At 39.3% G+C, this 117,397-nt stretch overlaps 8 protein-coding genes and 3 long non-coding RNA genes across 12 annotated transcripts in view; 5 read left to right on the top strand and 6 right to left on the bottom strand.

The window, feature by feature from the left end:
* The first annotated feature begins 28,379 nt into the window (after window positions 1–28,379).
* Window positions 28,380–30,164, top strand: LOC119765989. Its single transcript, XM_038250302.1, has one exon. It carries the CDS (start codon window positions 28,380–28,382, stop codon window positions 30,162–30,164), a length of 1,785 nt encoding a protein of 594 aa, XP_038106230.1.
* Window positions 30,165–39,095: 8,931 nt separating this feature from the next.
* Window positions 39,096–55,417, bottom strand: LOC6044283 (kelch-like protein diablo). Of its 2 annotated transcripts, none has more exons than XM_038253265.1 (5): window positions 54,932–55,417; window positions 45,288–45,385; window positions 43,714–45,226; window positions 40,805–40,992; window positions 39,096–40,470 (listed from the first exon to the last, which is right to left on the bottom strand). In XM_038253265.1, the coding sequence occupies exons 2-5, from the start codon at window positions 45,329–45,331 to the stop codon at window positions 40,446–40,448; spliced, it is 1,770 nt and encodes a 589-aa protein (XP_038109193.1). In that variant the 5' UTR covers window positions 45,332–45,385; window positions 54,932–55,417; the 3' UTR covers window positions 39,096–40,445. The 2 variants fall into 2 exon arrangements, with proteins under 2 accessions (XP_038109193.1, XP_038109194.1); XM_038253266.1 differs by having other exon boundaries at window positions 39,096–39,783.
* Window positions 55,418–57,158: 1,741 nt separating this feature from the next.
* Window positions 57,159–97,217, top strand: LOC6044281 (tyrosine-protein phosphatase non-receptor type 23). The gene is made up of 9 exons (XM_038250107.1): window positions 57,159–57,220; window positions 62,916–63,067; window positions 63,180–64,280; window positions 76,535–79,468; window positions 79,534–79,677; window positions 95,977–96,105; window positions 96,168–96,543; window positions 96,606–96,725; window positions 96,791–97,217. Exons 2-9 carry the CDS (start codon window positions 62,984–62,986, stop codon window positions 96,904–96,906), a joined length of 5,004 nt encoding a protein of 1,667 aa, XP_038106035.1. The 5' UTR covers window positions 57,159–57,220; window positions 62,916–62,983; the 3' UTR covers window positions 96,907–97,217.
* Window positions 57,656–62,791, top strand: LOC119765988. Its single transcript, XM_038250301.1, has 3 exons — window positions 57,656–59,052; window positions 59,312–59,929; window positions 59,971–62,791. The coding sequence occupies exons 1-3, from the start codon at window positions 57,656–57,658 to the stop codon at window positions 62,789–62,791; spliced, it is 4,836 nt and encodes a 1,611-aa protein (XP_038106229.1).
* LOC119765911 lies at window positions 84,401–84,825 on the bottom strand. The gene is made up of 3 exons (XR_005276925.1): window positions 84,774–84,825; window positions 84,616–84,699; window positions 84,401–84,536 (listed from the first exon to the last, which is right to left on the bottom strand). It is a non-coding gene; the product is annotated as an uncharacterized LOC119765911 (long non-coding RNA).
* Window positions 84,843–86,015, bottom strand: LOC119765907. Its single transcript, XM_038250108.1, has 2 exons — window positions 85,673–86,015; window positions 84,843–85,440 (listed from the first exon to the last, which is right to left on the bottom strand). Exons 1-2 carry the CDS (start codon window positions 85,964–85,966, stop codon window positions 84,976–84,978), a joined length of 759 nt encoding a protein of 252 aa, XP_038106036.1. The 5' UTR covers window positions 85,967–86,015; the 3' UTR covers window positions 84,843–84,975.
* LOC119765910 lies at window positions 88,291–89,794 on the top strand. The gene is made up of 3 exons (XR_005276924.1): window positions 88,291–88,341; window positions 88,416–88,499; window positions 88,578–89,794. It is a non-coding gene; the product is annotated as an uncharacterized LOC119765910 (long non-coding RNA).
* Window positions 97,119–97,856, bottom strand: LOC119765909. The gene is made up of 2 exons (XM_038250109.1): window positions 97,565–97,856; window positions 97,119–97,500 (listed from the first exon to the last, which is right to left on the bottom strand). The coding sequence occupies exons 1-2, from the start codon at window positions 97,727–97,729 to the stop codon at window positions 97,288–97,290; spliced, it is 378 nt and encodes a 125-aa protein (XP_038106037.1). The 5' UTR covers window positions 97,730–97,856; the 3' UTR covers window positions 97,119–97,287.
* A 3,546-nt stretch (window positions 97,857–101,402) lies between these two features.
* Window positions 101,403–102,452, bottom strand: LOC6044280. Its single transcript, XM_038258209.1, has 2 exons — window positions 101,895–102,452; window positions 101,403–101,825 (listed from the first exon to the last, which is right to left on the bottom strand). The coding sequence occupies exons 1-2, from the start codon at window positions 102,078–102,080 to the stop codon at window positions 101,613–101,615; spliced, it is 399 nt and encodes a 132-aa protein (XP_038114137.1). The 5' UTR covers window positions 102,081–102,452; the 3' UTR covers window positions 101,403–101,612.
* An 8,555-nt stretch (window positions 102,453–111,007) lies between these two features.
* On the bottom strand, window positions 111,008–115,014 carry LOC119767985. The gene is made up of 4 exons (XR_005277833.1): window positions 114,580–115,014; window positions 112,548–112,798; window positions 112,245–112,489; window positions 111,008–112,189 (listed from the first exon to the last, which is right to left on the bottom strand). It is a non-coding gene; the product is annotated as an uncharacterized LOC119767985 (long non-coding RNA).
* A 1,692-nt stretch (window positions 115,015–116,706) lies between these two features.
* The window catches only part of LOC6044278, a 707-nt gene continuing 16 nt past the window's right edge, over window positions 116,707–117,397 (top strand). The window contains exons 1-2 of the mRNA XM_038255385.1: window positions 116,707–116,984; window positions 117,049–117,397. The exon at window positions 117,049–117,397 is cut by the window's right edge and continues 16 nt beyond it. Of these exons, the coding sequence (XP_038111313.1) occupies window positions 116,793–116,984; window positions 117,049–117,228 (372 nt within the window). The 5' untranslated portion in view covers window positions 116,707–116,792 and the 3' untranslated portion in view covers window positions 117,229–117,397. The remainder of the gene's footprint in view (window positions 116,985–117,048) is intronic.

Genomic DNA, 117,397 nt, shown 5'->3' with positions numbered 1-117,397 from the left:
TTTTCAAAGTTTATGTCACCCCCCCCCCTCCCCCCCTTCAAAATTGGTCTGAAAAATCAGGGGGCAAAAAAACCAAAAAAACTTCAAAATTTCCATGCAAATAGAAGTCTTATCAACTGAAAACAATCTGAAATGCATTTTTCTGCATTGATAACCATATTTAGCATGTTTGGGCTTGTTTAAAAAAAAATTGAATTTTTGTGCAATTCCAATGTACAGCAACGCAAAAAAAAAAATTCGCGAAACATAAAATTTTCCTCAATACTTAGATATTTTGGAAACTAATGATGGCAAACAACTGGACAGGTATATGATGCATTTTAAAACTCTTTTTTCAATAAAATGTTGAAACCATGGCTCGTAATTTCAATTTTTCTATTTTTTTTTTTTAGCTTTTTGGCCCCCCTCCCTCCCCTCCTCCTTGGACTTTGGTCAGAGTCGCGGGACATAAACTTCAAAAAATATTTGCAACGGCCTAAAAATAAAAAAAGAGTTTTTTTCGAAAGATTCTATAAAACTTTCGGATAATATAATGTCTAGAGAATGGGGATTTCGGACAATCTAAACAAGACAAAAGTATCAATTTGTTTTATTTGAATGCTATATTTGAAAGATTTTTTATCAATTCATTTGAACATGTTGTTTATTTTGTGTAGTCACTAAAATAGCACATACATAACTGGTTATGGTGAAATGGGAAGCATGACAACTTCAGTTCAACTGACATAAATTTAGCGTCGGCAAAAAAACAAAACTTCGTAAGGTACGACATTTTCCTTTAAGGTGCTTCCACAAACACGACTCTCGGTGTGGCTTTCACGTTTAACATTAAGCATGATCGCATTGTAAACAACTTGTAAATTTCGCTTAAATTACGAATTTATCATAATGTTAAAAATGACAGCGACGATAGACAAAGTAAATCCAACACCAAACAGTAAGAGCAGTATTCTGTACGTACGATCCCCAAATATTTTACTGTGATAAGTTGGATTTCCGCACCTCTCTAACTTTTCTTCAAATCGTTCGAAATTCGAACACGAGCATTCTTCATTGCGAGAAACTGGATTTTCAATTTTTCCCAAAAGCACATGGTCGCTCGAGTTGCTACGGGTGATTTTCAAATACTCGTTGACATTAAGCTTAAACCTGAGATTGTAAATGCTGGAACAATTGTCGTGCAAAACCTGGCTGTGTTCATCGAACTCAAAACTTTTGCTTGAATTTCTCTCAAATTCGTCATAGATTTGTAACAAATGAACTGCCTGAAGTTCACACAAAACGGCAATCCTTAGTTTGGTAAGTCCGACTTCCTCCACAACTAGGTATTCCACGTGAAACTGCAAACAATGTCGCTTGTCGGCGTATTCTACAATCCAATCAAACCAGTCACGATCGTTCTCCACTCGAACCTGACTCTGAATTTCCAAAATTTGCCACTTGTTCTTCTTGTTGATGGGAAAACCGCAATCCCAGTTAGAAGTGTCATCATTTTTGCTGCGTGGGTACTCCACCAAAGCAGTGCGGCACTGTTCCTTTCTGAGCAATATGCAGGAAATACATCCCACGTCCATTTGATCCATGAGGTTGCTTAACGACACAAAAATGGGCTCGTGGACGAGCAACAGCAAAAGCCACAACATTCCGATTTGGTTGCCGTACATTTAATGGTACAACAAGGAATCAACCTATTATGCGGATGTTTGGATGCATAATATATTTCCGCTCATTGTTGTCTTATTGTGAGGCAACTATTTACGTGTTTTGTTATTCCCCGTAAATCTGCTTATGAAACAGAAACAAAACGTGGATGTCAAAATGATTGGAAAAAGAAATCTACTTAGAAATCTTCGAAACAATTGTACATCGTCTTCTCACACAAAAACGCGTAGTTTTTTTTCTAAAGATTTTATTGCGTTTACTGATAAGAACAATATCTAGGGACATACCGTTGGTAAAATAGTTTGTCGTCAATATAAACATACATGAATCAAATTAGGCCTCATACACGTTATTTAATGTTGAAGTTCATGTTATTGTGTCCGGACAATTTCAGCACTCTACATTCATATACATTGAGCATCAAAAATTTTCTTGAAAAATCATTAAATGTCAATTCGATTTAACCCAAACCGGTTACATTCGACTCTGTTTAGGGTCCCATACCGGGGTCGCTGTCGTGCTAACTTGGCGTGTATCGTTCTTTTTGCGACAAGACTCCACCTCCCGGGTCTCCTAAGTATGAAGGTATGGCACGGGGAGAGGGCACCGAAAATCTATATTTACACTTAGATTTTTTTGCGTCGCCTCGGAATTCGAACCGGCGACCTCTGGATTGTGAGTCCAGTGCGCGGTCTGGCTGATCCACATAGGCATAGGCATTTTTACTATAACAGCTATAACTATTAGCGCTTTGCATTTGAATTTTAAATGGAATTTAACCCGTAAAAAGAGATTGTTTTCAAAAATTTCACTTTTTGATGCATTTTAGCCACTGAAGCGTTTATTTTCAACATCATTGGCGTGTAGGCCAATGCGCATCTTTTGGTATACAAAACATTGAAATTTAGAGTACTCTGGAGCTCGGTACAGACCTTCAAAGTTTGGCATTTTTTCGAAAAAGTTTTCAAAGTTTGTCATTTTTTCTCGATTTTTTTCGTTCAAATTTTTTGAGGAAATAGCCTAAGACTTACGAAAAATGCAGGATGGTATGACTCTCCTAAAAAAACAAAAATCATTTACTACACGGTGTTTTTCCTAGAACAAACTTAAAATAAAAAATTCCGCAGGTCTGAAATTTGGCACCATGAGCGAAGGACTCTTTCCCGATATTTTGCGCGAAATATATCGTCGGGGGTCTAGAGAAACTATTTTTTTTTGAAGATTTTTGTTTTTCGATTTCATAGGATTTTTCTTCAAAAAAGTCGATGGAAATCAATAGGTTCATGTTCATATCCATCAAATTTCTTATAAATGTGCCTCAAGAGACTCTAAATTACAAATTTGACCTCAAATCAACAGTTTCCAACCCTAGCTTTCTTTGAAATGTGTGTGTGTGTGTGTGTGTGTGTGTGTGTGTGTGTGTGTGTGTGTGCAACCAACCAAACGGGACCATTTCTACGCTGGCTAGCCGAGCGCGAGGTACTTCAGCTTTATCGACAAGCCCCGCCCTGAAGAACGTTTGGACCAATCGGATTCAAACGTTATTTAGAACTTCCGAGCCCTTGTCAAATGGACAAGGACCCAGCGCGTATATAGTTGATAGTAACAGTATTCCTAATTCCAGTCATAGCTCACGAAGTCGCGAAGGCATAGTGGTTAGCATTTTTGCTTACCAATCCAAAGGACGGGGGATCGAGCCCCGACTCGAGCGACTTTGATTTTTCGTTCATGTTCAGAGTTTCAAGATTTATATTTCCTATACTTTCTCGTTGGGAGCAGATGGGAATCGAACCCAGGACTATTCGCTTACAAAGCGAACACCGTGACCAGTAAGCCACGGCCGCTCCTACGATTTCTAGCTTTCTTTGAAATAACCCCAAAATCCTTGCTAGAAACCTCAAAACGACCGGATAAAAATCTTTTCTTTGTACAATTCCCGGATACTAAAACTGTTAATTTTTAAAAAGTGGTCTTAATGTCAAAATTTTCAAAACCTATAGTGTAAATCGATTCCCCAGACAATTTTACATAAAAGTCTCCATATTGACCATTGTCATATGTCCAATCCTTGTGAAGATACAGCGGTTTTAAAAATAAAAATGTTAACAAATAGTTTTTTTTTGTGGATTTTGGAAATTTCTATATGACAGACTTGATTTTTCAGTATCGAAAATATTTTTACTTGAAAGCTCGTCCAATTTCCCATAAGTTTGCCTTTGACAGCATTTCAATTGGATGTATGAGCTTACAGATATAAGCTTAATCACATTGCTCATAACTGAAAATAGTATATTTTTTTCAGTGTGGTAGAAACTTGAATAGTAAATAACTTAACGTAAATATTAAAAAGGAGTCAAATTAAAAAGCTGTCAAAGGCAAACTTTTGGAAAATTGGACGAGCTTTCCAGTATAAATATTTTCGAGACTGAAAAATCAAGTCTGTCGTATAGAAATTTCCAAAATCCAAAAAAAAAAACTATTTGTTAACATTTTTATTTTTAAAACCGCTGTGATTTTCATTTCTTTTGTGTTGCTGTTTGTGTGCTTGGGTGAGTGGTTATTATAATTAAATAATGGTATCATTAGTGCACTGACCACGCGGACGCGCTGTCTTGTTTTTGCATGCTCATTTTCATTTCTTTTGTGTCGCTGTTTGTGTGCTTGGGTGAGTGGTTATTATAATTAAATAATGGCATCATTAGTGCGCTGACCACGCGGACGCGCTGTCTTGTTTTTGCATGCTCATTTTCATTTCTTTTGTGTGGCTGTTTGTGTGCTTGGGTGAGTGGTTATTATAATTAAATAATGGCATCATTAGTGCGCTGACCACGCGGACGCGCTGTCTTGTTTTTGCATGCTTATTTTCATTTCTTTTGTGTCGCTGTTTGTGTGCTTGGGTGAGTGGTTATTATAATTAAATAATGGTATCATTAGTGCACTGACCACGCGGACGCGCTGTCTTGTTTTTGCATGCTCATTTTCATTTCTTTTGTGTCGCTGTTTGTGTGCTTGGGTGAGTGGTTATTATAATTAAATAATGGCATCATTAGTGCGCTGACCACGCGGACGCGCTGTCTTGTTTTTGCATGCTTATTTTCATTTCTTTTGTGTCGCTGTTTGTGTGCTTGGGTGAGTGGTTATTATAATTAAATAATGGTATCATTAGTGCACTGACCACGCGGACGCGCTGTCTTGTTTTTGCATGCTTATTTTCATTTCTTTTGTGTCGCTGTTTGTGTGCTTGGGTGAGTGGTTATTATAACTTATTGGACATCATAAGTGCAGTGCTTCTGGGGACGCGCAGTCCTGGTTTTTCGCGATAATTTTCATCGTAAATGATCGTAAAAATTTATTCCAACTGGCATCGATCGATTTTATGATGAGTAAAGCGTCATTTATTTACTTTTTTTGAAATTTGCTCGCGTTATCTAAATTGAAAATAGTAAAAATATACTGATAAGTCCAGCCCATAGCACTACTGCTCGGCTGGCACGCGTTCGATAAAAAAAACTTTTTAAATGATCAATTATCTATCTTTCCGCAGCCGGCTGCCTAAGATTTAAAATTTTCAACCGATAAACAAAATGCTCTTGGTCACATCACTGCCACTCGTGAATCCTGACCTCATACCCATCTACTAACCCCCTCAAAACTCATGTGATACTTTGTCGGAGATGCAGTCGATTGGGCGGTCTCTATCACTCAAGTATCGGACTAACATTCCCATCCACTTCCCGTGACCCTACCACTGGTCGTGGCCGGCGCCGGTATTGATCAGCATGATAGGGGCCTTTGAGAAGTTGCGAAGCGAGGAAAGATAGCTCCCACTTATCTTCCACGGCTCGTGGATGTAACTTCTGGAGGTCCTGGTCAATAACGGAGTAGCAACTGCGGGTGGGCACCTATGCCTATGCTTATGCTTATGCTTATTTTTATTTTTAAAACCGCTGTATCTTCACAAGGATTGGCCATTTTGTGTCATTGGTTCACCTGTACAATAGCAAGTAAATATTCGAAAATCTTTAACTTTTAAAGGAATTTTCTGCAGATCATGATCGATTTGGAGCCTTGGGCAATAGTGTAGGTATTGAAGAGGACTTTTCAGAGGTACACGGATTTTTCTTGTAGAATTTTTAAATCAACTTTTTTTGTTCACAAAAAAATTCCAGGATCCGTATTTACATTTTTTTTATTTGTTTAAGAAGTATGGACAAAAATGTTACCGCCGGGCAATGATTTTTTTTAATTCTGTTTTTTGAAAAAAAAAATCAATCAAAAATAATTCTGACTTCAATTTGAATTGTAAATTGAAATTTGCAATCGAAAAGTTCTTTCCAGATTTTTTGATAAAGCGCACCGTTTTAAGACATGTCCCCTTTAAAGTTGAATTTTTACTAAAGGATTCTCGTTTTTCGATTTTTTAAATAGTGTACATGATTATCCATTCCTAATTATTACTTTTTAGACGAAACGAAGTTGACTTTATAGCTGTCGGCCACCATTGCTAGTACCAACCACTAGTGTCTTCCTTTTTATCTGCAAGGACTTCGCCGCCCTGGGCTCCTAAGTGTATGAAAGTATGGCACGGAGCGACGGCGCCGAATACCCATATTTACACAAAGAATTTTTAGAGCGCCCGCCGCGGGATTCGAACCGGCGACCTCTGGATTGTAAGTTCAGTGCGCGGTCCGATTGATCCACACGGGCGGGCAGAAGGTTCATAAAATTACCAATAAAATTGAAGACATTGAAGATTGGACCTCCGATTGCTGAAATACTGCTAATAAAAAAAAAAATTGTAAGTCAAATTTTTGCTTTATTCAAGGTTATCAATCCACCTTATTTATATCTTTCTGAATCCTCTTTAAATAAACATGAGTATTGAGGATATTGATATAAATAAAATAAAAACTCGGGTGCAATTGATTTTTCTTAAAGTTTTGTTCATAATTATTCTTTTCAATAGTTCTCTCCAAATTTTTGGTTTGTTGTTTCCAATGAATTCAAAATTGTGTTATTTAAATACAAGAAATAAATCTGGCCTGCACGACCACTAGTTGAGCACTCCTAGCGTAAAAGGATATTCCACCTAACTTTTCCATTCGGAACACTGTCCGCTGCTCTCCAACTCACAGGTAATCTACCTCGCCGGATTTTGAATCAGGTTGCAGGCGCTCAACGAAATGGTCACCAGCAGTCCCGTGCCCAGCAGCACGGACATAATAACGTAGAATCGTTTCCCAAAGAACTTATCCCTGAAAATTGCCCCTCCACACCAGCTCAAACGACGCTCGAATCGCTCAAAACCGGAACAATCGCATCGGGACTCACTGAAACGGACATCGTTGCTTTCTGCACCCAAAACTAGAAAGGAGTACGGACTGTTGCGCAAAATCCGAAGCTTGCTGTTTACGGTTAGTTTGAGCATTACGTCAACCATATCCGAGCAGTTGCCCTGAAGAATATGATTTTGCTCGTTGAACTCGAAAACCTTCGTAGCAGTACTGTCGTAGGAATCCACAATGATCCGCAACGCGTGCATCCTCCGCGCGCCACATACAACGACAATCCTTATTTCGGCCAGCCCGATGTCCTCCTGGATAATGTAGTCAACCTTGAACCGCAGACACCAGGGCTGCCTAATGAAGCTGTTGTCCTGGAACAAACTCAACCAATCCGTGTCGATGCTGGTGTTGAAGTTACGTCTCAGATGAACGGCCCAATTGCTGTGTCTCATCTTGATCGGAAATGCACACGTTGACGAACTCCTTTGCTCATCGCTATCGCGGGGGTACGATACGCGGAGATTGGCGCAGGAGCCTTGGGAAAGATCCCGTCGGAGACCGAGGCCACTGACACGCAGAATTTTGTCACTTGAGCCATTTATATCACGATCAGTGGTGTTGATGGGTGGGCTTAAGGTACTGTTCAACGCAAGTGCAACGCCCACAAGGATGAACAACAGGGAGCAAATCATTGTCCTTCTGTGCGGTAGTTGCTCTTCAATTGGAATACCAAGTTACCATATCTGACCCTGGGGGAAACCTGTTTGCTCTGTTATATTAGATTAGTTACGAAATTACCGAATTACGGATTGCGTACCACACAATTTGTGCTCGTGCAATAATTGTTGTTCGGGACTATCTTTGAAAACGTTGTGCAAGATAGCCCAATCACGACGAGGTCTCGTTGAGGTTATTTTCCACTTCATTTTGGTTTCCTCACAAAAACACAATTTTAACCACCCGATTTAGACAGCATTTGTCCAGCAAACATATTTCCAACCTCAATTGTTCAGTGTCCTTCGATTGACAATGTTCTTTCCGTTGGCCTTAATCGCCCTCACAGGTGTCCAGCTAATCTCTTCAATGGAACTGATATCTACCGATATATTAGACCCAATAGCCGAAAAGACTCCCTGCAATAACACTCGAATTTCGTATCCCCGTTCAAGTGACAATCAGCTCAGCTCATCAACCTGTGCGTTCCCAGTCAAGAATCAGCACTATTGGACCATGGTAAAGCCCATAATCCAGTCTGTTACGGCCGAATCGCGAAAAGGAATCGGCTGGTTTGATCTTTTAGATCACTTTGCCCGAAACAATTCCCAATGTTTGCAGTTTAAGGTCGATTATGAAATCCATCGAGGCAACGGATTGGTCGACTTAAAAATTGCCGTTTTATGTGATTCGCGGAAAATGCACACACTTATTTTTCACGTTGATTCCGACGGAAGGGCTGCCAACACAATGGTTAATCTCAACGACCACACTCATATTCTGACTGAAAATTGCACAAACATTGCTGATTTGAGGTTTGAAGTTCTCATCAACACCTATCTGAAAATTATGGACAACGAAACGGATGGGGAAATAATTTTGATATCGGACAAAAAATCGAACCAAGAAAAAGAGGATTGCAATTGCACAATTTTCAAGGCATTCGACCAGCGTGTAAAATTGTGTCAACTAGCTATGGAATCTCTTGGAAAACGCATCTACATCATATTGTTTGTGCTAGTTGGAGCAGGACTGATTATTGCGGTTTCGATTGCCATTTTTAGCTGTATTCAGCATCACATTAAGTAAAGATGTGCATTGAAATAAGGGCATGCTGAATCTAATAATGGTCTTGTTCTAAAAGAACTAAAAATATGAAAAATGTATTGTCGTCACCAGAGCTGAAAATGTCAGGAGTCATGACGCAAAAATCGGCGACGCATACACGAATTTTTCAGATCCATTCACTGAACCGCAAAATCGTGACATAAACAAATCCGGTGCAGTCGTGAGTGCCCTAGCTCATTGAACAGCTGCAATTGGAGGCAGTAGTCGACCAACGCTCATTCGTCATTGCACGCATACACATAAAGAAACAAGTTTTTACATAAAAAGTTGGTATTTATGCGTGGAAATGTAATTTTGAATATAAGTTATGGTTGTTTTAAGTGTTTTGCACAGTCTATAACCATTCAATTGTTTAAAAATAGTCAAAATAGTGTTTAAAGAGGATTTTACGAGTCAGTCATACGACACGAGTTGAGTGAGTGTAGCTCATTTTTTCACGTCTGTCATTCTCCAGCAGCCGACTGGCACGAGTCAGGCGGCAGTGGTTGAACGGACACAGTAGGCTTACAGTCACACGCTAGCAGTAAACTGACATTTTGGTTTGCTTCATGTGTACGCTGAGTTGGAAACAATTTGCAGGCCTGGTCGTCACACAAAACAAATACAAATGCAAAATACACAAATGCATAGCATTTTTTATGAATTCAAGGCAGATTTTTAATTAAATAACATTTTTAATATAAATTAATATATTCTAGATTTATAAATATATATTAGTAAGTTGTTCTATGCCTTTTCTGCTTATTTTTATTTTATTTATTAAAGTGACCTGCACAAATTTGCGAAAATGACTTTTTTTTCAGTTTTCTTTCCATGTACATTCATTCAGTTAAAATATTATTGAGTGTCCAATCACAATCGATGACTTTTCACCTCAATTTTAAATACTAGCAACTTTTATTTATTCATGAAATATTGTAGCTTTCGCTATTCAGTGATTTCAAATGTAGGAGGTCCTACATGTACAAAAGGGAAAAGGGATACCTTAAAACTAACTTATAAACTTTATAATGAGCGGATCAATGCAGCTGAAGACTGCAATGATTTTTGTCGAAATGCATCAATAATCTTATTGGACATAACATCCAAAGTGTCAACTTCGGCTAATTGATGTAGTTCACTGGTGCTGAACCAGGGAGGAAGTTTCAGAATCATTTTCAGAATTTTATTCTGAATCCTCTGAAGTTTTTTCTTCCTGGTTAAGCAACAGCTTGTCCAGATCGGCACAGCATAAAGCATGGCAGGTCTGAAAATTTGTTTATAAATTAACAGTTTATTCTTGAGACAAAGTCTAGAATTCCTGTTTATAAGGGGATACAAGCATTTAATATATTTGTTACATTTAACCTTGATACTTTCAATGTGATCCTTGTAAGTAAGGTTTTTGTCAAAAGCAAGTCCAAGATATTTCACTTGATCCTCCCACTTTAAATTTACCTCATTCATCTTTATTATGTGATGACTTTTTGGTTTGTGAGGGAAAATAATAAGTTGAGTTTTTGAGAATTGAAAATATCCAAGCTTTTTTGTAATCTTCTTGTGATGACACGAAGGCTTCTATCTTTGGCGGAGATGCTTGTATCATCAGCAAAAAGTGATTTCTGACATCCTAGGGGCAAATCAGGCAAGTCAGAAGTAAAAATATTGTATAAAATTGGACCCAAAATGCTTCCTTGAGGGACGCCAGCACGTACAGGTAGTTGATCAGATTTGCTATTCTGATAACATACCTGCAGAGTACGATCCGTCAAATAATTTTGAATAATTTTCACGTATAAATCGGAAAATTAAACCTTTTCAATTTCGCAATCAAACCTTTATGCCAAACACTGTCAAATGCTTTTTCTATGTCTAGAAGAGCAGCGCCAGTAGAATAGCCCTCAGATTTGTTGCTCCTAATTAAATTTGAAACTCTCAATAACTGATGAGTAGTTGAAAGCCCAAGGCGAAATCCAAACTGCTCATCAGCGAAAATTGAATTTTCATTAATGTGCGTCATCATTCTATTAAGAATTATTCTTTCGAATAATTTACTAATAGATGAAAGCAAACTAATGGGCCGATAGCTTGAGGCTTCAGCAGGATTTTTATCCGGTTTCAAAATCGGAATTACTTTGGCATTTTTCCAACTACTGGGAAAATATGCCAAATCAAAACATTTGTTGAAAATTTTGACCAAGCTACTTAAAGTTGCTTCTGGTAATTTTTTAATTAAAATTTGCGAAAATGACTGCGCAGGCTCAACTCCTGGGGAAGCATGAAGTTTGGGGTGCTCTGAATCACCTGCACTATGAGTTTGTCAAAAGTATTTAGACGGGACCGAATGGTTTTTCTCCCATGTTTGTATGGAGAATTAGTGATGTTCGCCACTCCCACATACTGCATGCGATTTTTGCGTGTATGTAACAGCGACGAACCGCCCTAATTCTCCATACAAACTTTGGAGAAAAACCATTTGGCCCTGTCTAAATATTTTTGAAAAATTCAAATTGCACGTGTTTCTGGTGACCTTCCCTGCGCCTGCGCAGTCATTTTTATATTTTTTTGGATCACATTAAAAAGAATCAGTTTTTATGTATTTACAATGTACAACTCGGATCGTTTTGCACCCTTCCGCAAAATTGTAAGGAATTGAATTTCCTACAAGAATCTCACACTTTGACAATATTGGACGAGACCAGCTAGCAGAAAAATATTGAAACGATGTTTTTTTCCTCATACATTTTTGTGATTTTCCACATATAAACTTCAACGGTAAAAAGCGAACCTTAAACCTTAACCGATTTCGCTTAAAATTGGCACAAATACTTATTATTGCCTAACAAATCAAGCCGGAGGACCGTGGTGTAGGTGTAAGCGTGGTTGCCTCTCACCCAGTCGGCATGGGTTCGATCCCAGACGGTCCCGGTGGCATTTTTCGAGACGAGATTTGTCTGACCACGCCTTCCGTCCGATGGGGAAGTAAGTAACCTAAAGGGTTAGGTCGATAGCTCAGAGCAGGTGTAGGAGTCGTCTCCGTGGGTCTTGCTTCGGTGGAGTAGCTGGTAGGCAGTTGGACTCACAATCCAAAGGTCGTCATTTTGAATCCCGGGGTGGATGGATGCTAAGGTGCAAAAAGAGGTTTGCAATTGGCTCAACAATAAGGATTCTCGCAATCGAGAACGACAAGGCAATGCTGTAGAGCGAATAATTTGATTTTTGATTTTGATTTTGAATGTCCATTGCTTTTTTACAACGAGCGTCTTTTTACAACATTGAACATTGTAATTCCCGGAAAGGTTAGAATTCCTATGGTTATTTTACCCAATCTGAACTATATGCTCAGCAGTTTTGTAACTTCCCTCATCATCAAGTCATTAACCCTCTACAATCCAACCTGACATCTAAGCGGGTTTCGATTTCAAAAATCGCTAAATATAAAAAAAACGAAAATTTTGCGTTAGAGGGTTGAATGAAATCACATTAAATCATGGTATCAAAATTGGATGGGTAAATAAACAATGTTGTAAAGGTAAGGTTCCGTTTCCTTATCAAATACCATGCCCTTACTTCCTGATGTTCAAAACAGTTCAAGGAGTCGACATGTTCACGCGACTTCTTGCGCTGACAGTTTTCTTTCAAACACATACATCTTCAACAGCAACAGGCCAGTGTGACGAACTGTTGTTCATGTACGCCGAAACACCTCCCGTCAACATAACCCTATTCTCCGAGTGCAGCTTGCCCGTCCGAGTGCACCACACCTGGTCGGAACTTGAGCTCCCTTCCTCGAACGCCTCTCATCCGGAGTTGAACCAACTTTTGGAGAACTATTTGCTGCTGCCAATCTGTGACCAACTCCGGATCGGCTACATATTCTGCCCCTTTAAGCTTCCCTACGTTGGCATTCTTACACGTGGTCGACTTTTGGACACAGCTCTTCAATTTCAGCTACGGGGCTACCCGCCGGACGATCATGAAGGTTTTCCAACTGTAGACTTCACCGCCGGACGCCTGATTGTGGACAGGAACTGCAAGCGCTTTGCAGGTAATCACATTGAAATGCGAGCCTCCCTATCGGTCGTCGCAGTGGACCCAAATGTGACTGCGAAAATTGAAGCTTTCAACGCCCACCAGAATCACAGCGGGAAGTGCGATTGTTCGGGAAGCACCCTGTATGATGATATTTTGACTAAATGTACGAGAACGTTGCTTAAATCTCAGAAGCCAACGAACCTTCAGAAATCATCTTCTAGAGCCGGAACGGATGAATTTTGGAAACGTAAAGTAGTCGTGTTTGTAATGTTGTGTGTTTGTGTGTCTATTTTAGTTGCTTTCAGCGTTGGAAAATTTCTTAGCGTTGATAACCTTTTGTAAGAGTAGTTCCAAAAGGTATGTTATTGATTTGTCCTAATAAAGTTTCAACAGTGAGATTTAAGCAAATTCTAAATTACTCTTTAGGCAATAATAAGTAACTGTGCAAAATTTGAGCCAAATCGGTTAAGGTTGATTCTTCTAGGAAATTCAATTTTCTGCAACTCAGTCCAAGGGTGCCAGAAAAACCGAGTTGATCCTGATTGATATATAAGAAAATACTTTTTACTAGAAAAATCACCGAAAATCAGGATCAATTCGGATCCAAGATTCTCACACTTGGACAATTTTGGGCTAGACCCCCGCCACCTGGCAGAAAAATAACGTCATGATTTGAATTCCCGGACGCTTCGAAACCCGGACACCTCACCTTGTTTTATCAATTATTTGGATATAAATTCGCATTATTAATGTTAAAACTGTTTTATTTGATGAATTCTAACATCAACTTTCATTTAAAGTTTGTTTGAACGCTGTAGTTAAAGTCAAGACAATAAAATAAAATTATAAGATTACCAAAAATGCGAAACATTTCACGTGAAATATTTCATAGGCGTCCGAAGCACCGGGAAGGCATAGCAGAAATTTATGGTTGGATCTTCACCGATGTAGCTGTAGGTTCCCCATACATCGTATGCAGTTAACACAGTACGGAAAACCTACTGTTACATTGGCATTGATCCGAACATTTTCAAAGCGGTGAGATAGCCGAGTGGGTTGGGGCGCGGACTTGGTAATCTGAATATGACTCTCGCCGGATTGGTGTTTATTTTGGGGTGAACAGACCTGATTTTTTTTCTTCGGTACATGCTTTTTGTGTACACGTTTTCTCATACAATATTACATGCTTTTTCTCACAAAGGTGATGTGCATGCTTATGCATGCGATTTTACACAGAATTTTTTTGCTGTGTGATACTGCCTAATAAAATCGAGTCAGAGGGTCACTAAATTGTCACCAAACCAAAAAAACAACTTATTCGCTCTACAGCATTGCCTTGGCGTTCTCGATTGCGAGATTCCTTATTGTTGAGCCAATTGCACACCTCTTTTTACATCTAAGCTTCCATCCACCCCGGGATTCGAACTGACGACCTTTAGATTATTAGTCCAACTGCCTACCAGCGACTCCACCGAGGCAGGACCCAGGGAGACGACTCCTACACCTGGACTGAGCTAACGACCTAACCCTTTAGGTTACTTACTTCCCCATGGGCCGGAAGGCGTGGTCAGACAAATCTCGTCTCGAAAAATGCCACCGGGACCGTCTGGGATCGAACCCAAGCGGACTGGGTGAGAGGCAACCACGCTTACCCCTACACCACGGTTCCCGGCTATTTTTTTTTTATGGTCACCCTAATCTACAATTAACCTCTAAGCCAAATTGTCAACATTGCCATTGATACTCGATGATGGAGTTTACACGAAAAAAAAAACAGAAAAAATGCATAGAGAAAATTTATTTTTCAACGAATCATCATCGGGTTTCAACGGGGTTAATCCATACCCAAGTAGAATTTTATCCTACCGCGGTCCAAACTGCTATGCTGTAGCTATCTTGAAGAGCTCTTGTAGAACTCCTGGAAAAAAATGTTACTTGGGTACACCCAACCGGCGGACGCATGATTGTGATGCACGGCGGCATGAAAGTATATCAGAATCTGCATGAAATCTGTCCTCATGCATTTTTGCGATATAGGAGTATGACATTTTTGCCCGTTACCGACAATTATCGACATTACCGACAGCTTTTTGGTTGTATTTCACAAAAAAAACCCTAAACAGAACGAGGATTGAACCACCAACTTCTTGGTTATAGATCCGACACGCTACCATCGCGCCATGGACGCTTGATGAAATGTGAGTGAAAGATCACCGACATAATCTTCTCTTTGGAGTGTTGCTCGGGGACGGGCCAGCATTATATGTGTTGGTGAGAACTGCAGATCGCTGAAATGTTTACACGCGGGCAAAAATGAGCTATGAGCTTACTGCAAAAAATGTTATAAAATGTGACATTTTCTGCAGCAAATCCACTGTTGCAGATTATGAGATATATTTTTCCTTTGGGTGTACCAAACTCGCTCAAAAAAAGATTTTTGCTTATGGAGCAGGGGGCCATTTTTCTAATAAAAACGTTACTTAATCCACCCTTAGGTGATTGGTGCCTTCCTCACATTTAGAGGGTAATGCTATCCAAAATAGATACAAAAAGGCGGACTTTTCAGTGTTCTATCAACTTGATTTATTATTCATACACCCAAACGTCGGTCGCATGATTTTGATGCATGGTGGCATGAAAGTATATCAAATTCTGCATGAAATCTGTCCTCATGCATTTTTTGCGATATAGGGATATGACATTTTTGCCCGTTACCGACAATTATCGACATTATCGACGGCTGATTGATTGCATTGCACAAAAAAAATCTTGACAGAACGAGGATTGAACCACCAATTTCATGGTTGAAGCTCCGACACGCTACAACCGCGCCATGCACGCTTGATGAACTGAGAGGGACAGAACACCAACACATTCTTCTCTCTGAAGTGTTGCTCGGGGACGCGTCAGCATAGGGACGTGGCGTTACATCGTGCTGCCACCTGGTTTTTTTAAGCGCAAGAGTGTAAAAGTGCTGAGTCATCGTCTAAAAATAGACGGCGTCCTATCTCGCCCAGCAAAATGAAGTCGATAAAGTAGTCGGTTTCGATGAGAAAAAGTGGAAAATGTGGTCTAAAAATAGAGACGCCATCCCCCTATTATATGTGTTGGGGAGAACTGCAGATCGCTGAAATGTTTACACGCGGGCAAAAATGAGCTATGAGCTTGCTGCAAAAAATGTTATAAAATGTAACATTTTCTGCAGCAAATCCACTGTTGCAGATTTTGATATATATTTTTACTTTGGGTGTACCATCAGATTGGGTAGTCAGATCTTCATAATTCAGGGCACTAATGTGCTTATAACTTTTGCTAGGGTTGTCAGATCTTCAATATTTTGAACTCGTTGGAAAGGCATTTGAACGACAGATCGCATGATAGATCCGAACAACGTTTTCATCAAAATATCTGAGTTCATAAATAGCACTAAAGTGCTCATAACTCTTGATAGGGTTGTCAGATCTGCAATCTATTGAACTCGTTGGAAAGGACCAGTGTTGAAAATGAGTGATAGAAAAGCTATCAATTGATTATCTCTACACCAAAAACATCCGAGAGAATAGCGGCCGTCACTATAGCTTGTGAGATCCCCTCTTGTATCTCGTGATTCCCAGCGATGTCATTCTCTTTCTATCACTCCTCCCCTTTTCCTCGACTGTACGCTCTCACCACTGAGTCTCTCAATCTCTCCGAAAACTGCAATGAAAGAACGCGAGATGGCTATTAGAAGCCGACCACGCATGACGTCCCTTAAAACTGCGCTTGCAGAAATTGGTTTTGTGCCGGCTTTTATGGTTAAACGCTGTGAGGGTTGGATGATCGTGCAAGCGGGAATAAGAGGTAAAAGGAAAATGTCAATCGCGAGTTTGTAAACACAAAAACGTGTTCAGCTAAGTTCGGTGCTGAGAGTTTCAATAAGGAGAGAAGAGCAGTAGTATTTGAGGCATGAATAATCAGGCGGGATAATTGTAGTTGCTGAGAGATGATATTTTGATATTTTAACAACCGAATATCTTTCTAAAAATGTATAACATGACAGGGTTTCTTACAAAAACCACCCTTTTCACAATCTTCCGGACTTTTGTAAAAATCGTTTTTTAGCATAACTTTTGAAGTACATAACTAATCATTATAATTTTCAATAGCGACTTATAGGACCCCAAGACAGATCGAATGAGACTAAAACGGTCCAAATCAGTTCAGCATGTGCCGAGATAATCCAGTGGAAATTTTTTTGATCAACATCCCACCACACACACAGACATTTGCTCTGAATTTGATTCTGAGTCGATAAGTATACATGATGGTGGGTGTAGGAGGTCAAATTGAGAATTTCGTTTTTCGAGTGATTTTACAGCCTTTCCTCAGTAAGGTGAGGAAGGCAAAAATATGTGTACCTGCTCAATAAGGACTGAAAAAGTGACAGAACACCAGAAAAGTGTTTAAATTACATTTTTTTTTTTTCTGACATAAAAATCACTCGAAAAGTGAACTTCTTATTATTGTTATTTCTCTGCCAAAATATTTACATTTTAAGTAAACAAATTTGAAATTAAAACCTTTATTAATAGTTCCTGCCAAGCTTGAAGCAGTCCAAACCATACAATGCGAAAAACATTATCAGGCCAACACCAACGAAGAAAATTGGTACAATCATGTCAGGCATTGGGTCATGTTCCGCTGTCGACCGATGCAAATTCCTCTTATTCAATCTTATTGCATCTGACACTCTTGTATCAAAATCAACCATCGGATAATCGAGGTAATCATACAACAGCACTCGGTATGCTTCAAAGTCTGTACAGTTGCAAACTCTTTCGAACTCGGCCGAATCATTTAAGGCAGCCCCAATCGTTACAACCGAAGAATTTTGAACGACTTGAAGTGACTTTCCTACTTGAAGCTCCAATTTGGTATTGATGAAATCGATACAGCTCCGGCTTATCATGTTGCACGCGGTGAGTTTCAGTTCTTCATCCCATGTGCTGTGAAATATAATAACCGATTGCGATCCTCCGCGGCAAAAGATGTTGATGTCCAGACGATCGAGTACAACATTTTCCAGAATCAAGTAGTGGACATTGAACTGTAGACAGGATGAGTGCTGCACATAATGCCGAAGCAAGTTTTTCCAATCCGTAGCAGCCATTTCCAAGGGCTCCAGTTGGAGATTCAGCAGATGCCAGGAGTGATTTTCATCGATGGGGAAACGGCAGCCGGTCGCAATATTCGTCCGGTTGCCCGGAGAGGGATTGGAATGGATTACAGCAGGAAACTTACAAGTATTCTCACCGTGGACGACACTGGACAATACGGTTAAGACAATGATCGACAATGTGTGCATTGTTCAACGAACTTTTCTTAAATGGTAGTAAATCTGATATGATTGCAAACAATATACTCGTAAAGCATTTTAGATAGAGAACAAGCCCGCTGAAGTATTAATAGTATGTAAACTAAGCTGATTAGCTGAAACGTTTGAACCAGAATAGATGATGTATTGCACAATCTCTGTTCTATTTTCATGTACAATTTCTCAAGTTAATGATTTAATAAAAAATAGAAACGATAATGTAGATTTTTAACTTTCTGTTCAAATAACTATATTTATTATTTATATCTTTTTCATACCAAACATACCCTAGGTATGGATTTCCAAAACAAAAAGTGAAATTAGAAATCAAAAAAAAATTACCTTGTATCATTTTTTCAGTGTAGTCGTTATTTATACCTACAACTTTGCCGAATTCGCAATTCGCAATTTTCAGTGTAAGAACGGGCCTTGACCGATCTTATGCACCAGGTTCCCGACGAACACGCACTGCCCTTACACCTACATCTCACCCTTGCTCTGAGTCAGTACGAGCAACACGCTAGAACACGCTTTGAGTGTTCGTGCCAGGCATGCAAACCTTCTTTTCCGGTTACGCATTTTAACTCGGCCGGGGGTGGTACATTAAGTAGGGTTTGATGTAAGTATAAGCGCCTAACCATTCAAAGTGTGCCTATCAACTTTCATTAAAGCAAAAACTGTTTTATTTTTAGTTTGAATTCAAAAACTAATTGTTATTTTACTGTGTATTGTTTTCTCCTGAAATCTTTCCTACTGTCGAGTCGTGTTAATATGTTGCTATTTCTTATGTCGCGGTGTTTTGTTACAATTTTTGGTCCTAAGCATTTTAAAAAAGTTTTTTAAAAGTACAATAGTAATATTTGTGTTAATCCTTTAATCATTCCATAAATTGAGTAAGGGCTCGAACCTCACTTGCTTAAGAAAAAGGTGAAGTTTCAAAACAATGGTCAGTGAAGGAAATATACTATGTAAAGAATCAATAGTAAAAAGAAAGATAGTAATTTATGAAGTAGATGAAGAAATTACCAATAGTTAATAGATTGAGGTAACGAACAAGCTTAGATTGTATTGAGGGCAATTTACAGGGAAAATGAGAAATTATTCAAATAGATAAATAAAGAAAAGGCACATGATAAACAAAATTGACATCGCTTCCAAATTAAGGAAAGCAGACAGTTTGTTACAGCAGCATCAATTGGTAAAATAGAGTGGAAAAGCGTTGAGAAATAAGAGAATCAAATGAGTAAAATCGAAATCAAATGGAGGGTAGTAAACAGAAGCCGCGTTAGAAAATCAGTGAAATAAAATAAACAAGATAGGTGGTAGCTGAGCATGAAGAGAAGAGAAACCCCGTTGTGCGATGTTTCAGGTAGTTACATCCACAGCAGTTGACTCAACATACTGCGAATGAAAACAATACCGTCTACAATCACAAATTACTTCCCTTTCCCACATTGACGCGAATCTTTCTTCTAGCCGTCTCTACCCTCGCTGGTCAAAGGTTTACGAGTCGTTTCCACAGGCCACCAGCTAGGTTACACCTTGTCATCATGATGACTAAACCAAGCCAACGTGGAGGTAAGAAAATAGGACACTTGCAAGGAACCAGAGCCATGCTGTTTTGTCCAAACAGCACTACGGATGTAGTTGGGCTCCTTCCGGGATGTTCCTCGCCTGGGTGTTGTCAACCGACGAGTATCATCAGTATCATGCACCCTTGGCCTGCATATACCTACAACTTTGCCGAAAACACCAAATCAATCAAAAAATTCCTTTAAAAGATACCGATTTTTGAATTTTCATACATCATTTTTGTATGGACAGCTGCCATTTTTTTATGGACAATTATATGGACAAACTAATGATGCAAAATGGCTTCTTTGGGCATACCAAAGGCACCAACAAAGTTTTTGCCGGCTTAAAAAAAACAAAATCGAATACCCAAAATCTCAGAGCATTGCTCAATTGTCACTTTCAATGCACTTGGAACCGTAGATGATTGCCACCAGGAGAACACCAACGCTTATCAGGATTATGGATACAAGCCACACCCTGTTATCAGCCGAAGATTTCACGGTATTTCCTGCTAAAGATAATTCTCCTTCAGATTTTTCATATATCAGCGGCTGTTTCGCTCCTTTTATGTGACACTCTTTCAGAATCAGTTCATACGCTCTGATGCTCGCACAATCGCAGGGTTCAAAGTCGTCTGAAACATTCCCAGAGGCCTCCCCGATGGTCATAAATGTTGCGTTCTGTACGATATGCAAGGATTTGCCAACCTCGAGCTCAAATTGTTGCTGGCTTCCAAATTTTATACAGTCCGGGTCCAGGGCCACTCCACCTCCACGGTACTCCACGGATAGGAAGAACCCTTCGGAGCCCGGAACTCGATCCATCATTTGGAACTTGACCGGGTATGTCTTTGGCTCTCCGTGGCACTCAACACCAATGTCCAGGAAGTGTAGCCCGATGTTCTGGTTGATTGTGTAGCTGACCCGAAGCTGCAGACAGGACGGATGGTCTACGGATTTTCGGAACATATCCTTCCAGTCAGGGTTGGCCGGATCGGCTACTGCTGGCAGCTGGAGGTTCACCAGAGACCAATTGTGATGCTCTTGGATGGGGTAGTTGCAACCGACAGTGTCTGGGAGGTATTTTTCCGAAGGATTTGGGAACGTCATGGGCGGAAGTTGGCAGCTAGTAGTAGCTACTGATGAAACAAGGACAGACGAGGCAGTGATCAAGCTCAATATGCTGTTCATTGTACAAGGTCTTGGTTGTGACTGGTTCATACAAAAAATGGATTGGAAGAATAATGTTGATCTTACACTACTATGTTAAAATCGACGCTGACTTGTACATTGGTGTCAATAATGTGAAATTAAACGTTCATAACATTCTCTTTTGACGCAGTGTTAAAAATGAGAGTGAGTCTAAAATTTTCAAAAATCAAAAATCTAATTATTCGCTCGACAGCAATGCACAGTGGTCCAGATCGCAAAATTAAGTGGAAAATGGATTTTCCGAAAAATGGTTAAGTTTTGGAGCTTTGGTGTCTTCATAAGAGTTGTTGCATATGGAAAGGGGCAACTTTTGGTTTGGTTGAAAATTAGGGTGGTTCACGATTAGGGTGATTTTGAAAATCTAACTTTACAGGAATATTTTTGGGAATTTTTTAGTCTTCTAGAAAGTTGACGGGCTTGCCAATCCAAGCAACTTTGTCGAAGACACCAAAATTTTATCTCGTAATCTACGCCTTCTACGACCAAATTTATAGAAAGCATCTGAGCAAACCTTCAAAAATCAGTTTTTAACGTGGCAATTCAGGGTTAAGTTTTAGAGAAAGTGGTATTCGGGGCACTTTTAGAGCTCTAAAAACAAACATTTTATTATCTGACAAGTCAATTTGGACTTAAGGGTCAAAAGTTACAGCGATTTTAAGGTAAAAAGATGCAAATTTAAAACTTAAATATCTCGAAAAGGCGCAAGCCAAATTTTAAGCACTAGGTTGCATTTGAAAGAGATCTAGCACTACAAACGCTGAAAAAATCTCAGGGTGTTTTTCTTTAAACTCGAGATATCTTCATTTGATAAAGTCTAATTTTCAAGGAAAACCTTATGGGACCACCTAACGAATTTCGAAAATTGTCCAAATATATGTTTTCCATGTAATTTTGGCCGCTGAATCTGAATCTGCCCTCAGAATTGAAAAGTCGATTTTTGGTCATATTTTGGGTTTAAATGATAATTTTACATGAAAACCCAAAATATGACCAAAAATCGATTTTTCGACACTTTGGGTCAATTCTGAGGGCAGATTCAGATTCAGCGGCCAAAATTACATGGAAAAACATATATTTGGACAATTTTCGAAATTCGTTAGGTGGTCCCATAAGGTTTTCCTTGAAAATTAGACTTTATCAAATGAAGATATCTCGAGTTTAAAGAAAACACCCTGAGATTTTTTCAGCGTTTGTAGTGCTAGATCTCCTCTTTCAAATGCAACCTAGTGCTTAAAATTTGGCTTGCGCCTTTTCGAGATATTTAAGTTTTAAATTTGCATCTTTTGTACCTTAAAATCGCTGTAACTTTTGACCCTTAAGTCCAAATTGACTTGTCAGATAATAAAAATGTTTGTTTTTTAGAGCTCTAAAAGTGCCCCGAATACCACTTTTCTCTAAAACTTAACCCTGAATTGCCACGTTAAAAAAACTGATTTTTGAAGGTTTGCTCAGATGCTTTCTATAAATTTGGTCGTAGAAGGCGTAGATTACGAGATAAAATTTTGGTGTCTTCGACAAAGTTGCTTGGATTGGCAAGCCCGTCAACTTTCTAGAAGACTAAAAAATTCCCAAAAATATTCCTGTAAAGTTAGATTTTTAAAATCACCCTAATCGTGAACCACCCTAATTTTCAACCAAACCAAAAGTTGCCCCTTTCCATATGCAACAACTCTTCTGAAGACACCAAAGCTCCAAAACTTAACCATTTTTCAGAAAATCCATTTTCCACTTAATTTTGCGATCTGGACCACTGTGCAATGCCTTGGCGTTCTCGATTGCGAGATTCCTACTCGAAACTAGGTGTCCGAAGGCTTGATTGTCGAGGCAATTGCAAACCTCTTTTTACACCTAAGCTTCCATCCACCCCGGGATTCGAACTGACGACCTGTGGATTGTTAGTCCAACTGCCTACCAGCGACTCCACCGAGGCAGGACCCAGGGAGACAACTCCTACACCTGCACTGAGCTAACGACCTAACTCTTTAGGTAAGACCGGGGCCAACATTTACTTCCCCGTCCGACGGAAGGCTCGGTCAGACAAATCTCGTCTTGAAAAATGTCTAAAATCCAACAAGAGCAAGAGAGCAGAATCGTGACCATTAGCGGAAGTATTAAGTATCAAACATCAATTTCAAGAAATTTCACAACGGCTTTATTTAGACTTTCATGGTAGTTTATATGTTATTTGTATCTAGCAAACATCTAATTTACGTTAATGACAACACTAAACACTATGTTTTATTAGCCTCAACTTGAAGAAAATCAAACCATTCGCATGTATTAAGCTCAATAATGTTCATCGTGTCGGTCTTGCTCTTAATCGCAGTGTCCACCGGTCAGGACTTCGACCCACAGTGTGACCTACTTGTGATCTATCCAAATTCTTCTCACCCCAATCCGCTGAATTCATCCAGTTGCAATTTCCCCATCGAAGAAAGTCACAACTGGTCACTGCTGGACGTTCAATTGCCACCACCCGATTCGTCGAACCCCGAATGGAAGGACATGTTCCGAGCCTTCGACAATCAGTCGGCCTGTCTGCGGTTTCCGGTCAGCTACACGGTCAACCAACACGCCGGACTGTACTATCTGGAGATCGGCGTTGAATGCCGAGGAGAGCCACAAACCAACGCGTTCGCGTTTGAACCCATGCTGTGGATGCAAGAGGAGGAAGATTTCATAAACGCTTGCTACAACGACGGACGTTACAATCTGAACCGGGATTGCTTAAACTTTGGCATGCATCAGTTCAAGCTAAACGTTGGGAGATCGCTACAAATTATTCAGCAATCCTCAGCGGGATTCATCACTTTGGGAGTACGACCCGTCAACGATTCGAGCCAAGCCACAACCAACTGCAACTGTACAGAAATCAAAGCGTATGAAGAGTTGTTGAAGAAGTGCATCAGTGATCCTTTTGTCGATTCCAGTTTGGAACAACTAAACGTTACGAACAAGAAAACGGTACGGTTGTCGGCCAGCGACGGTAGTTTCGAGAAAATTATTCCCGTTCTCCTTGTTGGCGCTTGTGTGTTCTTTGTTGTTGTGATTTTCGGCTCAAAATATGTTGAAAGTGGAAGAAACTGAATATACTTGATGTATTGTTTGAAAAAAAAAATACAAACTTCTGAACAACACAATACGATTGCTTCTAATTTGCTATGTGGCCAATGTTTCTGACTGTAGAGCCACATATGGATTGTAAAATGGCATGTAGGCATGCAAACAATTTATTTAATTTAAATTTGGTAACAAATTAGATTATGTGTGGTAGAATGTTGATCGAAAAATTGTCACTCGATCTCTGGACTGGATGAACGGATTTTGACCGTTGTGGCCTCATTCGATCCGTCTTGAGGTCCTCTAAGGCGCTATCTTTAAATTCTAATGTTTAGTTAAGTACTTCAAAAGTTATGCTAACAAAACAATTGTTGGATAGGGCACTCCAACGTTGCATGATGCATACAATATTACAGGAAACATCCCAAAGCATAAGCCTACTCGAATGAATTCATACATTGATAAGTTGTTCTATGGATTTTGGTGCATTGTACTTAGGTGGGCCATTCTAACCCCCGGCCCCTAGGGCGTCCAATTTTCCCGGGTTTTGAATTTCCCGGGAAACGGGAAAAATATTTTTCAAATCCCGGGAATTCCCGGGATCCCGAGATTTTTTTAAATATTCAAAAAATCTTTGTTTTTATTAAATTTGTTATGTTTTTCAAGCTTACAATCATACAATTAGCTCAATACTGTTAATTGGTGATAATCTTTAATTCAATCTGAACAAGAACAGCAATTTTTAGTTTTTTTTAAATACATATAAAAAAATGTTTTTTGTTCTTTGTTATGCTTTGGATTTTTAATGAATCATAATTTGAAATCCAATGTGATTCAAATTATTTCATATTAATAATCATAAAATTCTTATTAGACCGATTCTTCGGCTCCTTTAAAAAAAAATCCAAGTTTTTTTCAGCGTTTTGGCTGTAATGGCAAAATAAAAGAAGAAACCCCCCAATGTTATTAAATATTTGGAAAGATAATTGATTTTCCTACAAAGAAATATCATGCAGAATGAACCATATAGTACCTGTGCTTCCTCTGAAATAAAAATGTAGCGTGACGGGACAACATCGTAGAACTGGACTTTTAAAAGGCACTTTACAAAAATCGCTACAGTTCTGCCAGTTTGATTTTTTAAAAAAATTGCTCTTCTACACATTATCACAAATTAAAAAACGAATCTTTTGCTCCTTGAACTGAAAGAATAGGATGAAATTTGAGTTTTTGCCAGCCATTTCTTTTCGTGACGGGACAACGAAAGGAGCAGATTTATGAAAAAACTCCTCTCCCGTACAATGGCTTGCAAACCACATTTGGTCAATGTTCTTGGCTTTTAAGGTAAGAAAACGCATTTAAAGCACATTGCAATTATTGCATCATAATCAAAATGTTTTTTTTATATTAAAAATCATATTGAAAATTGAAAAATGTGACATTTTGGTGTAGCTTCGCTAAGAATCGGTCATTAACATATTTCCTTAGTTTTTTATGTGAACTACAAAAGCTAAAAAAATCATTGAAACTGTAATATAAAACAAGAAAAGAAAACAAATAAAATGAAACCATCCAATGTATTATTTCAAAAAGGTTAAAACTTCATGTTTTATAAAAAAACATATTTTACAAACTTTCTTTAAGTAACTACCACCAACTGGGGGGAATCGGGACAGCAGTCTGAATAAGAACAGGATATTTTAGAGCAATAAATTTGAATAATGATGTACTAATTGTTTTGTTAATTAAAAAAAATCAGAACATTATGTTGTCTTAATTTGTTACTATTGTCCTAATTTACTCTAGATGCCGATGTTTGATGAAAAATAATCAAATATGTTTTTTTTTCTTGTTTAAAATCATTATCAAACGTAAATATTTAAATAAATAATAAAGTTTAATGAAAAATATTTAAAGCGTCAGGAATTTTGCGGATGCGTACACTAAAATTTTAACAGTTTTCCCTTATAAGCCAAATAAATGTTAATGTTGGACGAGTTTGAATTGATGCGCACCTTCTGTGCGAAAACTTTTATTTGTTTTTATCTCATATTTAAATTTTCCGTGTACCTTACGTCAAACGAAATAAAAAAACAGAGTTCAGCGTGTAACCGGAAAAGTCAGACGCGCGTTTTTTTACTCGATCCGTGCTCCGGAAGAAAAATCGGGAAAAAGGCCGCGGAAAATACAGTCCACTCGACGGAAACGAGAATCATTGTGGTCCTACACGAGCCGGATGCTGGAGTAGTGTTCCGGAAGTGAATTTGACGGATTTTCGACGGAAAATCCGATTGCGATCACGGTCGACGTGTCCGTGTATGCGCGTGTGTGTGACGTCGAGGGCGTAGCACCCACGCCGTGAAAAGTGCGCGATCCGACAGCCAGTGCTGGTGGAAGACCGGGGAAGTGCCCCGGAAGATCGGAAAAAGGTTCCGAAAGACTGGACAAAGGGTCCGGAAGCGACGGAGAAATCCGATTCGATCGCGCGGCCGACGTGCCCGCGTGTGAGTGTGTTTAAGGAGCGTCGAGGCGCAGCCCCATCTGGCGACGGGCATGATGGATGATGTTGAGAACGCCCAAAGGTGGTAGGAAGAAGACGCCAAAGAAGATAAACCCCGCGAAAAGTGACGCTCAGAAGAGCGAAGTGAAAGACTCGACAGAAGTGAAAGTAGAGCGTCCAATTTCCCGGGGTTACAGAATTCCCGGGAAACGGGAAATTTTCAACAAATTTCCCGGGAAATCCGGGAATTCCCGGGAAATTTTAAATTTATCAAAAATTGTTCTGATCCTAATTTTGTTTAATATTTTGCAACAAAATAGTACAAATAGCAACTATAATGGTCAAAATAAGTGTTCAATTATTGCTTTGGTTGCTTGTAAAAAAATACAACTTCAAGAAAATATAAAAAAATTCTAAATATTTGTTAGAATTAGGTTAGAAAAAATAATTATTAGTATTTTGTATTGATAAGAAGTAGCTAGGTATAATTTTTAAAATCAAAGTGTTTGGAAAGTAAGTAAAATGAATCCATGCTCCAAAACGATGAAACTGCTTTTGAATACGTCTCTGTGACCAGTTTGAGAGAATACGATAAAGAATAAAATTGATTCATTTCAATTCAATGGGTGTTTATTAGAAATTAACAGTTCTGCTCCAGGATGTTACATTTGCAATTCAGAGATTTGGAGAACCTTTCAACTGAGATCAATTCATAAGCCTTTACAGGGAGGGTACATTTTTCTATGTTTAGATTTTGATAGCTCTTTTAGGGATAAATATAAAATTGCGAATTTAGAATAAATGAAAAAAAAAATCATGCAGAAAATATGTTTTTCATGGCAAAACATTGAAATGAAAAAAAAAATTAAAGAAAATATGTTTTTCATGGCAAATAATTTATCCAAAACAAATCTAACTGGTTTAATCTCATGAATAAATCGACAAGCATTGAATTTTATTTTATTTAAAAATCTGCATTTTTATGTAATCCCAACTCAAGTTTTCAAAGGTTTGGAGCGAGTATTTGAAATTTGTTTGCATTTTTGGGCACTTTTTACATAATATGAAGTAGTTTTTTTTTTATTAAATCTTACGCCCTTGGTAGCTCTAGTGCTCTATAAATTTTCAATTTTTAACTATAATTAAAATGTACCTATTTAATTTAATTAACCTTTTTTCCCGCAAAAATCCTCTAAGAGACATTTAATGATACCAATTCATTTTTTTCCAATTTGGTCATGGTAAACAAAACGTAAAAAAATGATCTTGGGGAGAAGAGGTACCTTATTTTCAAATGATATAACACATTTTAGTTGTTTATTTTCATTTCATAATGTCGCAATTATTGTTGCACAACAAATAATCAAGATGTATTCCTAGTAGTGAATGCTTCAGAAATTAATATCATCTGAAGTAAATCTTCACATGAAATTTTTAGACGAACTGATAAGTTCAATTAAAACAGTAAATTGAATTTGATAAAATCTGGAGCAACATTTGAAAGGGGCGGTACGACATTGCTCTTACGGACTTTCATTACACGCGTTTAAATGGAATGAAAGGCCGTAAGAGCAATGTCGTACCGCCCCTTTCAAATGTTGCTCTGGAAATAAAGTTCAGTGCATTATTTTTTTTTTGAAGTTTAAAAAAGTTTCAAAAAGTTAAGAAAATGTATACTTCCGCTTGAATTTCGGGAATTCCCGGGAAATTTAGAAATTTCCCGGGAAACGGGAAATATTTTTTTTCGGGAAATCCCGGGAATTCCCGGGAAATTTTTTCCCGGGACGGGAAATTGGACGCTCTAAGTGAAAGTGATTCCGGTGACGCCGATCAGCGAGCAACTTGAGGAACAGCGGCGGAAGGAGGAAGCTCGAAAGATGGAAGAGCAGCTGAAGGTGCTGATACGGCAGCGGGACGCGGTGGCGGAAAAGCTGGACCGAGTGAAAGTAGCCATCAAGTCGAGCTCCGAACAACCGAACCAGAACTTGAAGAACCTGCACTTCCTGAAGTTGCAGTTGAAGACGGTCGAGGCCTGCTATGGTGAGTTCAATGCGTTCCAGAACCAGATCTACGGATTGGCACTCACTCCGGAGCAGGAGAAGCAGCACCGGGCGTGCTACTTAAAATTCGAGACGCTGCACAACATTTTGACGATTCAGCTAAACGAGTTGATCGAACGACTATCGAAGCCGAGCGTCGCGCTCGTCCCGGCCGCCCCCGCGTGTGCAGTTGTGCCGCAGTACCTGCCGCCGCTCAGTGTGCCCTTGCCGAAGTTCGACGGCACTTACGAGAACTGGTTCTCGTTCAAGTGCATGTTCAGGAGCGTGATGGACCGGTACCAGGGTGAGGCTCCATCGATGAAGCTGTACCATCTACGGAACTCGTTGGTCGGCAGGGCGGAAGGCGTGATCGAGCAAGACATCATCAACAACAACGATTACGAGGCAGCATGGGCTCTCTTGGTGGAGACCTATGAGGACAAGCGAGTGATAATTGACAAGCATATCCAAGCTTTGTTCAGTCTGCCAAAGATCACTCATGATAAGGCCGATGAATTCCGGAAGCTGATTGACACGTGCGTCAAGCACATCGGAGCGTTGAAACATCTGCAGCTTCCTGTCAACGGGTTGAGCGAGCAGATGCTGGTAAACCTGCTTGCGGCTCGGATGGATAGAGAAACACGTAAGGCGTGGGAATCTGAACAGACAGCGGGCAAACTACCAACGTACGAGGCAACTATGGAGTTCCTGAAGAAGAGTTGCAGAGTTCTGGAGCAGTTGGAGTTGACAAGTGTGTCGGCGAACACTGCCAAGCCGCACAGATCGGTAGCACTGCTGATAGCTGGCGCGAAGAAGTGTTCCACGTGTAACCGGCAACATGACTTGAAAGGGTGCGACCAGTTCAAGACAAAATCCGTGAACGAGAAGTACAACCACTTGAGGAAATGTGGGTTGTGCTTCAACTGTTTGAAGAAGGGACATCGCGTGGCAGTCTGTACTTCGACGAACACCTGCATGATCTGTGGCAAGCGGCATCACACCATGCTGCACACTGATGGAGTGAAGAAGCAGATGGACGCTTCGATGTCAATGGCGCCAGCTTCGCCGAAGGCAAACGACGAACATCGCGCTCGACCTGCCAGGAAACAGACCCTTCTTTCGACCGCCGTGGTACTTGTCGACGGTGGAAGCGGTGGCCCGCACTTGTGTCGGGCGCTCATAGACTCGGGATCGCAGAACCACTTCGTTACGGAACGGTTTGCCGACAAACTGGCGATCAAGAAGATGCACGCCGACTACCAGGTCAGTGGTTTGCATGACAGCAAGACGAGGATCAGCAGCCTGGTTCGAGCGATGGTTAGGTCTCGCGTTGGCGATTTCTCGACCGAGCTGGAGCTGTTAGTCACTCCGAGTATAATTGATGAACTGCCGCCGGAATCGATCGACATCACAAGCTGGAACATACCGCCGAATATCAAGCTGGCCGACCCGGGGTTTAATTCGGCAGGCCAAATCGATATGCTGCTGGGAGCAGAATTGTTTTGGAACCTGATAAAGTCAGGTAGAATCACGCTGGCGGAGAACCTGCCCTCCCTCAGGGAAACTGAGTTGGGATGGGTGGTCGGTGGTGCTTTGAAGCATGCGGCAGAGGTGCGGAATTGAATTACTGGAGCAAGGAAGGGTTGAAATGCCTCCATTTCAACGTGGGGAGGATGTTGGACGAGTTTGAATTGATGCGCACCTTCTGTGCGAAAACTTTTATTTGTTTTTATCTCATATTTAAATTTTCCGTGTACCTTACGTCAAACGAAATAAAAAAACAGAGTTCAGCGTGTAACCGGAAAAGTCAGACGCGCGTTTTTTTACTCGATCCGTGCTCCGGAAGAAAAATCGGGAAAAAGGCCGCGGAAAATACAGTCCACTCGACGGAAACGAGAATCAGTTAATATATGCCGAATACAAATTTGCTAATGCTTTAAAATTGTTATCGATTACTAAGTATTCATATGTTCATCTATTTCGACAACCAAATCTGAGTGTTCCAGACCAAAAAATGATTTTTTTCAATTTCGGGAATTCCCGGGACAAAATATCAAAAATCCCGGGATCCGGAAATTCCCGGTTTAGGAAAAATCCCGGGAATTCCCGGGATGGACGCACTACCGGCCTCTATTTTTATGAAACATTGTCCATGCATTCCCTATGTAAAAAGAAGTAATTTTGCATCATTAGTTTTTCCAAAGAAGTCACGAACAAAAATTTGGGAGCTGTACGGGCATTGTAAATGTCTGTATCTTGAGAAGAGATTTTCTGAACAATGTTTGTGTCTTCGGCAAAGTTGTAGGTTATGATTAGATTTTTTTTTGTCAGAAAATATATCGAAAATCTGGACAAGAAATTATTGAACATAACTTATTGAAGCAAAATACATTTTTTTATAAAATAAACCCAACGTCCAGCAAACAAAAACAAAAAAATCTCGAGTGAGTTTTCAAAAAGCCGTAAGAGCCACCGTGACCTCTGACACTAGTTTTCGTTTTTCTCCAAAATGAAACAAAATTTCATGTATCTTTAGTTTGGGGCACTTGAAGGACGTGTAGATGAACAATCTCAAGAATTTTTGATATTGGTTTTTGGTAAGTAGGTCGAATACCGATGCAAAAAGTATTCTGTTTACCAATGGCTCTTACGGCTTTTTGAAAACTAATCCGAGAAATCGTCGCCATCGCACTATGGGCCATCTCCATACAAACAGGCGGCCAAATTATTTTTTTGCTTTTTAAATGTTTTTTCATACAAATTTGGGTAATTATATGGTATTGAAATGATATACGTCGATTTTTATGACTTTTCATGTTTTTCAATAGTTGATTGTTTATAATAAATAGTCTTTTCATACATTTGTAAGTGCAAAAGAATTGCGTATATATTTTATTGCAAGTTTATATTATTAAATTATGGATAAGCTAATACATCCCCACTTTAAGGACACAACCCCTCCCTCCACTTTCTTTCACCCCCCCCCCTCCCCTCCTCCCCACCAACAATATTTTGTTAAGCGTAATAAAATCATTTAAAGTCAAATATTTATTATTTACTGCTGTGTGTTTCTTTTTGTGAGTCCATGCCATATAACTTGAGACCCCCCCACCCTTACGGGCATAAATTGCGAAAATTTTAATTGTTAAATCTAATAACAGAAAAATAATTTTATTCAAAATATTAATTATGAAGTAAAACGATAAAATACAAACCATATTCTTAAAATTCATTTGATTATAGAGTTTGTGACAGCTTCAGGATATGTTAAAGGTACTTTTATGATGTTTTGTACTAACCAACATAGAACTTAAATGTGGATCAGTTTCATGGATTGATCGCAGAAATTCATCATGCTAAGTCAACATTTTGATGAACACTTTTTCGGTATCAAACTGAGATTCTCCAGTTTCGCTTGAGAAACTTCGGTACGAATACCTTATTTTGACTAAGGTACTCAATTTTAAATGTAGGCAACAGAAAATTCCAATAAAGTCATTTCGAACTTCTTGAAACCAGGTATTGATTTTTGAAGCGACGATGCCCACGAAGTAGGTAGCAAAGCAAGTGAAATAAACGGGCGCATATGTAGATTGCAGCAAATTTTGATAAAACGTAAATGTTCAAAATGGCATATCTTCGAAAACGCAAAAAATCGCAGGCTGGAAATTTCAGCAATGTTAGATTATAATCCAATCTTTCAAGTGATCTTAGTTTCATGTTTAGCATCGGTTAGCAAAAAAAGTACTCGATTAACAAACACAAAAAAAGATTTGTCAAAAAAATGCTCCAGTTATTCGATGAAAACTTCAGTTTTTGGTTTGGAAACAACATTTTATCTATTAATAGTTTCAAAGCATATCTCATTACCTTTCCAACGATGTATATTTGTCCTAATAAAACATTTAAAATGGCTGAGCTATGTTAAAATTAAACAATCAGCCTTTTTTACGAAAAACGCTAGTTTTTTACTCCATTTTTTGACTTTCAGCTTGCGTATCTCCGTAATGAACAAACTTAGAGCTTTGAAAATTTGGATTTTTCTTAGTTAGAATGTTTACTTTCGAGAAAAAAATACCAAAAAATATTTGGAGAAGGTCACTTTTTTGAAACTTGGCCACCCATAGTGCATCGTGCTAACTTGTACGTGCATTTTGGACCAAATTGCAATTGAGAACGTCATTTTGCACAGCTGACAATGTCTCACCTTTTGACCTTCACAGATCCCCAAAATTCGATTTCAATCCTGAGATATTCAACGAAATCCGAAAAAAAAACTCTGTGCATTTTTGTCACTTTACATATGAAAGTAGTTGCAATCTTGTCGTGCTATCTAGTCACTCCCTGAAAAATGAGGTATGTGCGACAACTGGCCAAAAGGATTTCAGGTCAGAACGCGTTTGACGCACGTACAAGTTAGACTACCGTAAACGTTTGTAATCATAACTCGGGACTCCAGCAACCAACTACAGTAGTTGTTCGGTAACTGGGCTGAGAACGTAGCCTGATGAAAAATAAAAATTAAAAATACTCAAATTTATTTACAATGCTTACTTTTCATATTTCTTTAATTGTGACTTGAAATGTAATACATGTTTGAAAAAAGTTTTTTTTATTTGTTGAAAAGGCTTTTGGCATCCATTAACCCCTCGTTCATTTCGGTTTGTTTTGGTTTTTTGACGTTTGTCTGCTTTTTAACTGGGCTACAGCCCAGTTATCGAGCGCCCAGTTAAAAAGCAGCCCAGTTAAATAACGCCCAGTTACCGAACAACTACTGTAGAACCAAACTTCGGGACAATGCACAGAAGGGTCAGTCATACAAAACGAGTTTGTTATTGTTTACATTGCGTGCTTTCGTTTTTGTTTATTCAAGGTCAAAAATTAAAAAAAAAGACGTCGAAATGTCAATCACCCTTCAAAGCTTCATTTCGCAAAGAAAATGCATCGTGTCTATTGTCCAAAACGTATATTTTTTTTCTAGTCTAGCCTAGTCTTTTTTAGTCTCCTGAAACATAGAAAATCTAATGAAAAATAAAAATCGCGTAAAATTTTGCAAAATTGTAAAGAACTAACTAACTAACTAATTTTTTTTAATACAATGGAATGAAATGAAATATGAATTTTAAAAAAAATCTAAAACTCAAAAAATCTTTTTCTCATCTTTTTCTCAATTTCATTGCTTTGCGCAAAGTGGGGTCTAACCAGTCGTTCCCAAACTTTGGAGAGTTGTTTATGACCCCAAAAGGCACCACAAAATTACTATGTTGGAAAAACCATTTTGTTATTACACCCTGATGAGTCAAGCTGTGAGTAAAATGTGAGATTGCTGTGTACTTGCAATGCCATTTTTGTCATTGCACAGTGGTCCGAAACCGAAATCTAGCGTGACAAAATTGATAGCGGCCACACGTTAAGATTTAGAGCTTTGGTGTCTTCGGGACAAAAGATCAGGGTCAATTGGGGTATCTTTTGGTATGGTGGACATTAGGGTGATCCAAATTTTAGGGTTGTTCAGAATTTGTATTTTGGCGGGATGACGAGATAGCGCTTTGGTGTCTTCAGAAAAGTTGTAGGGAACACCATTCTGAGCAACTTTGCTAAAGACACCAATGCTCTATCTTTAAACGGAAAGTTTCTAGAGTCATTTTTGTAATTTAGGTTGAAGTGTTTATGAAAAAAATGAGTTTTTTAAGGAGAATGGGCAAATTTGGTCCAAGGATGTACACGAACGGGACCAACTTTTTTCGAAAGATCTCGCCGAGACATGAAAAAAAGTCTTCTGGACCAACTCTCTAAACCCCGGGGTTCAAAAGTTACAAGTTGTTGAAGTTTGAGCATTTTGGGTTAAAATGTACAAAAATCGTATTTTGCTATTTCTAAAATCATTCATAAAATCTCTGTTTCATTATGGATTTCGATTTTCTTGACTTCATTCGACGCGTATCAGCAAAAACTATGAGTTCTGATATGTCTTAGCATGATTGAAACATGATTTATCTTGTTTTTATCTGTTTAAACCGTTTGTGCAAGAGGCATCCCATAGAAACAAGTCGAAACTTCAAGGTTTTGAAACCGGATCCGACCCAGACTGCTTCAGTGAGTATGGAAGGCTTCAGTGCAATGTTGTAACAACTTATTGGGATGGTCTGAGTCATCCGAGAACTCCTTGGAGTTAAGACCGGTGAGTCTACCGCCGTAACAAGCAGGATGTCTGCGGTTTTTGACCACGGATCATACCCGCATGGCTCCAGTGAGTATGGTAGACTACTATGCTGATGTGTTGGAGTGTCCTGGGTTCTCCTAGGACTCCCTGGAGTTAAGATCTGTGGGTCTACTGCCGTAACAAGCAAAATGTCGACCGGTTTAGACAACGGAACATTCCCGCATAGCTTCAGTGAGTGTGGTAGACTACTTTGCTAATGTGTTAGGATGTCCTGGGTAATCCAAGGACTCCTGGAGTTATGATCTGTAGGTCTACGGCTGTTAAAAAGACTCCGCGGAATGGTCCAGAACATCGCAACATAACAGCAATACAGTCTGCCATACTCACTGAATCTTTGCGGTTATGATGCGCGGTTAAAAATCATCGACCTTTTTCTTGTTACGGAAAACGGAATCGACGTAACACCTTATAATGTGGCCCTCTTAAACCTTGCGGTTTCATCAACGGATCCACAGGCGTGTATCGTTCTTTTTGCGACAAGACTCCGCCTCCCGGGTCTCCTAAGTGTGAAGGTATGGCACGGGGAGAGGGCACCGAAAACCTATATTTACACTTAGAATTTTTTGCGTCCGCCTCGGGATTCGAACAGGCGATCTCTGGATTGTGAGTCCAGTGCGCGGTCCGATTGATCCACACAGTCTTGTTACAGTGACCCAAATATCTAAACTCCAGGGAGCCCAAGGATGACCTAAGACATCCCAACACATTAACAAAGCAGTCTACCATACTGTCTGAAGCTATGCGTGTATGTTCCGGGGTCAAAAATCGTCGACCCCTTGCTTGTTACGGCTGTAGCTCCACAGATAATAACTCCAAGGAGTCCTTGGATGACCCAGGGCATCCTAACACATTAGGAAAGCAGTCCACCACACTCACTGAAGCTATGCGGGTATGTTCCGTTGTCAAAACCGGTCGACATTTTGCTTGTTACGGAAGTAGACCCACAGATCTTAACTCCTGGGAGTCCTAGGAGAACCCAGGACACTCCAACTCATCAGCATAGTAGTCTACCATACTCACTGAAGCCATGCGGGTATGATCCGTGGTCAAAAACTGCCGACATCTTGCTTGTTACGGCGGTAGACTCACCGGTCTTAACTCCAAGGAGTTCTCGGATGACTCAGACCATCCCAATAAGTTGTTACAACATTGCACTGAAGCCTTCCATACTCACTGAAGCAGTCTGGGTCGGATCCGGTTTTAAAACCTTGAAGTTTCGACTTGTTTCTATGGGATGCCTCTTGCACAAACGGTTCAAACAGATAAAAACAAGATAAATCATGTTTCAATCATGCTAAGACATATCAGAACTCATAGTTTTTGCTGATACGCGTCGAATGAAGTCAAGAAAATCGAAATCCATAATGAAACAGAGATTTTATGAATGATTTTAGAAATAGCAAAAATACGATTTTTTGTACATTTTAACCCAAAATGCTCAAACTTCAACAACTTGTAACTTTTGAACCCCGGGGTTTAGAGAGTTGGTCCAGAAGAATTTTTTCCATGTCTCGGCGAGATCTTTCGAAAAAAGTTGGTCCCGTTCGTGTACATCCTTGGACCAGCTCCGATACAAATTTGCCCATTCTCCTTTATCAACTCAGTCTTGTGTCGTAGCGAGTTGGTGTCTTCTAGACATTTGTAGAGCTCGTCAAAACACACATTTATATTCCAAGAGAGCGAAAATCGAACCTTTTAAACGAAAGTTATAGAGCAATTCTCTGAGATTTCGGTCATTCGATTTTTTTTTTGTATTTTTTAATCCGGCTGAAACTTTTTTGGTGCCTTCGGTATGCCCAAAGAAGCCATTTTGCATCATTAGTTTGTCCATATAATTTTCCATACAAATTTGGCAGCTGTCCATACAAAAATGATATGTGAAAATTCAAAAATCTGTATCTTTTGAAGGAATTTTTTGATCGATTTGGTGTCTTCGGCAAAGTTGTAGATATGGATACAGACTACACTGGAAAAAAATTAAGCACGGTAAAAAAAATTTGGTGATTTTTAATTTAACTTTTTATCACTAAAACTTGATTTGCAAAAAAAACACTATTTTTACTTTTTTTTTTATTTTTTGATATGTTTTAGAGGACATAAAATGCCAACTTTTCAGAAATTTCCAGAATGGGCAAAAAATCTTTGACCGAGTTATGACTTTTTGAATCAATACTGATTTTTTTCAAAAAATCGAAATATTGGTCGCAAAAATTTTTCAACTGCATTTTTTCGATGTAAAATCGAATTTGCAATCAAAAAGTACTTTAGTAAATTTTTGATGAAGTGCACCGTTTCCAAGTTATAACCATTTTTAGGTAACTTTTTTGAAAATAGCCGCAGATTTTCATTTTTTTAAAATAGTGCCCATGTTTGCCCACTACTGAAAAAAATGTTTTTGAAAAGCTGAGAAAATTCTCTATATTTTGCTTTTTTGGACTTTGTTGATACGACCCTTAGTTGCTGAGATATAGCCATGCAAAGGTTAAAAAACAGGAAAATTTATGTTTTCTAAGTCTCACCCAAACAACCCACCATTTTCTAATGTCGATATCTCAGCAACTATAGGTCCGATTTACAATGTTAAAACATGAAACATTCGTGAAATTTTCCGGTCTTTTCGAAAAAAATATTTTTAAAAAAATTTAAATCAAGACTAACATTTCAATCGGGCCAAACATTCAATATTACGCCCATTTGAAATGTTAGTCTTGATTTAAATGTTTTGAAAATATTTTTTCCGAAAAGACCGGAAAATTTCTCGAATGTTTCATGTTTTAACATTGTAAATCGGACCTATAGTTGCTGAGATATCGACATTAGAAAATGGTGTGTTTTTTGGGGTGGGACTTAGAAAACATTAATTTTCCTGTTTTTAAACCTTTACATGGCAATATCTCAGCAACTAAGGGTCGTATCAACAAAGTCCGAAAAAGCAAAATATAGAGAATTTTCTCAGCTTTTCAAAAATATTTTTTTCAATAGTGGGCAAACATGTGCACTATTTTTAAAAAATGAAAAACTGCGACTATTTTCAAAAAGTTACCTAAAAATGGTTATAACTTGGAACGGTGCACTTTATCAAAAATTTACTAAAGTACTTTTTGATTGCAAATTCGATTTTACATCGAAAAATGCAGTTGAAAAATTTTTGCGACCAATATTTCGATTTTTTGAAAAAAATCTGTATTGATTCAAAAAATTATAACTCGGTCAAAGATTTTTTGCCCATTCTGGAAATTTCTGAAAAGTTGGCATTTGATGTCCTCTAAAACATATCAAAAAATAAAAAAAAAGTAAAAATAGTGTTTTTTTTTGCAAATCAAGTTTTAGTGATAAAAAGTTAAATTAAAAATCACCAAATTTTTTTTTACCGTGCTTAATTTTTTTCCAGTGTAGTCCGTATCCATATCTACAACTTTGCCAAAGACACCAAATAGATCAGAAAATTCCATCAAAAGATACTGAATTTTGAATTTTCACATATCATTTTTGTATGGACAGCTGCCAAATTTGTATGGAAAATTATATGGACAAACTAATGATGCAAAATGGCTTCTTTGGGCATACCGAAGGCACCAAAAAAGTTTCAGCCGGATTAAAAAATACAAAAATTAAAATTAAAGAAAAAATACCGATTCCGTAGAGAACTGCTCTATAGCCAAAATACGACGAAAAAGACGCCATTTTGAAATCTGAATAACTCGAAAAGGTGGTGGAGTTTGACCTCACTCTTAGGAGCATCTGAAAGTACAAATTCTAGAGTACATTTGCTGAAAATATCTCGGAGATCTTTTTTGTTTAACTTATTTAATCTCAATTTGAAAATGAGCATTTTTAAATCGTTTTTTGCCCATAGCTTTTAATAGAATTGACCAAAATTCATTTTTCAAGAATAAAAATGTTTATTTTGACAAGCTCTACAATTTTCTAGAAGGGCCCAAAATTGTACAAAATGATCTAGTGGTTGTAAAAGAAGAAACAAGTTTTGGATGAAATATTTCAGGAATTAAAAAAATAATTGAATATATTCCTGAAATATTTCAGCCAAAACTTGTTTCCAAAATATCATAGGCAAGTGATTCCCAGCAAAGGGCTCTGTCTCTTTCTATCATTTGTCCTCTTCTCCTCGACCACGCACTCTCACCGGTGAGTTTTTCCTTCTCTCGGAAGGCTTTGATATTATTACAAACCTGTTTGTCAATAAGAAAAACACATTCAAAAACAATGAAAAATTGTAGCTTGGTGTTATTTTTAAATACACTTAAATTTTGCAACAGGAAGGGTAGGAATGTTTCTTTCAAATTTCTAGAAAAAAAGTCGACACGAAAATCTACTGTTTAATCTCTTAATACCTACATTTGTTTTTATCTTTATTCAACAGTTTTATTCCTTTAGTAATAATTTAGTCAATAGTAAATAGTTCAGGTCTTACGAGATAGAAAAAAAAAATATTAAAAAAAGAACTAAACCCTAATATCATAGTGTGTATTTCAATAGCTTTCAAGCATTTCTCCCTTCTCCCTACGAAACAATGTTTCAAACGTGACATTGTCAAGGCTCGGGGAATGGGGAAAAAGGGCGTCCGTTTTCGTAATCTTAACCGACTGATGTTAAGCGTTAAAATTTTAGTTTTCCGACGCGCTGCGCTGCTGCAGCTGATTGCAAAATTACGAAAAACAAAAAAAAAGTTTGCTTTGCACGACCGAAATGAATTAAATTCAAGCCTTTCTTAGTTTCTAGATGAAAGAGTTTTTTCTAGCTCTTTGTCAGGTTTCTTTCTGTTTTTTTATGTCGCGACGGTGATTTTCGTCGAAAATCACGCCAATTGATTTCGGTTCTATCGTTCGTAACCCTGATTAACATTAATCACATATATAGAGAATTCAATTTAAAGGACTTTTGTTTTTCTTTATTCACTTGTAACCTTTTAGAGTTTCTCGCTCGCTCGAGTTTTAATTTTTAAAATTACACAATTAGTATTCGCAAAATTTAATCGATAACGATGATCTTTTGGGATTTCTAGGAGAGTTCAGAAATTCGAAAAGAAAAACTTTTATGAAAATAATAAAAAATTATAAAGAAAAACACAATTTGCGGTAGAAAGCGGGATGAGATCGAAAAAGAATCGATACTATAAAACTTTTACACATTGATATATAAAAAAAATTAAAAAGTTCGAGGGATTTCTTCGTCCTCCTCTTGCTCTCCGGTGATGAACACACACTCAATGGAACGAAACGACACTTAGGTTTTAGCACGTGTGGTGATGAGGATGATGACGATGTTGGTAGCGAGAGTTACTCGAATGACTTTAATGTTTTTAAAACGAACTAAATTAGCGTTATTTTATGCTCTAAACATCTAGCGCGTGGTGCAGGTGTGCAGTACTTTCCTCGTTTGGCGTTTTTACTCTCTCTTAATTTGATCATTTCTGTAGGAAAGCCTCCTCCTCTCTCAACTCTCCCGCGCGCGCGATCTTTTGTTTGCTGTGTGTAAATGTGTGAGTGTGTGTGCTTTTGATTATCCTCTCTTTCTCAGCATGATTCGCACGCGATTGACGCGACGCCAATCAATCTCTGCCGGGGCCGGTGAGTGTAGTGGGGGGTGTGAGAAAGTGTCGGCGCGCACTGTTAGATGTTTTTGTTTTTTTTTTGCAATTTCTAGTCGCGTGTGTATGAATGTTAAACAACAGAATCTTTTCGTATCCTAAAAATGTAAAAAAAATACAAAATGAGTTACGACGCGAAAAACCGCTGGCGTTGATGATTTTTTTTTATTATTCTTTTGAAAAATAACATAGCAAAAATCGTTCGAAACAGTTCGTAAATCGTTCGTACGGATCGAGATGAACCGAGTGAGCTGGCACAAAAAAAAACAATATGATTTGCAAAAGCAGTTGTAAAAAGCAAAACCAAAAAAAGGTGCAAAGCAGCTCGAAACGTCCCAAATAAATAGAAAAGTTACTAGCAAAGCGCAACAAAAAATAATCATAACAAACAAAAAGGACAGGCAAAAAAAGAAGAAGAAGCAAATTATTTACCACATGTAGTTCTCGGTTTGGGGCGCACGCATGACGCCGACGCCCCCGCCCAGCCGGCGGTAATTCATACACCCGCACAGCCGCCACTGGTTCGTCTCCGGGTCGTACACCTCGATCGTCTTGAGGTACGCCGTGCCGTCGAAGCCGCCGACCGCGTACAGCTGCCCGTTGACGACGGCGAGACCGACCTGGTTTTAGGAGAAAGAAGGAAAAAAAACGTTTAAATTATGTCTTATTTGAATCATGTAAAAAAGATCTCTTAAATTTGCAAGAACGTGAGCTTTTGTACCGATACACAAAGCACTCCCTTATCAACGCTGATCGGAAGGGGGAAGAGGGTTTGTGCCAGATCCACCTTCCAATGGATTTTCTGTTTCCGACAGGGCCGGTGGTACGGAACTACCAGGGACAGGAATGTCGATCTCGATGGATGCTTCAGATTCTTCCTGGTGCAGCAACGATCGAGCTTCTTCGATCAGGATCTCCCATGTAGTTGATGGAGCCTTTCCGTTCGACGACGCGGCCGAGAATCCAGGATTTGGTGTTGACGGTACTCGGCGTAGACCAGGTTATCGCGCTTGAACTTGAACACACGCTTGACGGCTCCATGCCGACGGCTGAACTGCTCGCTTTGCTTGTGGTTGACGCGTGTGAGAAACGCGTGCAGCTCGTGGTTCATGCGTCGTCGCTACACGCACCATTCGTTCGAAAACTCCAAGGGCACATTTGTCCTTCTGCCGCATCGTCCAGGTCTCCAGGTAACCATAGAGGACTACCGGTCTAATCAGTGTTTTGTACATCGTCAGCTTCGTACGGCGTTGCACTCGATCCTACGTGAGGGTTTTCCGTAATCCGAAGCAGGCACGATTCCCAACAAAAATACGAGTCCGGATCTCTTTGCTGATGTCGTTGTCGGCGGTTACCAGCGATCCCAAGTAAACGAACTCGCTCACCTCCTCCAACTCATCATCATCCACAGTTAGAGGTGTGTGACTTGGGGTGCCAACGTCCTTCGATCCGCTCATGTACTTCGTCTTCCGTCGTATTCATGCCAAGTCCTACACGCCATGCTTGTACCTTCAGTCGGGTGTAGACATCCTTCACCGTCTCCAGGTTTTTTGCCACAATGTCGATGTCATCGGCAAAAGCAAGTAACTGGTTGGACTTGTTCAAAATCGTGCCACTCGTTTCGATCGCCCGCCCTTCGAATGATGCCCTCAAAAAAGATATTGAACAGCTCACATGATAAGCCATCACCTTGCCGCAACCCTCGGTGTGATCCAAACGGTTCCGCTGATTCTCCCGAAACACGTACGTGACACATCACGCCATCCAAGGTAGTCTTGATCAGCCGAGTCAGTTCGTCCGTGAAACCGTTCGCACGCATAATCTGCCATAGCTGCTCGCGGACGACTGTATCGTACCGTAAATCGATGAAGATGTGATGATTGGGCACGTTGTACCCACGACATTTCTCTCGGATTTGTCGGAGACAAAATATTTGGTCCGTGGTAGCACGCGCTCCAGTGAAGCCTGCTTGGTAAGGCCTAATGAACCTCCTTGCATGGGGTGACAGCTGACGGCAGAGGATCTTGGAGAAGATTTGACAAACCACATTGATATGCGTGATACCGCGGTAGTTGCTGCAGTCCAGCTTATCACCCTTTTTGTAGATAGGACACACGACACCATCCATCCATTCTTCTGGTAGTTTCGCCTCCCCCCAGATCTTAGAAATCACCAAGTGGATCGCCTTCGCTGTCCTCCATATTTGGAGAGCTCACCGGGTTACCGATCTTTGTCGCCGACTCTGTTGTTCTTCAGCTGCCTGATTTACTTCTTCACCGTCTCCAGATCAGGTGTCGGGAGCTGTTGGTCAGCACCGGGCGGTCCAAGTTGAGCTTCGAAGCGCTACATCGCCATTGAGGTTTCCTTCGGCGTTCCGACAAGGGTTGGCTTGCGGCGCATAGCCTTTGCGGGACCGGTTAACCTTCTCGTAGAACTTTCGCGTCTCGTTCTGCCGGAACAGCTGCTCCATTTCGGCGCGATCGCGGTCTTCCAGCTGGCAGCTTCACCGCAGAAGCGGCTTTCTTCTCGTCGAGTAGCCGCTAGCACTATTCTTCGAACCAGCATTGCTTTCCATCTCCGAGGTCCTCCTCCGTGGGCAGGCTCGCTTCCAGCTGCTGCAAGTAGTGATGAGCCACAGACGTTTCCTGCAGCCGGCTCCGTCGTCGGTGGTACGTCATCGACAGTTTTGAGTGCATGCTTGCACCCACTAGGTAGTGGTCCGAGTGGAAAACGGTTTTCTGCTAGCCGAAAAGCTTCTTGAGCTTCGCGACGGTCTCTGCCTGTGTATTTTTCCGTGGACAGATGTGCTAAGCTCCCGTAGACGCAACCTCACTCGAGCGGGGTCGTCGAGGTCTTTGCCGTCCGGGGCGAAATCGTCCCTGAACCTCCTGTATTAGCCATCGAAGAAGACCCCGGCATCCAGATCGTACAGGAACTCTTTGATTCCGCGGACTCGATTCAGCTACTCGACGATCAGTTCTGCGCCTCCAGCCGGATTTTCCGGAATCTGCATCCTTTTGAAGGTCTCCTGCTGCTTGACTAGCAGGTCCGTCAGACGTAAAATCACGTTCTTGAGGTCCGGATCGATCATCTTGATGACTGCTTGAGCGTTGAGAGCTTCGAGAACTTATCCGAGATTTTTTTTTTGTTCTCCTCGTTGTCAATTGTTAGAACCGTTGCTAGGCTGCTAAAGAACAGTTTAGTTGTAGAGAAAAACTGTTTATATGCATCCGAATCGTTGGCAAGTCGAAATTGATCTGACTTGCATCAGCTGTGGAAAATCACTAACCTATCAAAGATACAAGCATTACCCCCAAACCCTATGAAAAAATCAAACTCACCCCACTCCTCCGCGACGTCATCGCCACGATCGGGCTCCACGAGTTGGTGTGTGGGTTGTACCGCTCAGCCGACGACAGCTCCATACAGTCGTCCCGACCGCCAACGGCGTAGATAAAGTTGTTGAACACCGCACAGCCCAGGTGCTTCCGGCGCGTCGACATCGGACTGACGGCGCACCACTTGTTCTGGCGCGGGTCGTATCGCTCCACAGTGTTCAGCGGGCACTGCCCATCGCTGCCACCGATCGCGTACAGATAGCCTCCGAGCACGGCCACGGCCACCCCTAACCGACGCGTCGTCATCGGCGCAACCTTGGACCACTTGTTCTCCTTGGGGTCGTACCGTTCCACGTGGTTGAGACACTGGACGCCGTCTTGACCGCCAACGGCGTACAGGAATCCGTCGAGTACGGCCACGCCAACACTCGTCCGGCAGCTCGTCGTCGGAGCGACATCGCAACTCCACTGGTTCGTTTGCGGATCGTACCGTTCGATGCTGTTCAGATAACTCTGCCCGTCGTGGCCACCCACGGCGTACAGCAGGTCATTCAGCACGGCCACCCCGACGCCACAGCGCCGCTTACTCATTGGCGCGACCATCTTCCAGTCGGCCGTCTCCGGATCGAACCGCTCAACGGAAGCAATGGCATCTCCCGAGCACCAACCGCCAACGGCAAACAGAACCTCACCGCGGCGCGTTGGCTTTCGCGGACGTGTTCTCGGACCCTGCATCAGCGGTCTCTCCTGTGGAAGCAACAGATAGTTCTTGGCCTCGTCGACCAGGTCGCGACAAGCCTCGTCCGATCGCACCAGCAAATCCGACCCAACCGTACCGACGAGGAACTTTGGACTGAGCAGTGGCATTCGCACGTGCTGTAGAACCTGGGCCAGGTGTTGGCGCCGCTCGGCCACGTTATACTTGAGCCACGCCATCACCGCGTTGAAGACCTGCTCCTCCGAGCGCACGTTCAGCTCGTCACTGCAGATAATGTCCACCAGCTGACCCACCGGAAGCAGCAAAAACTCCTCACTCTCCATCACCTCCTGGAAGTTGTGCTGGGTAAACTTGTCCGCGATCCGCAACAGCTCCCGGCACGAGTGCGTATCGGCAAACGCCCGAATGCCCAAACAATTGGTCGGATCGAGCTGACGCTTCAAAAACTCGCAGCAAATGTCCTGAATCTCGGCCAGCTGCAGCAAACAGGCCGCCGGAAGCAACGTCTGCACGTTCGACTCCTCCACCACAATGTGCGAAGTGTAGCAAAAATCAATCAACAGCTCCATCGCGTTCTCGTCAATGTCCCGGATGGTGACCTCCGTTTGGCGCGACTCCTCCAACTCCCCGGTAAACATGGCCCGGAAGTACGGGCTGCACGCCGACAGAATGACCCGGTGGGCGAAGATCTTGCGGCCGCTCACGTTGATGACGACGTCGCACAGCTCGCGGTGCCGCCGCAGCACGTTCAGCTCGGTCAGCGTCACGCGCGGGTGCTTCTCCGAGGTGTGCGAAAGTCTGCAAATGAACACCGATCTATTAGTAGAATGAACTAGGCAGGGCAGTTGAAGGAACAAACCTCGCCGGGGACGGCGGACGATCGGAGATTAGTACGTCGCCCATCCTGTTGGCCGCTAGGCGCAGCGGGGCAGAGGCCCAACCCCACACGGTATCTATCTGCAAGTGGAAGAGGGAGGGAGGGAAAGAAAGAAAACGTTGTAATGCGGTTGTGCATGCCGGGCAAATGAAGCAAAACAAATGCGAAACATGAATGGAAGCAAACGGGGCCAACCGCCGAACGCAACGTAATGATTGCACATGAGATGAGAAGTCACACGTGTTGGCGTTGAAGTTGAAGTCGAACTTTGATAGCATGGTATAGAGAATTTGCAGCAAAGCTAAAAGACGCGTGTCGCCACCTATGAACAAATAGCGTAAACCTATGATTTTTAGAAAAAATGTGTTTTTTCCTTCCTAATCAACATTTTTATAAAACTTATGCCGGATTCGGATGAGAAAAATTATTTCCAACAATTTGGTGTATAACTTTCCAATATTTGTTTGATTTTTCCATGAGAAAACTGTAAATTTAGAAAAAGATAGTAATTTGGATTATTTGGCAAGAAAGTCTGTCAAAAATCAATACAAATTGTTGAATATACGTTAACACATCTGTTATCAACTATATAACTGGTTATTTCCTTGAAATATACAGGGAAACTCATTTTTTCGTGATCCAAAACATGTTTTTAAAGAAAAAGGTCACACATTTTTGCGCGCCAAAAGTTGATGTTCATTATTTTAAAGCAAAAAAATTTTCTCGTCTTTTGCAACCAGTTTCATGAAGATTGATGCAGGGGATCATGAGAAATACGCGATTTTGTTCTTTAATCGGCAGAAAGGCATACGATTTTAGGCAAGTAACCTCATCTTGGCGCCACCTACATTTGAAACACAGTCGCGCTGCAAAACCTCAATAGACAAAAGTGGAAATCTTGTATAAGGTATGTTGTCATTAAGATCGCACCAAGTTCAACGAATCGACATGCGCCCTTTGGTAAAATTGAACATCAAATCTAGTTTATGCTGAAACTGAGATATTTTTTGTTTCTATTTCATCAAAACATTTATTTAAAAAAAACAGGTGCCTTTCCTTATTTTCTGAATAATCAGAAAAAAAAAATATTCCTATTATCATACATTCTTAACTGATAGCGTGGATTTATAGCAAAAATCATCTAGAATAAATTTGAAAAATAGAGATTATTATCACATCGAATCTCTGAAAAGTTTACCAAATTCTTGTGTACAGAAATCGGAAAAATTACAACATTCTGCGATATTTTTCCTCTCTTATCATATACAGCAACTAATATCATTTTCATTGTATTTGTAGAGGGCCTCGTGGCAAACTTGCAATATAGACCACAAAAGACCCGGGGGTCGTTAAAGTGGATTCCTTTGCTTTTTTGTATTTGTAGAAAAACAAGATTACAAACTACTGTAGGGGGAGAAGGGGTAACATGCACCCCTGGGGTAAAATGCACATTTTCATTGAGGTTTTGCAGCGCGACTGTGTTCCAAATGTAGGTGGCGCCAAAATGAGGTTACTTGCCAAAAATCGTATTCCTTTCTGCTGAATTGAAGAACAAAATCGCTTATTTCTCATGATTCCCTGCATCAATCTTAATGAAACAGGTTGCAAAAGACGAGAAAAATTTTTTGCTTCAAAATAATGAACATCAATTTTTGGGCGCGCAAAAATTTGTAAACTTTTTCTTTAAAAAACATGTTTTGGAACACGAAAAAACGAGTTTCCCCGTATATATAAATGAAATAAACAGTTATATAGTTGATAACAGATGTGGTAACGTATATACAACAATTTTCATTGATTTTTGACAGACTTTCTTGCCAAATAGTCCAAATTACTATCTTTTTCTAAATATACAGTTTTCTCATAGAAAAATCAAACAAATATTGGAAAGTTATACACCAAATTGTTGGAAATATTTTTTCTCAACCGAATCCTGCATAAGTTTTATAAAAATGTTGATTATGAAGGAAAAAACTTTTTTTTTTCAAAAAATCATAGGTTCACGCTATTTGTTCATAGGTGGCGACATGTGTCTTTTAGCTTTGCTGCAAATCCTCTATTGAACTTTCATTATGCTTTTTGGACAATATAAAAAGTATTTAATAATATTGGAAATGTTGAAGTATATAGTTTTTGTCATAATCTTCATTATTTTATAGATAGATGAGTTCAAAAACATAAAAAAAAGCATTTTTCATTAAATTTTCTGCAAAAAGCGAGGTTTGGCCAAAATGCACCGCTGTGAAGCACCTTTGGAAAAACAGCGATGCCATCTAGTGTTGACTAGTGAAAACTGATTTAACCCGGTGCATTTGGCCCCATTGTTGTGGTGCTTTTTCCCTGTTGTTGTAGTGCATTTTTCCCAAATGCTGTGGTACATATTGCCCCGCATGGTTGTTTGAAATGAATCAAAAATCTAGAGTTTTTGCCTTCCTCACATTACTGAGGAAAGGCTATAAAATCACTCGAAAAATGAAATTCCCAATTAGACCTCTTAGACCCAACTTCATGTATACCTATCGACTCAGAATCAAATTATGAGCAAATGTCTGTGTGTGTGGTGGGAGTGTTGATCAAAAAATTGTCACTCGATTATCTCGACATTGGCTGAACCGATTTTGCCCGTTTTGACCTCATACATCCGTCTTGGGGTCCCATTAGTCGCTATTAAATATTATGCAGTTTAGTTAAGTACTTCAAAAGTTATGCTAAAAAACGATTATGACTAAAGTTCGGAATATAGTAAAAAGGGTGGTCTGTTATACATTTTTAGAAAGGCATTTAAAAGACCTTTCCAACGCGACCAAAACATTGAAGATCTGACAACCCTATAAAAAGTTATTAGCACTTAAGTGTAACTCATGCATTTTTCTGAAGCCGGATCTCAGATATTTTGATGAAAACGTTGTTCGGATCTATCATGCGATCTGTCGTTCAAAGGCCTTTCCAACGAGTTCAAAATATTGAAAATCTGACAACCCTATCAAAAGTTATAAGCACATTACTGCCGTTCTACGCATAATTGTCCCATGTCAATTTTGGACGATTTTGACTTTATGACATGTTTAAGTTTAGTTTTATGTGTACTTTAAGAAAAACACATAAAATCTGGTACTTTGTTCGCAAACTCATTAAAAACAACACCAAGTCTGTTTGTCCCATCGTTGAACTTCTACGGATAATTGTCCCACCAAGTATTTTCTTACACGGAATCATCAGTTTTACTAAGCATTATGTCTTGTTTACCAGTTGTATAGCAAGATAATCACAAATAAGGGTGATAACCTGCTAACTGGGGCGATTAGGGACACATAGGGCGAATAGGAACCCACGGGACAATCATGCGTAGAAACATAGAAATCGATCGAAAAATTTCAATCGCGTTTTTCTCAGTTGCACTTTTTTGAACATGGGACAATTATGCGTAGAACGGCAGATTAGTGCCCTGAATTATGAAGATCTGACTACCCAATCTGATGGTATGAATAATAAGTCAAGTTGATAGAACACTGAAAAGTCCGCCCTTTTGTGTCTTTTTTGGATAGCATTACCCATTAAATGTGAGGAAGGCACCAACCACCTGAGGGTGGATTAAGTAACGTTTTTTTTTTAAAGGTCCAATAAACCAAATTTCAAATTTTTCCACATTAGGGGGTTCATATTACCCCCTCTCTCCCAACCTCTTACAAAATTCTGCTAAGCGACGTAAGCGTAACATTATGATGTTCCAATACTGTAATAGGGTCCTACTAAAGCCCTAAATGAAATTTATGAAAAATGGTACAAAACGTGTTTTTTTTAGCGCGATTAAAAACCATTTCTGATCACTTTTTTTAATAAAACGCAAGAAAAAAATGGACAACATTTTCTCAGGTGATCAACTATGGTCCCGAGCTGTCAAGTAGGATGTTTTATGTCAAGGCCCGAAGTTAATGTTAAGAAACATTCGTGAAATTTTCCGATCATTCAATATTACGCCTTTTTGAAATGTTAGTCTTGATTTAAAAAAATGAAAATATTTTTTTCGGAAAGATCGGAAAATTTTACGAATGTTTCATATTTTAACATTGAAAATCGGACCATTAGTTGCAGAGATATCGACGCTAGAAAATGGTGGGTTGTAGTCCTTATCCATTCCTACAACTTTGCCGAAGACACCAAATCGATCAAAAAATTCCTTCAAAAGATACTGATTTTTGAATTTTCATACATCATTTTTGTATGGACAGCTGCCAAATTTGTATGGAAAATTATATGGACAAACTAATGATGCAAAATGGCTTCTTTGGGCATACCGAAGGCACCAAAAAAGTTTCAGTCGGATTAAAAAATACAAAAAATAAAATTGAAGAAAAAAGATCGGTTTTGTAGAGAACTTAGCTGATTCCAATTAAATTTTCTTTGAAATTTTGTAGTTGATCGAAAAAAATGTTTTGCCCCCCTGAGACAACAACTTTAAATAAAATTTGTACCAGTCTTATTTAAATTATGAAGCTTCAGATTTATTCGTTTTCGTTTTACGGAGCAAGGTGGGGGACGCGGCCTCAAGTCAGTCCAAGTCCGGTTTCTTGTGGAAAATAGGGTAGTGGCCGAACTAGTATTGCATACCAAATGAACACCACCGGAAGATATAGAGGATCAGGAGGGGGAAGGTGAAAGAAAATTAGTGTAGGTGTGAGTAGTAAGAACTTGGATGACTTAAGCAGTTACGTTAATCTAAGTTTAACACTGAATAAAGGAAATCTAAAATTATGATTCAAAGTAAAAAGGCCCGGAAGAAATTGAATTATTAGTTAATTAAATGAGAAAATGTAAATAATCGGAGATTAATACAAAGGACACCTATGATGTATTTCAAATTTAAAGGAAATTTAAAAAAAAAAACTGGAAACCGAAAGATGAAAACTAACTTGTCTATGGAATATAAATCTTGATGCATTTTTTCTGGGCCCCGTCCTGTCGCGTCTGTCAGTAGTCTTATCGTACATTACAACTAGAAGCAGATGTGCAAATGAAATAGTACACTTCGACCAGTTTAACCATTGATTAAAGTCCAATCTATTATTTACGGAAAACAAACATTTATCAACAACCTAAACTAAACTTTCTGAAAGAAACTTGAATCTCAAACTCCCAAATGCCAAACATTCCTTTACCTTGTTTTTAACCCAATAAACATAACTGAACAGTTCATACTTTACAAGTTGAACACTCGTTGTTAAGACGACTATTTCCGTAGTAACAGTTCAGTCTATCCCCCTCTTACTTGACGTGAACTGTCACTTGAGCGAAAGGGATAGACTGTCTGTCCACAAATGCAGACGCGCTCCATTGAACTGTTATTACGGATTTCGTGCCTTCCATTTCATTAGGGCACAGAACTGCCGCTCGAAGCTAGTCCGTCCCATATGTAATTTCGTGAATTTTGAAGTAATGATGCAGTTTGATTCGAAATCATGTAAACTATCAGAAAAACCAATAAAATGTAGTGCTTTGTTCTAGAAAGCCGGAGAAAATCCACTTTTTCGTGAAATTCTAACACGTAGCCTTATGGGCGGGACAACTTTGACACGCGTTTTTCTCGGCTTGCTGTTTTTACATATGGGACGGACACGATTAGAGCGGCAGAGAAGCTCTGCAAACAAGAGTGTATCCCTATCATACATTATGTAAACTGTCATTTGAGTGAGAGAGATGCATCCCTGTTCACAAAAACCATGTGTCCCTTTGAAATGTTAGGCTCTATTTGATCGTCAAAACTCCAATAGATCCTCGATTCGCAACAATGGTCGATACAACCATAATCCGAAAACCGTTAGTTCAACAGATTAACGAATTTTGTCCGATATCATTTCATTACTGATTGATCGAGACTCTATGGATTTTTTTGACTATTCCGAATGGTTAGCATACCACATAAATTGAAATCAGAGATTCTGAAAGCATTACTTAACTCACTTACACACAGAAGGAGTCTGGAACTATTAAACAACCTAAAGTTACAAAAAAATACTAACTATTCTGAGTGCCTTGCAACAAAACTAAGTTATCAAAATACCAAATCCTAACCTAACACCCACTTTGAAAAAACGAAAAAAATCACAATGCCTAGAAGAGGCCTCTCTTACTGTTTTGTGTAAGCGTTGCTGTGCTTAATGAATTTCTACCTAAGCTAACGACGTATCAAAAAGATTAAAACCTGTTCAAAGCAGATTTTACAAACAAGAATATTGAGATGCAAATAAAAAAAATCAATGTGTGATATATACCAACATCGGAAACCATCTTTGCAAATAGCCCTGAAACGACGGCAACGTGTGGCTCCATCTCCAGGGAATTATGAAGTTTCAGATTTATGCATGAATTTTATTTTATTTTTGAATCTCTCATATTTTTTAATCTGTGATTTGACTTTTTTTTGGTTTCTCAATTCCAAATTGTTGTTTCTTTTTTAAACATTTGTATTCTTCAATTTTTTTTTTTTGGGTTTGTGCTTTTGGCTTTTATATGTTTATACTGCCCATGTTTGCATTAATGTCCCATATGCAAAAACCGCAAGCTGAGAAAAACGCATTTGAAGTTTGTCCCACACATAAGGCTGTGTTAAGTTTTCGTGAAAAAAACTGGTTTTCCTCCTGATTTCTAGAACAAAGTACTGTAAGTTATAGGCAAGTTATAGGTTTTTCTAAAAGAGCACACGATTTTGAACCAAACTGCATCATTAACTCAAAAACGATAAAATGCATATGAGACATTTATGCTATCATGGGCAGTATAGAACCTTTAAAAAAATTCTACAAATAATAATATTTAACTAATATTTTGAACTTTTGTACGAAAAAATAAATTACATAAATGATAAAAATACAGTCCGAAGTTTCGATTATCTATAATTCGATTATCCGAAGGTTTGTATGTTTTCGTTTTTTTTCTTGTTTTAAACATCAGACTCGAGTTCTACGAACAAATTTTAGTCAAATTTGAATAGTTGATTGCCTATTAAATATTAAAATGCTTTTTTTCAATGTTAAATCATATTGGTCGCCATTTTTGAATTTAAAAATTTAAAATCACTTTAGCGTAGTTTAGGGGTAAACTTAAGCTTTACAATCAAAAATTAGGCAACGAAAAAAAATGTTTTTCTTATTCGATTATCTGAATTTTCGATTATCCGAAGTGAATATTTCCGAGGCCTTCGGATAATAGAGTCTGGGCTGTTGTAAATTTTCATAGTACAGTCCAGACTCGATTAATCGAAGGCCTTGGCAAAATTTCACTTCGGATAATCGAGTCTGGACTATAACTATATTTTGTATGAACAATTAATTTTAACAAGTTTTATCAGTAATATTATATTTAATTCCCAATAAAATATGTTTTCGCAGCACTACACTTGCTCCACCTGAACAAGATTTTTGAAAAGCTCTCAACAAAAATAACCAAAAGATAAATCAGACTTTATAATAGGTGCAAATCATTGTTTGGAACACTTCTGATCTAGTTAAAAATTGCATTTTGATAAAATGAACTTAAAAACGAACCCTAAGTCATATTTTGGGTTTTCCAAATGTTATTAGAAAACAAAAGATTAAAAAAAAATACTATTTAATCTTGTGTCCCGTGGCATTTACGTTATTTTGGCAGTTATATGGTAGTCGAATTAACTAATTACATTGCTTGTAACATTTTCTCAATTCGCAATTCGCAATTTCGCAATTCGCAATTTTCAGTGTAAGAACGGGCTTTGACCGATCTTATGCACCAGGTTCCCGACGAACACGCACTGCTCTTACACCTACATCTCACCCTTGCTCTGAGTCAGTACGAGCAGCACGCTAGAACACGCTTTGAGTGTTCGTGCCAGGCATGCACACCTTCTTTTCCGGTTACGCATTTTAACTCGGCCGGGGGTGGTACATTACGTAGGGTTTGATGTAAGTATAAGCGCCTAACCATTTATAGTGTGCCTATCAATTTTCATTAAAGCAAAAACTGTTTTATTTTTAGTTTGAATTCAAAAACTAATTGTTATTTAGTGTGTATTGTTTTCTCCTGAAATCTCCCCTATTGTTGAGTTGTGTTTATCTGTTGCTATTTCTTTTGTCGCGGTGTTGTGTTACAATATTTTGGTCCTAAGCATTTTAGAAAAGTTTTCAAAAGTACAGTAGTAATATTTGTGTTAATCCTTTAATCATTCCATAAATTGAGTAAGGGCTCGAACCTCACTTGCTTACGAAAAGGTGAAGTTTCAAAACAATGGACAGTGAAGGAAATATACTATGTAGTAAAAGGAAGATAGTAATTTCTGAAGTAGATATAGAAATTAACAATAGTTAATAAAAAGAGGTAACAAACAAGCTTAGATTGTATTGAGGGCAATTTACAGGAAGATGAGAAATTATTCAAATAGATAAATAAAGAAAAGGCACATGATAAACAAAATTGACATCGCTGCCAAATTAAGGGAAAGCAGACAGTTTTTACAGCAACATCAATTGGTAAAATAGAGTGGAAAAGCGTTGAGAAATAAGAGAATCAAATAAGTAAAATCGAAATTAAATGGAGGATAGTAAACAGAAGCCGTTTTAGAAAATCAGTGAAAACAAAATAAACAGAAGATAGCTGATAGCTGAAATGGAAAGAAGAGAAACCCCGTTTTGCGATGCTCAGGTACATCCACAGCAGTTGACTCAACATACTGCGAATCAAAACAATACCGTCTGCAATCACAAATTACTTCCCTTTCCCACATTGTCGCGCCCCTTTCTTTTAGCCGTCTCTACTCTGACCCTCGCTGGTCAAAGGTTTACGAGTCGTTTCCACAGGCCACCAGCTAGGTTACACCTTGTCATCATGATGACTAAACCTAGCCAACGTGGAGGTAAGAAAATAGGACACTTGCAAGGAACCAGAGCCATGATGTTTTGTCCAAACAGCACTACGGATGTAGTTGGGTTCCTTTCGGGATGTTCCTCGCCTAGGTGTGTAAACCGACGATTATCATCAGTATCATGCACCCTTGGCCTGCTGTAACATTTTCTCAATTTGGAAATATTGTAAATTGTAAGAATAACGATCGTACGAGCGATTGTTCCCCTTGCCCCACTTTCCCCTATGCGTAGAACGGGAGTTTGGGAGTGTTAAGCAACCAAAAACAGTCAACATCAGATAAACCTACAGTCAATTAAATCAATAAAATTGGCCTCTCCCTTTTAGAACAAACAAGTTGTTCTTCCAACGCAGCCGAATTGTTTAGCAACCGCGCGCTAGAAAAGGGAAGTCGTAAACGGGTAGTTCAACTACTCATCCATGGCCGACCACCTCCTCTCAAAAATAACACACATAAATCTTCATCACCCAAAAAACATCTGTCGTTCGCGAACCTGCTGCCTTCGACAATAATATCGTCATCTTACGCAAAACGAAAATTGAACCTGAGTGCAAAAAAAATCGTCAACAAGAACCCTTGACCGCAAATCAGTCCGAAGTACTTGCGTATGTGTGTTTGTCTCGGTACGTGTGCCGTCGTCGTCGCAGTAGGCGCAATGATTTGCATTAGGCAACAAAAGCAAAACAACACTTTTTCGGGAGGGGCGTAGCACCAACACCTTTTCCTCCGTCGTTACCTTTGTAACTTTTACTGCCAACTGCGGGGCCGAAAGTCAAGAGTGCGACGTAAGGATCCCGCTTCCAGCGCTCCTATTGCGGCTACTTCCGGTTCCCCTCGCCAGAGAACACAACCAACCCTCCTCTCCCACGGGTTCCAAAACAAACGGGATATTCCTGCTGCTGCTCCCCCTTCGATGACGATTTCACTGATGATGATGATGATGACTGCAGGAGGGTTATTTTTTCTTCTGGCTATTTTCGCATGGGGGGCAGTTTAAAACACCACCCGCAAGGGCACTTGCTGGCCCCGGAACCGGGCCATCGTGGCTGCAAACGGTCACGGACACGCGCGGGCACCGGTTGCGAACGGAACGGACTACCGGAGCGCGGGTTTTCACCGAGAAAGGGGTGATTTTTCACTCGCGAAACACGGCGATGGCTGCCCACGAAGAGGAGAAGCAAAAATTACTTTTTCACGCACGAACACACACACACGCAGTCAAACCTGACTCTTGTTCTTTTCGAGATGACAGATGGGATGACAGCACAGGGTGACGATGTGGGTACTGCAGACATTCGAAATAGCTGTAAACAAATCATTTTATAGATATTTCCCAGTCAAATCAATCCAAGAATCAATCCGAATTATGATGAAACGGAATCTAATTAGAATCGTACACAAATTCCGTTTCAAACGCAACAACCGGTTCAAACACGGAACCGGATGTTGCGTTCGAAACGGAATTTGTATACGACTCTAATTAGATTCCGTTTAGAATTCGGCTTGAGTTACCTGGGTTCTAGAGTCGCGTTAGTTTGACAAATTAATTTCTAAAATTTTTAAATTCTTAAATTCTTAAATTCTTAAATTCTTAAATTCTTAAATTCTTAAATTCTTAAATTCTTAAATTCTTAAATTCTTAAATTCTTAAATTCTTAAATTCTTAAATTCTTAAATTCTTAAATTCTTAAATTCTTAAATTCTTAAATTCTTAAATTCTTAAATTCTTAAATTCTTAAATTCTTAAATTCTTAAATTCTTAAATTCTTAAATTCTTAAATTCTTAAATTCTTAAATTCTTAAATTCTTAAATTCTTAAATTCTTAAATTCTTAAATTCTTAAATTCTTAAATTCTTAAATTCTTAAATTCTTAAATTCTTAAATTCTTAAATTATTAAATTCTTAAATTCTTAAATTCTTAAATTCTTAAATTCTTAAATTCTTAAATTCTTAAATTCTTAAATTCTTAAATTCTTAAATTCTTAAAATCTTAAATCCTTCTTTAAGATTATTTGAATTTTTTAAACCCTTTTTAAATTATTTTTACCACATTAAAAAAATGGGTTAAAATTTTACAAATGTTAAAAATGGAGCGGCCGTGGCTGACTAGTTACGGTGTTCGCTTTGTAAGCGAATGGTTCTGGGTTCGATGCCCATCTGCTCCCAACGAGAAAGTTTAGAACATAGAAAATTGAAATGATGAACGAAAAATCAAAGTCGCTCGAGGCGGGGTTCGATCCCCCGTCCTTTGGATTGGTAAGCAAAAATGCTAACCACTAGGCCATAACGACTTGGTGAGCGTGGACTGGAATTAGGAATACTGTTACAGAGAGTGAGTTGTGGCGCTATAACCACGGCACATAGAGTCCAGGGCATTCGTGGAAATACAATGTCCCATCCCAGAGGGTTCCGGAGTACCAAACCTTCTTAGCATGGTGCTCCCAACGAATATAACCAAATCTCGGAGCGTATGGTGGTGTGTCCCCACGCTTCTTCCTCCCCTGTCGATTCAGAATTGTGTTGTTGTTCGAACACTCCGTGCTCAAACTCAACCCAATTACGAGTCATCTCTGAGATACGGCTTTACGCAGTAGGCCTGGCCGGTTTAGCGCTTGTGATGTTTCAATGCATTCTAATGCAATGGCGCACTACAAATGTTAATAAATGACAAGAAGAGTGCTAGGCGTCATCTAACCTAAGGCACTCTCCAGGATCCCTTCGAAAGATTGGCTGCGCTAGGGTCTGATTAGATTAGATTAGATTAAAATTTTACAAATGTTAAAAATTTTATTGTTTTAAAATTCAAAAATCGCTTCTGAAATGCCTGCATTAAGATAGACACAAAAATATCTGCGTTTGTTTCTCAAAATCTGTATCCATTTATACAGGCAATTTGCAGATATTTTGAAATAACCTACACAGATATTCCCCAAAATCTTCTGGCATCTCTGACCTGATGACTAAACGCTGTCATCGCTCTGTTTTCGTCGTTTTTCTTTATCAAAAACCTTTGTCGAATCGAAAATTTAGTCATTCGAGTTGCGTTGTCGAAAGTCGTTGCACGTGTTTTCGCGTCTTGGGATTTCGATTTTTTTTTGGGTGTTTTTTTGACGACTTGGTACGCCGTTGCGTGTCGGAAGTTTCGTCGGAGTGCCCGCGCGTAGAGTGAGGTGGCGTCCGTCCGACGGCGGTTCCGTTTCGAGGGAGATTGTTAACGGGCGTGGGTGGAGTGACTCGCGGGCGGAGAATTGGAGCGAAAAGAAGAGGGAGTACCCGGCATTTACGCGTTGCGGGCTGTTAAGCAGTGCGGTCGGCGACGGCCGGGGTGCCGGAAAAGTGTCGTTACGGTTCGGTCTGGCCACGGCATGGCGTTGCGGGAGAATCATTAGAGTGGAAGAAGAGTAAAATTACAAAGAAGAAGTAAAAAAGAAAAAAAGAAGAAGAGTAAAAGGTGCTGTGATGCCTCCAAAGAAGGTTGCAAGTACGGTGAAAAAAGGAGCGGAGAAGGTGGTGGAGAAACCTACAGGGAAGAAAAAACCAGCGGTTGTTGAAAGTCCGACAGCAAACTCGGGCGGAAAGAAGAAGGTGGATGGGACGGCTCGGTCCAGTTCGGCTCAGACAGGAGCAGCGGGTTCTCAAACAAGCGAAGCGGGTTCACAGACGTGTGCGTTGCTGGAAGAAGGAGAGGGATCTCAGTCATGCGTGACGGCGATTACGGCGGTACCGGAACAAGCCCCGGTGGAAGAAGGGAAGTTTGTGTTCCTGGAGGTGTGCGACTACGAGAAGCCCTTTCCGAAGCATGCGCTGGAGCTGGGAAAAGCTTTGCACGCCGCGGGATTTATCAGGAGCAAGGAGCTGACGAAGGTTGGAAGGTTCCGGTACAAGGTCGAGCTGCACGAAGCCAAAGACCGGCTGGACCTGTCAAGAATCAACCTGTCCTCCCTCAATCTGAAACTTTTCACACCAACAGCAAAGAAGCAGATGATATGTTTCATCCGAGGAGTTCCGTTGGATTTCTCCGAAGACGAAATCCAGGAGATTCAGTGTGAGGCACAGGTTGTCAAGGTCGAACGCATCAAGCGTAGAGGAGAGGGGGAAGAGCTGGTGGACACACCCAACCTCAAGGTAACGGTGCAAGGAACCGCCGTACCGAGAATGGTCCGAATCTTCGGAGTCAGTTTCAGAGCGGAGCAGTATATTTTTCCCGTCAAGCAATGCAGAACATGCTGGAGGTTCGGGCATTCGAGCAAAGTGTGTTTCGGGAATCCCAGATGTCAAGCTTGCGGCAGGGTTCATGTCACGGCCGGAGAATGCAAGGAGAAGGTCTGCTGCAGAAACTGTCGGGGTAACCATGAAGCCTCGGATAAGAACTGTCCGGAACGCAAACGACGAGCAGACATCTTCAGGACAATGGCGAAGAAAAACGTTCCGTACGCAGAAGCGGAGAAGGATCATCCCAAAGAGTCCAACAGATTTGGTCTGCTGGAGGAGGATGATGGCACAGGAGAGGGAACTTCCGGTTCTGGTTTCAGCTACGCGAAAGTGGCAAGGCAACGGCGGGCAGACAGGAGAAATAGTGCTGAAACGGGTGCGTCGGAGGAGGAGTGGGTGCCAAACCAACGGGAGAGGAATCGCATGCCTGCAGATTCGGCGACCGCGATGGGCTCGCAATTCGAAGGAAATACCTACAGGGCTACGGACTTCGAGGCGTTCATGGCACAAATGCGGATCCTCTTTCGTAACCAGCTACAAAGTTTCGGGTGGCTGGGCCCAATCAAGAACCTTCGGAACAAACTTGTAGATCGCCTGAAGCAGGACCGGACGGACATCGAAACAGATCAAATTCTGATTGGAGTGTGCACTGATCTAACGAACATTATAGAAGGCGCCGAACAAGGACACGTCCCAAGCAGAATAAACCCTAGTAGCGACAATGGCCAATAAACCCTTAAGGATTCTCCAGAACAACATACAGAGCATTAGGCCAATCGATACGCGAGAATCTCTGTACACTAGTTTCACGAAAAATATGATCAGTGCCGCAATTCTCCAGGAGATTTGGTTGAAGGAAGGTGAAAGTTTCTGCTTTAAGAGCTTTAAACTAATCTCAAAAAGACGGAAAGAAGGGTGGGGCGGTGTAGGAGTGCTGCTCAAAAGCGAAGCGGAGTACAAACAGCTAGAATTCGCCGAGTACACCCACGTGGAGGTCGTGGGCGTGGAGGTTTTGTCTTACGGGGATCCTGTCAAGCTGGTCTCCATCTATGTCCCTCCGGGAAGGCTCCCGGTTCAGCAGGTAAGAACAGAGCTGACGGACCTCTTCGGGGAACTAAACCAGCTCACAGGAAAAGTTGTAATCGGTGGAGACTTCAACGCACATCACCCGGAATGGAGTCCGCTTTCCAAGTCCTGTCCCAGAGGTGCCCATTTGAGTGAGCTGATCGCGGACTCCAAGTTCTGTCTGATGAACAAAGGAGAATCAACGACCATCGCCCTACCTGATGAACGAGACTCGGCCATTGACCTGACCTTGGTATCTGCGAACCTAGCTCCGAAGGTCAGCTGGAGAGTTCAGGACGAAGAATTTGGAAGCAAACACCTGGCGATCTGGATAGACATCAATTCAGCGATACCTGTAGCGGAAATCACAACAAAAAGGATCAGCGAGGAAAGGTTTTTAGAGTTCTTCAGAGGAATCACGCCGCAGTACATCTACGACCCCAAGAAATGCAAGATGTTCTTGAACAAGCAATCGAGCACGCTTCTTTCATCGTGAGGAACAAGAAAGCGAACTTCCTTAAGCCGTGGTGGACGGAAGAAATTGACAAGCTGTACGAAAGGAAGAAGGCCGCGCTCAAAATATACAACCAGGTCAAGTCTAGGTCGAACTACATTCTCCTCCAAAAGGAACGGGCCATCTTCAAGGGACATGCCAGACGGGCGAAGAGGGAGTATAATCTGGAACTGTCCGAGAAGATCGACGAAGGGACTCCGGCGAGGCAGCTCTGGAACATTGTTCGGGGCATAGACACCGCCCTAACTGATAACTGCCGCAAGCGGACATCCATCTCACTGGAGAAAGGTAAACAGTTCATGAGCTACTACTACGACAACAAACTCCAGGAGGTCCCTCTCCCGATCGCGATCGCGGATCCAGAAATGGAACTCTTCGATGCCCCGCTTTCGGTCGATGAACTGCTCGAAAACCTACACAAGAAAAAATCGTATTCCGCACCTGGTGTTAACCGGATCTCGTACAAACTGCTGCAAAAAATGGACTTCAACTTCCAAGTGAAAATCTGTGAGATGCTGTCCAAGGTATACCAGGCGAAGGTGTTGCCCGACACATGGAGGCTGACGGAAGTCAGACCGATTCCGAAGAAGGGTGCGGATCCGGACAGGCCAAACTCCAGAAGACCGATAGCGCTGATGAACGTGGAGCTCAAGCTGATCAACGCCGTAGTGAAGGATCGTCTCAACCAAATTGCTGAGGCCAAGAAGATCATCCCGGATCGCTCTTTCGGATTCAGGAAACGGATGTCATCTACTACATGCGTCAACTACGTGGTGAACGCGATCAAAGAGGTGCAGGATAGCGGGCGGGAGGTGATGGTTGCATTCTTGGACGTAAGCATGGCCTATGACTCTGTAAGAACCGATCTGCTGCTGGAGACGCTAGCCCGCTATAAAGTCCCGCAGCAGATTCTGACGTGGCTACACGAGTATCTACGGAAAAGGACCATCACACTCAACACGACTGAGGGGGAAATCACGGTAGAGGTTAGTGAAGGGCTGCCCCAAGGATGTCCAGCAGCGCCAACTTGTTTCAACTACTATACGGCACCGCTTCACGAACTCTCCAACGAGCGATGTGAACTGGTTCAGTACGCGGATGACTTTGCGGTGATCGCCTCCGGTCGTTCCGTGGAAGAAGCCGCAGAAAATCTCGCGTCCTTTCTCAACGTGCTGGTCGACAAACTTGGTGAGCTGAATCTACGAGTGAGTAGCCAGAAATCAGCGGTAATCCCATTTACTAGGAAAAGAGTGGACCACATCAAGATCAAAGTAAAAGGGAACTTGATTGAGATGGTCAACACTCACATGTACTTAGGGTACACGCTGGATCGAGTGCTGAGCCACAGAAAGCACATCATGAACGTGAGGCACAAAGCGAGTGAGAAGCTCGGTCTAGTCAAGATGCTGGCCAGGAAGTCTGGACGTGCACATCCAGCCACGATCATCAAAATTGGGAATGCTATTATCCGTAGCAGGATGGAATACGGATGTACAATATACGGAAACGCCGCCAAGACGAACCTCTCGAAGCTCCAAACACTACAAAACTCCTACATCCGGATTGCCATGAACTATCTACGCAGCACACCAATCCAGATCATCTTGGCAGACAGCGGGCAAATCCCTATGTGTCTGAGGTTTGAGGCGCTGGCAAAGAGGGAGCTCGTACGCAGTGTGTACTTTAGAACACCGTTGTTGAAGTTCATAAGCAGCTCGCTGGACAAGGAAATCCCGAACGGCTCATACATCACCGAGATCGCGGACAAGCATGCGGACCTGGTGTACTTGGTGCACCCCTCGGACAAGAACCGAGCGCGGGAAATGTACCTATCTGCAGGTGTTGAGTTTGAGCACATCGTCAGACCGGAACTGGGAGGGAAAAGCGATAAGAAGGAAAAGATCAATCCTGCGGTTTGGAGAGCAGTTTGTGCAGAGGAGTTGAACAACCGATACAAATATTTCGTAAAAATATACACGGACGCTTCAAAAACATCGACGGGGACAGCAATAGCAGTTTACGACCAACAAGATGAAGAGATCCTAGCAGAAAAGATTAACGACAACTCGTGCATCTCCAACGCGGAACTTCTGGGGCTTCTCAAGGCCTTGGAAATGATTAAGAGAAAGAAGTACAAGAAAGCGGTGATCCTCACCGACAGCCGAAGTGCCTGCCTGCTTCTGCTGAACAAGAAGAACCTCGAGGAGAATTACGTGGCCTGGGAAATCTACAAAGAACTCAAAAGTGCAGCAGGACAAAACATTAAAATCCAATGGATTCCAAGTCACTGCGGCATACCTGGAAACGAAACAGCTGACTTGGCAGCAAAACAAAAAACGGTAGGCCCACAAACATTCCCAACCGGGATCACACTTGGAGACTGTATCATCCTGAGCAAAAAGGAAATCTGGTGCGAATGGACAGCGAAGTACAAAGAAGAGTCAAAAGAAAAGGGAAAATGGCACTACGTATTCCAGAAGAACCCTGGACGTCAAATTTGGACCAGCAACCTGAACCTAAACCCGGAACAAATAAGGATCCTCAACCGAGTCAGGAGCGGCCACACACTCACCAAGGAAAGAAGGAAGCTGTGGGCTCTGGAAGAAGACGAACTCTGCGAATTCTGCGAGGAAGTAGAAAATCTGAAGCATGTGCTGTACGATTGCCCCAAGTACAACAACATAAGATCAAAATACAACGCGCTGGAATACATGAAACCACTTGCACAAATCTTCGAAGAAGACTGTGAGCAAAGCATGAAAGAAGTAGTGAGATTCATCAAAGAAGCCAACATCCAAGTCTGAAAGCAAACACCGCCCGAAACAACCAACAACAACAATAGCGAAGGCTACGGTGGCAAGATGGACCAACTATGGTCTTAGCCGTCAGTGCTCTGACATAGCAAAGGAAAAAAAAAAAAAAAAGAAAATTTAGTCAGCGGCGACAAATCTCAGTGAATTGTGCGTAAATTTCATGGTGAAACCCGCACCGAAACCATGGAAGCCGTACCGCGGATGCCGATGGTCAGCTTCGACCTCAAGTCGTCCCCGGAACCGACCTCTTTCGAGCCGCTGAAGCAGGTTTGTTCGGACATGAAAAATGCAAATTAAATTAGCAAAGTCTCCTCTTCAATTCTGCTGGATCATTGAACTTTGGTGACATTTTTTTTGTGCGATTCTTGTTTGCTTGCAGTACATTGCGGAGTATTACGACGAAGATCCGGACTCGTACTCGAAGGAATGCTACCAGCTGGACCAGTTGCGGAACGCTGCTTCGCGGCCAACGCAGGACGTCGAGGGGACGGCGCTGATGAAGCGATATTACTGTCAGCTGCACTCGATCCAGAACCGGTTCCTGTTGAACCAGCTGCCGGAGAGTCAGCAGATGTTGCAGTTTGCCTGGCGGGATTTGTACGCCGGGTCGACGCAGAAATCGACAATCAAGTTTGAGATGGCCGTGGTGTTGCATAATTTCGGTGCCCTGCACACGCAGCTGGGCGCGGCCGAGGCCCGGTCCGATCCGGAGAGCATGAAGAAGGCGTGTACGCACTTTCAGTGTGCTGCGTGGGCCTTTGGCTTCATCAAGGACAATTACGCGCTGCTGCTGCAGGGCGATCTCTGCACGGAAGTGTTGATCTTCAAGCAGGCCCTTTGCTTCGCCCAGGCCCAGGAGTGCATCATGGAGAAGAGTTTGTGCGACAACCGCAAGTCCGGTATCATCGCCAAAGTGACCGCCCAGATTGTCACCTACTACAACTCGGCTTTGGCCGCCCTGCTAACCCAAAACGGCGAAGACGGCCGCATCCAGGACATTGTCGGCAGCAAGCAGTTCAAAGAGTGGCGCAAGTACGTCAAGTTCAAGATCTCCTACCTGTCCTGCATCCTGCTGCTCTACCAGGGCCAGCAAGTCGAGGAGCAGCAAAAGATGGGCGAACGCGTCACCCTTTACCAGGCGTCCTTCGACAAGCTGGAAGAAGCTCGCAAAGAGTCCAAAAACCTGGCCCACATCGACCAGGTCAACGACGCGCTCCAGTTCACGATGGACGTGGTGGAAGCGAAGCGCAAGGCCGCCAAAAACGAAAACGAATTCATCTACCACGAGGAGGTCCCGGAGCTGAGCTCGATTTCGGCCGTGCAGGGTGCGAATCTGGTGCACGGGATTGGGTTCGACGTGACCGATCCGGAAGCGATGGGCGATGACATCTTTCACCGGCTGGTGCCGATGAAGGCGCACGAGAGCAGCTCGGTGTACAGCGAGGAGAAGGCGACCCTGCTGCGGACGATGGGGACGAAGGTGAGTGGTGCAGAACTGATTCAAGGGTATTTTTTATTTTTTGTATAATTTGAATTGGATCAAAAGTTTCGGGGGCTTCCCCTATGATCAAAGAAGCGATTTTGTGTCATTGGTTCACCCAAACAAGTCTCCACCAAATTTTGGCAACTGCCCTTACAAAAAAGATATGTAAATGTTCGGAAATCTGTATTTTTTCATGGTGTCGATTTCTGGAAAAGTCAGGGAAAACCTGGAATTGTCAGGGAATTTTATTTGACCTGGAAAAGTCAGGGAAAGTCAGGGAATTTTTAGCTGGGTCAGGGAATTTCGATGATGTTAAAAATATTACTTCAAAATTTCATTTCTTTTTGAAAATTCGCTCTTGATGATGTATTTTAATGTCTTGCCAAACTTTGCAACATTGATAATATTTAATTTTTTATATTGGTCAGTCCGGAAGGAACGCAGAACTCCATATAAAAAATACTTAAGAAAAGGGTCACGATGAAAAGCGCGTAGCTTGTTTGCAATATGTTTAGGTTTAAAAATCAAATAAATTGAATTTGATTTGGATTTCCGTTCAACTGAAAACTGCATATTACTAGCGCACACAGGGTGTGACAATATGAGGCAGTTGCCCCACCATTCTCAGAGATTTGTTCTAAAATTGGTCGTTTGCTTAGTATATAGGGACCACACAGAAAATTATACATTTTGTCAGAAAAATTGAATGATTTAAAAAATCAAAAGTTAAAAAATTCGAACATTTGAAAATTTAAAAAAAAATCTAAAATTCTAAAGCATTAAGATTCAAAATTTTTAAATTTTGAAATTCTGATATTTTGGAATTGTTGATTTCTTAATTTTTTAAATTCTTATTCTAAAATTCTAAAAAAATTGTAAGGTTGGAAAATTTTCCAAAATTTTACTTTAGTATTCGTTATCTTAATTTTTATTTTTCTCAAAATTAAACTGAACTATGATTTAAAAATTATCCAAAGTAGTCTAATTTTGTTTAATCTAAAATGTGAGCAAAATACGGATGGTGAAATAGAATTAAAAATTAAAGAATTAAATTCGAGAATTAACGTGAAGACTTCCATCATTGTCATGATTTTTCGTTCAAAGATATAATTTTTGCGTCACTTTCAATATTTTGACAAAATTCCTTCAACAAGTTGTTTAGAATAGTACCCTACACATGCTGATTCCTTTTGGAAACGATTATCCCATTTCTTGTAAAGTTATGGAAATCGTCATTAATCAATGATTGCCAACTAGGACGACAATGACTGTGCCACAAAATTATATAAATTTTGAAGCACATTTGATTTAAATCAAAAATTCTTTCAGTGGCTTCAAGAAGGCAACAACCGGCACATGCTGATTCCTTTTGGTGCTGAAATTCGTTAAATTAAATTTAATACAGAATATTTTATAGTGATGATTAATTTTCTTCGAAAATGATCAACGGCTTCACCTTAAAGAAATAAAACAAAACAATATGGAAAAACAGGGTTGTTACGGACTACACTCAACTCATTTTTAAACATACTGACTCTGAATATTTAATTTCTTTAAAGTTTTGAGTAATGTTTTTTATCCTTATTTGTTTTTTTTTATACTGGATACATTCAACTTTAATCTTGTGAATCTTAATCATATTTCAAACTTTTCCTGAAGATACAGACATTTGGATGTAACAAAAATTATTTTTCGGGCATGTTCCTTCCAGTGGGTGTACTTCTTGAACATTCTTGAAGAAAAATAGAAAAAAATCATAACATTCAAAAATTACAGCTCCAACATTCAAAATTTTATTATTCAGAAATTAGAAAATAAAATTAGGAAAAATAGTATTAAAAAACCCCAAAAAAATCATATTAAAAAAGAAATTAAAAGATCCCAAATGTTTAAATCAAAAATTATAAAAAGCTGAAAACAAAAAACAAAGATATCAATATTCAAAAATAAAAAATAAAATAAAAACAATCAAGAGAACAAAAAAAGTATTATTATTAAATTCTTAAATTCCTAAATTCCTAGGTTCTTGAATGCTGCCATTTTTGTTACCATCTTAGATTGCAGAAAACGTGATAAAATTTGATGTGCTTTTGGAGTTTTTTTTTTTTGGTTAGAGAAATTTTGAGAAGAAGATGTAGGAAAATTTGCTTCGATTTTTCTAAGTGACGTTTTGGTAAGATCATCGATTATGAACTGTATCTTAAATTTTTAACCTCAAGATCGAGAATTTATTACAGTTTTTAAATTTTATTATTTTTTTATTAAGATTTCATTGAGTTTTTAGATCTAAATTTCTAAATGTTGAAATTTTTGATTTTTTTTTGCCAAAATGTTTGTTTTGGGTTTTTCCTCTAGTTTACCTAATCCTAGCAAAAATATATTTTCAGCGTTTCAAGATTCTGCGTTCTGAGATTACAAAATTGAATTTATTATGAAACTCTTTTGTATATTTGTCGCAAACTTATTTTTCTTAAAATGACGCGGATTTGGCGCGGATTAGGTTTTGGGATGGCGCGGATTTTTTTCAATTTCTCCGTAACAAATCTGAATGAAAGAATTTGAGAGTTCAAGAATTTATAAAACATGGTCTTTTCGGAAAAGTTGTTTCCAGCATCCGAGATTTCATAGGGATTGTACAACTACATTTCACATATTTTCCCCAAACAACATTCAAGGGGTTACAAGGAGGAGTTCCCGTGGTCAGATCGAGCTTAAATTTGGAATCTAAAAAAACACCCAAATATCTAAGTTTGATAACCAATGACTTTTTGATAAGCTCGAGCAGGTTGTATTTTGTTTTTATTTTTATAAAATTATTGATCGTGTGAATGATCGTCTGTAAGCTCTGGTCAAGGCAGAAACTATTTTTTTAAATTTTATAGCAAATATATTTTGTTTTTTTTTGTAAAATTATTTAGGAAGATGTTTTCTAGCGAGTTGTGGCGCTATAACCACGTCAAATAGTGTCCAGGGCATTTGTGGAAACACAATGTCCCATCCCCGAGGGTCCCGGAGCACCAAAACTTCTTAGCATGGTGCTCCCAACGATTAATTGCTAAAAAAATAGGAACGTGAGCGGGGAATCCCCACGTTTCTTCCTCCCCTGCAGATTCAGAACTGTATTGCTGTTTGAACATTCGTGCTCAAACTCAATCCACTTCAACGAATCATCTTTGCGGTAAACTTTAGCAGTTGACCTGGCCGCTTCAACGTTTGTGATGTTTCAAAGCAATTTATTGCATTGGAGCACTGCAATTGTTAATAATGACAAGAGGATGCTAGGCGTTAATCAACCTAAGGCATTTTCCAAGATGCCCTCGAAAGACTGGCTGCGCTAGGGTTAGATTAGAGATTAGAAATTATTTGGGAAGATGTTTTCTTCAAATATCCAGAAACCCGTTTACTTTAAATACAATCATTGTTGCAAAAGTAGGTCTTTTTTAAAACCGTAAACATGTACTTGAAAAATTTACATTTAATTGTTTATTTTTCTTAGTTTTTCAGTTTTGTTTTAATCTTTCTTAAGGTTCTACAAAATTACATAGTTTTTCAAGTTTTTGTCTCCAAAACTATTAGTTTTTTTTATAAAAACACAATCAAAAATGGCATCGGCCTAATTCGTTTGAAAATTCCGCAAAAGGAAACTATTTTAAAATTAAACATGACTTCTTACTTCAACTCAAATTTTCATTTGCTTTTATTTTTTTGAAAACTTTTAACTTTAAATTTTCTTTAGGAAATGAAGTGAAACTAACTAATAGCAATTTCAAATTTGCAACAATTGTAATTATTAATTATTTCTAGAGTTTCTTTAAAGGTCCTTGTGTTTCATATGTTTTGTAAGGCATGCACTTCGAAAGAAACCGGTCAAGAAAAATTTCAAGTGGGCAGCAGCGGCAGCGAAAGCAAGCCAGAGAGGGTTAAGAAAAGCCCCAAGAAATCTCTCCATCTCATTTGTTCTGCTGTTCGTAAAGCTGTTTCTTGACCCCTTTCCTTCCGATCTGCGTAATAGCCTTTTATAGGACCCATTCAAAAAAACTCTAGATTTTTTGGTAAAGGGCAACATTTATAATGGCATCACCAGATAAAAAAACCATTGGACAATTTTATGATTGCTCATTTTGGGTGTTCGATTAGAAAAAAAAGATTGACAAAATAAAAAAAAATGTTTCTAAGTTTTTGCAGAATCCATCGTTAAAAAAATAAAATAAAAAAGTCATTGATTTTTTTCAATATCTTAAATTTGCAATATTCAAAAAGGAAAATGCATGAAACCATAAAAACGCTCCAAACAATATGTTAGTAAAAAATAAATATAAAAATAAAAATAAATTGGTGGTCTGGAGAGGTCAGGGAAAAGTCAGGGAATTTTATTTTGGGATTTGGATCGACACCATGTTTTTGAAGAAATTTTCTGAACGGTTGTGTATCTTCGGTAAAGTAGTAGGTATTGTTGTGGACTGTTTAGAAAAAAATGAAAGAAGGGGGGGGGGGGGGTCATTTGTTGATATATGTAAGGAAATTTTGTTACGGGGAAGGGGTTCATTAATCCCAGAGTCTCGGCCCGAAACTTCAAACACGAACAAAAGCAGCGAACCGAGGATTGGCAATGACGTTTTAGAATTTTGACAGTTTGGAATGCATTAATTACCATTTCCCGCATGGGTGATGTAGAAATTGTTGCACATGGCTGAAGTTGGGAATTTTGTAACTTATTTTGATTTATGCTAAATTTCAAATCTATATTTTTCACGTTTCTACATTTTTTACGTGCTCCTCATGTTTTTTAGAAAGTTGACATTTCGCTCGAATTATTTTTGACTTCGGTTTTTAATGTGAAATAACAAAAATAAAACTTTATTTGGTAAAAATGAAACTTTTGCTGACAGTGCATTGTTTTCAAGATATAGTCGCTTAATTTTACTAAAAATTTCCAGATTCTCGTTTTTTTTTTAATAGAGTTTGTCCATTTCGGATTTTTTTTTTCATAGGTTGAGAAAGTTTCCAATAAATATATTACTCTTCTCATTGAAAAGTGCCAGCGACAAAATTGGGCGAAAAGTTCATCGCCCGGAGATCGCGAGTTGGCGCGAGCGAATCAACACCGCGAAAAAAGATTCGGGGGTGCATTGGGGTTAAATGATTATTTCGTTATTCGGTTTAATTAGAAAATAATTATTTTTTCGTACATATCGCTACTTTGATGCGATGTAATTAATTTTTACAGTAAATTAGGCATTGTTACATCAAATTTGACCTTTCAATCGCACTAGAATGGCCAAATTTTAAAACAACAATGTTTGCCAATTTGACCTTTTTACCCCCAATTCCCCTTGTAGAACAAAAGAAAAGTTCATCCGCGAACTGTCAGCAGCACGCTGTTTTGTTTGCTAGATCAACATTTGGAAATGTCGAACGTTAAAGGAAATCGCTCAATAAATGGAAATTAACCGATTTCAAATGTTTTGGCCGCAAATGAAAGGTAAGGGTGGCTAATTTTTGATTCCGATCTGTAAAACTTGTTCTGGCGAGGGTTCTGGGCACTGCGGCAATCGATTTTAACGGCGGGTTGCTTCCGGTTGCATTTAATTTGCGGAGAAGGTTTTTCAATCCACCAGGGGCTTATTCGGGGGCAACAGTTTCGGTAATCCGGAACTTCTGGTAAGTTTAATATTTGCAGTGTTTAGCATGAAAAACAAACTTAGACTATTGAATACAAAATAACGCCTCATTTTTCTGTTTGTATGTTGTTGTGCAGGTTTGGTTTCAAATATTTCGTTTCATATGTTTCAATTGGGTCCTAAAGTGAAGCTTAAATTTGTGATATTGTTGTTCACAACGATAAAGCTTATATTTCTGAGTACAATGACACTTTGTACGACCGAGAAAGATTTAAAATCGAAATTTGAAAAAAAAATCGTGGCCCTTCTTGACAAAAAGGTCCTACTTCACAGCTCGTTCTACGCGGACCTTAGTGGATTCATCAAAAAAAATGTTGTCCTGTCCTATTTTTTGCATTTAAATGAAAAAAGTGATCAGAGATGGTTTTTAATCTGTTTTTTACCGTTGAACATAACAATTGACTTAGGGCTTTAGGACCCTATTGTCCGCCATTACGGGGTTTGTTTTCCGGTACCCCCTGAGATCATGCGTGATCAATGGAGGTCTATATGCAGCAATTCCCCACGAAAACAGCATGGAAAAAACAAAAGTGCTCGGATCGGGCTCAAAATTTTTCTGAGGGTTCCCTGGCCGAAATAATTCGACCCGTATTTTTTTGTTTGGCCATTAGGGTGACCTACGCCGTGTTAGGGTGGTCTGAAAAATGGAAATTTTCGTCGATTTTCGCAAAAACCATTTTTTTCGAAAAATCATAACTCCTCGCCATTTTAACCGATTTCAATTGTCTTATACGCAAATGAAAGGTGATAAGTTGGTGATAAGAAAAATAGTAAGAAGTTTCAAAAATCTAGCCTAACATATGAAAAGGGCGTATGAAACTTTAAAATGCCGTTTTGACGGTGTCTGAACCAAAGAGCTTATGTCTGGAAATATTTTTAGCGGATTTCCCGGACATTTTTACGTAACAAACCAAAAAATGGGAGGTGTTCATTAAGGGACCTTCCACAAACTACGTGGACATTTTTTTTGGAAAACCCAAACCCCCCCTCCCCCTCGTGAACAATTGACCATACAAAAAAAAAAACTTTTTTGTATGGAGCATGGACAATCGCCATACCTCCCTCCCCTAAATTGTCCACGTGGTATATGGATGGTCCCTAACAGGATTCCGAGATATAATTTTTTGAAAATAAAATCCGTGTTTTTTGACGCTCCGCGCGCAAAAACCGGAGAATGCCGAAATTGGCAAAAAATCAACTTTTTCACTAAAACTGCGATAACTTTAAAATTTCAGCGATGACCTATAGATGTTTGGGGATCAAAATTGTTTTAATTAAAAGACGCAACTTTTGGTACCCAGACATGTCATCGTTGAAATTTTAAAGTTATCGCAGTTTTAGTGAAAAAAGATGATTTTTTGCCAAATTCGTCATTCTCCGGTTTTTGCGCGCGGCGCGTAAAAAAACACGGATTTTATTTTCAAAAAATCATATCTTGGAATCCTGTTAATGAACTCCTCCCATTTTTCAGTATGTTATGTAAAAATGTCCGGGGAATCCGATAAAAATATTTCCAGACATAGGCTCTTTGGTCCAGACACCGTCAAAACGGCATTTTAAAGTTTCATACGCCATTTTCATGTGTTAGGCTAGATTTTTGAAACTTTTTACTATTTTTCTTTGAAAGGCTAACTTATCACCTTTCATTTGCGTATAAGACAATTGAAATCGGTTAAAATGTCGAGGAGTTATGATTTTTCGAAAAAAGTGGTTAGTCTATGTTTGTTTTTCATGCTAAACACTGCAAATATTAAACTTACCAGAAGTTCCGGATTACCGAAACTGTTACCCCCGAATAAGCCCCTGGTGGATTGAAAAACCTTCTCCGCAAATGAAATGCAACCGGAAGCAACCCGTCGTTAAAATCGATTGCCGCAGTGCCCAGAACCCTCGCCAGAACAAGTTTTACAGATCGGAATCAAAAATTAGCCACCCTTACCTTTCATTTGCGGCCAAAACATTTGAAATCGGTTAATTTCCATTTTTTGAGCGATTTCCTTCAACGTTCGACATTTCCAAATGTTGATCTAGCAAACAAAACAGCGCGCTGCTGACAGTCCGCGGATGAACTTTTCTTTTGTTCTACAAGGGAATTGGGGTAAAATGGTCAAATTGGCAAACATTGTTGTTTTAAAATTTGGCCATTCTAGTGCGTTTGAAAGGTCAAATTTGATGTAACAATGCCTAATTTACTGTAAAAATTAATTACATCGCATCAAAGTAGCGATATTTACGAAAAAATAATAATTTTCTAATTAAATCGAATAACGAAATAATCATTTAACCCCAATGCACCCCCGAATCTTTTTTCGCGGTGTTGATTCGCTCGCGCCAACTCGCGATCTCCGGGCGATGAACTTTTCGCCCAATTTTGTCGCTGGCACTTTTCAATGAGAAGAGTAATACACTTTTTAAAAAAAAATTACACTTTAGTTTAAGTTAGGAACTTTTTTGAACATAGGACAGTTATGCGTAGAACGGCAGTGTATGGGTTAACCAATGACACAAAATGGCTTATCTAGTCCCAAAAAGTTTGAGCCAATTGAAAGCCTTGGGCATGAGTAAGGATCTTGTCGCCGCTAGCGGGTTGGCTCAATTATAAAATTAAATATTGATAATATTACCCAATTATCCGGCCAACACTTGCGATCGGATCTCTACATTGTGTCTAGGTGTAAATTCCTAGCTAGGAGTGATCAGTGTTAGAGATGGTCCCAGGGCTTAAGTAGGAGTTCATTGAAGCAAATAGTCTCCCCTCCCTTTTAAATTGAAAAAATGAACTCTGAAAACAAGCGCTTACTCACAATAAACAGATGCCTCTTCTAGGCCTGGTAGGGCTGCAGAAAACATAGATTTATAAGTATATTATAAGCTGTGTATTATTTTGATATGTCAAAATTTCCATAGAGTCTCGGTCAATCAATAATGTAATGACATCGGACAAAATTCGTTAATCTGTTGAACTAACGGTTGACGGATTATGGTTGTATCTACCATTGTTGCGAATCGAGGGTCTACTGGAGCCTTGACGATCAAATGGAGCCTAACATTTCAAAAGGGCGCATGGGTTTTGTGAACAAGAGTGTGTCTCCTTCACTTAAATGACAGTTTACATAAGGTATTATAGAGATACACTCTTGTTTGCAAAGCTTGTGTGCAAACTTATGAACTGTTCATTTATGTTTATTGGTTTTGGAAGCGGCAAGGCTGGTTTAAAAAGGTCCTTTACCTTATTTGGCGTTGTAATAAAACATTTAAGGATTTGAGATTAAATTTACATTCAGGCAGTTTAGTTTAGGTTGTTGATTAAAGTTAGTTAGGTTTCCGTAGATGAATAATTGGATTTAAATTATAGTTGATTTGGTCGAAGTGTCTGTTTCTATTTGTAATGTACGACAGGACTACTGACAGACGCGACAGGTCGGCAGTTAGTTTTCATCTTTTGCTCTCCAGTATTTTTTTTTTTATTTCCTTTAAATTTGGAATACATCATAGGTTTCTTTAGTATAGATCTCCGATAAGTTACATTTTTTTTTATTTAATTAACTAATAATTTAATTTATTCCGGGCCTATTTACTTTGAACCACAATTTAAGATTTTCTTTTCCCTGCTTGCCATACAATTTTGAAATCAATGATTAGAGTATTTAGGATAATTATTTTCAACATTACAATATTTATCTGTTTGTTATCTCCACATTACTTTTTATAACAGGTTTTAAAAAGAATACTTTCTGTTGTTACATAAGCCTTTTGCTTGTTCAACAGACAATTTAGAAATGTTAGGTGTTAAGCGGAATTAAGCTAGACCATTTAGAAATTTAGAAGTGCATTTAGGTTTAGGCACACTTATTTTAACCATGAGCTTCAGTTTTATTTTTATTATTATTTAGAGAAGATTTGTAGGGTTTATTGTCCCTAATGAGTTCGTTCCTTAGAAATTAGGAGAAAAAAGATACTGCCGCCACCTTTGTTTAATATTTGCAGGTACCCAGCCTCATCAGCGGAGCTGGTCAAAGGATGACCAGGTCAAATTCGTTACTGACCAATTCCGACATCAACTGGCGAAGGTGATCTAGGACATCTGACGGCGGTTGCGGGGTCGTCCTCTCAAAAGCTAAGTAACAAATCAGTAAAGTAATCGTATTACAGGCCTGCCTATTATGGTCATGTTGAATACGATTAACTACAACACTAACCATTTAAACTTTCAGCAAACAAGACTTATGACGGACGTGACAAGACGAGGGCCTGTTAAGCTTTTAAACATTGTTTTCTGTTGTTTTCTTTACTTCTGATAATTAATTACTTTCGTTGATTGATTGTAAACCTCAACATATAAATTCATTTTGATAACTTTGCGTTTGTTGGGATGGTTTAATAATCGGTTAGTAAAGGTCCATTTGTGCGTGGATAGTGTACTCCGTTCGCTAGGGTTCCTTGGAGTCAGTTCTGTGGGGTTTAACAGTCTCGACAGTTTAAACCTATAGCGCTGATTTTGGGAAGCTCGTGCGAACGGGGTTTTAATGAACATTGGGGGCGGCGATTGAGCACGAAGTTTTGATTTAGCTTATTTACATCATTACACGATTACATACTCTCACAAACACAATCTCATTTTAACCTACCCAATCATGTCCTCAATCCCCGCTCCCATGGAGTGCGAGCGATCCGCATGTGATTGACACGACCATTACCGTTCCTTTACACAACCGGACTTGGACTGACTTGATCCTGGCTATCCCACCTCGATCCGCAAAAAAAAAAAAAAAAAAGTTTGAGCCAATTGAAAATTATAAATAAAATCAATTTCCGGTTTTGGTGTAGTATTGCTTATTTTCAAAATATTCGATATTTTGTAAAAAAAAATAACTAATAGTTGTGTTCTTTGAAATCCATGTTTTAAGATTATGAAAATTGAGAATTTTCAAAAAATATGGTATTTTGCGAAAATGTAGTTGTAAAACCACTAATATTTTAAGAATTTTACCAACGTTTTGCGTCGTTTGATAACCACATTTCAAATTATAAAAATTGAAATTGGAAAAAATGCGATTTTTTTAAATACAAAAAAAATAATCTCTTAAAAATGTTTGCAGAGTGTCGCGTTGCTTTACTCGATTGAATATGTTTTTTTAAAGTTCTGAAAATTCAACTATTAAACAATTGTATCGAAATCTGGAGTTTTTTTTTAAAAGGTCCAATGAACCAATTTTTCAGTTTTTGCTTTTTGGGTGTTTATTGATACCCCTGACTCAAGGCGGTTTCAAAAACACCCAAAAAGCAAAAACTGGAAATTTGGTTTATTGGACCTTTTAAAAAAAAAACTCCAGAAATGTATTTTTTTTTGCAATTTCGTCGTGAAACTACTTACTTTTCCTGTCATTCTTGAACGACGAAAAAGCCTACTTTTCTGTACCAAAAATAACAGAATCGAATAGCAACACTTTTCACAATAAATGCTGAAAAGTTCTACTTTTCAGCACTCAAATGGGTGCTGAAAAGTTGAACTTTTCAGCACTTGTTTTGAAAAGTAACACTTTTCAACATTTTTTTGATTTATTGACAAAATACATGAAAATTTGACATAAAATTTCACTTCACTTTCCGCATTGCAAAAAATGTTGTATGGAACTCGTTGCAAAACTTAATTCTTCAGCACTCTTCGTATTTACGACTCGTGCTGAAAAAATCCTCTTTTTGCAATTTGTTGCATAAACTACTATTTCTATACTGTTTAGGATAAATTTTATACGCAAGAGAATTTTAAGGAACGCAATTTTTTTTTGCAATTGGGTACTAAAGCCCTGTGTCAATTTTTATGTACAACGGTAAAAAAACACGATTAAAAACCATTTCTGATCTTTTTTTTTTTCATTATAACTCAAAAAAAAAATTGACAAGACAACATTTTTTCGATGGATCAACTATGGTCCCCTTGGAACGAGCTGTCAAGTAGGAGCTTTTCTGTCAAGAAGGACCGCGAGGTTAATTTTTCAAAATTGATTTAAAAATCCATTTTAAACTCTTTGTGGTCGTACAAAAGGTCATTGTACTTAGAAAAATAAGCTTTATCGCTGTAAACAAAAATATCAGCAATCTAAGCTTCATTTTAGGACCCAATTCTGCTGTGAAATAGACAACTTTTCCTGTCCTTCTGGAGAAACGAAACGGCCTATTTTTCCCTACCAAAAATAAAAGAAGGAAAATTTATACATTTCAATACCAGTGCTGAAAAGTTCAATTTTTAAGCACTGTAATGGGTGCTGAAAAGTTGAACTTTTTACCACTAGTACCCAAAAGCAACACTTTTCTTTTTTTTTGTTAATTTACTAAGCACATGAATGTTTGACATAAAATTCATTTATAGAAGCGTTTTTTGGAATTGCAAAAAATGTTGTAAGCAACTCGGTGCAAAACTTGATTTTTTCAGCACTCGTCGTACATCCAATGAAGCCCATATTTGGGATTTAGGCTCAGTATGCCCACCGGAACAAATGCCCCTGAATGCCCGCCAAAAAAGCATTTTTGTTAATAAAAAAAAATGCAAAATTATTTTACCCTCCCCAGGTCGAGGACAAGGACGCCGAGCTGGCTTCGTTCATGAGCTCGCTCAGCCTGGACTCGATCAACCTGCAGCACCCGTCCGGCGCCAACGAGTCCCGCCTGCCGCAGGGTCTGGTCGACCGGTGCGCCGACCTGAACGCCAAACCCAGCGCCATCCCCGATCTGGTGCAGTCCATGTCCAGCCTGGCGGAGACCTGCTCGGACGTGGAGGTAATGCTGAAGGAGATTAAGCAGCTGCTGCGGCAGGACGAGATCCAGGAGGAAGGGTATCAGGCGAAGATCGGGCAACGGTCGAACGGGGGTGGGCACATTGCGGAGTTGGCGAGGGAGTTTGCGAAATATCAGGAGGCGCATAATAAGGCTGGGGAGAGTAACGATACGCTGCGGAAGGCGATGGGACTGCACGTGCATAACTTGAAGATTTTGGCGCAGCCGTTGAAGGATATTAAGGAGCAGATTCCGGCGAGTGGGGAGCAGTTTGACGAGGGGACGCTGAAGGAGTTGAGGGGGATTCTGGGGAAGGTTAATGAGATGAAGAAGCAGCGGGGAAAGTTGTACGGGGAGTTGAGGGTGAACATTACAAATGACGATATTACGTCGCAGTTGATTGCGCTGGAAAGTGGCGGGTCGGATGGGAAGAAACGGATGCAGGAGCTGTTTAGGAAGGAGTTGGGCAAGCACGATCAGCTGGTGGCGCTGCTGGATGCGAATTTGAAGGCGCAGGGGAATATCTTGAAGGCGTTGACGGATATTTACGCGCGTTGTGCGCCGATTATCAAGGGGATCAGTGAGTCGAAGACGAAGCGGGAGCAGTTCTTTTCGTCACTGCAGGGTTCGTACGATGTTTATGAGGATTTGCTGTCGAAGAGTGCGAAGGGGTTGGAGTTTTACAAGAAGTTGCAGGGGAATGTGCAGAAGTTGTACTCGCGGGTGAAGGCCGCTTGCGACGTTCAGGACGAGGAGAGGAACCAGAAGCTGAAGTCGAGTAATTTGATGAAGAAGCAGCAGGACGTGGTGAAGGAGGTTCCGAAGGTTTCTGGGAGTGGTGGAGGTGGTCCGAAGTTAAAGGACTACTTGAAGAGCGGGAACATAACGCTGGGGTCGATCAAGGCTTCCGGGGTTGATACGAACGCGACTTCCGCGTACATTCCAACGGTGCGTCCGGCTCCGGTTGGTTCGGAGAGTACGGCACCGACGTCGAGTTCTGGTGCGGGGGCGTACTACCAGGACTCGTACGCGAACTACAACTACTATTCTGCGGCGGCTTCAGCCGCCAATACTGCACCAACTCCGGACTACTCTCAGTACTACCAACAGCAGCAACAACAACATCAGATGACCTATGGTCAGACCATGCCCGCCTCTACATTCCAGTCGGCGCAACCGACGAACACCGTATCGCAGAGCCAACCTCCGACAACGGGTTACGTCAACCCGATTTACCAGAACTCGTCCGGCTATTACAATGGACGTCAATCGCTGGACTACGGACAATATCCGGCGGCGCAACCCTCACCGTCGCTTTCTTCAGCGTCTTCAAACGAAGTTGCGCCTGCGGCGCCGCAGCAACAACAGTGGAACTCGATGACCCAGCAGTTTGGGGCGATGAATCTCCAGCAACCAACAGTAGATCCTGCCAGCTATTCGACCAGCTATCAACAACCCGATCAACAACAGCAGCAGCAATACGCTGCTCAGAATGGCCAATCCTACGCCGGTTACAACACTCAATACTACCAACAACCTTCTCCCGTACCTCAGCAACAATATCCGCAGCAGCAAGCTACGTCGCAACCTGCGGCGGTCCAGGAAGCTCCCAAACCGCAAGAACCGGTAGCGTCGTACCCGGCAACCTATCCCGGCTACACGTACAATCCTCAAACGGGCGGTTACGACTACACCGGGCAGTACAGTCAGGCCTCGTACACGAATCAGTACAGCGTGGCTCAGCCGACGGTCACGACTTCGTCTACGACGACGGACACAACCGCTACAACCGGGTTGTACTACGGAACTCAACCTACGCCGATGCCGACGACCTACGACTACAGTCAACAGCAGCAACCTCAACAAACGGCAACCGTTGAACCGACTCCTTACTACGACTACCAGCAAGCTCAGCAGCTACCGGCGCAGCCGGTTCAGGACCCGTCCCAGCAGTACTATCAGCAAGGACAAACCCAAAATCCTTACTACGGCTACCAACAGCCATCCGTAGATCCCGCTGCAGCAACTGCCCAACAATCAACTCAGTATTCCAGCTATCCAGCCCAAACCGCGACATACCCCGCAACCTACCAAACCTCCTACCAAGAACTACCCGTCCAACAACCTCCCCCTATCGAACAACCCGCACCAACTCCCGCCGTAACCGCCGCCGCCCCAACTCCAACTCCCCAACCCGTCGTCGCCGCCCCAATTCCAAAGCGTTCCTCAAACCTGGACCTCCTCTCCGGCATCGACTTCACCCCGGCCCCCGTCGAAGCACCCGTCCTGCAACCCCAACAACCAGCCGCCGCCCCCGCGGAAGACGACATCAAAAGTGAAGTCCTCACGCCAACCAAAGCACCACCACCCCCAGTTGATCCCGCTCCCACTTCCCAACCCACACAACCAACCATCGATCGCAAGCCCAGTCTGGACAACCTGTCGCTCTGCTCCGATCTCAGCTCGATCGATCAGAACTTTGACTGGGAGAGTGCGTCGCTGAAGGCGGCAAGACCCCCCGTTGCGGATTCGGCAAGTGTTGTGGCACCTTCGGTGCCGGCCAGTATCCTGGTCGAGGCGGTGCGCGATCCGTTCGAGGATCAACCCACTCTCAAGTGGTTCCACAAGGAGGTCGAGCGGTTGGAGAAGTTTTGCGAGAGCTTGAACGTGAAGACGCTGAACGGGACGACGCCGCTGGATGGGAAGTGGAAGGAGCTGCAGGATATGTTGGTGAGTACCAGCTTGAAGGCGCGTTTGAGAACATCCGCAAACTGACGGTGAGAATTTGTTTTCAGGTGAAGGAGGAATCCAAGCGACAGGTTGGGGTGGCGAAGCTGTTCCCCGAGAAGAATCGCTCCGTCGATTGCGTGCCGTACGATCATGCCCGGGTGACGCTGCCGACCGAGACGGACAACTACATCAATGCGGTGTACGTGAAGGTAAGGTGACGAGTTGGTAGTTTCAAATATTTTTCTATATCTCGTGACGGTGGGGCGGTACGACCCCTTTGATATCTCGATTTTTACTAAGACACGTATTACAGTGATTTGTAGCTCGAATTCGTTATGAGATAGAAATTTGGTGCCAAAGGCACTTTAGTGTAAAATTAGACGCCCGATTTTATTGGAAATTTAATGTACTTTTCAAATCTGCTCAAAATCTCATGCTCTCATGCTCAATTTATTGTACTTTTCGAATCTGAGTAATTCGATTTCGTAAATTTATTCGCGATATTTAAATTTTATTTTTTTTAAGATTCAGCAGAGATTTTCTGATCGATTTGGTGTCTTGAGCAAAGTGAGTGCATAATTGGCAAAGGGAGGGCGTGGTCGTAAAAAATAATTGGAGCGAAAAGTGATTTTTTGTGATTTTCAAAGCCCTTCCTATATCATCGTTGATCGGAAGGCACGGCGTCGGGTGGATTGTGTTTAAATTTTTCGAATAAGTTTTTATTTTTTTGCGGTGAAAAGCCATTTCCATATAATGATCGAAAGACGCATTGACAATTTGGATCGTCGAGTTAATAGTGGCGCAAAATAACTGTGAGTGAGTGATTTTGCGTGTTAACCTGAAAGACCTTCCCATAGCATTGTTGCTCGGAAGGCTCGCCGACGGGTCTGTTATGAAAGTCCTCCCCATAGCGTCGTAGCTCGGGAGGCATCGAAAAGCCAATAACTTATTCTAGGGGAACTATACCCTTTCTCAGCCTATTTCTATTATCGGCCTATCAGCACTTTGATCATGAATTACAGCTTTAATAAAGTGTTTTTGACTGTTCCAAAGTAATAAATAGCTCAAACAAAAGTGAGCAAGCAACTCTCCATTGTTGATACATCTGAAATATTGATTTAATAGCGGAAAACGGCAAAAGTGATGAGAATTGGTCGAACGGCTTAGAGTGATTAAAATGGGCATATTTCCCCTACTAACCCAAAAATAATAATAATCACTGTGGATTCAAAGGTCTCAAGCGGTATCAACAAGTATATAGCGAAAAACTATGTGCTTGGTGAGTCTGCAACTTCAAAAATCAGACTATCATTCCTCCCTTTCGTTGAACTGCAGGCTTCTTGGGAGGGCGCCGGTATTGACTAATAAAGTAGGGATCTTCAGAGGTTAAACAGTGAACAGATGGTTGGCTCCCACTGATCATTTTTGATTCATTGTTTAGCTTCAGCTGATATGCCAATAACGGAGTAGCAGCTCATTGGCAGTCAACCATGCTCGATTTGGTGTCTTGAGCAAAGTTTTTAGTTATGATTAAGACTTTTTGGAAATAGGTACACTTTCCAAAAAGTCCTAATCATAACCCACAACTTTGCCAATTCGATCAGAAAATCTCTTCTGAATCTTAGAAAAAAAAAATAAATAAATAAAAAAAATGAACTTAGTTTACGGAAAAATCCGATTTAGTTCTTTATTACTGAAAGTTAAAATACCAAAAAATCAAGGTGGTTAATCGATAAAAAATATTGTCGAAAATATTATCGTCAAACGAAAACATTAACGGTTATTGTTATCATCGGAACGATTACGATTATCTATCTATATCGTAATTTCAAATCTATCGGCGATAATCTTCCAAAATCGATTAATTCAACCACATCTTGTAGTAATTTTAAAAGAATAAAAACTAAAAATTATTTTTCGAAAATACTCGAATTTGCAACATGGGTATTAGGATGTAACAAAAATGACTTTTTGGCGGGCATTCAGGGCTTTGTTCCGGTGGGCATACTGAGCCTAAATCCCAGCATCCTGGAGCTCGGTACAGACCTTCAAAGTTTGGCATTTTTTCGAAAAATCGGTCCCAGCAAAATCAAATGGCGTCTCGGGCGTCGCGAGGTGCGAAGCATATCTTTTTTGCCGGGGCTGATTTTTCGAAAAAATGCCAAACTTTGAAGGTCTGTACCGAGCTCCAGGATGCTCCAAACTTCAATGTTATATATACCAAAAGATGCGCAAGGATCTGGCCTACACGCCAGTGATGTTTTTGGTAAACGCATTGGCGGCCAAAATGCCTCAAAAAGTGACTTTTTTGAAAAAATCTTTTTTTACGGGTTAAATCCCATTTAAAATTGAAGGGCGGAGTGCCAGCTCCTGTTACGTCCAATCAAGCTCATATTTGGGATTTAGGCTCAGTATGCCCACCGGAACAAACCCCTGAATGCCCGCCAAAAAGTCATTTTTGTTACATCCTAATGGGTATCAAACGAAACGAATTATGTTATAAATTTTTACATTATTAGACTTTTTTCATTAAAAAAATCTTTCACAAAATACCGTTTTTTTAAGTACTTCAATTTCTTAGCGATCGAAGCGACATTTTGAATTAATTTCTACTTTATTTTTTTTTGTAAGATACAATTTACACAAAATACCGTAGTTTTTCGAAAATACTCAAATTTTCATAATTTTCAATATGGGTATCAAACGAAGCGTGAAATATGCAAAAAGTGAAAATGAATTCAAAAAGTCGCTTCGTTTGATACCCATATTGCAAATTTTGAATTTTGTAAAAATTTGAGTTTTGTTTTATAAAAAAAAGTCTAATAATGTAAACATGTACGACATAATTCGCTTCGTTTGATAGGGACCATCCATAAACCACGTGGACAATTTTTTGTTGAAATCTGGAAATTTTGTTGTCTGATAATATCAAAAACCTGGACCAAAAATGATTCAAAATCAAGTTTAAAAAAGTTTTTGCGGTGCTGTACATTGTAATTTCAATAAAGTTATAAATATTTTTAAAAGAGCCCAAGCTAAATATAATTATCAATGCAGAAAAAGACATTTAAGATTGTTCTCAGTTGATTAGACTTCTATTTCCATTAAAATTTTGATGTTTTTTTTTAATTTTTGCCCCCTGCTTTTTCGGACCAATTTTGACATACATTTTTAAAAATATTTGCAACGGCCTATCATTTTCAAGCTAAAAAAATTCTTGAGAAAGAGCATCCCTGAAAAATATATTTTTGAAAACCTGACAAAATTATTTGTTTTTTTCTCTCAGGGACTTTAAAAATCGGGCAGCTAGTTTCTGAGAAATAGCCTTGTAAAGAATTCGAATCGAAAAAAATATATTTTTTTCTAAGCCTAATAAGCTTGTAATTTTGAACTGACGCTATCTCAAAAACTATTGGTCCTACTTTGAATGTTAAAAAATTAAACTTTTGTGAAATCTTTTAATATTGTCAATACAAAAAATCTCAAATTTTAAAAATTTGGTCTAGAACAAGAAATCAGGGAAATTATCTATTTATTTACCTTTTCAAAAGTTATGCTGGATTTAACAATTTCGAAAATAATGTTTAATTTTTCAGCATTAAAAAATCGATCCATAAGTTTCGTAGATATCGTCAGTTGAGAATTACGAGCTGATTTGGTGATACTTAGAAAAACTAATTTTCATCGATTCGAATTTCTTTGAAGTTGTATCTCAGAAACTAATTGTCCGATTTTCAAAGTCTCAGAGAGAAAATTGTTTTCGCGTCAGAAAAATATTTTTTCGGAGTTGCTTTTCCTTTTAAAAGTATTATAAAATGCAAAAACGAAAAAAAAAATCGTAAACACAGTCCAGACTCGATTATTTGAAGTCTCGATTATACGATGTTTCAATTATCCTATGTTCGATTATCGAAAGGTTTGTTTGGGCCTCCGGATAATCGAATCGCAAACAAAAAATCAGTATTTTTTTTATTTTCTTACATTAAACATCAAATTCGAGTCATGGGACCCCATTTTAGTCAAATATGAATGGTTAATTGCGTGTGAAATTAAAAAAAAAAAGCATTTCTTCAATATTTTGTCCCCGCCATTTTGGCCACCATCTTAGGCCTTCGGATAATCGAGTCTGAACTCTATATTTTTTAATTATTTTTTCGACATTTTCAAAAATACACTTTTTCCAAAAAAAAAACTTTTTTCCAGTCTCAGTTTTTGCACCATCGTGCCCTATGGCTCAAAAGATTTTTTTAGTCCCAGGAAACATATCAAAACTTTTGTAGTAAAAAAAGAGTTTTTTTTTCAAAAAAAATGCTCCTATTTTTCACTGAAAGCTTCAGTAACTGATTTCAAAGCTTATCTCATAACCTTTCCAACGATATATAAAAGTCCTAATAAAATATTTCAAATAGCTGAGCTAAGTTAAAATTAAACAATGAGCATTTTTTACAAAAAACGCAAACTTTTTACCTCATTTTTTGACTTTCAGCTTGCGTATCTTCGTAATGAGCAAACTTAGATCTTTGAAAATTTTGATTTTTCTTAGTTAGAATAATGTACCATAATGCGTTTGTCACTTCCACACCACTCGCTACTGAAAACTCTCTCTGTTACTCTCCCTCTCACTCCAATCGGGTTAGTACAGTGAATGACTCAAAGAGACTGATTGCGCCAAGTTGCTCAAAGCTGACTCAAAATTGTCTACTTTGCTTTGATTATTTAAGAAATTGCTTAAACTCAATGTTATCGACAAAATTCTTCTTTTTCAGTCATGTTAAATTTGTTATACAAATGCCGAATAAATTGCAGTTTCTTTTCATTTCTTGTTTTCCGTGAATGCTATTTTTATTTTGCTAAGAAGAAAAATGTTTGTTAAAATTAAAATATGATTATGGGTGTCTTTGGCATATTGCTCATTTTGCATGATGATTTAAATTTTCAGTAGTTATGCTCTCGACTGTTACTCTACAATTTTGGATTTGGTTTTCGGCTTTCAGTCATTTAGCAGTGAAAACAATGTATTGTTTCAATTTCCGACGTTTCGGCAAATTTATTGCCTTTTTCAAGGATTCTAAAAAATATTTTTTTTTTTTTTTTGTTTTTAACTATTAGTGCTTGTTTTAGGTGGGAAAATACTGTTGGTTACTTACAAAAACGGTTTGTTTTCTTGTTATTTTTGGGGTTTTGGGTAAATTGATAACTGTCTTTTGTTGTTGTTCCTCAGTCTTAGTTGGCTGTAATTTTAAGGGTTTGCACAAAGGGGGTGTTAAAATTGAGCAATGTTTCAAGTGGTTCTAAGGGCACTTACTGCATAGCAGCACATATTATGCTGGTAGCTGCTGGTTTCGGTTTCGAAAAAACTTTTGTGTTGCACTATCCACGAAACGGTCAATTTCAATCGAACGGAGCTTAATGGCGGTTTGTTCACCAAAAAGCGTCAAAGGCATGGCTAGAATTTGGGTCATTTTGTGTACTAAATGTGGGTCAAATGTGGGAGAAGGGAGGGAATACTATTCTTGTTCTGTTTCACCCGGTGTTACTGTGTTGGGTTTTCTGTGTTTATAGTTTTTAGTTTTAAGTGTGTGTAGTAATCCTGCGTAGATAATACTCAGGCCCTCTGTATCTGTACGTTTGTTTACGGTATGGTTATTGTTCGTGATATGGCACATCTCTAGGATTGGTAGAGCTGTACCACGGTTGTGTTGGTCTAAGATTCTTACTTTTTTCGTGTCGAAAGAATGTTGTTTTGCGATGCTGTGCTCGAGCAAAGCTGTTTTCTGCCTCAGCTCGGCTATCTTGTAGTCGTCAGTGGTGTGTCCCGCCTGTAGCAGCTCGTCCAACCGTTTTATGTCGCTTCTGTGGCTCGACATCCTCGTTTTCAGCTGCGTTGTTGTCATCCCGATGTACGAACTCTCACATTCGTTGCATGGGATAGCATAGATGACGTTGGTGTGGTTCTCCGTGGGCACCTTGTCCTTCGGTGGGTCTCGTGGCGCAGGGGTAGCGGCTTCGGCTGCCGATCCCGATGATGCTATGAGACGCGGGTTCGATTCCCGCCTTATCCACTGAGCTTCTATCGGATGGTGAAGTAAAACGTCGGTCCCGGTTTCTCCTGTCTCGTCAGAGGCGCTGGAGCAGAAATCCCACGTTAGAGGAAGGCCATGCCCCGGGGGGCGTAGTGCCAATAGTTTCGTTTCGTTTCTTGTCCTTCATGTTGCTGAAGAAGCTTGAGCCCACAGTGTTGGTGTTGCGGAAAGCTAACCGTACCTCCGGGTAGTCCTGCTTGAGTGTTTTGGCTATAGTTTGTGACAAGGTTGGGATGTTTGGTATGGATCGGTAGCAGATGTTTGTCTGCTGGTGGCTCGGTTCGGCTTGTTGCGTTTGTTGTTGTTGTTGTTGGTTGCCGTTGCTGGAACGGTTACATAGCTGGCAGTTGATGAGTCGACGCCGAAGGGGTTTTGGGTAATGATTGATTTCTAGCTCCCTGTCCACGATCTTCATTTTTTCCCGAGTGTTTAAGTTGGTAGACAGTTTGTCTACACGTTGTATGAAGTTCATTCCCTCAGCCTTGGTCCAAAATTCGCCCTCCCACCGCACTCCATTGAGCAAATCCCGTTTTTCCATCTTCTGGCCGATGTTGAAAACATCTTGCACACCAAAGACAAACCAATGCAGATAACGCCCCGCCGCAAAGTTGCTGACCCAGCCACTATTGCCGTGCAAAACACAAACAGGTGCAAGATTACCAACAACATACAGAACTACCTGCACCAGTTTATCAACAACCCGCAGCCACCCACACCATTAGCACAATTTCTCAAAACGAGTGCGAAAGCCACGAGAGAGTTTCTGCGAACGCACAAAGAGCTTGTCGTACTAAAAGCTGACAAGGGCAATAAAACCGTGATTATGAACGGCAACGACTACAAGTCTAAGATGCTAGCTCTACTCTCGGACACCAAGACATACGCCACGGCCAATCGCGACCCAACATCAAGTATCCAGAGCAAGAACAACGAGATTGTTAAGCGTTTGAAACGACTAGATGCCATAAACGATCGGTTAGAGAATGAGCTAATGTCCAGAAAAGCTTTGTGCCCAAGAATCTACGGGCAACCCAAAGCTCACAAAGCTGGATTACCACTACGACCAGTAGTTCCAAACATGACAGCACCCACCTACACTCTCTCAAAGTTCGTTGGACAGATACTGCAGAGCTCACTGCAAAGCACCTACAACATAAGGGACTCCTACAGCTTCTGTGACTACATCAACGGCATCACCCTCCCAGCTGACTATGTGTTGGTATCCCTGGACGTTGTTTCTCTTTTCACGTGCATTCCCTTCGAACTTGTTCGACGCGACGTCACGTTCAACTGGAGTGACATACAGAAACACACCAACATAAACCTGGAAATCATGTTGGAAATCATCGAGTTCATCATGAAATCATGCTACTTCACATTCGAGGGAAAGTTCTATTCACAAATTTTTGGAACTGCCATGGGTAACCCCCTGTCGTCCCCACTAGCCGATCTCGTCATGGAGAATCTGATGCACGCCGTCGTCAAAAGCTCGATTTTCAACCACCAGTGCTCAAGAAGTACGTCGACGACCTGATCGTAGCGCTTCCCCTGAACAAGTTGAAACACGTCCAAGACTCATTCAATAGCTACAGCCAACACATCCAATTCACCTACGAGCTAGAAGAAAACAGGAGACTGCCGTATCTGGACATGGTATTGGTCCGCACCGAAGCCCAACAGATCCGGACGGAATGGTACCGAAAGCCAATTTCGAGTGGTCGTTTTCTGGACTTCTTCTCCTGCCACACCACGAGCCAGAAGGTCAATACAGCTATGAACTTCATACAACGTGTAGACAAACTGTCTACCAACTTAAACACTCGGGAAAAAATGAAGATCGTGGACAGGGAGCTAGAAATCAATCATTACCCAAAACCCCTTCGGCGTCGACTCATCAACTGCCAGCTATGTAACCGTTCCAGCAACGGCAACCAACAACAACAACAACAAACGCAACAAGCCGAACCGAGCTACCAGCAGACAAACATCTGCTACCGATCCATACCAAACATCCCAACCTTGTCACAAACTATAGCCAAAACACTCAAGCAGGACTACCCGGAGGTACGGTTAGCTTTCCGCAACACCAACACTGTGGGCTCAAGCTTCTTCAGCAACATGAAGGACAAGGTGCCCACGGAGAACCACACCAACGTCATCTATGCTATCCCATGCAACGAATGTGAGAGTTCGTACATCGGGATGACAACAACGCAGCTGAAAACGAGGATGTCGAGCCACAGAAGCGACATAAAACGGTTGGACGAGCTGCTACAGGCGGGACACACCACTGACGACTACAAGATAGCCGAGCTGAGGCAGAAAACAGCTTTGCTCGAGCACAGCATCGCAAAACAACATTCTTTCGACACGAAAAAAGTAAGAATCTTAGACCAACACAACCGTGGTACAGCTCTACCAATCCTAGAGATGTGCCATATCACGAACAATAACCATACCGTAAACAAACGTACAGATACAGAGGGCCTGAGTATTATCTACGCAGGATTACTACACACACTTAAAACTAAAAACTATAAACACAGAAAACCCAACACAGTAACACCGGGTGAAACAGAACAAGAATAGTATTCCCTCCCTTCTCCCACATTTGACCCACATTTAGTACACAAAATGACCCAAATTCTAGCCATGCCTTTGACGCTTTTTGGTGAACAAACCGCCATTAAGCTCCGTTCGATTGAAATTGACCGTTTCGTGGATAGTGCAACACAAAAGTTTTTCGAAACCGAAACCAGCAGCTACCAGCATAATATGTGCTGCTATGCAGTAAGTGCCCTTAGAACCACTTGAAACATTGCTCAATTTTAACACCCCCTTTGTGCAAACCCTTAAAATTACAGCCAACTAAGACTGAGGAACAACAACAAAAGACAGTTATCAATTTACCCAAAACCCCAAAAATAACAAGAAAACAAACCGTTTTTGTAAGTAACCAACAGTATTTTCCCACCTAAAACAAGCACTAATAGTTAAAAACAAAAAAAAAAAAAAATATTTTTTAGAATCCTTGAAAAAGGCAATAAATTTGCCGAAACGTCGGAAATTGAAACAATACATTGTTTTCACTGCTAAATGACTGAAAGCCGAAAACCAAATCCAAGATTTAAATTTTCTAAATTTGATGTAAGGTGACAAAATTTAATTTATCATTTTTGGAAGAAGAAAACTCTCTTGACTTACAATAACTGACTAATTTTTCTATTAAGGTCTCCTGACACAAGTTGAATTTCACCTTCTTTAAAGAAGGGAAAACTGTCTTGACTTGTGATATCTGCTAATAGAAGTTGAATTTTCGCTTTAAAGTTTTTTTTTCTTGTATTCTTTCTGGTTTCCATAAGGAAAAACTCTCTTGACTAGTGATACCAAATTTAAAAAATTGTTCGAGTGGTCAAGTATTTTTTTCCTTACTTAAAGAAGGGAAAATTAAACCCGTGTCAGCAGTTATAATAACAAGGCTATAATTTTTCCCTTCCTTAAAGAAGGGAAAACTCTCCTCCTCCCTTTTAGGCTGGATTTTCATGGACTATGCAACGACATCGAGAGCACGAGCATCGAACCAACTCGATGCTCATGGCTTGCGTTACTTCATTTAGCTTGGACACACACCCAAAACCGACTTTCCGGAATAAGGAACACTTGCATGCAAGTTAACGAAGGATGGAAAATGACATATTCAAACGTAAACAAAGCAGCATTTGCGTGGCGGTCGGAATTCCAGCACAACTTTTGAAATAAGCTGATGTTGCTCAATAAATCTTTTTCAAATGGTCGTATGAGTAGACTAGCGTCCTATGGGTGAAACTGGAATCACGAAAATGACAATAATTCAGTGAAAACTCAAACAAATTTGCATACTTCTTTGTTAGTTGGACTCGTTAGAATGTCAATTATCCAAAAATGACCCATAGAACCCGGAAATGTTCCGGTGGCCGGAGATATTCCGGTGGGTCACTGGGTCAAACAGAGACAAAAATTGCCATTTTTAGGTCCCGCACAATTTTGTTAACAGAAATCATGGAAAAACACAATTTTTCATGTTACGATCTTTGTTTTACCCACAGACAGTGCTGACCATGGATTTTGAACCAACGGGGATGTTCCGAATTGAGTGGACAGGTTCCCTACCCCGGGGGAACAGGTTAAGGGACGGTCAGAAATAAAACTATTTCTATCATGGCAATATTGGTGTCAAAGTTCATCTTTTTCAAAATCGAGCTCATCTATGATCACCAAAACCACTTTTGGGCCGATCTGACTACTTTGGGACCGGTTCCCGGGACTCCGGTGAAACCCGGAATATGACAAGTTACGGAATTTGCAAAATATAGCTCATCCAAGAAATTCAAGAAATTTAAGAAATTTAAGAAATTCAAAAAAAATTAAGAAATTTAAGAAATTTAAGAAATTAAAGAAATTTAAGAAATTAAAGAAATTTAAGTAATTTAGAAAATTTAAGAAATTTAAGAAATTTTAAAATTTTTAGAAATTCAAGAAATTTAAGAATTTTAAATCATTCATGAAAATAAAAAAATCAAGTCATTCTAGAAATTTAGGAAGCTCTAAAAATTCAAGAAATTCAAGAAATCTGAGAATTTTATTTTTCAAATTTAGGGAATTAATGAAACTAAACAAATCAAGTCATTCTAGAAATTTAAGAAGCTCTAAAATTCATGAAATTCAAAAAATTCAAAAAAATCAAGAAATTCAAGAAATTAAATAAATTCAAGAAATTCGAAAAATTTAAGAAATTCTTGAAATTTAATAAGTTTAAGAAGTTTAAGAAACTCAAGAAATTCAAGAAATTCGAGAAATTCAAGAAATTCAAGAAATTCAAGAAATTTATGAAATTAAGAAACTCAAAAAAAATCGTGAAATTAAAATTCAAAAATTTCAAGAATTTTTTAGAAAATAAATCAATTAGGTTCAAGAAATTTAAGGAATTTTATAATTTCAAATAAGAAAATTGAAAAACATCTAGAAATTCCGAAATACAAGGGGACACTCCATAAACTACTTGGACACCTTGAGGGGGCCCCCTCCTCCCCACTCCCTTTGAGCGATAATCCACGTTCCATACTAAAAATATTCGTTTTGTGTGGAAATTGTCCACGAGGGAGAGAGGGGGATTTTAGCAATAAGTTATGTCAATAATTTTGATCCATTTAAACAAAATAATATCTTGAAAATCATATAATTTATTTTATCTAGCAAATTCAAATCGTCTTTGCAACTTTCCAATACATTTGAAATCAAAATTATTACATTATGTGGAGGCGAGACGTTTTAAAACTGATCAACATTTTTATTTGCGACAGGACAACTGATTTGGTTTTTTCTCATAAATTTTTCAATCTTTCCACCGTGACTTTTCCGCTTCTGCAGCGCCATTTAACCGATGGACCCCGCTTTTAACTCCCAGGAACTCACCGACTCCTTCGGCGTGGCCGTCGCCGCTGCCATTTTCCTTTGGAACACCAATAACCTGTTTTTGTGGGGCGTTGTGCCGGAACTCATCTACTGGATCTCCAGTCTTGCCACTCGTGGACATTTCATTGAGCACCTGCAGCACGTTGTGCACCAGAAACGGGTCCAGCCGGACGTGGTCTCATCGCAAAGCCGCCGCAGTGAGGGTTTCCAACTCCAACGATGCACAAGTGTCGGTACACTTGTCTTGCCCGCTCTGAAACTGGCCTTCACGGTCAGCGGATCGCCGCTTCTTCTCGAAGTCGTTCTTCTGGCCAATTGTAGATCGAAACCTTCTTCGATCCACCTTGTATCTGGCCAATACCGTCTTTTTCCTTCCTCGTTATCCAGCTTTAAACATTTTTTCCAACATTGTTTTGATTTTTGGTTGAAATTGCGATGGCAACAAAATCAGCTGTTTTGACAGATCAGTCAGATTTTTTCGTTTCGTTCAGTTTCATTTCCAACATGTTCCCGCTAGTTACCAAGCGTTATTCTGGTTTGTGTCCGGGGTGCAGCGATGGCAACAAAGCGGCGCGGACAAGCATCGTGTTTCGATGCACTGACATTTTAGCAAAGCATGGTCGTGAGTATGCTTTCGATGTCGGTCGGTTTAAAATGCTCGTGCATCGAAAATGAAAAGTCGTAAAATCGTATTTTCGCGACTTTCCGGCAATGAGTGGTATGTTTTATTACTTGTACAGTCATTTTACATTAATATAAAATATCTTTGAACATTATCTCTTTGAAAAAATTAAGTTTGCAACAAAATTCGACTACGAGCATCGAAAGCCGCTTTCGATGTCGGACATCGAAAAATCCATGAAAATCCACCCTTAGGCTGGATTTTCATGGATTGTGCAACGACATCGAGAGCACGAGCATCGAACCAACTCGATGCTCGTGGCTTGCGTTACTTCATTTAGCTTAGACACAACCCCAAAATCGACTTTCCGGAATAAGGAACACTTGCATGCAAGTTAACGAAGGATGGACAGATGACAGATTCAAACGTAAACAAAGCAGCATTGCGTGGCGATTGGAATTCCAGAACAACTTTTGAAATAAGCTGATGTTGTTCAATAAATCTTTTTCAAAAAGGCGTATGATTAGACTAGCGAATAATTTAACTAAACAAAGCAGCATTGCGTGCCGATCGGAACTACAGAACAACTTTTGAAATAAGCTGATGTTGTTCAATAAATCTTTTTCAAAAAGGCGCATGATTAGACTAGCGCATAATTTAATTAAATAAAACCTTTTGCCTCATGTTCGTTGCGAAAAATCATGCAAAAAAGATGAGAGATAACTGAGGTTTTGCAGCGCGACTGTGTTTCAAATGTAGGTGGCGCCAAAATGAGGTTACTTGCCAAAAATCGTGTTTCTTTCTGCTGGATTGAAGAACAAAATTGCTTATTTCTCATGGTTCCCTGCATCAATCTTAATGAAACTGGTTGCAAAAGACGAGAACATTTTTTGGGCGCGCAGAAATATTTGACTTTTTCTAAAAAAAAAACATGTTTTGGGACACTTAAAATTATTTTCCCGTTTATATCAATGAAATAAACAGTTTTATAATTGATAACAGATGTGTTTACGTATATTCAACAATTTTTATTGATTTTTGACAGACTTTCTTACCAAATAGTCCAAATTACTATCTTTTTCTAAATTTACAGTTTACTCATAGAAAAATCAAACAAATTTTGGAAAGTTGTACACCAAATTGTTGGAAATATTTTTTCTCATCCGAATCCGGCATAAGTTTAATAAAAATGTTGATTATGAAGGAAAAAACACATTTTTTCAAAAAAAATCATAGGTTTACGCTATTTATTCATTGGTGGCGACATGTGTCTTTTAGCTTAGCTGCAAATTCTCTATAGAGTGGACTAAAAATTGGAAAAATTTCAGGAATTTCAAAAAATTAAGTAATTTAACAAATTTTAGAAATTAAAAAATAATTCAAGAAATATGAGAAATTAAAGAAATAATTTAGTGATTTAGAAAATTGAGGAAATTTAAGAAATTAAAAGAATAAATAAATTTAAGGAATTAAAAGAATAAATGAAATTTTAGAAATTTTTGAAAAATTAAGAAATTTTATAAATTTTAGAAATTATAGAAATTTTAGAAATTTTAGAAATTTTAGAAATTTTAGAAATTTCAGAAATTTTAGAAATTTTAGAAATTTTAGAAATTTTAGAAATTTTAGAAATTTTAGAAATTTTAGAAATTTTAGAAATTTTAGAAATTTTAGAAATTTTAGAAATTTTAGAAATTTTAGAAATTTTAGAAATTTTAGAAATTTTCGAAATTTTAGAAATTTTAGAAACTTTAGAAATTTTAGAAATTTTAGAAATTTTAGAAATTTTAGAAATTTAATTTTTTTTAACAAATTTTAAAAATTTAAGAAATTTAAGATATTTAGGTAATTATAAATATTAAGAAATTAAAGGAATTGAAGAAATTAAAGTAAGTAAAGACATATTATATATTTTTTTTATATTTTAGAAATTATAAAATTTTTAGAAAACTTTAAAATTTTAGAAAACTTTGAAATTTTAGAATACTTTGAAATTTTAAAAAACTTTGTAAATTTATAAGTTTAAGAAAATTTTATTTTTTTTTTTTAGAAATTTTGGAATTTAAGAAATTTAAGCAAAATTTAGGCAAGCAATCCGTCCACGGCACGGCACGGTGCACGGCATCCTCCTGCAAAACAATGCCCAGAAATCCGGCCACCGGTGGACGGATTCCTCCTGCAAAACAATGCCCCGAAATCCAACCACCGGTGGACAAGTTCCTCTTGTCAACTTGGCCAGGCAATCCGTCCACCGGTGGACGAATTCCTCCTGCAAAACAATGCCCTGAAATTCGTCCACCGGTGGACGGATTCCTCCTGCAAAACAATGCACCGAAATCCAACCACCGGTGGACAAGTTCCTCTTGTCAACTTGGCCAGGCGATCCGTCCACTGGTGAACGGATTCCTCCTGCAAAACAATGCCCTGAAATCCGACCACCGGTGGACGGATTCCTCCGGTAAAACAATGCTCCGAAATCCAACCACCGGTGGATGGATTCCTCCTGCAAAACAATGTCCACCATTTCACCATGCAAAATCAGCTGTTTTGATTGTTGACAAGGTCTGGTTTGACAGATAGATTTGTTTCGTCAAGTTTCATTCCCATCCCGTACCAAGCGTTTCAAAGCGTTATTTAGGTTTGTGTCTAGGGTGCCGCTGAGGTAGCAAAAAGGCACTGAACGAGCATCGAGTTTCAATGCACGGACATTTTAGCAAAGCATGGTCGTGAGTATGCTTTCGATGTCAGTCGTCTAAAGATGCTCGTGCATCGAAAATGAAAAGTCGGAAAATCGCATTTTCGCAACTTTCCGGCGATGGGTATGTGTTTGTTTGTGCTTATACTACCATAAAATATCAATCCAAACCATTTTGCGATTTAACCTGATTGATAAAAATGAGTTTTCGGCAAAATATGACCACGAGCATCGAAAGCCGTTTTCGATGTCGGTCATCGAAAAATCCATGAAAATCCACCCTTAAAGGTAAAATTCAACTTGTATCAGTCAGTTAAGTTTTCCTTTCCTTAAAGAAGGGAAAACTTTCTAGCCTTGTAATAACTGCTGACACAAGTTAACGTGGTGATTATTGCACTCGAGCGTAATATTTCAATCTTTATTTCTCGCATCACGTTCGAGATTTTTCGATCTAAATATTATGATCATAATTTGTCAATGGTAAGTCAAAAAGTCAAATTTAAAACATTTTCAAAATTCTCAAAAAAAATCAAAAAGTTTGGAATTTAAAAATCAAAACTAAAGAGAAAAGAAATTTTCAAATTTATTTTTTTTTGTTTTTTGAAAATTTGAAATTATGGAAATTTGGTTTTTTTATTTGGAAATTTTGGAAATTTTGGAAATTTTGGGAATTTTGGAAATTTTGGAAATTTTGGAAATTTTGAATATTTTGGAAATTTGAAAAAATTGGAAAATTTGGAAAATTTGGAAAATTTGGAAAATTTTGGATATTTTTTTAAATTTTGGAAATAATTATAATCACCACGATAAATATTTCTGGGGAACGGTACATTCTGGGGAATGGTTTTCTGGGGAACGGTTCATTCTGGGGAATTGGTTCATTCTGGGGAATTGATTTCTGGGGAATGGTATTCGGGGGAATGGTTTTCTGGGGAACGTGACACAATCCGGAGAAAACTACTCTACTTAATTTCCGAATAGCTTTTATGACGAAAAAACCTAGCATTTTTTTAAGTTTTGTTTCTCCAAACATTGTTCTCGGTATTGAACAAAAAAAAAAGTTAAAGCTTGTATGTGGCTTGGTTCTATTTTCTTACCTTCGCCTTGGCTTGGTTTCGTCATCATGATGACCCGATGTGGCCTACATGGTCGCCTGTGGAATCGGCTTGTAATTTTTTGACTAACGCCGGTAACGCGGGACAGAGTTGACATGGCTTGAAAAAGAAGCGCGACAATGTGGAAAATGGGTAGATTGTAGAAGGTATTGTTTTGATTCGCAACAAATCGAAAATCGCTGAAAGGGGTTTCTCTCCAAGTAGCTGGGACTTCAGGAGTTTGAAAGAGTTCTTGAGTAGAGTTTTGTCCTGCCACGGTTCGGATTTTTGTGATGTGGCTTTCTTGGGGAGTTCTTGTGCTGCTCTTGAGTCTTTTGGCTGCTTGGGTCTTCTATACATTTACAGCTTTCTTCTATTTATACATGTCACGATTTTCCAGTTTGAAAAGGAAAAATCATCGGTAAGTGATTTCCTTCCTGGTGTTTGTAGAAGAGCCAGCATTTGTTCTACGGGTTTTAAATTGTTGTATCGCTACTACTTGAGTTGTTACGAAATCTATTAGTCTTTCATTCTTAGTGAGTTTCCTGAACTTTTTTTTGCAGGACCTCGGCTTTGGCTGTCCCCAGATGATTTTGGCCCAGACACCGCTGCAGAACACCGTGAATGACTTCTGGAACATGATCTGGTCCCAAAAGTCCAATCTCGTCGTTTGTTTGCACACCCCAACGGAGGTTTGTTCTAGAAATCGCTACAAATCTTGACATAATTTGCTAAAATTTCGCATTTCCCACAGATCCTGGACACCTTCTGGCCGACGGAGCCGAACCAGGAGCTGAGCTACGGCGACGTGTCCGTCACGCTGATCAAGCAGTTTGACCTGACGCACTGCATCGAGCGGGCGCTGCGCGTCACGATGCTCGGTTCGGACGTGATCCTGAACGTGTCGCTGCTGCAGAACAAGCTGTGGCCTCGGCAGGCTGGGGCGGCCGAGTATTTGCTGGGGATCGCGCAGAACGTGATCGGTGCGTACCGGCAGCAGAACCAGGGCCAGAATCAGCAGCTGAAACCGTTGATCGTGAACTGTTTGAACGGGAGCGATCGGTCGAGCCTGCTGGCGGTTGCGGTGGCGGCCATTTTGGCGACCCAGACGAGGAAGCCCATTTTGATAAGTGAGTGCAAGTTGCTTGCAATTTTTGTTTGGATAAAATTGATCAACCAGCTTTTTTTTCAGATATTGTGGACATTTGGTACCGCATGTGCTGCCAGCGGAAGGGTGCCCTCCGGGATCCGAGCCACATCCAGCTGTCGTACCAGATTGTGCTCGCCAACGGTCACAGTATTCTGAACAAACGTAAGTACATCCTATTTTCGTTTTCCTCAGCAAATTTCAAGAACTTGTGGTTTTTTTCTTCCAAGGAGGCATCATGACCTCGTACCAGATGAAGTCGGTGCAGGCGACGGCCACGGCCGAAAAGGAAGAGGCCATTAACGACCCCTTCAAAGATCTGGATCCGCTGTGGAAGTTGAAGTGAGCACCCACACCAGAAACAGTGCATGCTTTCCGGGTTTTTGTTTTACGCTGTTACACGAATGCGCGAGATTCGCGGGATTTAAATTTTATTATGCATTCTTAACCCCACCCCTTTATTGTGTGGATCAAAATATTTATTATATATTGTTTAGAGAGCGAGAGAGTTCGTGGGAGGATGGACGATTTTTCGGCAGTGCGGAAAAGGACTGATGTTTATTGGATATATATTTAACATTTACTAGTTTACACATATATTAAACACACATACACACACAAGTCTGGCAATAATCGAACACTTATAAAATGTTAAAACAATGTTGTTTTTTGTTGATGGAAAATTTGAGAACTAGTTCATAATTCAGAACGATCTAAATTTCTAAAACTAATCACAAGAACCTCCTCCACCATCGGCTTCTCCGCTAGACAACCATCCACCTCCATCTTGCTGACCGGTCGACTGACAGTCTTCAGCATTGCCCTCGCCGCCATCTCCAAAGCAGCATCCACAGCAATCGAAGTCGTCTTGGTCGTTTTCGGAAGTGACTTTCTGGCTGATCTCGATTTGACTATCACAGTTTGGTAAGTTGGTGGCAACCTTTAAATTTGTTACCTGTTTGAATTTAAACTTTTCCTCAAAAAATCTTCTCACTTTTGCTTACCGGTTGCGAAGTTATCACCGACCCGGGCTCGGATTCACCTGCATATGTAGCGGCAATCAATTCCGCAAGATTTGACCGTTTGTGAACATCTCCAAGATGGTTTTCCAGGCAAATTTTGGACTCGAAACATTCCTCACACAGAGGACACTGAAAGACGCGCTCCATTTGCTTACTTCAACGTTGCAGCATCAACTCACCTACAGTGCAATTGGTATTTTTTTTAATGAACTGAAACGCGATAGCGACAGCGAGATGAACTGACTTGAGACGAGCGCGTTGCGACTGTACTGGAACTGGGTTGTCAATTAATTAAGACATGTGCGCGTGTGTAAATAGCTGTGTAATGAGTCGATGCACTACTACAAGATTTAGAATTCCCAGTGGGAATTGCGTTATTATCGGAACTTAATTAGTATGAATTTAGTTTTCGAGTAATGTCAACCGGGTATAATTTTAAACACGACCATCACTGGTTTCGAATTATCGATCTTAATTTTATCCCAACTAACAGGGTGGCCACTCAAGTCGGGAAATCGGGGAAAGTAGAAAAAAAAGTGGGGAATTCTTCAAAATCCTGCAAAAAAACAGGAAAAAGTCGGGTATTTGTGATTTTTTTTTTTAGAAAGTCGGGAATCCCAAGCATCCTTGCTTGAAAATTATTTTCTAACTCTTGAAAAATTTTGAAATGTTTTGTACACTTTTGAAATGACTTTCACCCAGTTAGTTTTTTTTTGCAGTAAATATTTTTGAATCTTAAACTAAATAATTCAGTCATTTTAAATGTTGCTTCCAAATGTTTGATTCCTTAAACTTTTGTGTGATTATGGTTACCACAACTATGTATAAAGCTTGATTTTCGAATAACTTTAATATAAAAAAAACAATGGTTTTTCGTTCTGAATGAAAAAATGGAAAAAAAAATTACGCTTTGAACATATTTAAAAATTTATAAATTGCAGATAAGGCTGGTAAAAGTTTTAATCAAAGTTTTTTTTAATTATTAGTTTTTTAAATATTGTGCAATTCTCTACGAAATCGGTCTTTTTTCTTCAATTTTATTTTTTGTATTTTTTAATCCGACTGAAACTTTTTTGGTGCCTTCGGTATGCCCAAAGAAGCCATTTTGTATCATTAGTTTGTCCATATAATTTTCCATACAAATTTGGCAGCTGTCCATACAAAAATGATATATGAAAATTCAAAAATCTGTATCTTTTGAAGGAATTTTTCCATCGATTTGGTGTCTTCGGCAAAGTTATAGGTATGGATACGGACTACACTGGTAAAAAATAATACACGTTTAAAAAAAAAATGGTGATTTTATTATTTAACTTTTTATCACTAAAACTAGATTTGCAAAAAGACACTATTTTTATTTTTATTTATTTTTTAATATGTTTTAGAAGACATAAAATGCCAACTTTTCAGAAATTTCCCGGTTGTGCAAAAAAACGTTGATCGAGTTATAAATTTTTGAAAAAAATTTTCAACTTCATTTTTCGATGTAAAATCAAATTTGCAATCAAAAAGTACTTTAGTGAAATTTTGATAAAGTGTACCGTTTTCGAGTTAAATCCGTATTTAGGTGACTTTTTGAAAATAGTCGAAGTTTTTATTTTTTTTTTGTTAACCCACTTTTGACAAAAATATTTTTGAAAAGATGAGAAAATTCTTTATATTTTGCTTATTCAGACTTTGTTGATACGACCTTTATTTGCTGAGATATTGCAATGCAAAGGTTTAAAAACAGGAAAATTGATGTTTTCTAAGTCTCACCAAAACAGTCCACCATTTTTCAATGTCGATATCTCAGCCGATTTTCAATGTTAAATATGAAATATTTGAGAAATTTTCCGATCTTTTCGAAAACAATATTTTCAAAATTTTCAAATCAAGACTATCATTTTAAAAGGGCGTAATATTGAATGTTTAGCCCTTTTGAAATGTTAGTCCTAATATGAAAATTTTGAAAATATTGATTTTCGAAAAGATCGGAAAATTTCACAAATATTTCATATTTTAACATTGAAAGTCGGATGCCTAGATTTTATAATTTGGTGGTTTATTTTATAGTTTTAATTTTTTTAAATTTTCGAATTTATTTTTTTTCCTGAATTTGTTTTTAAAGCAACGATATGTGTTGCAAAAAATGCTAATATTGTTTCAGAAATGGCAAAAATGGTTCCATTTGGTACAGGTGGAATATGAATCCAAAACTGATCAACGGTACTGATCCAAATGCCTTCTGTATTATTCTTTTTTCGTTTAAAATTTCATTCATTATGTTACTCTCTTCTTTGTTTGTCGCGATTTTTTTTATATGGCGCGGATTTCGCGCGGATTGGGTTTTGGGATCGGCGCGGATCTGGCGCGGATTTTTTCTCGACTTTTCCGTAACAACCCTGTAAACATCAAAATAAAAAAAAATAAAAAAAAACTAGAAACGCTTTGCGCAAAGTGAGGACTAAACCAATCGTTCCCAAACAGTTGTTTAGGGAGCGTTCTTTTATTACGTAACGCGAAAAATCGGACTTTTAGACCCCCTCCCCCCCTCCTCGTAACAAAATGTCCATACAAATTTTAAAAATTTTGTATGGAGCGTAACACGGTCTCCGACCCCCCCTCCCCCCCTACTGCGTTACGTAATAAAAGAACGCTCCCTTAGGACCCCAAACGGAACTGAAACGTTTTTGTGCTCACTAAATTTGGACAACTTTATTTTTTTACGTGGAACCATATTACACCCTAATGGGTCATATATGACGCGAAAATCAAAATTTCCAAAGTTAGCCAATAATTTTCGTATGGTAATAAGAAACCATTTTTCATCAATAACGAAAATAGATATTTTGAAAAAAAATCCGGGCTGAATAGGCTAAATCGGGGTTGTTAAAAGTATTACGCGTTTTTTGACAGAGGGTCTTATTTGACAGCTTGTTCTAAAAGGACCATAGTTGATCAATAGTAAAATGTTGTCTTGTCAATTCTGTTTTCTTTTTCAAAAACATCAAAAAATGTCACCGGAAATTATTTTCAGGCGAGTTTTTAATCGTTTTACATAAAAATGAGTTCTTAGGCCGATGCAAATATTTAAAAAAGTTTTTGTCCTTCGGCCCTGGTCGAGGTCAAGGGGGGGGGGGCAAAAAAATAAAAAAATATAAAAATTTAAATAACAAGCCATAATCTTCACATTTAAATGAAAAAAGTGTTTTAAAGTGCATTTTACACTAGTTCAGTTGTTTTGCAATCATTAGTTTTCAAAAAATCTAAGATCTGACAAAAACAAAAATTGTATCGAAAAAAAAAGATTTTGCATCGAAAATTTTCAAAAAATCTTAAGATTTTTTAATAAACCCAAACATGCTAAAAATGATTTTAAACGCAGGAGAATGTATTTTAATTTGATTTCAGCTGGTTGCCCTTGAATTTTCATTGAAATTTTGAAGTTTATTGTAAAAAATTTTTTTTGCTCCCCGATTTTTCGGGCCAATTTTGAAGGGGGGACTTGAGAAAATAAAGTTTCATCCAAATGAAAAAAAAGAACAAAAAAGTATATGAAAACCTGGATAATTACTAGATTGTTTCAACTTATTTTGTAACAATCAATTACAAAATTTAAAAGATTAAAACATCTACATAGAGCTAGGCGAACAATCTAATAGTTGACTCATATCAAACATCGCAGACCTTGACGCACCAAAATTGCTTCTTATCATAATTTTGATTGCGTTACCCCAAAAACGGAAATGATGAATGATGGAATGACGAATTTGGTAGAGGTTCAAAAATAGTTTATATTGAATCGGAAGTCATACGAGAGATATGAAACTACATGCTATTATTGCTTTAAACTTATTAGTCAATAAATACTTTTTATCAAATAATGTAAATAACACGTCTCACAACGCTGAGTATTAATATACTGGGATTCAATACCTTGCGAGCTTACATTAACAACTAATGGCGTTAGTATCAACAAAAGCAACATTCCAAACAACGATCCTGTACAAAAAAGGGTTAACATCTGGCACGACACGATTCTTCCTTCCTACATAATCACACAGTCACAATCGCAGTCACAATCCCCACAGTCGCCACCACCTCCAGCGTCCGTTCCGCCACAACAGTCACAGCATCCATCGCCACCATCCACCGCGGAACCGGCGGCCACGGGTTGATCGGAACAACACGAACAGCACCCGCAGCAATCACATCCATCGTCCACCACCACGGGTTCGATGATGACATCCGGGCTACCGACCTGTTGGTCAACAAGAAGACGACTTAGGTTCGGTTGAAGATCACTGGAGCAGTTGGTGGTTCAACTCACCGGTTCGGTTGTGATGACCGTGACAGGTGCCACGACCCCCACGGGATCCGGGAGACCGATGATCATCGGCGGCACCAGATAGGTATCGTAGTAGTAGGACGTATGCGCTGCCTTCACGTGATCCTGGAGGTCATCCTGCGCGTCGAAGTACGTCTCACAGAGTGGACACTTGAAGTTTAAATCCATTTTGAGCTGGTTTTACTTAGTTTTGAGTCACTACTCAGACTTTGTTTTAAGGAAGCACCAAAAAATCGTCATTAATTCTGACGACCTCGACGATTGAGCTGGGCGGTGTGACCCACGAACTCTACGTACGTCGTTCTAGCATCACTACCGAAACGCGATTGAAAATAGCTGATGGTGTTCTACTTTGCCTGTACGCAGCATTAGCGGAGTCGCTAAAATGTCCAGATGCTGTCGCTCGGTTGACTAAATGCTCGGCCTGGCTACGGGCCATACAACAATCCAATACGATACGGCGGGGTTGCCCCGCGCTGTCTACATAGAGGGATAGTCAACAGCACCAGCACATTGCTAATAGCTTGCTGTCTGCGTAGCGATATTTTGTTGTTTACTTACGCGCGGACGGACCGGTTCTTAAGTTAGGGGAGGAGAGATTTTAATTTGCTTTCTTTTTATTTTCTTTTTTTTAATAAAGGTAATTTCTATAAATTGATCGAAAAGATCAACTAGATCTTGGTTATCGAGGTATTCCTTTTGAAACCATTCAAAAATATTATTCAAAGGCGATACCACGTCATACAAGCAGGATCCAGATCGAAAATGCTCCGATTTGGCTCAAATTTGGCATGGGAGTTCCTTGGCACAAATAATAAGGACCGTATTTTTTTGTTTAGCGATTAGGGTGGTCCTATCCAAAATAGGGCTGTCAAAAAAAGGTTTTTTTGCCGTTTTTTTTAATCATATCTCCGGAATGGCGGAACCAATTTTAACTCGCCACGATACAAAAGAAAAGTGATTGGTAGGGGTTTTAATGAAAAATAATAAGACATTTTAAAAACAGAGTGGATTCGTTAATTCGAATCCTAATTCACTAATGGGAACGACTGATTCGAACGACACTGTGATAATATTTCAAATATATTCAAATGCTCAATATTATGTCCTATTTAAAAGTTGCGTTAGAATTTTTCTTCTAGAATGAAAAAAAAAAAAAAAATAGAAATTTGATTGCAAAAAATCACTGCTAAAAATTTATGTTTTCATTGAAAATCATTCACAAAATGTCCACAAATTATTTTTGTATGTTTACATTAAAATTCGCAATCAAAAAGTACTTTAGAAATATGTACATATTTCTAAGTGCTACCCATTTTCAATCGACGACATCTTGGAATAAACAATTTTTCCGATATGGCCTGGCAATGTCTGAAAAGTAGGAAAACAAATGAATTAGTATTTGTTATTCAATGTTATTGAGTCTTCATGTTTTAACCGACGATATCTTGTAAATTTTTGTTCCGCTTTTCATTGTTTACAAATGAAAATTTTGTGAAAATTACTTAAAACGTATGATTTAGCCTTTCTGAAATGTTAGTCGAGGATTTGAAAATCTGAAAATATTTTATTTTCACACAGGTTTAATTTTTTTACATTGGAAATCTGAGCAAAATTTCCAACAAATCGTCGATTAAAAAATAAGGCTGATTGATTCTATTTTATCATAATTTTCACTCTTGCCAGGGCATATATTTTAACCAAATGTCTGATCAATAATGTTAAAAAATGTAGAGAATTTCCTCAGCGTCTCCATAATAATTTTTAAGGGATGGACGAGAAGGAACACTGTTTATAAAATTCGATAGAATGTCAAATTTGTCAAAAAGAACTTTTGTATGGAATGGCTCTTGGACATAAGGATCGATGGACAATCTTTTACAGAATTACTCTGATGTGTTTTGCCTTCCTCACCTCACTGAGGCAAGGCTATAAAATCACTCGAAAAATGAACTTCTTAAATACACCTCCTAGATATACCTTCACGTATACCTATCGACTCAGAATCAAATTCTGAACAAATGTCTGTGGGGATGTGTGTAGACACGATTTTTTTTCCACACGATTATCTCAGAACTGACTGAACCGATTTTGGCCGGATCCGCCTTATTCTGTTCGTTTTGGGGTCCACTAAGACCATATTAAATTTTATTTTGATTAGTAATGTATTTAAAAAGTTATGCCAAGAAAAAGATTTTTGTAGATACAAAAAAGGGTGATTTTTTGCATAACCTCAAAAGTCCGGGTCTTTTGTTTATGTGCGAGAGTCGCGCCAAATGCGAAACGCCCGGTTGCCACATTGCTTCAAAAGAGAGTCTGCATGTTTTCTGGAAAAGTCTGTATCAGGTATATATTTTTTTTTTCATAAACATATTTTCATTATTACTTTATAAATGTGAGGAAGGCATCACCCACCTAATGGTGGATTTAGAAACGTTTTTCTATGTAAAAAACTAATTTAGGTTAGGGTAGTCATCGGTGAGACACTTTTAGGTAACTTTCAACGATTTTTGTATATTTTTCATCTGCATGTTGTAATGAGCTTTTTGTTACATTGTCTTTCATTTAAAGTATTCTAACATTGACCAAAATATGAAATCGACCCGACCTTTACAGCCAGAGTTATGCCACTGAACATTTTAGAGCAATTTTGCCAACATGAAACTATGATTAACAAAAGTTATACTAAAAAGTATCTCAATTTTGTAAAATCCATATATTTATATCAAATGACTTTATATTTTAAATTAAATCTCAATAAATATGCCAAACATAATTTTCAATTTTAATTTTGAAAGATTTACATAGATTTTGAAAAGTTTAATGAGGAAAAACCCAAGTGCCGTTTTGTTACCCATGGGCTGAAACGAGTGAGGAACAATGAGACAGCCCTGGATTCTGGGTATATTCTGTATTTTGGTCAAACCTAATGAAAGGACATTGTAACCCTACTCATTCCTTATGGAACGTCGAAAGAAATCCGAAGAAATGTTAGTTTTGGTGTTAATGGCAGCCTACAAGCGGAAAAGTAATTTTTGTCGTTAATTTACTTTTACACTCCAGAATCAAACATTTATTAATAGCTTTTTAAGGGAGCGTCCATAATTGGTTATGACATGTATCCAGACGTGTATCCAGAAGATATACATTTCCTTCAAGTATGAGCCTGTTTGGTTGAAACTACGACTTATGAGTGCCTTTTTATCATTGTTCCCCGTGTCTCATTGATGACGTTAAAATTATTCATTTTGGAAAAAATATCAGGTACATAATCTACACCCAGAACTGGACATCGGCATACGAGAGGATAAAGAGCACGATTCGGTAGTAAATTGGTACTGTGCGCGGACTGAGAGAATAAATCCCGAAATTACCGAGAGTACTTTACCCATGGGTTCATCTTTGAAAAAAGTTCATCCATCAAAAAAAGTACCGGTACCGAGACCCGAACCCAAGACCTTTGGCATATTGAACCGCGCCTTTGCCGTATGGGCCACCATGGTTCGGTGACAAAGTGGCGGTCATTTGTCCATATAAGCCACTCAATAGAATGAACTGTTCCAATGAACGAATGAACACGCGAGAGGACTGTACTCTCGCAAAATAGAACTTTCCTCACGTTCTTTTCGTGAGGACTATCCCCTCGTTCATTAATTTTGGGTGTAGATAAAACTAGATCTAGATCTAGCTCGTAACTGTAAAACTACGTGAACAAAACACTTTACTTAACCTCAATATAAGCTGCACTCCCCTAAACCATTCGAGTGTGTTTTGATTCGCCAATTCACCATCACCACCAAACCCAACGGCTAAACACAGCTAAAACCGGGACGTGTACCAGGGCCCGACTAGAGGGAAACCCCCAAAACGAAAACCATGAATGAATATTACGCTTTCGTTGTGGAAACTCCCTTAATTCAACACTGAGCAACTAAGACTCGTCTCACATCACATTCCATCTCGCACCCGGCGAGCTTGTACTCGTCGGACCAAAGAAAACATGCTCGATGATGGATGCGATGCGATCGGTCATAGATCATCAGCGCGGGCGTGCGGTTTCGCATACCGTTAAATTAAATAAATAAGACAAGTTTTCCCGGATAAAAATTTCACCCTTCCCGACGAACATCATGCACTAACAAGGCGCTGCGAACGCATTTCCTTGCAACATTTGAACTTTACGCGGCCTACATTCGATTGCGTTTCCCCCTGTGAGGCGAAGAAACGATTTATAGCTTGAGGTGCGTTTACCTCACGTGAATATCTACTTTACATACCTACTACCAGATGAAATAGTATACCTGACTGCTCGCATCGGAGGTCAACCACTTGTCGGTTGAGGAGAGTGGAATTGAGAAAAAAGATTATGTTTTGTCGTTGGAGCCTATAAATCAAATAACAACAATAAATTGGGTTAGGTTCAGGTGGAATGAGTTGTTGTGAACGACGATGGTCACGTTCGCTCATATCTGATTAGGAAGAATTTACTGATATACTTTTATAGTTAATGTTGCCACTTTTTTGGTGATTAGCCCTCTACAACCCAACCACGCCTTTAGACGGGCTTCTTTTCAAAAAATCGCCAAAAATCATTTTTCAACCAATTTTTGATGTTCAAAAAGCATTGGAAAGAAGAATTCTTAAAATTTTAGAAAATTTAAGGGTTGGAAGTTTTACTTGTTTTATGTGACTTTGCCAATTTTTTAAAAAATGTATTTTTTAAAGAATCAATTTTGGCTGTGTTTTTACTAAAATTTCCTTTATTTTAAGAGGTTACATATTGCTTATTGCGAGATAAAATCACGTTTATCCTTCGCTGTGAGTGACAGGAGATTATAGCTGCCTAACTACCGCAATGTAAAAATTAGCAAGTTGAACTGAAATTCTACGTTAATTTGGCTGTCAACTTGATTTGTTTTGAATAATTTCCAAAAAATCAGCTGTAAACTCAGGACATTCTCTGACAACAGCCAAAAATTTGTTCTGCGGTTGTCTTGCAGCTGTCATGCGACCATTATCTTGTATCGTCGCGCGTGAACTCTATAGAAAATTCGATGGTAAAATCGCATGCAAAAGCATGCACATCACCTTCGTCAAAATCAGGGCTGTGGAGTCGGAGTCGGAGTCGGAGCCGGAGTCGGTGGAGTCGGGTCTTTTTGGGAAGCCTGGAGTCGGAGTCGGAGTCGGAGTCGTCAAAACTCGAACAGCTGGAGTCGGAGTCGGAGCCGGAGTCAGCTAAATTTTACGAGCTGGAGTCGGAGTCGGAGTCGGAGCCGAAGATTTCTGATAACCCGGAGTCGGAGTCGGAGCCGGAGTTATCTTTAATTCAAGAAAAAATATGTTTTTTTTATTGTTAAGTATTTCCTACATAACAGCTTAATTTACAAAACAACTTATGTTTTTAGTTGATTTATCAGATGCCATTATGTATTTAAAGCTTTTTATTGTGATTGAAAAGCTCTAATTGGGTTAATGCACTATAATCACTAAATGATAACCACTTACCGAAGTATGTAGTATCATAATTAAAAAAAAAAAAATAAAAAAAATATTGGTTATGTAGTCAGACTACATTTATGTGCCCTTTCAACTCAAATTTGACCAAATTTCATCCAGTTATTTCTGAAAAAGTACACACAAAGTCATCTTTTACCCCGATAGCGAATGTCTTAGAAGTTTTAAGTTAAATCATTTTTTAGGAAAAATTACGAGGTACATAACAAGATTATAAATAGTAATCACTGTTTTTGCAGATCGAAAAAGAGTCACTGACAGTTTAACTTTTGTAACAAATAATCAACGATAATAACAATCTCTTACTTGAAACTCAACATGCGCATTTTGTTTATAACTGAGTACAAGAAAATCAAAGTGTTGCATTTAAAATAATTGAAACTAACAAAAAATGTCAAAAGAAGTTGCAACAAATTTGAAATGATCATTGATTGTTGATGTTGATTTTAGGTAAACTATTTTGATATCGTTGCAAATTATCGTTGAACAAATCTCAAGAATTCATAACAAAAATGAACTAATAAAAAAATGTAGAGAACAAAATATAGGAATTAAATTTATTTTTCAAATATTATAAATAAATAAACAGAATTAAAATATTATCAACTGGTACGAATTTTCTTATACTGTATGTCTCACGCCAATATGACGGAAAGTGATAATCATTGCAAATCAATGTACCTTGAAAAAATGAAAAAATTGTGACCTAGAAAATATTTTACTTGTGGATATTTGTTTTTTATTATATTTTAAGTTTTTTTTTCATATATTTTGATGGAGGCGAAAGATCATCCATAAAGCTTTGTTTTAGGTTAAGATTCACGAAGTATCGTGCACCTCCTTTTTAAAGAATATAAAATTTAAAAATGTTTGTCCCGTTTAGTTAGTAGTAAATTCAGTCTGAAAAGACGGTGTGATGTCTATAAAAAAAATTTAAAATTAAAATAAATTAAAAATTTCCAGGTTAAAATATTTTTCATGTCACAGATATTTGAAAAGGATCTCTTAAGTATCCTTTCCACGAAGAAATTGTTTAGATACATTGATTTGCAATAATAATCTCCTTCAGCCATGGCGTGATGTCTATGTACGTTTAAAAAAAAAACAAAAAAAAAAAGTTTCGTTTAAAATTGTCATTTAAAAACAAGGTGCCTGTCACTGTGCATCTTACAAATGTCAGCCTGAAAGTGAGCAAATTGAATTTTAATGTTCAATAGATCATTAAGGCCAGGTTTTTTTTAGTTATTCATTCAAAAATAACAATATAATATTTAAATTTATAAGCTTTGAAAAAAATATTTTCAAATTAGAGGTTAATCAAATAAATCCAAACTTACTTACAAAACTGTTCTTCTCAAAATGCCTCTAAAACTGAAGATATTTTTTAATTCTGTTTCCATAACGTATAGAACTTGTAACCTAGAAACTTTTTTTCCGTTTAATTGTTTTACTTTACTTTTACTTCACTTTTGATATGTTTTCTTGAGAAAAACATGACGCTTAGAGAGTATTTAAATAATCCTATTTATCAATGTTTTAAAAATAATTAACCAATAATAGTTAACTAACTTTTGAAACATTTAAGATATGTGGAGCCGGAGTCGGAGTCGGAGCCAACCATTTCTTGAAAGCTGGAGTCGGAGTCGGAGTCGGAGTCGGCTAGAGTTGGTAGGCCGGAGTCGGAGTCGGAGTCGGAGCCAACCATTTGTTCAAAGCCGGAGCCGGAGCCGGAGCCGGAGCCGGAGCCGGAGTCGGAGTCGGAGTCAGCTAATCTGAGAAAGCCGGAGTCGGAGTCGGAGTCGGAATCGTTTGAAATATGACCCGACTCCGCAGCCCTGGTCAAAATAAACACTAAATATTACACACTGCATGTACAACTTTTGCAAACACAAAAAAAAAGTTGCAACCGACGGGATTCAAACCCAGCACCAACAGTGAGGACTGGCGCCTTAGCCCACTCGGCCATCAGACCGATGAATAGCTGTAAGGATAAATGCATATATGAGCTTGACATTTCGGTTAAGTAGGTTTCCCATACTGATGGACTACATATTTCAGGGTGTAATATTACACAGAATTTCATAAAATAATGCAAAGTTTATTTTACACCCAGGCCTTTTACACGCAGCTGGATTACTACTTTTTTAGCTGTGACAATTATTTACGCCCGCAGTAATACATGTAAATCGGCAAAAATGTCAGAGGTTGGTTTGAGCACAAACTTAAACTTTTTTTAAAATCTGTGTTCAGGACATCAAAATATACATTTTCAACTTTCATCAAAATAATTTTTAAGACATTTGGTTGCATCGTTGCCGAGTTACAGCTATTAGAAGTTAGCATTTTCAAAAAACGGGTGTCACGATATCTCAACACTGCACAGTGGTCCGAAACCGAAATCTAGCGTGACAAAATTGATAGCGGCCACACGTTAAGATTTAGAGCTTTGGTGTCTTGGGAACAAATGATCAGGGTCAATAGGGGCATCTTTTGGTATGGTGGACATTAGGGTGGTTCAAATTTTAGGGTGGTTCAGAATTTTTATTTTGGCGGGATGACGAGATAGCGCTTTGGTGTCTTCAACAAAGTTGTAGGGAACACCATTCTGAGCAACTCTGCTCAAGAACACAAAGCACTATCTTCAAATGGGAAATTTCTAGAGCCATTTTTGTAAAAAAGGTTGAAGCGTTAATGAAAAAACGAGTTTTTTGAATTTGTCAACTCACGCTTATGTCGTAGCGAGATGGTGTCTTCTAGACATTTGTAGAGCTTATTAAATAAAACACACATTTATCTTCCAAGAGAGCGAAAATCGGATCTTCTAAACGAAATGCGACGAAAAAGACGCCATTTTGAAATGTGAATAACTTGAAAAGGTGGTGGAGTTTGACCTCGCTATTAGAAGCATCTGAAAGTACACATTCTAGAGTACATTTGCTGAAAATATCTCGGAGGTCTTTTTTGTTTAACTCACTCAAATTGAGATGAAAATGAGCATTTTAAATGGTTTTTTGCGCATAACTTTTGATAGAATTGACCAAAAATTCGATTTTCAAGAATAAAAATGTTAATTTTGAAAAGCTCTACAATTGTCTAGAAGGGCCCAAAAATGTACAAAATGATCTAGTGGTTGTAAAAGGAGAAACAAGTTTTAGCAGAAATTTTTCAGGAATTAACAAAATAATTAAATTTATTCCTGAAATATTTCTGCTAAAACTTGTTTCTTCTTTTACAACCACTAGATAATTTCGACGTCGTCGTGCTATCATGTCGCACCCGCCATTTCGACGTTCCGAGAAAAACGCGTTTTAATGTTTGACCTTGAATAAACAAAAACTAGAGCACGCTATGTAAAAAATAACAAACACGTTTTGTTTGGTTGACCATTCTGTGCATTGACCCGAAGTTTGGTTGTATTTGGTTGCTGGAGTCCCGAGTTATAATTACAAACGTTTACGGTAGTCTATCTTGTACGTGCGTCAAACGCATCCTGACCGGAAATCCCTTTGGCCAATTGTCACACTTACATCGATTTTCAGGGAGTGACAAGATAGCACGACAAGATTGAAACTACACGCAAAACCGCCAATGCGAATTTTCTGAACGTTGGTATAAAATTTTTGAACGTTTGATGTTCAGAAACGATCATGCGCATTCGATGTTCAAAGCGAGTTGACCATCCGATGTTCAAAAGGATTTTTGGCAACTTGACAGCTCGTTTCAGTGTATGCGTGCAGTCGCAAACAAAATTGTTGAAGTTTGCCCTATTCACCACTGGCGGCGCCACTATAGTTAGCAGCATCTGGGTTAGTTCCACTTTTCGCCACCAGATGGATTTATTCGATATCCCAGGACACAAACCAAAAATCATCAGAGAATATTTATCGAAAGTCAATTTGTCCTGTTAACACAAATTCTAACTTAATCAATCGAAATTACCAAGAAATCACGATCGATTAAGTTTAATGTTTGATTTAACAGGACAAATTGGCTGTTTCGATAAATATTCCTCCCAAAAGAGAAAATTACTTATCAAAAAACATAGCACCTTCTTTTATTAGTTATAATATAATATTATCAATTAACTTTAATTTAATACTAAGTCACACACAACCTTTTAATGGATCTAAGTTGTTTGGTCATCCCTATGACAATAATTAATCACGAGCTTTTTGGCGACAGCAGGATGAGTTTGTGCTTGCAGTCGATCAAGTTTCCGGCGATTTGCGTGTCGGAAAGGTCCTTGAAGTTTGACAGCAATCTTTGCAGATCCGAGCCGGAAATTCTCTCGAGAGCCCTAGCTTTGGTGTTGTCGATCATTCCCCCGAATTGGCGTCGGCTTGCACCACCTGAGGGCGCTGGGAGTTGCTTCTACGGACCAGCAACGTTCGCACACGCAAGTTCTTGTGTTCGTAGTTCGTCTGGCCGGCTCGGTCAGATTTGCAATCGCGGCCTTTGAAGGTCCGACGACGCGATCCGCGGTCAGGAAGGTTGCGTGAGGGGCGATCCGACAGCTGCGCCGCAATTTTTGGTGAAGTGCAGCGGCGATCGTTGCCGGCCAGCACTGAATCTTCTGAGTAGGCTTCAAGAGCGACGCCTGGGTGAAGGACCAACTCGGCGGAAGTCAGGAGACTGTCGACGACAATCGGGCATCGACGTCAGTCAGGCGAGCTTGTATGTCCAGCGCCCCACCATCGAGCTTTTTCTTGAGCCGGTTGATAGCGGGAACGGTTTCGCCAGGCTCGTAAGCATTTGGAGTTGGACTGTTAAGCAGAAAGATGTTGTTTAAAAATATACAGGTTCTATGAAGTCACTCACACTTGTTCTTCGGCGCGTCAATGTTCCGGACCGTGTCCGCTTCGGTTCTTGTGCTTCCGGCTGGCAATGTGTATCAACATAACGTGATCTTCCGGCAGGTTGACCATCATACTCAAGTTTAGAGTCAAGTTGAGCTCGATTCAACAAACTTGCATGGTGTTTGCGGTCATCACATCCGGAACGATGGCGTCGGAGTATTTTTCCTTGATCCTCGATCGAGCCTTGTACTCCGTGGTGGAATCCTCCTAAAAAATAAAAACAACGTCAGAACGATTGAACCCAACACAACCCTCCCAAACACACCTTTCGAGAGAATCGCGCCACTGCTTCCCAATAATCTGTCCAACGTCGACAGCTTCAAATCGCCGCCTCTTGCGTGAGTACTGCTTGTACGGCATCAGCTGTTTCCGGTGGGTTTGGCAGTTTCGATTGCTTGGTCTCCTCCGTGGTCACCGGTATGCCCAAGTTTTGCCATGCGGGTTGCCCGAAAATAGGCTCAAATTGCCACTAGTGCTGCCATCATCTTGGTTGATTGGATGATTAAATTTATTTCACTTGGAAAAAGAGAAAGTCAAAAGTAAAACCAAAACGTTAGTATTGATGTTTTTTACATATTTTTTTTTAGTTTTATTATTTGTTTAAACATTATTAGCATAGAAACCACTCTGTTTAGTTTGAGGATTTTTTGTAAAAAAAAGTAGCACACAAATGTTTTACAAGCAGAATTGTACGATCGGCCTGAACAAGGTTGAATAAAACTTTCAATCTTTTAAATTGTACAATATTTATTGTTGTTATCGAAAACATGCTTCAACGTTTAGCGTTAATTAAAAAAATAATAGTTGTTATGTATATATGAGTATTTAGAGTATTTGGATGAAACTTTGTCCATACATTCTCTATGCCGAAAGAACTCACTTTGCATTATTAGTTTTTCCATACAAATTTTCATACAATTTTGGAGGCTGGGGTATGTAAATGTTTGAAATTTTGTATCTATAGAAAAGTTTTTCCGATAGATTTGGTATCTTCCGTAATGTTAAGTTTTCGGAAAAAATAGATACACGGATTTTTTCCGATTTTTTGTTTAACTTTTTGTTACAAAAAGCTAAATTTCCAAAACACGTATTTAGTTCTGATTTTTTAGATGTTTCAGAGGACTAAAAAAGACATCAGCTGAGCCATATTACGTGATGGTTTGGAAGATATGATATTTTTTGAAAAATCGTGTTTTTTTGAAAATATTGGAAACTTGGACAAAAACATGGTTAAAAATCAGCTTTTTAAGCAAAATTAAATTTGCAATCGAAAAGTGCTCAGTTTTTAGATTTAAATTTCCGATGTCCTTTGGATTTTTTTTTGCCCTGGAAGAAAATTAATTTTTCTAACTGCAATATTTTTTAAGCAACTTTGTAACATTATTCTTTTTTGTTTATTTCATAACTTAGAGGAAAAATCCTGCACAAAAATATATGTGGCTCAAAAGATTCAAAAAAAAGTTATTTAAAAAAGGCATTTTTGAAAGTTTTCAATCTTTTGATTTTTGGGTGTTTTAAAATACCCCTGACTCAAGGCGGTTTAAACAAAACCCAAAAATAAAAAAAATATACATAACCTTTCATGAAAAAACTTTAGAAATGTCTTTCAAAACGGATTTATAAAACATCGTTTTTTGCTAGCTACGTTATTTTTAATTATTACACCATTTCACAGTGAAAAAAAGCCAAATATAATTAACCGTACCGTCATCTGGGGTGAATCGGGACTATAGTCTGAATAGGGACAGAAGGTTTTAGAGAACTTAAAAGCTTGAAATTTGGAAACCGATGCACTGTTTTTGTTAAAAAGTGTATGTTAATCCGGAATCAATAAAAAATCACCCCAATTTCCCAATTTACTCCATGTGTCCCGATTCGCCCCAAAGGAGGGTAAATATTTATTTTAGAGAACTGAAACAATATTCGAATCTAGCAAATGATAAAACCAGCCAATCCTGCTCGTTCTAAAGACGTGAGAAAGAACACACTTCACTTCTTCTTTGGTCCATTAACATTGTTTTGCTTGAAATAATACTGGTACTGCTTAAAAGTCCTCTTTGCGTCAAAATTAAACAGTCACAAACGGGAAGAAAAATCACTTTTTGTAAACATTTTTTTAGTTGTTTGCCTATGTTTACGTTTAAGTAAACATTCGAATATATTCTTCACGTCAGTTTCACTCATCCTTAATAAAAGCAGTCAACTTATTTAATTGAGTTTTTTTTCTAAACAGATTTTAACGCAGGGTCAGAAATTTCATGCCTTCAAACCTTCCAACTTTCGCGCACAAAACTTACCTCATTTAGAAAATTGTTTTCATCCCGGTAGTCGGGGTTCAGGATCCACTTTGACCTCGCACGGGAACCACTTTTTGACACTCACGATCGTGCGGCGAGCACGGAATCACCGGCGGAAACTTTCCCGGTCCGACTACCGTTGATACGCGAAAATAAAGCTGGCAAACCGGGCACAGCCTACTGCGATTAAAGCGAAACGTCAAACTGGCAACGAAGAAGGGCCGGCTATTTCAAAGAGGACGAAGAAGAAATTTTTCGCTTGACAGTACGGTGTGCGCAAATATCACGCATACTAGAACATGAACAAAATCGTGTGATTCAGAATGCGTTTGTGTTGGTGATTTTGGAAATCCTTTGAACATCCGATGGTCATAAATTTGAACATCGGATGGGTTAGGGCGATTGAGCATTCAATGGTCACCGGAATTTCTTTGCGTGTACTTTCATATGTAAAGTGACAAAAATGCACGGAGTTTTTTCGGTTTTTGTTGAATATCTCAGGATTGAAATCGAATTTTGGGGATCTGTGAAGGTCAAAAGGTGAGGCATTGTGAGCTGCACAAAATGGCGTTCTTAACTCAATTTGGCCCAAAATGCACGTACGACAAGTTAGCACGATGGCGACGATTTTGTACATTTTTGGGCCTTTCTAGACAATTGTAGAAGTAAAATGTCGGTCCCGGCCTTGGTTGTTAGGCCGTTAAGTCATTCCAGGTGTAGGAGTCGTCTCCATGCCATAAGTACAAACAACACACCAAACCAAGCCTACTCCGGTGGAATCGCTGGCGGCGGTTGGACTCGCAATCCGAAGGTCGTCAGTTCAAACACTGGGGTGGAAGGTTCCTTGGAGTAGAAAGAGGTTTGGGTGCTCTCCCCATTCAAGCCTTCGGACTCCTAGGTTCGAGCAGAAACTTGCAATAGAGACCACAAAAGACCCGGGGGTGGTTTGATTTTTTTTTATGATATCTTGAGATGAGATGGACAAAATCGGCTGAAATTTCGGGTGAAGACTCTCAAGACATATCCCGTGTGCATGACGAAGCCCGATTTTGAAATTTAGTTTAAAAAAACAAAAAAAATCAAAAGCTGAAGATTTTTTATATGATAAACATAAAAAATATTTTTATCTTTTTTAAAAACAAACTACTTGAAAATCGGCCTTCGTCATGCACACAGAACCAGTTTAACGAGTCTTCACCATGTATGTAACCCCTTAATTGAAATATCTGAGATCCGGACCCTAAAAAGTGTATAATTAACATTTAAGTGCTCATAACTATTGTTAGGGTTATCAAATCTTCGATGTTTTACGCTCATTGGAAAGGTCTTTTAAATAACTTTCTAAAATGTAATAACAGGTATTCTTAAAAACAAAAACCCCCTTTTTACAATCTTCCGGACTTTTGCCAAAAACGTTTTTTAGCATCTATTCGAATCGATACGTACACGGAATCGGTTGTTGCGTTTGAAACGGAATACGTAAACGATTCGAATTGAATTCCGTTTCAGAATTCCGATAGAGTTAATTGGGTTACCTTGTCCAGAACCGAGGGCCAAACATTTCGAAAAAAAAAATATGACCTTATCTCGTCTTTAAACCGGAAGGATTCTTTCCTTCTGAACCACCATTTCAGAGCCTCATTGAAAATGGCAAGTGAGCTTTTTTTCTTCAAAGTAGCGTGCAAAACGGCTAGATGGATCAAAGTTGTTCTTAACCGACAGTTTGACACCAGCAAAAAATGAAAACATCATAAAAATAGGCATGCAACATATTATTGTATTTTTTTTTTGTCAAAAAGATGATTACCTAGGTACTAGTAAAGTGCCACCAAATGCGCTTCTTGCCCACTGCTTGCCAGTGCCCAAGTGGCTGGGTTACACCTCGTTAGTCATACTCTCTTTTGCACTTGTGTTGTATTTAGTTTGGTATTGGTGGCGCCCAAGGGCCTTTGAGTATTCGCCAATTATGAGGATAAGGTTTCAATATAAGTCTAATATAAATTTTGTTCCAAAAACAATCTTTGGTTCAACAATCATTTAAAAACAAAAAAATAAAAAAATGGCAATAAGTCCCAAAATTGCACCACTCACCCTAGCGTATTCTCGCGTGCTGCGTCTCAAAAGAACGCAGGACCAGCAGCAGTCGCGTGGCTGCCTCCGACAATGCAGTATCTGGTGGGAAAATCGAAACAGCACCGATTTCATCTCTGAAAATGGAGCAAAACTTCAAGTGTCCGCTCTGTACGGCCTGTTTCGAAAAACAGGACGAGCTCAAAGAACATTTGGGTGAAAATCACATGGAAAGCGATGTCGTGCTGGAGTTTGCTGCGGAACATCCGGACAAGCCCGATTCCGTGGGCCTGGTGGGGCCCTCACCCATTCCGGTGATCATCCGAACGGAACCGGTAAGCCTAATCAGCTGATTTATTAGGATTGGGTTTTTTATTAATCGATTGACGCCCTTTTTAGACGCCCACATCGGAGTTCCCAGCGGAACGGAACAACGGCTGGAACTGCGGATGTTTGCCGTGTTGTTCCGATGGAGGACGCTCAGCACCTGTGTTCGCACCGGAAGGGTGTCGAGAGTGCTGGCGTGATTGTTGGCAGTGTTGCAATATTTGCGATGACTGCGAGTGTGTTATTATGTGATAACGGCAGGGCTTGCAGAAGAGTTTGTTACATTTTACGCTTATGAATCTAGTATAAATTTTTGTAGAATAATTAAATTTGAATCCACGTTTTTTCATAGATTTAAGATCATTTTGTACGATAGCTAGACATCAAAGAGCAATATTTCAATTAAATAAGCTTTGCAACA

The sequence above is a fragment of the Culex quinquefasciatus genome, chromosome 2 (assembly GCF_015732765.1).
Source record: "Culex quinquefasciatus strain JHB chromosome 2, VPISU_Cqui_1.0_pri_paternal, whole genome shotgun sequence".
Lineage (NCBI taxonomy): Eukaryota > Metazoa > Arthropoda > Insecta > Diptera > Culicidae > Culex > Culex quinquefasciatus.
Note: the sequence above shows the minus strand (reverse complement) of the source record. Positions and strands in the feature narration are given on the sequence as shown.

What these genes read in the sequence shown, in the direction of transcription:
- LOC119765989 (XM_038250302.1), top strand. Translation starts at nt 28,380, where the DNA reads ATGGAAGAGCAGCTGAAGGTGCTGATACGGCAGCGGGACGCGGTGGCG.
- LOC6044283 (XM_038253265.1), bottom strand. Translation starts at nt 45,331, where the DNA reads ATGGGCGACGTACTAATCTCCGATCGTCCGCCGTCCCCGGCGAG. An exon ending in CGTCCGCCGTCCCCGGCGAG is followed by an intron (nt 45,227 to 45,287) that starts GTTTGTTCCTTC and finishes GTTCATTTGCAG; the next exon opens with ACTTTCGCACACCTCGGAGA. An exon ending in TGACGTCGCGGAGGAGTGGG is followed by an intron (nt 40,993 to 43,713) that starts GTGAGTTTGATT and finishes TCCTAAAACCAG; the next exon opens with GTCGGTCTCGCCGTCGTCAA.
- LOC119765988 (XM_038250301.1), top strand. Translation starts at nt 57,656, where the DNA reads ATGCCTCCAAAGAAGGTTGCAAGTACGGTGAAAAAAGGAGCGGAGAAG. An exon ending in GATCAAATTCTGATTGGAGT is followed by an intron (nt 59,053 to 59,311) that starts GTGCACTGATCT and finishes AATCTCAAAAAG; the next exon opens with ACGGAAAGAAGGGTGGGGCG. An exon ending in GACCCCAAGAAATGCAAGAT is followed by an intron (nt 59,930 to 59,970) that starts GTTCTTGAACAA and finishes TTTCATCGTGAG; the next exon opens with GAACAAGAAAGCGAACTTCC.
- LOC6044281 (XM_038250107.1), top strand. Translation starts at nt 62,984, where the DNA reads ATGGAAGCCGTACCGCGGATGCCGATGGTCAGCTTCGACCTCAAGTCG. An exon ending in TGCGGACGATGGGGACGAAG is followed by an intron (nt 64,281 to 76,534) that starts GTGAGTGGTGCA and finishes TACCCTCCCCAG; the next exon opens with GTCGAGGACAAGGACGCCGA. An exon ending in AGGAGCTGCAGGATATGTTG is followed by an intron (nt 79,469 to 79,533) that starts GTGAGTACCAGC and finishes ATTTGTTTTCAG; the next exon opens with GTGAAGGAGGAATCCAAGCG.
- LOC119765907 (XM_038250108.1), bottom strand. Translation starts at nt 85,966, where the DNA reads ATGAAGATCGTGGACAGGGAGCTAGAAATCAATCATTACCCAAAACCC. An exon ending in GCTTCTTCAGCAACATGAAG is followed by an intron (nt 85,441 to 85,672) that starts GACAAGAAACGA and finishes GACCCACCGAAG; the next exon opens with GACAAGGTGCCCACGGAGAA.
- LOC119765909 (XM_038250109.1), bottom strand. Translation starts at nt 97,729, where the DNA reads ATGGAGCGCGTCTTTCAGTGTCCTCTGTGTGAGGAATGTTTCGAGTCC. An exon ending in CGGTGATAACTTCGCAACCG is followed by an intron (nt 97,501 to 97,564) that starts GTAAGCAAAAGT and finishes ACAAATTTAAAG; the next exon opens with GTTGCCACCAACTTACCAAA.
- LOC6044280 (XM_038258209.1), bottom strand. Translation starts at nt 102,080, where the DNA reads ATGGATTTAAACTTCAAGTGTCCACTCTGTGAGACGTACTTCGACGCG. An exon ending in CGGTCATCACAACCGAACCG is followed by an intron (nt 101,826 to 101,894) that starts GTGAGTTGAACC and finishes GTTGACCAACAG; the next exon opens with GTCGGTAGCCCGGATGTCAT.